The 142593-nt window shown below is 40.3% G+C and overlaps 9 protein-coding genes across 12 annotated transcripts in view; 5 read left to right on the top strand and 4 right to left on the bottom strand.

Annotated features, from left to right (window-relative positions):
- The first annotated feature begins 40066 nt into the window (after positions 1-40066).
- ccdc43 (coiled-coil domain containing 43) lies at positions 40067-44424 on the top strand. Its single transcript, XM_020632638.3, has 5 exons — positions 40067-40272; positions 41336-41429; positions 42047-42182; positions 42371-42426; positions 43573-44424. Exons 1-5 carry the CDS (start codon positions 40099-40101, stop codon positions 43758-43760), a joined length of 648 nt encoding a protein of 215 aa, XP_020488294.1. The 5' UTR covers positions 40067-40098; the 3' UTR covers positions 43761-44424.
- A 732-nt stretch (positions 44425-45156) lies between these two features.
- On the bottom strand, positions 45157-48564 carry moto (minamoto). The gene is made up of 4 exons (XM_029277104.2): positions 47205-48564; positions 46792-46926; positions 45919-46096; positions 45157-45841 (listed from the first exon to the last, which is right to left on the bottom strand). Exons 1-4 carry the CDS (start codon positions 48432-48434, stop codon positions 45657-45659), a joined length of 1728 nt encoding a protein of 575 aa, XP_029132937.2. The 5' UTR covers positions 48435-48564; the 3' UTR covers positions 45157-45656.
- A 3682-nt stretch (positions 48565-52246) lies between these two features.
- On the top strand, positions 52247-54539 carry fzd2 (frizzled class receptor 2). Its single transcript, XM_020632637.3, has one exon. The coding sequence runs from the start codon at positions 52448-52450 to the stop codon at positions 54080-54082; it is 1635 nt and encodes a 544-aa protein (XP_020488293.1). The 5' UTR covers positions 52247-52447; the 3' UTR covers positions 54083-54539.
- Positions 54540-63888: 9349 nt separating this feature from the next.
- Positions 63889-72708, top strand: mylk5 (myosin, light chain kinase 5). 2 transcript variants are annotated; one of them, XM_020632639.3, is made up of 17 exons: positions 63889-64397; positions 65614-65799; positions 66336-66488; positions 66610-66792; positions 67173-67208; positions 68247-68374; positions 68485-68638; positions 68971-69282; positions 69376-69478; positions 69797-70000; positions 70110-70327; positions 70413-70536; positions 71302-71454; positions 71536-71665; positions 71756-71843; positions 71934-72074; positions 72271-72708. In XM_020632639.3, exons 1-17 carry the CDS (start codon positions 64262-64264, stop codon positions 72474-72476), a joined length of 2655 nt encoding a protein of 884 aa, XP_020488295.1. In that variant the 5' UTR covers positions 63889-64261; the 3' UTR covers positions 72477-72708. The 2 variants fall into 2 exon arrangements, with proteins under 2 accessions (XP_020488295.1, XP_020488296.1); XM_020632640.3 differs by having other exon boundaries at positions 63891-64397; positions 65650-65799.
- A 1211-nt stretch (positions 72709-73919) lies between these two features.
- si:ch73-141c7.1 (coenzyme Q-binding protein COQ10 homolog, mitochondrial) lies at positions 73920-77142 on the bottom strand. Its single transcript, XM_020632653.3, has 5 exons — positions 76927-77142; positions 76195-76347; positions 75652-75844; positions 74981-75082; positions 73920-74407 (listed from the first exon to the last, which is right to left on the bottom strand). Exons 1-5 carry the CDS (start codon positions 77028-77030, stop codon positions 74255-74257), a joined length of 705 nt encoding a protein of 234 aa, XP_020488309.2. The 5' UTR covers positions 77031-77142; the 3' UTR covers positions 73920-74254.
- Positions 77143-77375: 233 nt separating this feature from the next.
- hsd17b1 (hydroxysteroid (17-beta) dehydrogenase 1) lies at positions 77376-86554 on the bottom strand. The gene is made up of 7 exons (XM_020632677.3): positions 86295-86554; positions 80675-80810; positions 80314-80475; positions 80062-80241; positions 79820-79913; positions 79534-79717; positions 77376-78849 (listed from the first exon to the last, which is right to left on the bottom strand). Exons 2-7 carry the CDS (start codon positions 80769-80771, stop codon positions 78694-78696), a joined length of 873 nt encoding a protein of 290 aa, XP_020488333.1. The 5' UTR covers positions 80772-80810; positions 86295-86554; the 3' UTR covers positions 77376-78693.
- A 12650-nt stretch (positions 86555-99204) lies between these two features.
- On the top strand, positions 99205-110449 carry stk17al (serine/threonine kinase 17a like). Its single transcript, XM_020632633.3, has 7 exons — positions 99205-99533; positions 102742-102954; positions 106504-106648; positions 107419-107545; positions 107653-107701; positions 107913-108092; positions 108759-110449. The coding sequence occupies exons 1-7, from the start codon at positions 99442-99444 to the stop codon at positions 109039-109041; spliced, it is 1089 nt and encodes a 362-aa protein (XP_020488289.1). The 5' UTR covers positions 99205-99441; the 3' UTR covers positions 109042-110449.
- Positions 110450-118911: 8462 nt separating this feature from the next.
- On the bottom strand, positions 118912-133773 carry atp6v0a1a (ATPase H+ transporting V0 subunit a1a). Of its 3 annotated transcripts, none has more exons than XM_065964963.1 (22): positions 133668-133773; positions 132292-132454; positions 131430-131508; positions 131142-131239; positions 130922-131050; positions 129987-130066; positions 129200-129326; positions 128918-129000; positions 128739-128832; positions 127101-127313; positions 125048-125198; positions 124664-124803; positions 124324-124490; positions 124144-124234; positions 123713-123831; positions 123393-123609; positions 123173-123280; positions 122960-123067; positions 122242-122286; positions 121601-121718; positions 121284-121458; positions 118912-119936 (listed from the first exon to the last, which is right to left on the bottom strand). In XM_065964963.1, the coding sequence occupies exons 2-22, from the start codon at positions 132406-132408 to the stop codon at positions 119843-119845; spliced, it is 2553 nt and encodes an 850-aa protein (XP_065821035.1). In that variant the 5' UTR covers positions 132409-132454; positions 133668-133773; the 3' UTR covers positions 118912-119842. The 3 variants fall into 3 exon arrangements, with proteins under 3 accessions (XP_065821035.1, XP_020488260.2, XP_065821036.1); XM_020632604.3 differs by having other exon boundaries at positions 122242-122259; XM_065964964.1 differs by lacking the exon at positions 122242-122286.
- A 3845-nt stretch (positions 133774-137618) lies between these two features.
- The window catches only part of cavin1a (caveolae associated protein 1a), a 21195-nt gene continuing 16220 nt past the window's right edge, over positions 137619-142593 (top strand). The window contains exon 1 of the mRNA XM_020632575.3: positions 137619-138419. Within this exon, the coding sequence (XP_020488231.1) occupies positions 137922-138419 (498 nt within the window). The 5' untranslated portion in view covers positions 137619-137921. The remainder of the gene's footprint in view (positions 138420-142593) is intronic.

Genomic DNA, 142593 nt, shown 5'->3' with positions numbered 1-142593 from the left:
CACTCAACAGAGACATCATATTGTTGATAAAACCTGATCATATTATTATTATAGTCAGGTAAAATTCTCAAGTTTCAGATTAACAAACTAAAAATAGAATCGCGATTATTTGCGAAAAATTCAAGTATTGTTAAGAACTAGATGACCAGCTCTTGATAATATTCCACACAAAAACACATTTAGAAAAAATAGTAAGCTAGTTGTTCTCATGGCATGCTAGCTAACACTAAACAAAATGTTGCACCAAAAATGTTCTTCTAAAACTCAAAACTGTAGTACTTATGATCTCCCAGCTTTGATAAATGAGAGAGTTTGTGTGACGCTATTAGAGCTGTGACGCTAATTAGCTTGCTAACATATTTAACCATAAAGAACAGAACATTTTGTGATTATAATTCAGCTAACATTCTTTTATTTATGCATGCTGAGGTTAGCTCCCCCAGCCCCACAGAGTTTGATCGACTGAATCGTAATAAATGTTGTGATTTGTACATCTGTTTATAATTGTGATCCAGTGGTCTTTGTTGGGAGGTTGTCATCTTTGTTTCAGGTGATATGACATTTTATGACATCGTCAAACGGTTTTAGAAATATTTGTTTTGTTATTTGAATATAACAAACTTAATTCAGACTTCTCAAACTAAATTAATGGCTTCTACAATAATGCTGTATTATTGCTGTCTGAATCACCCAAACTGAACACATGTGGCTCATTCCATATTTACTTTAACAGCAAATATTTGGATAAGTTTGAATGCTTCTGTCTACTTGAATGTGTACGTGTGTGTTTGCAGCTGCCTGACTGTCTAAGGCTGTTTGATTACATAAAGTCTGTCTTTATGCCTGGATCTAATAAAGCCCGGCTCATAGGCTCAGTGTGTTTCCTCTAGCATGCAGTGTACCAGGGTGTGGATAATACCTCCTCTGCGAGCACCAAATGCTTCTCCTTCCGCCCTGATCCCACATCACCTCAACTTCCCAACATGGAAAACTTTGCCTCATGGGAGCTTTTTTTTTTAACCCACAATGTGAGGAGAGGAGTGTTCACAAAACAAGTAACAACAAAGTCTACACTTCCTATCAAAGTCCATCCCAAATCAAAGTCAGGTATGTTTTAAACACTGATCAAGAGTTCTGGCATTTTTGGATGAAATGATTATTTATATTTTCATGATTAAACTATTATAAATTCAGCAAATTTGATATCCTCAACATGAAGGTCAATTCTTAATGAAGTTGTGGCTAAAAATCTTCAAATACTGAGCTGACATATAGCCTCTATTCCACAGGAAAGCCGAGGCAGAAATAACTTTTTAGATGAATTATAACATCAGTAAACATTCTCCTCATTAGGTTATGGTCTCAATATCTACTTTCAAGTATTATCCCACAAATCATGATTAAGTTTTTTTTTTTTTTTTTTCAGTTTTGAGTAAAATAGACGACAAAACGGGGTATGATTTACTACCACCAGGAATGACAAGTCACATTGTCCATCATAAAGGATAGAGACAAAGCACTGTTTCCAACCAGCAGTCCAAATATGGTCACTTCTACAGAAGTATAAAAAAACAAACAGAGATAGTGATAACTGGTCCACACCCACTTTTCATAAACAGTCCATACTGATCACATTTTTGGAAAGGACATCACCTTATTTTCTTTACATGTAACAAAAACATATTTGAGTCCTCTGTCATCACAATCATCCCTCCCTCCATTGCTCCTCATCCCCTGTGCTCCTCCTCCAGGCCAAACATGAAAGCAGGTGGAGATGATCCTATGGAGAGATGACAGACAGCCGTCCCCCTCCAAGCAACCTGTCCCCTGTCTACTCTAGCTTTGCTCATTGTTCAAGGGTAACCTGCAAATATTTAACAGGACACAGAGTCGTGGTAGGTAAAGGAATGCACAGTATACTCAATACTCAATATATATAAGACAATCACTTTAGTGAACAATATCCATCGTACAGACAAAAACATCCTTCTCCTCTCAGTAGTAACAGAAGCGACCCAGAGAGGATACAGCAAAAAAAAAAAAAAAAAAGTAAATGAATGCTGTTATTGTAACTAAATAGGCCAAGTGGAAGATGTGGGAGCTCCATTATTGATATATAAAGATGTGTACTTTCTCACTTCCTAAAGAGAAAGGAGAGGGAGAGGGAAGAAGTCGAGAGAGAGAGAGCACTGCAAACATGTATTCCTAACATGGAGTTTCACTCAGCTCATACATGTAGAGCTGCCTCTCCGGTCAGCCAGACGCACACTGATGGAGATAAACCAAGTGACATCACGCCTACATCTGTGAAGGCTCAACATGCTCCTCCGTTTCTTTTCTCTTCTTGCCCTCTCTCCGCCTTTTCTCTCTCCGTCCTCCCAAGGGCATCCTGCCACTGGGAATACAGACATTTCTATTGTTCTCCCTATTCTCTATCCCCCCCCCTCCCCTCCTCCCCCCCTCCTCCCCTCAGCCCATAGTTTGTTGTCTCCTCGCTGGTTATCAATGCAACACCTCTAATAAGATCAACCAGCCACACCGCTTTCCGCCCTCTCACACGCACTGCATTTAAACAGGGAGGGAGATTCAAAGACGGTTGGTAATTAGGGATGAAAATAAGATGGATGTGCCTCTGTGTGAACACCGGGCTCATGAGCCCTGCTGCAGACAGTAGATGGAGAGGAGAGCACCTTTGGATGAGGGACCTGATAGAGTCTTATTCTTTCTCCATCTTCATTCCAATCCAACCCAACTTTATTTGTTAAGCACTTTAAAACAACCACAGTTGACCAAAGTGCTGTACAGAAGAATAAATAAAATACATAACAGCTCACATGAGATAAAAGAAAACTACATGTGAAATACAGAATCAATTCACTAAACAGATGCCTTAAAGGATCCATGCTGTTAACTTTTAAGGCAGCCTTAGATTTGGCTTAAAATGCTCAAAAGACTCACTACTGTTTACAACAGCGCAGGAGAGATGCAACACTTTCAGGGTGCTAGATTGTTACTATCATTTATTTTGAGGCATTAGCAGGGGGAAACTTTCTTGGAAATAATAAGCTGCAGGAGAAAATGGAAATAAGGGGAACAGAATTAGATTCTACGAGTCACAAAATAGTTCCTTTCTTCTGTGTTTGAATAGTCTTATTACCATTGTTACCATTTATGTATGGGACTAGATCCATTATTATATGGATCTATATACTAGTTCCAACGCAAGGAAGTGCATTTCTTTATGGATAGATAGAACACAGAAGCTACCTGAAGCCATAGGGGCGAGTGTTATTAAACTGATAAAAAAGATGACTGTGTTTCATATCAAAACTGATAGATCTGACTATATTTATCTTAAATCTTAAATCTTAAGACAGGAGGGCTCCAGCTGCATCTAAGAGCTGATCGAAAAGATGATATGCCATGAGGGCTCAGTGTCACCCACTGTGCGACTATCCTTAAACACAGAATGGCATGTAGTGAGAAACACTACAGCGATCTCCTCCTACCGCCACCAGCAGCCAACCCCCCACCCCCCCCCAAAAAAAAAGTAAATAACAATTCCTCTGTGGGGATTTCTGTCTTATTGCCAGCGTGAACACATCAGTAAACAAGTTTCTGATAAACATGTAGTGACAGCTATCAAAATGTTCCCCCTTTAAAAAAAAAAAATCGATACTCCTTAGTGCCGCAGCGTGCAACACCCTTTTTATACTCTGTAAAACACTCCTCTACAATATGCCCAATCATCATAATACCAAACCAAACAGGTGATAGGATTTCTTTGAACGCAAAGCCTGAGGACAATTCACACAGTCTACAGTTGGCTATTATTAGAGCCACCTCCACAGGCGATCAGTGACTAATTGCATCATGACCAGACGAGAGGGTGAACCTCTCAGCGACTCATCCATAAGTTCAGGGTCAGCAGCTCCTCAACACATAAGCTGGAAGCACCATTAAAAGTGGCTTGCTAACAAAGACTGGTGATATAAGGGCATTTTTTTTTTCCGTTTGAAAAGGACACAATGTATGCATGTGTAAAATAGGCTGCACCACATACAAGATAGGAGAAGACAGAGAACATGTTTGATAAAGTCCTGGAATGACGTTTAACATCAATAGAGTGACTACATGCGTTGGGGTTGGTCTTCTATTACAGGCCCTGCGGTGAAAAGTGCATCCCCCAAAAGGTTCTGTGACATGCACAAGTGCTGAAGGGCTGTCCCCAGCAATCACGTCTTCCCACACAAGAGCCAGGTCGGGGAACCAAGTAACACAAAGGGCAGCAGCCTAAAAATAACACCAGAGCCTGTGGAGATTCCCCACTTCATACAGTAGCCATGAAGGATCATCATCACAGCTTCAGATCAAGTGAAAATAAAATGCAAAAGAAACCAATATCCAATCCTGATTTTTTTAAATGCTTTGTAGCCTTTTAAAAAAAAAAAATATTTCTCCTTATCCTATCTTAGACAGCGTTAGTTTTTAAATCCCCTATCTTCTTTGTTAGAAACAATTACATCTCCAAAACCTTCCGTCTCTGCAGCTCTGCCTGTATTTCTCACTCATTATCTTCGCGGCACAACATCCTTCCAACACACACATGTAACCACCCTTGCACATTCTCCCCCTCATGTTTGCCCGTGGACACTTTTCATTGATGCACGCAACATCTTTTCCTGCATCCACCATCGATCCCCTTATTGAAACAAGCCTCATTTGCAGTCTCCTTTCTTGACATTTTTTCCTCTCCTGTCTCTTTCTTTTCCAAACTCTGACAGGCTGTGCAGATTTTGGCAGTTTGCTGTTCTCCCCTAATCCTTTGCCAGACTTTCCTCCTTCACAAATATACAAGGATTTCAGAGAAAAAGCAGTCAGACATCAGATGGCCACAAAAAAAAAACACAGCAGCTTGTGATATACAGTTTTGTGTTCAAAAGTCAGCTACTTCACTTAAGGATGTTTGATTGATACATGAAGGACAAGGTGACATTGAAAAAATGGTGAAGCCAAGCACAATATATTCTATGTTACAATCTAGGGTAAAACTTCTATCAATAGCCGGGGCTTTTCTTCAGTCTATGAAATGACCCTGCCTTTATTTGGGACAGGCGTCAATATGAGACAGGCTTTAAATTATTTTCAAACAAAACTTGTGCAGAGCAAAGACTGAAATTGTAAATTTATACCAGAAAGACTAATTAACTGTCTACAAAATGATGATATCAATAAACAATGTAAATAAATCACTAATTTGATCTTGCTTTGTTAGACAACATGCAAACCTGCTTCATGGCCTGTACACATATACGAGCATTATTCAGTCTTATTTGGACAGATGCTGTGGTTCATCTTTGCTTCCTGTGTCAGGCTGCTTTTTCTCCTCATGTTTGATCCACAAAATTTCGACAACACTCAATGCATAGGGGCCTCTAATTGAGACATGCCTTCATTTGTCAATGACAACACTAGGCCAGTGAAAGGGACTGGATCTTAAATTAGGAGGATCTTTTATTTGGAGTTTTGCGGTATATTATATTATGGTTCAGGAAAAAAAGACCAAAAATCACGTTAAATGCCAATAAAAGAGTGGAGGTTACTTTTAGATTGGATAAATCACAAATATAAACGTTCAATACATCAAAAAAATGGTATGCACAGAAGGTGACAAATTTCTTGTATATCTATTTTTTTTTCCTTACTAATTTTAAATGAGTGCTTTTAGCCATGACATAAAGTTGTCCTGTCTGTCATGTAGGTCAACTTTGCCTTTATTAAATTAACTCAGGACATAACATCAGAGATAGAGGCAAGAGGTAAACAGTTCTTTCTTATTTTAAGTTTATGTTTTGGGCTTTTTGCCTTTATTAATTGGACTGCTTCAGAGAGAGAGGAAACACACCAGCTTTATAACATTTGTTACTCTAAAATACTTATTTAATCCACATGAATCATTCTTCAGCATGTGAGACGCATGAGGAGGAAGCTTGTTGTCAATGACGTACTGAAACAATCGAAAAGTGTTTCTCCGTAGAGGCAAGCAGGCAGGAGGAAAGATCGGGGGCCAGACTGTCTTACCAATCGATTCCCAGAAGGTGTGATGGATAAAAGAATACAAATTAAAAGCCCATGACAGTTTTGGCAAGTGTTTTCATCAGGTTAACACAATCGTGTTGATGGTTGTATATTGTGTGATCATAAAAGTATAACTTTAGAGTAACTTTTTTGACGCATTCATTTTTCAGTGAATTAATTCATTGAATTAAATATGTTATTTTGAAATCCATTATCAGGATTAATTTATAATTTCATCAATTATAGTTGTAAAAGATATGCAACGGTAGCACATTCTCAACGTTTAATTTATTTACAACAATAATAAAAGAGCAGGTCCAGCATGAGGGGCAATGATGCACAAAGGTGTACATAATGAGAAAATGTACATTGGTGAGATATGGTTTATAATGGTTAATAGTGAGAATGAATATATTGATTTAAGATGCTATTGCCTAGCCACAGTGAAGAACCATGTGTACTCAAATCTTCACATTTTTACACATCTAGCAATAAAAGAGTGAGATAAGCCTTAACCTCTGTTTTTGGTCTCTAAACGCTGGTTAACTTGCATGTAGGGATTTTTACAGGGTTTTGCTCAGCAAACGGCTGCCTGCTGCAGCCAGAAACTATGCTAAGAGTGGACTAAAACAGGGAAGTTGCAGGCTGGGTTGCTAAACAATGAGTTTAGAGACACTTTAAAGCCCAATAAAGCTGTGAAGAACTGCAGAGTCAGGTAACAATGCTCTGTGGGCTGATCACTAAGAGTACACCTTACAAAGAAGCTGTAATGTGATCCATGTATACTACAAATATAATGTTTAAGCACTTTTCAAAAACATGGGACACAGGATGATAAATCATGTTAGACAATGTGAATAAAACAAAGAGGAGAAGAAATGTAATGTTTCATTGAATTACAAGTAGAAGACACATAAAGTCTCTCTCTTGTTTTAATCTTACAGCACCCTGGATTTCTAAAAGAGGGGCCACCGGAGAAAGCACTAATCTGCTCGCTGTCACACTTTGTGTAACATCCCTAAGTCCTACTGCCAAGTCAACCGAGATACTTCCTCCGTGGATAAAAGAGTTTTGTTTTGACTTGCACAAACTCCACAGCTGAGATCCCTTACCCGCAGACAAAGTCCTCCCTTTTCCTTTTCCTATACTTGCCTTTACTCTTATCCAGAAAATGCATATTGAGCCAGAGGAAACAAAGGGGCAGAAGAGGAGATGCGCCAACAGAGAGCGTGAGAGGTTATATGAGAGACAGACTGAGACGGAGAAGAGAAAAGGTCCCGTGTTTCAAGCCCTCCAGAGATCAATTGTACAAACTTCTCCATGAGTGCTCTCCCTTGCCCCTGTACTCTCTGAACTAGCCGAATCAATGCCCAGGCATGTGTGTTTGTGTGTGCATGTTATTTAGACAGGAGAGGGAGCAGGGGAGGACAACTCTGAGGGCGGAAGAGACGCAGAGAGAGAAAGAGAAAAGGGAGGGAATAAGAGAAGCAGCAGAGAACGATAAGAAATTCCTCAGATCAGATATTCTTAAATGTCACCGAGCTGAAGCGTCTCTGGATGGTGTCGTGTGGAATATAAAGGCGTCCTGGCGGTAGGGACGGCTCCGGTTGTATTCACTTTTGGGTTTTTTACGCCTCAACATGCCACCAAATAAAAAAAAAACCTATCAAATTGTCCTCTTTTGTCAACGATGACGTCCTACTTAAGGAAATGCTTTTATTTGCAAAACCATACAGCAAAAGCATGACGATCGTCAAGTTCTGCCATGAAGCCTCAACTAGCATTAACATTTATAAGCATCCATCACACTACTTCTGAAGTGTTACTATGACATAGAAGGGTTCCTCACTGTGTGCATACTCCAACTGAAACTATCAATTTCAGTGATTTATGTCTGTAGTCAGTATTATGGAATTTATTATTTCCTGTGACTCTCAGCTCTAAAAAGGGAAGGGTCAGTGAGTTTTTAAGTTCAATTTGTGAATTAGTAGGAACTCACTTGGTTGCCTTTATTACCAATTAACTTCTATGTGCACTTGGTTTTGTCTTGTTTCTTGAAAAAAAAGTCTGTAAAGGATACATAGTTTACATACTCTATGGGATTTAAACAACTTCTCCCCGCAGAAAGCCGACGACAGAGCAGAGTGTCTCCTTTATTAAGGCCTCTCACACTGGGTCTTAGTGGGAGATTTTGGCTTCACGCCTCCCTGCCACGGTTTTCCTAAATCGGCTTTCTCTGGCCATGACAGTCATTAGCCTTGCCCCTGGCAGTAATCCTCTTGGTTTCTGTCTCTAATGGAAGCAGGAAGGGTTAGTAGCATTCACTCTGTTACAGTGTCTGTTGCCGGGCCCCACAGGGAACCTTCAGGCTGTCCAGAGCCAAAGCCTGATGCACCTCTTGATCCACAGTACAACCGACGCCAAAGACAACACAGGCCTCGCTCACCGAGTCTCAAGTTGTTACTAAGTTCTAGACAATTGAAGCAATGGGGAGTGATGTACATGATGTCAATTTATTTATGATCTAACATGTTATTAAAAATTTTATGTACATGTACATGAGTTTTTTCATTTTTATAATGCATTATATATACTGTGCAGCAGTGTTCAGAGGGACACATTACACTTCTACTAAAATACATTTGTTTAACCTGTGAAGCTAATATATATATATATATAGTATATGCTATAAAAATGCATTTTAATATTAGATTGTTATACAAACAGGGCATTTAACAGGAGGATATTCTAAGGATGTTTGCTGATGTCTACTGTTGTAGTAGATTGGATTCAGGACTGTTACTTGTAATTTGGTTGCTTACATTGTGTTAATGTTGCATTTTGTCAGTTAACAGTACATCTACTTATGGAATCATTGTCTGTGGATAACTACTGATGCATTCATTACACAAGCTTCATGTCTCATCTTTCTCTCAGGTCCCTTTAAAGAAGGGTGATTGTTCACATTGATGACTACAAATAGCAATCTAAGAAAACCCACCGAAAAAAAACCACTCATGAATGGAGAGGTGACAGACTGCAGCCTGACCCAGAAATCTATTTTTTTTTTTTCACAGTGTAAGCAGTAAAGTAACAACTGAGAACAATTAATGTTACAAGAAACTGCTGATGCTGCCCATGCTCTTACATTACCAGCAAAATAAAAGTTTGACCTCAAGTTAGAATGCAGGAAATGTTGACGGGAGCTCAAAACAGACTAAAGGTTGTTTGTTAGATGCAGATGGAAATGTGAGACAGACACTGAGTTAATTTAAGCAGCATATCCATCAGAGCTGAGACCCAGGGCTATGTACTGATGATGTTGATTTAAACTGCTGCACATGACAGGACATCTCCTGTCTGCAGTGTGGACGCACGTCCATGAAAAGCTCAGTGAGAGAGTGCAACCTGCGTGCAAGGGAAGGGTCCAAGAGTGGGTCAGGGCTGTCATCAACTGCCATCATTTCAATCAACAGCGTGCACATATGGAAATCTGCCAGCTGTGACCTCAGTGTTACTGCAAAGGCCCTGAGAATCTCAGCATTACGTACCATAACTCAGTCTGATGATTTTAAAACATACTTTTTCTTCCTCTTTGGAATAGTATCGCTTATTTATATCAAAAGCCTCCCTTAAGTAAGCCAAAGTGAACCCCTCACAGTGGGAAACTAAATAGTTTGATCACTGACTCGTGCTCATTTTTAGAATAAAGAGTACCAGGTGCAAAGAGTGAGAATGTTCAATAATTCACTTTGGACTTTTCAAAGAAGACGATGCAGGAAAGGCTGTTCTATTTGAGGCTTTATAGTAAAACAGCAAATGAAGGAAGGGACCGCATCCACCAAATCTGATCGATTCAATCAGCAAATTACGCCAGGAAGCAAATGACTCTTTCAACTTCCATTTAAGTAACCTAGAATGGAGTGATAATACCAGGAGCCTGCACAGACAGACACAGTAACCTAATGTAGTACCATTAAAATAAATTAGACTTCTCAATATCGCTGCTTCATTTCACTATCAAAGTGTAAATATGTAACAATTTGAATGGAACTAAATTCCTAAAATGATACAATTATTCCTAAAATAACAACTGTTTTGATTTATTGGTTTTTTTTGAGAATATAAGGATAAAGGTTAATCCTCTTGAGGTACTTGTTGAAGCTCCTTTTCCTCTACTTGTTCAAATTTATGTTGGAATGTTATCACATTTCTTAAAGAGGAACAAAAACATACAAACAGAAGAATTGAACAGAATGGTAGACAGATCTTTGTGGGATTTCTATGAGCATTATTGATATGGTACTCAAACTGGGTTCAAAATGACTTCCACTGTATAGTGGACACAATGCATGAAGGAGGGGAAGAAAGAATGTCATGCTATCTGCTGCAGGGCTTCTGCATCATAATGGCAGAGGTAGGATTACAATGTACCCTTTTATTTGAGATGATAACGCGATGATGCGTGCCCTTTTCAATTTTTTGGGCCCTGAGTCTCATAAGTTCTAAGAAGGAGTCTTTAAACATTCACTGTTTGTGTTTGTTTGCGTTTATGCTTTAACCTTTAACGTGAACCTGCGGCAGCTCGGGGATATTTATTAGCAAAACACATCATTTGTGCCTTCTAAACGGCTTCTGACATCTCCCAGTGAGACATGTTGAGCAGATCGTGCGCAATAAATGCATGCTCCTGTTTTAGCCCTAGTTTGACGAGCGATTTATATGAAAGCTATAACTGTCGAGATGCTCATACTGCCCTTAAGGAACCCAAAGGAAGAAAGTGAACATTACCTTTGGAGGGGAATTAAGTCTGCGGAGGCCTCAGACAACATTGTGTCTTCTACACACTCTCCAAAGACTCCATTTGAAACTCTGCAGTCCATTCATGAATGCATTTATTCATTCACTCTATTGTTTGTTTGCTCATTTGCTTAGGTTGGCTCTTTTGTTCTTTTGTTAGCTGATCCATTTGTTTGCCGTTTGTTCTATTTGTTAATTCATTCATCTGTTAATCTGTCACACATCCTGAAACAACACTGATTCTAATGGAACTTGAATGGATGGATGTGATGCATCTTTGCTTTCTGTTTTGGTCATTGTACCAACACTGTCCTTATTCTTAGACTACTAGAAATAACAGTCAGAATAATAAGAGATGTTCCTGGTGGGACATTAAATCATTTGTTGAGACAAAGACACATCTACTGATGAGTTGTTTGTTTGTCACATCCTTTTACTTTCTGCTCCTCCAGCTATAAGTTATCAAATTGATTCCTTCTTTCTGCCTTATTCTCATTTCTTCCTGTTTCTTATTCACTGTCATACCTGAATAGGCTTTCTTGAGTGGGGTCGTGCTCTCCTTTCTCACTCTGCACCGTCACATGCATTTTCCATTGTTCACCTCTCTTTGTCCCGCGTCTCTTTATATTTGAACTGTTTCTGTTCCTTTCTAGTCCTTCCTTGCGTGGGCTCCTTGAGAAATAAGTCTTTTGAGGATTATAAGGAGCCATTTGTTGTATCTGCTGAATGCCAGAGACCTGACATTATCGAACACTCTCCTGTGCAAGAACAGGACATACAAAGCTCCACATGTGAAAATAGACACATACAGTGAAAGTGGGGAGAAAAAGGAGCTTCGGTGAGGCGGGCAGGGCAAGGACAAAGTGTGGCTGCACTGAGTATCATAGATGAAAGAACGAGCATATTACAGGAGCCACCTGAGCTCACCTCTCACCCTGCTGGCTTTGACGGCCCCCGACTCCAACCCACTGCTGACTACTCATAATCAATCACATCTCAGCCCAGGCCCACAATTAATCAATCAATTAAAACCCCACACAAAGCCACAGCAGTGTAATCAATCAATCCAGCCTCTGTGGAGGGCTGATATTGAGAGCCTGGGATCAGATCTATAGGCGCTGGTCCCCAGATGCTACCAGCCTTAGTGGCATGCCCGATAGTGCACGGGAGGAAATAAGAGAGGTGAGACAAAATGCTCCGGTGTGAACCACTACAGGGTAGAGAAGAGCCTCTCAACACTCCCATGATGCACCACCAGATGCCTGAATATTCATGCTGAGGAATCGGGTACCATGGAGGCGCTCAGTTATTCATTATGCTTCTGTAAAAAGAAACACACCACGGTCCCACTGCGATGGAATATTAATAGTCCCCATTAATAAAATATCCCCCCTCCCCATCTTAAGTCTTGTCTTTAACTTTCTCGGCCATTGCACATATTTAAGCCTGGGACGTTTGGGATATGACTATGAAAGTAAGCTGCACAGTTGTCATCTTGCATATTTGTTAAACCTTGAATGTATACTCTCAACTGATCCCATCTGGTCCAAAAGGAGGAGAAAGTGTCCTGGGCTTCATTTGGTCAAAGCTTTCTATGTGCAAATAGAAAGTAGTGTTTGGCTAGAAGAGCTCCATAGCTGTAAACTCAGAGGGGGATGAATGTTTAATTTAGAGCAGCCTGAAAGTATGCTGACATTTTGCCATTGTTAGGAAGGATGAATATTTGGGACACTGTCTGCTGCAGGAATGGAAATGTGCATCAAGGCTGTTAAAAATGCAACTTCCTTTCCCACCCAGACATGCAGATGTAAGCCCAGAATACAGTAAGCAACAACTGTCTGTCTCCTTTGATTTAGCCTGGGGATGTTGTTGTGATGTCATAATCTTCACGTTAACTCTATTATCAGAAGCAAGACACATCTGCATGCATAGCGGGCCCCTCCTGCATCTCTCCTCTCCTTCTTACTGCCGCAACCTTTGACCTCAAGTTGCTAAATTCTCCCCCACACCTGCTACCATGTGAGCCAGCACAGGCGACTGCACACCAGCAAGATCAAAGCCACGACAAGGCTCCCTCTGTTGTATTTATTGAAAATAGAGGGACTAAACAAACAAGGAATCCAAGGGGTACAACAGCGCACTGGGACTGTTAGCTCTCTGACAACACCAAAGAGGCTGGGAGGGGAGAGAGCGGTCAGCCTGTGGCGAGGCAGTGACACGGAGCAGGAGAGTGCGGGAAAATAGCGAGAGAGGAAGAAGAAGAGAGGAAGAGAGGGAGAGAAAAAAGCCAGAGAGAAGGTCAAGTACCTGCCACTCCCGTCAAACACTTGGTATAACAGCTGAGGGTGGCTGCCTGCTTTCGGGGGCCTTTCGTCTGGCAGAGGTGATGGGTGATGAGGGCTCCTCTTCCTCACATTTAAAGTCTGTCACAATACATCTGCAGTCCTGGGAACTTCGGGACACCATGGGCTGTTTGGACCTCTGGGAGAATGTGCTTCTGCAAAAAGATAAAGTGCACAGCGGATTCTTAATAAGGGGCCAGCATGTCTGATGTGGCTGCTTTTTGTTCTGCTAATCTCTTAACATCCGCCTCTCCTGCACTGGAGAGTTTTAGGATACAAATCAAAGGGGACATTTCACATTTGTTTGTGCTGCTGCTTTGTCGACGAGTGGTTTCAGCTCCGTAGCGCGTGTGTGTGTATGAACATGCATCTGAGCTTAACTGGGTGTACATGCTTGGGTTTGGCTGTGCCTTTGTGGAAGCAGAACTATCAGCGGACTCGCAGGCTGTACCTCGAGGCAGGAGGAGCAGCTGGACTGATGGTGTGACCAGTTCAGCTTAAAATCACAGACCTGGATCGGAAACACAGACAGAGGCACAGACTGGGGTTTCAAACTTGAAAGAAATGCCTGGCAGTCAGAGACACGTTCAGACAAAGACACCAGAAAAGAATGAACTCCTGCCTGACCACTGTATCCGCAGACCAGCAGACTGTGACTGACTGACAGACTCTGTGAAGAAGATGGCGATGCGGTCACTGCGCCAAACCAAGCCAACTGGCTCGCGGATATAGGATCTGTTTTTACGACCCCATGGAGACCCGGAGAGAAACTTCCCGCCTTCCATATATCTGAGCCTCGCTCAGGGGCGTGTGCAAAGAGAGAATCAGGGACAGGTTTTTAGTTTTGTGTTTCTGCCGTGTGTCAGCCAACTGAGTTTCAGGGAGACGGGTTCTCAGAGGTAGCTCCAGATAGCCTCATCTTTAACCCCTCCTTGCTCCCCACATCCCCAAGACAGAGGACATATGGTGGAGCCAGAAGCACCTGGCAACCCCTTCAAAACGGCAGGCAGATTGAAATTGTCACAACAGGGGCTGGGAGCAAGACGAAAGCGCAGAGATATCTCCAAAGAATGGTCTGGAATTCACAGGCATACTGCCACTGAGCACCAGGATGAGAGGGTGATGCTGGGAGAGAAGAGGGGGAAAAATAGTGGTGGCTTACATGACAAGGAACTGAATGTGATGGATCACACTTATTTTAACTTTAAAGTACACTGATATATGGATTTCTAACAGCAGCTTCTCTCAACATAAATGACACATTTTCGTCTGAAAAGTGTTGCAGGGCACGCGCATCTAGGATTTTGAGATGTCGTGGGCAATGAGCGGGACTATTGCTCACTGTAATTGGATAGTTGCCATGTTTCCATGGTAATATTGGCCACTTCCTTTAACATTTAACAAGTAATATCAAATAAGAAGGAAACCCAGGAAAGTCTGCAAAGAGAGATATTTTGTCACCTTTATGATGAATCCCTGACTGAGACGCAGGAGGTTATTTCTGGGATCACACCACTTATTCTGTCTTCTCATTGATAGTCTCAAACATACACATAAAGCACAGGTTAAAGCATTTGTGAGTGTGTAAGGCAATGCTATTCACCATGGCTCTGCAGCTCCTCCCATTAAAGTTGAAGTTAACCAATGAGAAGTTTGCTTCTGCCGCAACTTCTTCCTGTTTTGGTCATAAAAAAAACTCCCGTCTAGCTTCTACAGATCGATATACAATAGGATTTTGGGCATGTTTGCCTCGATATTAATTTCCTTTCTATGTGCAGTCTATCATGCTCTGACTCACAGGATGGATGTCGTCTAAATGCACTTCATTTGAAATATTTTCACCATCATGTTTCAATTTAGCCCGTGTCAGTTTTTCAGTGTTCTAAACAGTGAGAGGTGTCGATACCAAAAAAATCACAGTGTTTATTAGTCACTACGTTCAAGGATTGCAACTCGGGAGTGATATTTTCTTTTCTGCTGTGGTTAAAATGAACAAAAATTGATTATCAATATGCACGCCCATAAGTGTGGATACAGTACAGCCTCCTCTGCCATGCATCATCAGCATCATACCCTGCTGTTTCAAATAGATTACTGTGTGGACTTGTCATAAGTGATGGATTGTCATGAACTGGATCCATTTTCTGAGGGAGTGACTGCAGGAAGATGAACACAGTAACGCTGACAGAGGACATCGTTTGAAGAGAAAGCAGCGTTGATTACTCTGTGGAAGCACGGACAGGAGGAGACTTGTTGTGTATTCTTAATCTCTGCTGGCTATAAATGTTGGGCTGTTGTTAATACCTTCAACTAGATGAAGTGGTAAGGAGTGCTAAATGGATAAAAGTATGGCTATTGTCTAGACTCTGGGTAGATTGAGCAAAGGCGAGTAAGATGCTTATTTCTCAACATGTATTTAACTGTTTTTTAGATAATGACATTATAACAATAATAACTAATACAAACTGACGCCACCAACATTAGTATTATTTTACCATTGAATCCATCAAAGCACAAGTATCTACCAAAATGATCGCAGATGTGATGCATTACTAAATCTATTTGCTTCTTCAGCAATCACTGAGCATAAACCTGCAGTGAGATGTTTTAATACATTAAGAAGGGAAAGGTTTATCAAAAGTTATATGCAGAAAAGAGCTGTCTAGAAATGTAAATGTAAATGGTTTTAGGGATTCACAATATATATTTGATCGATCCAATACAGATGACCGAAAATTAGCTCTTCCTAATGGCCAGTACCAATTAGATTACTGATGTATTTTCACATCATTGCATTTTAAGAGAAGTTCAGAAAATGTGTTTTAAGCACTGGGGTTAATAAAGATTCAATATGTAGTCAGCACAGATTTATAGGCCTTCATTAACATGCCATAGTAGCTGCCAATCAGTTATGACTTTGCAATTGTTGCAATCTACTAACTACGCACAACCTAAGCATGTGATTGACTCGCCCTGTGTTAATTCATTCTTAAAAAAATACCAACTGACTTTGTAAACAACATGGTCAAATTTTCATTAGATTTGTAATGGTTTTGTTCCCCATTCTATACACTGGATACATTTCCTGCCTCACAGATCCTTTACAAAGTTTAGTGTCTTTGTTTTCATCTATTTGTGAGTTATTTATTGAGCTAGTGATGCTTTATTTTAATTTCTATCCATTGTTTAATGCCACCTAGTGTATGGAAACGTGAAGGCTTGTCAATAAGTAAATGTACGCCATTATTATAGTTAGATTTTATTAATTAAAATGTCATAATAATAATAAAAATATCCTTATTTGAGCCAATACATTTTCTGTACATTCAGACTCAACCAGGAATATGTGCCATCCTTAGACTGTATAAAAGATGGATGTATTTTCAGTGAGTCATTGGTTACCAAAGGGGAGTGTTGAAGCCAAATAATGGCAGTCACCATATTAAAAAGGCTGTCTCAACCTCACTGTCAGTCAATAGCATAACAGGCAAAGAGCTGGAGCTGAGGCCTTAAACCTCCTAGAAGCCTTCTATGTGTCTGCAGTATCACTCTTATCCTTCATAAACTCAAAAAGATGATTTATAGATAAAACAAAATCTACCCTCAATTGATATTTGGCAGAGAGTCAAAGAAAATCCTCAAGTGGACACTCTAGGAACTGCATTTAGTAGCACTTCTGTATTGGCTTTATTTTTCAATAACAGAGGTTGCTACTTGGGGACCCATTCCTGGCCTTACCTCTTTGTTTTAAAAATATGTGTACATTAAAAACAAGTTGTACAAACCTAAACATTGATGAGGGCTGCTGAACCCAATAGGCCAGAGATGGATTTTTTTCCCCCCATCATATTCAAAAACATTAAAATCCAGATAAAGAAACAATATAATTCAAAGATGCCCTTCCTCTAAAAAGAGAGTCCCTCCTTATTGAATTATACGATTTTGCCCCCTGCATCTTGTTCTATTTTATCCATAATCTGCCTTCTCCTTCCTTCTGATTTTGCTGCATATATAAGAAAATAGCAAGCAATCTTCAAGATTGTATTAGCACAAAAGTGGGTGAAGCTGATTTCCTACCCGCAGATATTCATCTAACAGGGAAATATTCCTTTGAAGACATGGCTATTGCAACCCTTAGATTGCCTGTTTATTTCCTCCCGTCTTCAGGGCTTGTTGTCCCTAGGCATGGTTTGTGGCTGTATTTCTAAACATTGTGACAGAGGCAATGAGAGTCTTAAAACTGAAACTTTTAAAAAAGGAAAAACCCCAGTTGCTGAATCCTGTTCTTCTCTCTCCCCAATTCTGTTTCTACAAAACGCTTCACTTGTCAGCGCGGACTCCCAAGCCCCTTTTTATAAACGAAAATGTCGAGCTTTGAGTGGCAGAGTGTGACTGTTTAAAACCATTGGGATTCTGGTGTAATCCTACAGAAGACGCGGCCATAACCCGACTTTAAAGTTGCCTTGCAGCTCCACATTCAAGTGGAGAACCTGCAGAGGAGAGGTTAAGGATTGTAAGAAGGACTCTTGTGTAAAAAAAATATTCAAGTGTACATGTAGGCTTTCTAGGGAACCAGTTTCTATTTGATACATGTAGAGACTCATGTGCTTAGGTGAGGCCTTACATCTGACATTAAGCTTAAAATAGAGTGAAATGTGGGTTACTTCCACTGAGGAAGTCCCAGTGATGAAACTTTGAGGCCTGTCAGTCAGTAGTTACAGCGTCAAGTGAACAGGTTGCTAAGGAACCAATCAAGGAGGGACCACAATTGTCATGTTTGTCATTAAATATCATAGATTTTCTGAGAGAAAGGGTTTCTTTAAAGCATTGCAGAGACCCATTGCTTGAGAATGGTCAAAGGGTTTAAACAATGCAGCTGCAGTAGATCACTGCAGCAGCCTGCACACACTTGTTTTTGATGTAAAAGGGGGAAAAACAACTTTCCCAAACTTTGCCTTTTCCTCTTGTTTTTTTTTCCACTTTCCTTTGTCTTCTTAGCAGACAGCTGTCTGAGACAATATGTTGCTTCCACTGGAGACCTCACTCTTTTTCGCTCACACGCTGGCTGGCTCCAAGTTGCCATGGAAAACCCAGAAATGGGGCAGAAAACAGTTCAATGAGGGAGCAGAGACTTTGGAGGGTCTGGAGGGAGTCAGCATGTTTCTAGGGCCCGTCCTGTCAAACCATCATGCTCTTTTGATGTGTGAAAACGGAAAGGAAGACTGAGAGAGAGAAACGTTTGGAAAAAATGAACATGAAAAAAAAAAATATGGGAGAAGGAAACTAATCTGTTGATTGAAGTAAAAATTGTGTTAAGGGAGTAGACAGCAATTAAAAAAACGTATTTATGTGACTAAAAAATTAAGATCTAGGGAAATTTGTAAGCAATGAGATGGAACAAGATTGAAACCCTGATTAAATATGATTAAGACAGTCGATATCATGCTGTCAGGGAAATGACTCACTAAAACACAGAAGAAATCAGCAGGATATCCTGTCTCCAATATAAGAATTAACTGTCTATTATTAAGGTATCAATAATTGGAATGAGTACAGTGTGTATGATTAAGTACTACACACGGTCAGTCAGAGCGAGTGCAAATAGACTGGCTGGCACCAAAGGGATATCTATCAAACCCCACAAATCAAAACGTGATCGTAAAACCCAAAGAAGGAGACATTTTCTGTACAATATTTGACTGAAATACGCTGAAATAAGATGAAATACGACGCTTTAATTAATTTCAGAGTGTTTCATATCCAACAACTGTAGTGGGGATTGAACGTGGGACTTACTGGGAGGTAAAGAAAAAAAAAAAAAAAGGACAAATTTATAAGCATTCCCAATAGTAATCAGAGGTAACAGGTAACAAATTGAGCATTAATCCCCCCACCTTCTTGGAAATTACTCACACAAGATGAGCTCAGCGATTATAAATGTTGCCCACAGCACCTCAGTAGGAGCGAGGACTATGAAAAATGCAAACAAACAGATATGGATGAATAAATAAATCCTTAAAAGTTTGAAGCTCTTCCGACACATCAGCAGGGACTTGCTGGTGACAGCCCCTCCTCACTTTTTGCAGAGGGGTTTTGAAGAAGCACTGTCAGGAGAGAGCCCTCAGAGGTTCTCGAGTAAAACACCTGTCTGAAATCAAATTCACTTTCATTTCCCTAAATCCCACAGACTGGGGAACTCAGAAATGGGACTCTATTGTCTGTTACAAACACATGCATAAAAAATGGATACCATTTTGTTGAATGATTAGCAAGGTTTTTTTTTTTTTTTTTATTCTGGTAGTGTTTGGGAGCTAAGTGTTCACTGCTGAGCTGTTTTGGCACACATTTCCAAAAGACCACAACCGTGAAAAAGTGTGTCGGATGGTCTCATGTTGTCTTCTCGCTTGTTAATGAAGCTTATCTGTTGTCCTTCCAGTCTCTTGTATCTAAGCTGCTCAGGTCACCGACATGTCCCAGTATTGAGGATCACGATGTGTTTCAACTAAACAACAGCAGCTGCTGCCAATAATGTAGAATACTCCTCTTCCTTTTGGCAGTTAAGTGTGTCTCAGTGTGTGCTGGTGTATGAATTGTGCAGGTGTTCTTGTGGATGCCTGCCATAGTCCTGTGTGTGCACCAAGTAGGATGCAAACATGACCCAATGCATTCTTCTAACTTGATGTCTTTCCAGGAGTTTTAAAGCTCCCTCATCTGGCAGGTTATTGGGGATTATTGGTGCCTCCTGCCGTGCAAAAACTAACTACAACTGCTACAATTATCATTATCAGTCATACTCATTATCATCATCACAGTGACTGCTACTTAAGGCCTGTAACAATAAGTCTGTATTGACTGGTAACTTTCTTGCTGTGTGTGTCTCTCTCTCTGTTTGTCTTCTTCCCTGTTCATCTGTGTGTCTACTTGGTTGTCTCTGTCCATTTTTCCATCTATCCCACTTTTTAAACCTATCCATGGGGAAGCAGACAGCTGTTCACCATAAGTCTGTTACCACTCAAGGTATCTGCCTGTTAAAAGGACGTTTTCCTTGCCACTGCTGCCAAGTGTTCACTTTTGGTGTATTAATGTTGGGTCGCTTTGTTTGTAAAGCACATTCCTAAACCCCACAGGGAATTAGCTAGCAAAAACTACAAACAGGAAACACTTTGACTACACTGTATTATTTTGATGGTCAGTAAAGAACAGGAATATACCAACACTGTATTCAATGCTCTAAAATTATTGCAATAAATTCTGTCTTTTCGCACACTTATCTGTTTTTCACACTTATCTGTCAAACACTTTATGGCCTTCCTTCCGGTGATGAGGAGTAAAGCCTGGCTCACACTGCAGGATAATCGGGCCAATTTGAGCTCCGATTCTTCCTTCCCGACAATCTCAGGGTCGCCCCCGACTCAAGGCTGCTCGGACACGATTCTCTGCTCAGATTATCTTGTGGTGTGAGCGGTACAAAGATCCAATCTTAACGTCCCCGATCTGCCCGGCGATCGCCGGGGACGCCCCGATTTATTTCAAACATGTTTGATATTTAGAATTTAAAATCTTGACGATTATGTCATGAAAGGGTCCGGCAGAAGTTGTGTGCGACTACAATATAATCACGAGAGACAAAGGAGGAATGTAGTCATGGCGACCAGCAGCAGGACACAACCCAGCGTTTTTTTGTTTTTTTGTTGTTGATTTTTCAGTACAGATCATCAGTGCAGTGCTTTTCTGAAACTTGTATCCATATATCTACGATTGTATCAACTTTCCTATATACTACAACAACTTCCACTTCCTTTGTTTTTTTCAAATAAAACTTTATTAACAACTGTCAATGCTCCGTCCCGATTTCACTCGTACAGTGTGAGCTCTCCGGCCGTGTCCGACAATGTGAGCACGTACATCGCAAGGTCTGGTCGGGCGTCGTAAACGATTCAGTCGTACAGTGTGAGCTGACATGCCACCCCGACTTTTATACAATGGGGAAAAATCGCACAGTGTGAGCCAGGCTTAAGATGAGAAGGGGTCAAAGAGGAAGGGTAGGAAGATAAAGCTTGATGATGAATGACATGAAAAGAGCGAGGACATTTATAGCTAGGAGAGATTGATTTTTCAAAGAGTTTGAGGGAAATCAGGGTGGCTCCTGCTCTGACACCGAAGATCCTTCAATTCTGGCCATATTCATCCCTCCTTCCTTAGCAGGACACCAGACAGACGGCATGATTGACAACATTCTTCCATCTCTTTGATTACACCATGTCTGCTTTCCCACCTCTGTACTATCCGTCTTCTATTTAAGCCCTAAACGCAGCTGTCTGCCGGGCCGTCTCTGTCCTATCCGTCCCTGGAAAGCAGCTATCAAGAGATTGTTGGAAAGGATTTGTGTGATCAGACAGGCTGTGACACCGAGCCTCTGAATTTGTCAGCTTGTCACAAACACTTACACCTTCAACTGCCAGGCCATCTCAAACACCTGAAACTGCTCAGATGACTGTAAAGATCACGACAGCTGCAGCCTACCATGAAGAGGGAGAAAGTAGATGTAAATAAAGTGTACAACATGTGTCTCTGCAGCCTGCTTTTCTACCTCCTCCTTCACCCTGTTAAGAAAGCTGGAGACCCTCAAGAGGTAAGAGCTTGAGGGAAAGAGAGAGAGAGAGAGAAACAGAGATTTTGATGAAAAAACCACGAGCAGACACAGCAGGACACAGATGAAAGAAAAATGTCACACTGAGCTGTCACGGGACCGTCTAACAGGCCTGCATGTTCAGCAAGCTCCGTGTACCATGTGAGAAGATGATGGAACAACAATGGTCTCTGAGGAGCCGCCATGCTCTGAGGGCAACAACACCAGCAAGAAAGCCAAATCCCAACACAACTGCCCTATGGCCTTCTGCATGTGAAGACCTTTTCAGTGTCCAAATCAAACATGTGACTTTTTTACACTTGTATATTCAAAGGTGTTGATATCGTCATGGACATATTTATGAATATAGAAAACTGTCTTTCCCTAGAAAGTTAGAACAAAAACTTTAAATTCTTATGATGTTGTGTAGTGAATTATTTCGTCATTCATCAATGAAACAAGATCATTTTAAACTAAAGAAATAGGAGATGTGTTCGGCTGTTTCAGTTCCTTTTTAACGTAGTTAAGTTAATGTCATAACCTTCGACCTACCAGAATGTCCTTACTTTTTTTCAAAATAAAATGGGCTGAATTCAAACAGCAAAAGTACTCTCAGCTTAAAGACAGTAAAAAACAAAAGTAAAACTATTTTTATTATTTATTTGAGAAATGTCCTACATGCGATTAATTGTGATTAATTGATTTCAAAATATAACAATTAATCACAATTAAAAAATGTTTATTGTTTGACAGACAGTTTTGATCACTTACCGGTACATTTGTTTAAAGACTTGCTCCGCTTTTGTGTCAGAGTCTTTGTTCTTCATTTACCTTCATTGACAATAAGTTGAACTGAATTGTATGATCTACTGTTTAGCCAACGTCAGCCATGAGATACCTTTTTTCCTCCAGAAGATTACTGCCTCATTGTGTGATATGACTGGACAATAAATGTAAATCAAATTCTGTACCATTTGTCATTCCATTTTGATGTGTGACCCTTTAATTCTGTTTTAGAGGAAATGTCTTTCAAAGAATCTGCAGCAAGGCACCTTACTCAATAAATATAAATGTGCTTTCTTGCTTTTTTATTTGGAAGACGTTATGAATGGTGTAACTGCTGCAGTCAGAAAAAAAGAAAAATAAAGTTTTATACCTACACCTCCTTCTTTAAACTCAACCAGCATCGACCAATGGGAAATCAACGCAGTGACTGCCCCTAAGAGAGTTGATGAAATGTTTGGAGGTTCAATCCCAAAAAATATACCCACATGGTTTCAGACTCATACAGAAGCAAATGAGGACAAACACTGGCACACACACCTTTTTGCACAAACACACACACACACACACACACACACATATACATGGACAATTAATAAGACACAAATCATCAGGGTGTCTTTAAGGTAGACTACTTAATTGCCAGGGACTTTTTTTCCAGACTCACGAGACAGACTTCTATACAAGTGTTTTCAAATAAAGAGAAAATACTCAAGAAACCCATTTGAACCCAGGGACAAACAGAAAAATATTTAGGGGAAAAGTGTTTCATTTGACTTTGAAGAGCCTATATCTCACTGCCAGTCCACAGTTAATAGAAGATGCAGCTCTAAACTGTAGCACATTAACTGAAATTGGACTCATATATTTCTAAATACCATCTGGTTGTTCTTAACATCACCCTGACCATCTGTGTCAGTCCCATACAAGAAATTCAACTTGCAGAGGTAAATATGATTGAGGGAAATTTTGGCCTCAAAACACATTTGCACAAAAGGAAACAGAAGTAAACAACAGGAGGTGAATAAGTCAGAGAGAGAGAGAGAGAGAGAGAGAGAGAGAGAGAGAGAGAGAGAGAGGAAGAAGGAAAAAACCTCATTCACAGTTTGACAATACAAGAGTATAAAGACACACCAGGAAGAATGAAAGCATTATTACTTTTACTTTAACAAAATTACTCAACATTTTGTGAAATATCCTTATTAAATGTATGTTATTTCTGGGAAGGCTGACACAACTTGATGTCCATCCAGTATGAGTTACTGCTAACTTGTTTAGTAAGACATGTTTGCCAGGCTAGCTGCTAGCAAGCGAGCAAGAATACGTTCAGGGGGAAACTTTACAAAGGGTCTATCTACAAGCACCTATCAGCCTTATTCTCGCACTAGATATCATAATGGGTGTTCAGGTGATATAACAGGAGAAGGAAAACAAAAAGTCTAAGTTGTATGATATAAGTTATATTTTATGAAATGTTACTGCAGAGTTCTGGTACTTGTTGTGTCGTTCTCGGGTGAAACTAACATCCAGACGAGGCTACATTTGGAGCTTGAGTAAAACTGTTTTGAACATCATGACAAAAAGTGACATTTTTTTACGTTTAGCTAAAACTACAACAACTGTTTTGTTTTTATATTTTTACTACCTTTATCCACTGTTGCTGTTGTTGTACGTACCACACATAAATAATGGTATCTGCCTACTAAATTTTTAAAAGATCCAGGTATTTGGGGCAGAACTTCATCTTTCAATAAAATAATTCACATATCTTGTACGGCATGAGTGAATCATGGTTTTAAAGTAAAGAACTTGACAAAAACAAAACGCGTCCGACCTTACTACTGTGTGAATACTTAAAGCTAAAGTATACTAAAGCTTTTCAGGTTGTTCATTCATTGCTTCATCGTCGGTAGCAATGGAGCTAATAAAGTAGCAGCATATGTTAGTGTATGAGCTCTGTGGCCATTTCTCCTTACTGTCCTCCCACCCCCTGATAGAAGAAAGCACAGGGATGATCACACTATCCCGTTTAGGAGTAACAGATGATGTTCACAAATGTTAATCTTCAAATCGGGATAAGCGTTTATTTAACCTAAAAAAAGGCCAGAGTATTGAGTACAATTTATCATTTTAAGATGTTTTGTTATGGACCATCAACTCTCCAACAGAAAGTGAATAAACTTTTTTACAAAATTGCCAACTCCTCTTCTTATTAATCTCCCTAAGTCTATGACGCCCAACCTTGGAAGTCGCACACACACATACCAGCCACCAAAGACATAACTGCCGCCACTGTGAATAAATAGCATGAAAACAAACCAATTAGATAAGCAAAGATTATGATAAAGATAAGCCGGGGTCACTGGCTGTGGCCCATTTGCCAGTCTGATTGTCTCCTGAGCTTCTGCCGTCTGTTGTCTCATTCTTGCTCATGCTGTTCAATTCTTAAATTAGCCTTTACTGAGCCCAGGAAGATTACAAAGGCCTACAACAGGCTGAGGTGGACTCTGGTGCTCCACTCTACAAGCAGGAAGTGGAAGAGGGACAAAGGGGTAAATCAAGATACATCCCCAGGTTGATAGATGTCGAATGGAATCGAAAGAGAACATGGAGCAAGGTCAGCATCCATTAGGCATGCCTCTAAGTCGCAGATGGACAACTCCACAACAGACGGGTCAGCCTGCATGTGCTGTTGCTGTTCGCACCTCAGTCTCACACTGGATATTTCATGGTGTCAGCCACAGCATGTGGACAGCGACAGACATGTTTGCTGGCCTGCCTCCCTGTATTGATCCTGTATATTTGAACCACTTGACTTTGTGTGAACAAACAAACGTCACTAAAAATGCCCAGCAGTAAAAATGTCGACCTTTACAAATGATGCTGTTCATTGACAATCGGTCAATGAAGACCGATTGACAGTCAAAGGCATGTCAGAACATTTTGTCAAAGAAGCTCTACTTCTGCTTGTTTTGTCAAAGCACAATTGCTAAACAGAGAGAGAACCCAAAGTGACCATCTCATTGCTTTATGTATGTATTTTTCTACCTAAGGTGCAAGATTTTGCTGGAACACTGGTTTTTACACGAGTATGACATCATCAAATGGACTAATTTTCTCTCAGTATAACACACTCTGACCTCCAGAGTTCATGATTCCCCCTCAGCTACAGCTACAACCACATAGAATCTAATTTAGCAGGAAGTATGATGGTTAACTAGCTAGTCCTTCATTTAGAAAATTAGCAATGAGATAAGACTTTATTGGATAACTTAGCATTTGCAAACCCTGCATTCCTCTCTAACCCCACCTTCGGATCCAACTTTGGTAACTATCAGTTTCTAAAACAACAAGAACAACACGGCAAAGGCAAATTGCCAATTTAAGAAAATTTGATTTCAAAAGGAATCCGACAAACCAATGGGTGAACTCAAAGGTCAAGTAATCATACAGTCTTTAGTCCAGAAATTAACTAGGGGGAGCTGAATGTAAGATTGCAAATGTCTGGATCAGTTAAACCAGATATGTTAAGGTTGTAAACCTGCGGTACAAAGTTTGTGTAAACTAAAGCAAGTGTGCACAGGACAGTCGATTGTCTGAAAGCACTGACAACGACCAAGGGTGCTGTTTTTGACATTGTTGAAATTGCTAAGCTAATATTGTAATTACATTCTTATGCATTTTGTTGTGATATCAAATGCAATGCCTGTCAGCACCTGTGTGTCCAATCGGACTGAAAGCTGATCGTTTGCTCTTACTGACATTGTTCCCTTTTTCTAGATCCTTGCTTGTGTTGTTCTTACTCTCTGATGTACGTCGCTTTGGATAAAAGCCTCTGCTAAGCGAATGGTAGAATTGTAGAAAACCAGTCATTATTACAGACAGTCCTCACAAAACCTGCATGCTCTAGCAAAGTGCACCCCTCACCTTAAACAAACAGTATCTCCAGAAGCTAAGAACACACCCGACATGGACTCAAGCAAATTGAGACTATGTCCAGATGTAGTTATTAAGACAATGTCCCAGGTTCATATATAATGAAGGACTAATAAACAGATGTTATACCACACAATAAAAGGTAGCGTAATGGCTTTAACCCAGCTCTGGTCTCTTTTGGTGCTTGTAGTCCTTCAGGATCCCAAACCTGCACTGCAATGACGGCGGCAATGTCATGCTGTCACCTGAGCTGAGCCATTATTACACAGGCATTCTTAATAGCCCTATAGATTAAGGTCCAGGGGAACAAGACACCAACAGATTAAAAAAAGAAAGATAGGAAAGAGGATGATGAATTGCCTCAGATTGCCAGGCAATCATGCATAAATTACAAGGATGTGCTTAGGTATAATAACCAGCGCTGTTTTAAGTGATCGCTCACTCGGGGGGGAGAGGTTGTGTAAGAAAGAGCGGTTTGGAATGTAGGAAGGAAGAGACGGGTGGCGGGTAAAGAAAGGAGCGGGTCGCAGCTGTCTACTCAATCACATCACCGTCAAGGGTATCGCCCTGACACTGTCTCCACTCCGTGCCCCGAGCTTCCCAACAAATCTCCTGATAGACAGATGCAGCAGTCAAACGGCCCCCCTCCTCCTCCCAGCAGGGGCCCTAAGGTTTCCCGGGTATGTCTCTGTGGCCCTACAGGCTGCTACTGGAAGCCCTGGCAACAACTGATTATTCAGGATCTAGGCTAACAAGAATATGCCATGTGGATCTCAAAACAACATGTTCTAGTTGTGAATACATCATGAAGCAAGGGGAACAGGCTGTCTGCTGCTTCGTTTCTCTCTGGGTGCGCAGCATTCTCCGTTGCTGAGCAGATGCAGAAGGTAGCCGTTTCAGGTAGGAGGACAGACACCAACCCACCGTTGCATCCAGTTCCCTCATAACACAGGCTTACATTCTGAAGAGCAGTATGTTCAAGTTACACTGTACAGTGGGGTGCAGCAGTTTCCAATATGGAAAAAGAATACACCAAGCTTATAGGTGATAAGTGGAATGATTGCTGAGAAAACAATAATATCCCACTTGAGCCTGCACAATTATTAATGTTGATGCTCCAGATGTGGAATGTAAAGACTGACAGGAACACTCAACAAACAAGAAAAAATGATACACTGTTTTAGCAATTGAATAAAATAAGTGTTCAAAAAATAGGATGTCAATAACACAGTGGTATATTTTTTTCCAAGTTTGTTTTGTGGGCAGCTACGATGTATTTTAGCTCAGCTTGATCTCACAACAGAATCAAAGTGAAGAAAGTGACAGCAGACCCTAATATTTTTGAGAATGTGATTATCATTGTGTAGCGTTTGTTAAAATGTCATCACCACATTTTTTACACAAATTGGCATTTTAAAAACAAGCCCATATCATTTGGCTGTTCCGGCCAATCCAGAAGTGCACGTGAATGACTTCAGTACTCATCACTTGAAGGGTAAGCTGATCGTTGACAGTCTCTGAAAATGTAAAACAAACATGTGAAGGATAAATATTAGCGTCTATTGCTTCCATCATTTTTCCCATGCTACTTTGGTGCAACTGTCTAAGCCATCTGCCAGAGAGCTTGGCGGGAGTCCAAGAGAGCCACAGTTGAGTGGTCTCAGAGGAACCATCTCTAAGAATGGTACAACACCTAAGGGCCCGGGCATTCGTCTCCCTTCAACACATCCTTCTTCGTCAGCATCAATTTTACATTTTTACTCCTCACATATAAACATGATACTGCAGTCCCCGTTCGTTTAAATCCCTATTTCTTTATCCGTTCTCTCTCTCCTCCCGATTGCTTATATCCCAAATAGTGTAGTAATGCTAGCACAGCAGGGAGCTGGGGAGCAAAACAAACTTAGGCCACTTAACTCAATAGTATTCACAATGGCAAATTAGGCAGAAATACAGATCCCACCCAATCAAACACATCGAGGCACATGGGGAGAGCAGGAGAGTGTGTTCCTCCTCTGTGACTCATTATAAAGCTGATAATAAGCAGAAAAAGTCTGCGAACGGGCAAAAACTGTAAAAGGATACACTGGTTAATATTACATGGCACTTTGTCTCCATCACATTCTATACAGTCCACATCACAGAGTGAGAAAGGAGGATTAATTGTCCCATTTTTCCTTTCATTAATCCATGACGACACTGTAACGCATCCCCCCCCCCCACCCCTCCCCTCTGGTTTTTATTTCTCTCTTTTATATCCCCAATGACCCCTGAGTTCAACGTAGAATCGCAGCGCTGTGTTTGTGTTTGTATATGAGGGCGTTCTCCCGCAGTATCTGAAGTGAATGAGGAGGAATAGTTGAGTCCTGTCCGCACTCGTCTTTGAACGGCAGGTGGCATAAATCAGGAAACAACTGGGTATGTGAGAGAGAGAGAGAGAGAGAGGGAGAGAGAGAGAGCGAGAGAGAGAGGGTCATTATGCCAAGACAGCGGGGGCCTTGGGGACGAATCATGGAAATGGGACCCAAATTAAAAAACACGCTCAACCCCTTCAAACTCCCATACACACGCACAGACAACTGGACACTGATGTGGCTATGTAGAGCTCATCTGGCACTGCCACAGTTGGTGCACATGAGCTGAAAAGTGCTGCCTGAGGTCCATCTAAGCTTAGCATCATACCCTAAGTTAGCAAGCCAATTCTCTCCTCTGGACTGAGCTCCAAGCATACCGCCACACTGTGCTGCACAGAATAGGAGCCACCAACCAAGGAGCCAGCTGCCAACCCATTGATGGCTGTAATGCACTATCCAAGCCTGGCATCATACACATGCAGAACTGCCATTGCTGCTCGCTGCAACATATCAAATGCAAAATGCATGCGCACTAAGCATGCAACATGAAGAAGCCGCTGACCTCAGTGTTTTGTGCTCGGCTCCAGGATAGAAGCAGTCACTATCTCACATTGTCATGGAACACACAGTACACCAAAGTGCGACCATTGAACAGTGGAGGTGCATGCAGAGGACGAGACCTGATGAAGGAGGAATTCAACTGCCGCACTGTGAACCTTGGAGAAAAGGAACTAATAGAAGTGTGCTTTTGTCAGGGTCTGTTTTTCTGGATTCAAAACAATTCCTGTACCGCCCCCGGTCCTCGTCAAAGTCTGACAGGTGTTTTTATGGAGAACACGGATCTTCCAAGTACCGCGCCTGGTGAATTTGTCACTTTTCAACTGCAATTACGGCTGTCTGACAATATGGTGGCGGCCCTGTGTCATAATCAATCCAGCGCACCAGAAAATGAGCTACCAACCACAACAAAAGAGGAAGAATAGTGAAACAAGAGAAGTTGTTAAAAGTTTTCCGCATTGGTTTTTCCGCTGCTGTAAAGGCACACCCCGCACAAATATCCACTGACTTGTCCCTACCAACGATTTTGTTCTAAAATTATAAACACATATGCCGATCCCTGAATACTGGTTCAGTGTGAGACAGATGTGACCGTTAGAGACTCCAGACTGCAGCGGATTTCATAAACATCACTAATAGACTAGAGAGTCAGTCACACAGAGTAACACAAGGATTCATGATTAAATGTGCTTTTTCTGTTATGTGTCTGCACTTCTGTCCACATCCGCCCTCCATCTCTCTTTCTCCCTTTTCCCCGGAACTGTCAGAGCATTACACATATAAATATTATTTCTTCAATATTCAGCACCGTCATGTGTCATTAAAACATTTACTAACATGCAGACATATTGTAGAAGTACCATTTTTTGAAATAATAAATAGATACAGACATAGTTACAACTTGTTATTGCCACAGTTAACATTCACAGTTAGGCATATCCTAACATATAAAAAAGTTTCTAATTGCTGTCAAAAAATAGAAAGTGAATTACAATAAATCTAGCTAATTTATAGTTCTGTAAGGGGAGAAAACATCTCAGGTGAAGAAGTAAACTCACTTTAAATCTACTAGAATGTGAAATGAAATGAAATGAAAATGTGAAATCCATACGGGAGATAACAGGTAGTGCATCTCACCTTTACTCAGTCAGAAAAACAAGGGATGAAGGCAGAGTGAGAGAGAGACATGAGAGAAGGGCAAACAGACCAGGAAAAAGGGCAGAGAAGAGACACTGTTGTATTGAAAGGGTCAGCTTGTTAGGAAAGGAGAGGACATAGGAACCACCAAGCACACACTCAAAGAATCACCCACAAACCGACACAAGCAGGTTGGATAACTCGTATATACATTGTGTTTGAGAATTCCTGGAGAATGTGTCCCTTTATGACATCAATACTGAAGCAGTTAACGTACCAGGCTTTGCCATTTTGCCTGCCTCCCATTCTGTATCCAATTGACCGAACTTTGCACTTAGTGAACGGGAAGAATGGGAACGGGGAAGGAAAGAAAAACAAAAGCGATTGATATAAATGATCTGCCGGCCGAGAGAGGCCCCCAGGCAGGGGCGAGCGAAGGTCCGCTCGATACCAATTGATCGTGGGAGGCCCAGGCATTCGTCTTAATTCTGACTAATTAGGGCAGCGGCTGACGAGAAGGGGGTAAGAGGGACGACTTATTGGTCTGTGTGTGTGTGTGTGTGTGTGTGTGTTTCTGTGCATCAGTGGAACCTCCCAGATTACAAAATCAAGCCCCCGTGTTTACAAAGCGTGGAACAAGTGGAGGATTAAGGAAATCAGTTTAGGAAACAACAAGCATCAACACATTAGTGTTGCTGCCAAAATAATTCCCCTGTCTTCAGCAAGATGCCTGACAGGCAGGATGGGAGTAAAATCGCTCAGTTTTTTTTTTTTTTTTAATCTTGTTTGTGTGAGAACTCCTGATTATCTTCTACCAGCACAAGTCTGGCCTTTGGTAGCCATGAGGCAGCTGAGGAGAGATGCTTCTCTAGCCTCACCCCCTACAGATAGACATCAAAGCCTTTTGAATGGCTGAGAAGAAGTTCAGCGTTATCGTTGGAACAATTGTGGCAAATGCATTAAGTGCTTATACTTGCACGTAACCTTGTGGTGGGAGTGTGAAAGAGACAATAATGTGGGCAAATTCCTTTTCGAGCACAATCCTACAGTAGAGACTAGTGGGAACCTGAGAGTGGAAGAGCTAGCCTGGGGGTTAAACCAGAGTTTAGACACAAAGCTCTTTTAAAATATCCATGCATTCGGGAGCAGACAGTGAGCGCCTGCTGAGCCGCTGAAAGCCCTTACTCAGATTTCTATCTGTCACTCCCTTAGGATGTTAGCAGCATGAAGTGGAAGGTGGCAAGAGGGAGGTATCGCCCTGAACGAGGGGCAGCAGCAGGGACAAGTCTACCTCACTGGAGATCATAATCTGAGCACAGAAATCCCCCCCCCCCCCCCCCCACACACACACACACACACACACACATATACAAAAGGTACAAGAGACAGCCTCACACAGTAGTTCCTGCAAACCAAAGTGACAAATATCAGCAAGTTAAAAAAGTGACAGACAGCGACGTATCAGTATCAGACAAGATCCCATTGTTGAGAAGAGACAAAAAATCTCAGACAAGCCGACGGACCTGCGCCCTTTGTCACTCACTTTCAAAGGCCAGGAGAGATTGACAGATATAGTTGGGTATCAGCTACTCACTCTTGTTCTTTGACATATAAACTTCACTGGCCTTTCAACCTGCAGCTCCCCCTGTTCCCTGCCTGTTATTCATATCCTGGCCTGCCTCGCTTTTGCCACTTGCCCCTTTGGACAGTGCTTTATATCAGAAGTTCAGAAACAGAAGCACACAAACTCGCAATGGTCTGTCTGGATCTCCTCATCTATACTATAAATACCCTTATCTGCTATGAGGTGTCATTCTACTCACATCAAATTAACCAATCGGGGTGGACATGTCCCCTGAATTCTCTGCTCGTCAGCTCAAGTGTGATGTCCTAATGACTGCCTCGCCGTCGATACAGGTCCACATAACTGCGGGCCCTGAGGGGGACAATTAGGGAGAGTAGGAGATGTTTTCCCTGATAAATGTTGTCACTGCTAGTATTGGTACTAATAAGCTGTAATTTGCTGTTGTACACTCTGATGACACACACTGCAACAGAACAACTGCAGACAGATGGGCGAGCCCCACAAGGCTATACATTATAGTGGCACAAATGCAGTAGGCTCCCATCCACAAGTAAGAATGAAGTGTTTATGAGATAAGGTCTGCGTTACAAACGATGCAGAATTTTGAAAAAGTCATGATCCAGTCTATAAGCTTTGATTCTATGAATTCATCGTCTAACAGTTGTTAAGAATCAATTGTGTGTCAAAGAGTGGGGATGAGCTTGGCCACCTTAGTTTTCATTCAACATTATTGGGCAGACATGTTTGAAGAACTGAACAAAACTTCAAGTTCTCACAAATATTTCCATGTTAGGTGGAATTAGAGTTAACTCTTACAATTAAAAGACTCAATAATTACAGAGGGGATTTTTTGGTGTATCTTTATTTTTAGTGAGTGAAATGAAAATCCCAGAGTTATCAATAAAAAACTGCCTAAATATTTTAAGGCCTTAAACGCACAGTATGTAAATTAGGCCACCAGGGGGCTCTCAATCAAAACAATAAAAAAGATGATGTAGAGGCTGGCAAGGAATCATGGGAGTGATGCTTGGTGTCTGTCATGGCGGCCGCCGACAAGACACATCCTGTTAAAAATTAAAAATTAAGGATTTCTCTATCTTTGACAACTATTGGAAATATTTAAGGTAATGTGAGTACTCAGCAAAATATATAACATAGGTTTCGTCAATTTTAAATTAATTTAGTTTTTATGTACAAATTCTTATAGAATTCTACATAGTGTACCTTTAATCTTAGAATGATTTGGCATTGAAAAATCCAAGCAATGCAATTGATCACATGCAGTAAGCTCCAACCAGCAGATGCATGGTACTTTACATTTTAGTGATTGGTTTAATGAAAGGTGAGCAGCCTAATGTTCATCTGACCATATTATTGATTGATCAACTACTCGTTGATGACTGCTGCTGGTTTGAGAGAACAATCTTTTGATGAATCTCCATCTGAATGCGTATCAAGCTCAGTCCAACAACAAGGACAGCAAGAGACTTTCTGATTGGGCGTTGACCAGGGGCAACAGATGAAGAGTAAAAGGCTAAGAGAGACAAATCCTATAGACACAGGTGGCGTGAGACTGCACCACACTGTCTGACGGGTGGGTGAGTGACAGCTACCAGTAGAGCACTCAGCCCATGAGCAGACGCCACACCAGCACCATTCTGCAGCAACAACCTATATTCAGCATGAACAAGGGAGTAGAAAGCCCATCCGGACTGCCAGTCTCTCTGACTCAAACTTTTACTTTCCCCTATTTGCCACCACCTCGCATGACAACATTGCGTCACCATAAACCGACATGTGCTGATTCGCTTGAATGAATATCTATCCTGGTTTGAGGAGCCTTATTAGGCTGTCATCTGACAGGAATTCATCAGATCAGGACTTATTCAAATGTGGCATCTAAGGAGAGACAATCCATGGGGCTCTGCATGGATTGTGTATTAGTTTAAATATTTATATAAGTTTGCATGTAAACACCATATAGTCAGATATCTCCCTGACACTGTTTTGAAAGGGAGGGGGAAAGATTGCATTCAGCTATCAACCAAACACGCCATTTTAAAACGAGGAGACTGGTGTGTCACAGTGGGTTATAAGTGATGACAGTGGGGGATTCTCTGCTTTCAGTCAACGTTTCATGAATTCATTTGCACAGACCCTTAAAAGTAGCCTGAGTACAGCTAAATCTACAGTATCCGTTTTCCTCGTTCATATCATCTCTCTGAGAAGCGCCCCAAAATCCATCCTTTATGCCATATACCAAGCCCGCTCTTCAATTTAATTCCCCATCTGTGACCAGCTTGAAATATGATCCAAGAAATGAGATCCGTGACCCTGAATACAGAGTGTGAAGCAGCATGGGGAGCAGGATGGAGACATGGCCTGATTCTGTGGCTAAGTGGCATGCCTTAGTGGAGGGAGGAGGCTTGGATCCCCTCCCCAAGTGGCATTACTAAATATTTGCCCTCATCCACTTGGCTGTCTAGACACATCCACTCAGCCCCCTTTCCCATCACTCCTCTGTTCTGCTCAGGAGCGGCGAGAGCTGGCACGGTCAGCCAGGCAGGGCGCCAAACCCAAGACAAAAAGTTTCTCCTCACTGCCAGAGGTCACGAAAGTTCAACTACCTGGAAGGAATGGGCTTTGCATTTTTAAAACCTCAGGGCAGACATTTAGGGAGTCACATACACACTGTGCGAGCGACAGGCAAAAAGAAACGCTGTCAAATGGTCTTTGTGCTTCCCGATGATTTGGAGAAAGGAACCCTCAGAACTCCACGAGTGGTCTCTGTGGATTTCTCTGAGTCAGTGTTCCATATTCATAACCTTTTCCACACTCACATGGCGGGGTTTTAATTGCCTGCAATTCAGACTAAAAAGCTCAATGAGCGGTGTGCAAGCACCGAGCCTCCTGAGAGGGAGAAGTGGGAAGTCCACCTCCAGAACACTTAACCTGATAAACGCATAACTACTTATAGGAGCCTTCATTACACATAACCAGATTATTCCCTCGCCTCGCAGCGCAAGCTAGTTTTTCTCCTCCAAAGGCACATGCAGTCACTGGGCTCTAGCCAACACATGAACGAGTGAGATGACTGCAGTCTAGTAAAGAACATCACATAAGACAAAGAACAACACATTGTGTTTAATGACTGGGGTCCACTGTATCAACGGAGTAAATTCAAGTTGTTGCTTTTTTAAACTACGTTCGTGCACTTTACATGTGGACTCTGGAATCTAGTGTGTGTTGATTGTTTTGTATGACCTTTTCATATCTTTCATATCTCACACGTGCTTTTTGACTCAGGAACCTGATTTTAAACCTTCCAACCTCTGTGTGTAACTGTTTAACATAAGTGTGTTTATTTATTGCAGTTTCATACTCGCTTAATTATCTTGTTACATTTTAGACATTTTTAGACTGATTTTAACAGTCTGATATTTATCTGTCCCCTGTTTTTCTTTTTGATTTAATGTCTACACTTGATGTATGTAAAATAAATAAATAAAGTACAGAGGTGTGGACTTGAGTCTGACTCGAGTCATTAATTAACAAGTGCAAAATTATGCAGTCACATACACAACCATTCGACAAAGCCAGTTTTTACAGCGGAAATCAACATTTTTACAGGCTGGTCTGACTAGTCTCGATCTGCACGTACTGAAAAGGTGGTGAATTTTTATTTTTTTTGTTTTGATTTCATTTAGGATAAGCGTTACACAATAAGGCGCTTGGCTGAACAGGCATGCGTGATGTTACAGTTTGTCCTCAGATCAAGCTCTTACCTGTCGTTATGTTGACCGAAAGTTAGGTTGAGACAGCATCTTCAGCATGGCGACCGCCATCGCTTGGACTCCAAAGCCCCCTGCAGTAACAGATAGGTGACGTCACTCAGGCTTCATTCATTAATATCTACAACCTTATGAGGGAAACATTCTATTTTTACACAATATTTATTGACTTTGTACTTACTTTTCAAAATGTAAAACATTTAACACTTAAAGATATTATTTAATACATCTGAAATGGCTTTACGCTGTCAGTAACTTCAACAAGGTGAAATATGAGAGACCTTCACATAGTTAATGCATTAAGCCAATCTTTGCTAAGATACATATATATATATATATATATATATATATATATACATAATATTCAATTAATAATCTGCAGTCTTTAATTATAGCGACCTTTGTTAAATGACAGAATCTTATTTTCACTATCACTTCTCTGATTACTTCTGTTGTGCAAGCACAGAAATAAAGTTTGTATTTGTAAGAGTGTGTGTGGGCGAGAGTGGGGCAAAAGACAAGTGAGTGAGAGCAAAAGTGAGAGTGTGTGAGTGTGTGTGTACAGTAGGTGTGTGTCAGATGGTGAGTTGAAGAAAGGGAATAAAAATGGAAAAACAAAAGTATAATCCTTTAACGATGATTTCTGACAAATAAAACATACTATATGACAACCATTTAATAGACAATTTGTTGTTGTGAATTTGTTGACAATTCTTTTACATACCACCATGACATGATCCTCTTCTGGTATCAATCCACCCCCCATCATGTGTGTCATCACGGACTGTTCACTCTGTAACTATAAAATAAAAACAATCAGACTTTGATAGCACAATTAAATGAGTTAATGATCACCCACCCTGTGACAGATTTAACTGAGATGTCTCTGTTACCACATAATGACGACGTCATCACAAGTCGGTCAAACAGGCTTCTTAAGTTACACTCATCTTATTTTACAGCCCAAATTTTTCAAATTTTCCTGAAGGGACTTATCAATTATAAAACCAGGTGATTCAGCCTACAATTATCAGCCTTTTTAAACTTTCAGCATTGCTACAAGTCGAGCAGCCGTGCGATGAGGAGGCAAACTGCTAGAGAAGATGAGGAAACATGCCTGTTATACATGCTAGTTTTCGTTGCTCTCTACCGCCTGCTTGTTTGGGCTCTGGTTATATTCTGTCACATTAACGTTGGGATAGAGGATATGTTGACATAGAGAGGACATTGCACATTGAGACTGTAGGGCTTTTTCTAAAGCTGGTGGCATTGGGACATGAAGACAAGTGTGTATCTGGTGTGTGTGAGTGTGTGTGTTGTGTATAGAAGGAGACTGTTGCCTGTAGAGCAGAGCATGTGGATGCCCACCCACTCAGTAGCCTCACGGCCCTCGTCATTTCGCATCAATCTACAGTCCCTCAATATAAATAGGACAGGCGTCCTAAAGCTATGCAGTGGTAAGAGAGGCAATGGCATTATGCGTGGACCCTGGGCCCTTCATCTTGAAATATGACTACGGCAGCCTTTTGTAATAGCAGTTTCCCCAGAACTTGAATATCATTTTGTTAACAGGGTGCTATATTGGCGCTTAGAATACATTAATGCACTTTATAATATTTGACTGATGTGATAATACAATGCAAATTAGCAGAAATTTATATGTTCAAGTGTTTTCAATTTTTAACAAGTGAAAATATTTTTTCATATGAACATCACTCTGAGTGGTGTTTCCTGTGTAACAGCGTCCATACGCTGTATGTGATAATACAAATTTTAACTTTTTTTTACAGAATGGAACTGCCAGGACTTCTTTAGACAATTTTCTGTCAATATGGTACTCATTTAAAGTGCAGAAGTGGTACAAATGATGCAGCTTCTGTCTCTTTTGGTCCTATTAGAAACAAAATTAAATGTTTTTTTTTTTTTTTTTTCCAGAGCACACATCACAACAAGCATGGTGCACCAACTAATCAGTGTGCTTGAAAACTTAAGGGTGTTTGATGAAAGTTAGTTTGCCTTCAGCCTTGTAGAACATATAAAGTGAGATAAATATGAGGAAATGTATCCTGGCTGTAAGGAATTGAAGGTGGTGCACTAAAATAGAGTACAGTTCTACAGGGTAGCTTCCCTGTAGCGTCACAGAAGCTTCACACTTCATTACTGCAAGGCCAGCGACGTGTGAAGCCATTATGTGGGAGCAGTGGGATAGGGGACGTGTGTGTGTGTGTGTGTGTGTGTGTGTGTGTGCACGTGTTCTGTGGGTAAACAGGGTGTGGGGTGTGTGAGACCGGCAACCATAAACCCCCTTTTGCTCAAAGTGCTTTCTGGAAGCAGGATCAAGCATTCACATGGAAACATTGTTTAATATATTCAAACAGCTGGGAGGTGTTGTCTGCTGTCCCAGTGTCAAATGAAAGAGGACGAACAAACAGCTGGCAGGGCATTTTCTTGCTCCACGGCCTTGCTTACAACTTAACTTTAACAAATGGAGTCTGATGCACGTGCATGGAGCAATTCGTGATGAATCACACCCTAAATAAGCTCAAAACTGCTGTCATGCAACTTAATCCAAGACTCAGCTTTACTCTCCTCTACCTTAAGAGTGGAGCAGAGAAAAGTGTGTCCTCTACTTCCACCCAGAGGCCAAAAGCAGAATGTGGCAGCTAGCAGCACATCTGTATTTCATCCCTTCCTCTATTTGCACAGACAGGGACCCAGGTGAGGCAAAAAAAAAAGCGGTGCTACAAATAAATGTTGCCTTAACTTATCATACTTTTGTCTCAGTGTCAAACTGCGTTAAAACAGTCTTCTTGAAGATTTACAATAGTACAAATGGTTTGTCAAAGAAATCTTTCTCCTCTCACTGAGATGGTGGAAATATGTCATTTTATTTTAGTATGTTTTGAACATGATTGTGTTCTGCCAAATGGCTGTTTGACTGCCAGCAACCCACTGAATGTAAAAAAAAAAAGTGGGATATATAACTGATCATTTTTTGAAATCAGCATTTTAATTAGAACAGTCCTGGCTTGCCTTGTGCCAAAAGCCAACGAGTGAGTGCACAAGTGCTTCTGTAAACTGTGGTACAATCGAACATTCATTTTCAATCAAGAACTTTGGGATTTGTGGCAGTGGCCCAGGGGACTTAAATGGCTGCCAATGCATGAGTATTTAGCTTAGAGCTGATTGAAATTTTGGATGCTGAAGTTATTTCCACAAGCCGGGATAGCAACATGACAAAGTGATCACAGCCATCTTCATTTAAATTGATGTGTGTGTCCACGGACTACAAGCTGACGTTTAGCCTAAAGGTGCCAATTATTAACTTAAGTTTCTGAAATATCTCTTTAAGGGGGGCAAGTAGGCGAAGGGGTTTAGACTAGACTAGAGCAAACATCATGTAGGCTGCACAAGGAGCTCAGGTGTCATTTCACATTATTAGGCCTACTTTAATTTTTTTTTTTTTTTTTTTTTTTAAGATCTGAGCATTTATATTTTAAAATCAATTAATGCCGATACATCCCCAACACAAGTGTTTACAAACGTGTAAGTTATCACTTAAAAAAGAAAAACAAGGGGACATTATGAAATAGAATATTTTAAAAGGCTTAGATGTTATTCTGAATGAAAAACTTGTAAACATCATATGTTATTGTGAGTAAGGGGTCATAAGCAGGCCTACTAGAAAAAACAAAACAAAAAGGACATTAACCTGTACTTTATGGTTATTTAATACCAGAAATACTACCAGTAAGGGAAAACTGTTTGGCGTTTTAAAAAAAAAAAAAGATAAACTCTGGCACAATTCACATGACCTGTCCTACCTGGGCAAATAAGAGCACCTTGTCTCCTTTTTTGGATTTGTATGTTGAACACGTTTTAACAGTGTGTAAAAGTGCATTGACTGTTGTTTTAATTGTGCACATTTGCTTATAACAATTGATAGCAAACATGATTCAGTTTACCTGGACCTCGCATGTTCTCTCGCCGTTCGCGCGGAAAACAAACCAGCGCTGATTATCCGTAGTTTTTTTTATATTTTTTTTACCACAGGCAATGATAATGGACAAGCCCGTGCGCCACCGAAGGACCCCAAAGGGCCAAGATGGCTGCGCCCGTGACAGACGCCGGGGAGTTTGAAAGCTGGCTAAATGATCGTCTGGACTCCCTGGATGTGGACCGTGAGGTGTATGGGGTGTACATTTTAGGGGTCTTGGAAGAAGAGGAGAGCGACGAGGAAAAAGAAGACGCGCTTCAAGGAATATTATCCGCATTTCTGGTGAATATCTAAAGCGGCATGCCACGTTCTGCTACCGAGCCTGTGTTTTTCTTTTTTTCCTCTCTCTCTCTCTTATACATGTGTTGCTGTCTGTCCGAAACGTAACAAGTGACAGCACTCATGTAAAGCTGTTATATTTGCAGCTATACAACAACGTTTAATGCGGCATTGTTTTTTTGTTTTTTTAACCACTAAGGTCCAGATAAAAGTTGTTATCCATTTTTACAAATGATCTACACTTGATGGAACTATAAGCTTCTTATTATTGATATGCTTGTGTAATTGCTAGTTGTTTAAGTGTTGTTTATGCTAAGAAGAACCACAAAGTCGTCACAGCATATTTAAAACCATTTGTGTTTTTAGGATAAGTAGTTACCGACCTGTACAACATGTCCATATTCTGTATATTATCTGTAATTTAGTATAGCATGCTCACTGCACCTTGATCTGTATATTATAATCTGAAGAATATACTTATATTTATAGCATTTATTTATATTTATAGCATCCCATTAATCCAGCCATATATACCCAACAATTCACTTTTATTTTTTAGTCTACATCTGTAAATTTTGTGATTACTTGTGCATTCTTGCACTTTCTGCTTATTTGCACTTCTGGTGAGAGATGCCAAACCTCATTTTGTTACTCTATACTTGTATATGTGTAATGACAATAAAGTTGAATCTCATATCATCTTTCATCTCATAAGCAGTCAATAAAAAAATAAGATTTGGAAGACTCTTTAAGTTTAACAGTAGTTGATCGTCTATTAGGTTAACAGAAAATGACAGGTACTGTCACAGAACGATTATAAACAAAAACCGTTTATATTCTGTGGTGAACATATCAAATAAGGGGATCTCAGCAACACCTTGTGTATCTCTTGTTAACTGTGAATGAAAACAAGTGGGAGCTCATATGTTACGCAGCCAACAAAACCTGACGCATCTGTGTTGATGCATCAACATCAATAACCATTTTTTATGTAAAGGTCATTTAAGTCACAGGACAAAAAGTGTCTTGTTACTTTTGTGTAACTGTCATTTTCATATTTGTGCAGGATGAGGAATCAGTAGCCGACATCTGCCAACAGATCATCAAACAGTGGACAGAGCACCGCAGCCGGTCGGCAGCGAAAAAAGATGCTGATGATGGTATTTGTCTAACTTTGATTTATTCACGTTCCCAAATCTCATGAAAATGGAAGCTTTTTTTCGATTACAGCTACTTCTGGGGAACAACCAAACTTGCATAAAAAGTTATTTAGTCATTTGTGTAAGAGAGCCGGCAGTGCTCATCAACTCATTTAAGTCTCGACTAAACAGAAAAGACAGCTTGCTCTGAAGTCTGTCGCCAGTACCAGGTAAACATACAGAGGAATTAGATCTTTGAGTTTATAAATGTTTGCTTAAAGTTTGGAGCAGAGTGCGAGACACTTTTGTCTCGGAGAGAGATTAACATTTTCTAAAAAAAAAAAAAAGATAAATAAACAAAAAAGTTTCTGAGACTTCAGAGTGTTTTATCTGGTCTGCAGTAGTGCTAATGCCACTCTGTTACTTGTCAGTGTTCATCCTGGAAAGAGATAGTGAGACTGTTTACTGTGTACATAACCATAAGGATGTGTATACTGTCTGGATCCTCAGGCTTAGCTGGGAATCAGGACGGCTCCGTTTGTTAGTATATATTCATATGGAGACTGAAAAGTAGGTTGTGGAAGTTGAGGTACTTTTTTTTTTTAAATTTAAACTTTGCTCTTTTTTCTTTTCTGTAGCTGAGGTACAGGCCATCGCCAGTATGATAGAAAAACAAGCCCAGATTGTGGTGAAACACAAGGAGGTGTCAGAGGAGTCCAAGAAAAGGAAAGAAGCCCTCCTTGCCCAATATGCTACTGTAACAGACGACGAGGAATATCCTTGAGTTTGCTTTTTGTCATGAAACTAATGCTACGGTCCTGGTTTCAACTCAGTTAACAATTTTTCTTTGACCATGCAGAAAGTCTGTACGTGTATATTTAATTTGGTCTCACTCCAGTATTTGTTCTCCCTCTTAACATTTATTTATCCTTGAAGATGTGTTTGTTCCTTGACTAAAGCACTGAAGCTGAGGAAGAGGAGCCGACAAGTGGAAATAACTTTCCCACAAATGAGAAATGTATCCTTTCCAAAGTGGTTTTCATATCAGAAGCTTTTTTTAAAATGTGTTATTCAATTCCACCGAGCTTTATTCATAGAGCAACCTGAAAACATGCAGCCCGAAGTGCTTCACAAAAGAACAGAGAGTGAAAGAAATAGATTAAAAAAACAAAAATGGAATGTAATCAAATGATTTAATCAGAATCCGCTTTATTGGCCATGTATGCTTACACAAATACACACACACACACAAGGAATTTTGTCTTTGGTGAACTGTGCTCTCAATGTACAAAGTATAACATTAAATATGAACATAACTAAGAAAAGAATAATATATACAAGACTAAGAAAGACATTAGTGCAATGGTGAGTAGTGCAAAAATGCTGAGATGAGATTACCTCATGTATATTAACCATCTGTTACATAATCACATGTACTATCAGAGTGTTACAGTATTTACATTAAAAGTGTGCATGTGCATGAAAAGGACAATATTACAGTATATTCATGATTAGGTCATTGAACATAAAATGTTTTAAATAGTGTTTGTACATTGACAGTGGGTGATGGTAACGGTACTTCACAGCAACAGGTCTGACACTCTGTGACTGTTTAGCGTTCATCAGAGTGACAGCCTGGGGGAAGAAACTGTTCTTACGTCTTGTCGTTTTGGCGTACAGTGATCTGTAAGGCCTACCATAGGGGAGGAGTTTGAACAGTTTGTGTCTGGGGTGTGAGGAGTCTGCAGTGACCGGTATAAGTCCTGGATCATGGAGGGCAGGTCGACATCAATTTATTTTTTCTGCAGGATACAAATAATAATAATAAAAAAAAGAAGATATAAATGAAATTAAGAAAATAAATAACGTCTATACAACAGGGGAGAACATTTCAGAAAATGAATAACACACAAAATAAAATAACGAGATATAAGAAAAGTGAAAATCTGTAAAAGCTGTAAAATCACTCCAACTTAAAAGTGGAGTTACTTAAGATTTTTCTTTTCTTGTTAGGACTCTGGCTGCGGATTTACTGTTACATATTACAATATAAAGAGATAAGGGAGTATTTGTTAAATACTGAATACATAATACATTGTTTCTGAAATGATATTTAACAGATTACTTTCCCTTCCAAAGAGTTGTCCTTGACTCAAAGTGTCAGCCCTCTTTAAGAACACCAATGTGGAAGAGGTCCTGAACAGACAGAAGCAAAAGCGGGACCAGGCACGAGAAGATTCTCAGAAGAAGAAAGAGACGGACAAGATGCAGCGGGAGAAGGACAAACTAGCCAAACAAGACAGGAAAGAGAAGGAGAAGAAACGTACACAGAAAGGTGAACGCAAAAGATAAAACCAAAAGAAAGGACACTTTGTTTGGAAGAGTTGTTTTTTTTTTTTTTTAAGACAAAAAAGTAAAACAGCTATTGCCTCTTTCTATCTAAAAGTCATTGGCATCTTCAGTGTGTTAATTTGTCTTCATCTGAACCTCTTAATTACTTTTAGGAACGTCATGAAATGGATCAAAATACTAGATGTTGTGCAGGTTAAATTTTCAGATTTTTTCTGTTTTGGATACTGATATGTGCAGAAATGTTATAAATGATTTCTTGGATTAAAGCGCATAATGCCTGTAATAGTGTGAATCTTAAGACGTATATCCAATAAGTTTTATTTTTTTCTTTAAGAACGAGTAACAAAATTAAGCTTCAAACACCTTAATCAAGAATCCATTTGATAACGGTAAAATAGTTTGAGAAGCAGCTCAGTCCAGAGTTACTACTTTGCTCTGAGCCACTATCTCCCTCATGCCTTTGATTTTTGCACAACTTTTACTTGGAGACAAATGTATTCCCTCAATTGCTCTGCACTTGTAGGTTGAAGTTCTACAGTTTACACATTTCCTCTGTTAGAACAAAAGAGCCGTTGCTCAATCGTACCTCAAAACATGTACCACAATTGAAACATTTATAATGAGGTTCATCATCTTTTTAAATGAATAAAAAGCATTTCAGCAAGTTGGATTTACTTTATTTTTATATGTATCTGTTACAGAACAAGTAACCAGAAAAAAAAAACATGAACAGTAAAATGAATGAACCACACAACTCATATTTAGAAAACATAGTCAGGAGTAATGTTCATGAATAAGTCTACAGGCTGTTGCTTCTAGACAAATGTTGTTTCACCTTTTTTTTCTCGTATAAAGGTCTTTAGCCAACAAACTGTCCCACCTATACTGGTATTTGATTGCACCATCTGAAAATAATTTGATGGTCTGTGTGATTAATCAATTTAAATTTAAAATACTAAACTTTTAAAATTTCAGTGTCAATAGTTACAGCTACAACTTCTGACAAATTAGAAGATAAACCAGTGTTGTCTTGAATGTTGAGTAAACACAGAAAAAATATTTTATAATTTAGCATATTATATTAAACTACTGATACAGCACAAGTCCTCAAAGACTAAAACTGGATCCACAGAAAATGGCTTTAAATTTAGCTATGCTACATTTCACTGATCAGAATGACGTTAACTTTAAATGTTTGGAATGGATATATGATCCAAATACATTTTAAAACACTGAACTTGTATTAGTATTCGAGTATCAATGAATTGAGTATAAGTTAAAACTTCACCAGAATGCATATAAATAATGTTTTGTTATTTTTGATTACATCATGTTAAGGTTGCATAGGAAAACTGAAGTTGAATAAAATGGAACATTTGTAGTTAACATTGTAATATTTAGCACGTTAATTTAAGACTGTTGCCCTTATGATTAAACTAATGTTTGGGAAATACCCTGTAACTAATGTTCCATCACATTCCAACAAATAAGTATAACAAGAAGAATTCACTGAAATCTCATAAATAAAATCATAAATAGTGCCTTTAAATACAACGATGCTGGAGAGAACTCACAAGAATTTAGAACTGACACTAATTGTATGAAATGAAGTTAAGATACAGCAGGATAATTACATTTCATGCAATTCCTTCACAAGAAAACGTAGCCAGTTCCTGAGCCCTAAAAAGTGTGGCCATCATCAAGCTTCAAATTGCTCATGTCATATTCTGCAGTGATTGCAGTGTTGCAGGTAAAAATGTTACAATAGACTTGCAGGTAGGGAGCATTTTTCACATCCCTTTGCTGCCTATGGGCAATTTATAATTATTGTGTAAAGGTATGGTTTTAATTTATATTCAGATCTTAACTCATGCTAAATGCTAGGAAAGGCTTATCCTAAAAAGAGTAGCCCTCTAATGGAGAGGGGCTCCTCCTTGAGTGTGGGGGCTCTTGGGAGGCAGTCTTCTCCTGCCCCTTGACAGGTTTTGGGAGTGTCATCTGGTGAGCACACCACAGGGCTGTACGGAGCTTCCTTGTGGTTGCAGCAAGGTCTTTCAGTGCAAAAACCAACAACAGAGTATCTATAATAGAAAAACGAGTCAGTATCAGTAATGTTTGAGAGAGGATTACACAAGCCGGCCATTGCAAAACAAATTACCTCTGTCCTCTGTGAAATGAGCTCTCTGACGCTGGTGTTTAGACATGTTGTCAATCTCCTCTTTGCGTCTGGCTTGGGTTATGGAAATTGCCATATTATGCCTGTTTAGTGCTGTGTGAATGTTGGTATGGAGGGGAATGTTGTGCAGACACTCCATTCGATCCAGAAGACTTGTCACCTGTAAAGCATCAACATTATAAATCTTCACATTCCCCATCAACACACAAACACGCACAGAAAGTTGATTTATAAATAAAGGTACACCGATAGGCATGTGACCGGAATCTGCCGATTTTCAGCCTGCTCAGCCCTGACCACCAGTGTCCTCACAAGTATAGCCAATTTCATGCCGTGGGCACAGCAACACCAACACTAACAGACTGCCACACACAACAAGCTGGCAGTGAATACATGAAGTTCTCATCAGCAGAGGAGAAAAAGGGTTGACATACAGTCGTATAAAGACACATTGTTTCCCTGCACTTACAAAAAAAGTTCAAAAATAATTAGTTTTAGCTGTTTATTATAGTGCTTTAAAGAATGAAAATCGGAATCAGCCAAAAATCTGTATCGGTCAGACCAGGTGAAAATCACAATCGGCCAAAGAAATTGCAATTGGTGCAACTCTATTTATAAACAAAGATTAAAGATTTAAAGATTAACTTTCTTTATTAAGATTCATCATATGTTAGTATATATTTTATTCACGATCCAACCATGGGTTAATCAAACAAACCTCAAGTAGAATGAAATGAGGTGATATAGCTTATTCTGTGCAAAATGAAACCACAAAAACATGACTGAATTTATCATGGCTGTTCTGACAAAATTCACCTGTAGATGGCAGTATGGCAGCAGTAACTACTGACTCACCCTTGCTTGTTCTCTCATGTTTTTAACAATAAGGTGGTCAACTCTTGTAGGGTTCTGTGGAGTTTTGGGTATGTTGGTGTTGATCATTGCTGCAGTCTTCTTCCCATGGAATGTCATGGAAAGGATGGCCTGTATCTGAAAAAGAAAAGAGACAAGCCAGAAAACTAAGTGACACTTGCATTATACCAAAAATGAAAGGACATTATAATTTGCAGAGATCATCTTAAACATAGATTTCATGATAGAATGTAAATAGGTCATGCATAACTGATTAGATATGTATCTTGCCTGTCCAAATTCACTGACTGGTTGATCCTACACAGTGAATCAATGTAGTGCATGTGTGTGTTTGAGAAATATCACTAATGGTTATCTTTTAACTAAAAAACAAAACCAGATATCAAAAAGCACACCTGCTCTCTTTCCTTTTCCAAACACTTCCACTGCTCATAGCACTCATCCAGGTAGAAGTTAAGCTGGAACACAGGTCCTCCTTGATTCATCACTATTGAAGAAGGCATGCCATGATAAGTGCTCTCCCCTCTGTGGCTCATCACGTCACTGACATAGGAGTTGAAAGCTGCAGACTCACTGGTTGACACCATATCACCCACGTCCATGCCAGGAACAGCTCTTCCGTAGGGCTGTGTGGATCTTGAGCTGAAGTTGGAGGAGTTGATGGTAACACTCGGCATCCTTCTAGGGTCATTTACAGGACATGAGAAAGGCAAGAGCTGCTGTGTATTCCCTGCACTGAAGATGTTGCTTTCATCATCTAGTCTCTTAAACTGCATGTTCCCCATGGGGTCAAAATACAGGTTTTTTGAGAGGCCTCGCTTCTCATCTCCCCTCATGTCAGTGTTGGATTGAAGTCTTGCTGGGTCGCCTTCACCTAGAAAACTAGAGATAAGCATCCTCTTCTTTTCCTCCTGCATTGGTGGCTTGATCTTTCCCTGTATCTTAGCTTGCAGGAATTGCTGCTTTGTAAACTGTTTCATGCCTATGTTGGGGTTTGAAGCATTTTGTCTGTGCATGGTCATCTTGTTCTGATATCGGTTTGGGTAGTTTAACGATACAAAGGGTGGTTTTGGTTGCTCGAAGAAGTCTGTGTTCTGAGGGCTAAAACCAGGTAGATCAAGATAAGCATGATGGTTAAATGTTTGGTTATGTGCTCCTCCATTTCTTTCTATCTGCTCGGTCCCAAATTTTCTCCCAAGTTGCTTTTGGATCTGCACTCGAGAAGTAGTTTGTGGTGACATGTCAGATGGGGAGATTTTGTATTGTTCACCCATACTGTCATCAAAGTTCATGGCCACTGTCTGCCTGTGCATGTTTGGAATGTCACCAAGAAACAAGCTATCGTTCTCACCAGCGATGAATGACTGCAAACTGTAGACCAGTTGGTTAATGTCTTGTGGGATGTACTGATCATTACTGATGGGCTTTGCACGGCTGTGGTTCAATTGGTCTTCATAATGAGGATGAAAACCAGTGGGGCTTTTTTCATTTTCAGATTTCAGGACATTACTCAGATCAGCGTAATGATTCATAAGCGGACCATTGCCCCTGTCGTTGTCAGGTGACGTGTAGTCATGTTTTCTTTGTTGTATCTGAGAGAGGTAGGCATTTCTAACATCCAGCATTGGTCGACCTGATGGCACTTTCTGAGGATGGGTGTAGGTGTCTCTGTCTCCATTGGGCAAATTAAAATGCCATTGTTGAAAAAACTCCTCTAAATCAATGTTGACAGACTGTCCCTGTGTTTTACTTAAAGCCTCAGAGGATACATAGTTTGTAGGAAAAATTTGGTTCTGTTGTGTTTTTGCCCCTGATTGAGAACACTCCAGAAGTTCTTCAGTCAGTGGAGACCAGTGGGGATTACATGTAGGAAGGCTCCTAAAAGAAGAATCAAGAATTTTCATAAATGTTTATCTACAGAAAACAAAGGTTCTTAAAAGAAAGTTCAAAGTTATTATTATCTTGTTTTTTTTAAATAAATAATAAAATAGTCAGATCCAGCCAAAACCTTAAAGGAAAAAATTTAAACCTTGACATACCCATCACTGAAGTAGCTGATCTGTGAATCTGCTTCATCCAAAATATTTGAGACAAGACGCTGTAGACCAGTCTCCCCTTCACAATCAGTATAATCTGAAGGTTTCCTTTAATGGCAAGAAAACACATTATTATCTTGATTTTACTTTTGATGATTGTTTGTTTTGTCATCATACATGGAACATTTAACTACCACCAAATACCACAATAAAAAAAAAAACGAATTCCACTTTGATCAGAGAAAATAAATACAGTGCATAGATGCATAATCCCAGTTGTCCAGAACATACTGTAGTTACAAATTAATACCTGCTTTTGATGTTGCTCTGGGCATAATTGATAAGGCCATAGGGATCATCATGAGCACTTTGAGACCTGGGCATAATGGATGATTTAACATGTTCCTGTATTGAGACACTGGGGTGTGAAACAATAGGCGATGCCAAGGTACCGTTGTTTGCAACCCCTCCACTTAAACTAGCCTGAAAAAGAAGAAACAAAATTAGTGTGAGGCTTACTACTAGCTTACTGATTTTTTTTAGTTTATTTGCAGGTTATCAATCAGCAAGTACATTATGAAGGTGCACTAGACTTAATATAACATAATTTGAGCATTGGGGAAATTATCAAGGAGAATTATCAATCTATCTGCTCGGTCCCAAATTTTCTCCCAAGTTGCTTTTGGATCTGCACTCTACTGAAGTAGTTTGTGGTGACATGTCAGATGGGGAGATTTTGAATTGTTCACCCACACTGTCATCAAAGTTCATGGCCACTGTCTGCCTGTGCATGTTAGGAATGTCACCAAGACACAAGCTATCATTGGAGGAAATTATCAAGGAGGATTATCGATGAAGATAATTATTTGTTCAAGTCTCAAAGACGATTCAGTACGTTTCTGCTATTCTGTCAGAATTAAGCAACTCAAGAGGATACGTCTTTTTTAATGATTCAGCAGTTATCAACCATTTCTTTCTCAAGGTTTGTTAAACCTTAACAAATGTCTAAAGCATGCGGCCCCCCCATCAACCCTCAACTTGGCCCTCAAATCAATTTTTACATATCAATTAATTGGAAACATGAAGAAAACATGACAAAATCTGCCATGAAATCATGAAAAACAGAACTATGTCCATAATAATATTTGATCACTGGTATATGTTGAGTTAAATTTGAGACATAATTGACTGTAATCGTTTTTTGTATGCTACAATTTGGCCCTCTGGCAGTGAGAATTAAATGAATGTGGCCCTTGCTGTGAACTAAGTTGCCCATTCCTGCTATAGGCAAAAAAAAAAAATGTTACTTTACTTTATACTTTATGTCAGACCCATAAGTCCATACAGCTATAAAAAAAAAGCACATATATATATATATATATATATACAGGACATTAGCAAAGGGGTATCATCACTACATGTGATTACAACACAAAGAGACATTTATACCTGTGTTTCCAGAAGCATGAGGAATACCTTGTGTCTCTACGTCAGTCACTTACCTGACGCTGGAGAGTGGGAAAGAGTGAATATGCAGATGTGCTCTGATGTCTGTCGAAAGCCATTCTGAACTCCCTCAAACTTTCTTTACTCCATCAATGTTAGTGGACTGGCAAAAAACAAAAAAAACAGGTTATACATTGTTAATATTTGATATAACAACCCGTTAAGTTTCTGAAATGAATATCAGCTCTTATTTCAAACCAAGCACACCAACTAGCTAAATTAGCCGTTAAGGTTAGTTGACTAAACTAGCAGTTTATCTTGGTTTATCTGGATTTAACTTTCGAATTTATTAAAAGTGATATCTTGTCGGTGAAATATGGCTAACTTCGCCGAAAAAAAACACAAGTTTTAGGAATAAAACACGGAACTCACCGTTTGAAGGTAAGAAAACTGGGGGGAAACTTTCGGAGCTCTTCTTCACGTTATCGCTCTCGTGCCCCCCTCCCCACCTCCTCTCTCCTCCACCCGAAATACGCTCGATGTTGCCCTCGCGACCTGAGCGGACATTGGATGAGCTCGATGACTTTGATCCAATCAACGTCAAGCAGAATGTTAAGGCGCATAGCAACCATAGCAACAAGTGTTAGAATCTGCCCCGATCTGCCCCATATTTTATTCTTCATAATACATGATGTCCACCTTACATTAAAATTTGCCAAGACAATAACAACATAATAATAATAATAATAATAATAATAATAATAATAATAATAATACATATAGGCTAATACATATATCTTAAGTAGGCTAATTATTTTATAATTTACTTTTTTCTTTATACATTTCACATGGAAGTATTTGTAATGATGCCTGTTTCATTAGCCGTTGAATTGTTATGATACCTTAATTATTATTATTATTTTAATGTGCCTAGCTATCTATCCAATTCAGACGGCATCATTTGGGCAAAGTAGCCGGATGGGTTGCTCTCATGAATTCCGCTTTTTTTTATTTCAGTTTAACTGAATATTTAATTTTAATTTAAAATTAATTTCAATTAAATAGTTATCTACTAATTACATTGTACCATATGGTATCCAAATACGACATATATCAATTAAAAATTTTGATTGTAAAATTGTTGGGTAGAAATGAACATGGTATGGAATGTGTAGTTTACTAGGTTGTAAAGATTACCACATCCTCTTGAAAATCTGTTTTTTTTGGCCGCGCAATCCAGCTGTGGAGTCGAGGTAGACAATATTATTAGAAAATACGACCAAACAAAAATGAAACTCCTTTCAAAATAAAAGTATCCATTTTTTTCTTCAAGTTTAAAGTGTAAAAGTTAATTGCCTCTTATTAAAATGTGATCATATAGGCCTACCGTCAACTTGTGATTGTGAATATTTTTCTTCATGGATCCCATAGCCGACATATTGTGGACTGGATGGATCAATGCAACTTATTTTCCAATAATGTTTTGTTATCATCATTTTTTATATGTGTATATTCGCATTTTTTTTTTATATTTCTTATTATATTTAATTGTGCACTGTGTGTTTCTTTTGTTGGCAGTCAATGTCAATTTCTCAGCTGTGGGATGAGTAAAGGAGTATCTTATCTTATTATCATTTCAAACAGAAGAAAGTGGGGCTTTAGTTTAAGTAGCCTGTAGTTTTAAGTAACACAACTTTTGGTCAGAATCTAAATGATGAAATAAAAAATATAGCCTATACAAAAATACAATCTTCAGAGGGTAGAGAAAACTTTTGTAACGAAAGTTACAAAAGAAAAATAAAAAATAATAATAATAATAATACATGCTGCTGGTTACTTTGCAAAAAAATAAATAAAAGAAATTCATGTTCGTCGATAGGCGTTTTATTTTGGAGATTTTCCAGGAAGCTAAATGTCTTATTATAGCTGCCTTGACAATAGTGGGGGAGTCGGAGTTGAGGAAAAGAAAGAAGTCAGCCAGCAGTCTTCAATGCTGGGATCAAGGACTAAGAGGGCTGCGGACAGATCTTTACCTCCAGAATTTCTCTACTTTTTATTCCCCTTGCTCGAGACTTTGTTGCTGAACTGATGATAAGTGATTACGCGAGTTACTGCAAGTTAATCGGACTAAAGTTGTTTTTGCAAAACTTGGGAAGATGATTTTTTGCAAGCCGTTGTATGTTACCCTCCTGCTGCCTCTGCTGGTATCATCCCAGTATCAAGGAGACAACGGAATAGTAACTCCAGAGCATGGATTTTGTCAACCGATTACAATCCCCCTGTGCACTGACATAGCGTATAACCAAACAATCATGCCAAATTTAGTGGGCCATTACAACCAGGAGGACGCAGGGCTCGAGGTGCACCAATTTTACCCTCTTGTAAAGGTACAGTGCTCGCCGGAGTTGAAATTCTTCCTGTGCTCGATGTATGCCCCTGTGTGCACAGTCCTGGAGAAAGCCATCCCCCCCTGCAGATCCACCTGTGAGAGGGCCAAGCAGGGTTGCGAGGCTCTCATGAACAAATTTGGCTTTCAATGGCCTGATCGACTCCGCTGCGAGAATTTCCCTGTGCTGGGGGACGGAATCTGTGTGGGCCAAAACGATTCCTCTTCTGTCACTATCCCCCCCATCATGGTTGTGCCCAGGACCCAGGATCTCTCCTTGGTTCAAACAAATGAAAGGTCTTTCCGTTGCCCCCCTGTTCTCAGAGTACCACCATACTTGAATTATAGATTCTTGGAGGAAAAGGATTGCGCAGCTCCCTGTGATCCAACAAGGAGCGGTGGGAACATGTTTTTCAGTTTGAAAGAAATTCATTTCTCCCGCATATGGATTCTGGTCTGGTCCGTGATTTGCTGTGCATCTACATTATTTACAGTGACCACTTATTTAGTGGATATGCAGCGCTTCAGATACCCAGAAAGGCCTATCATCTTTCTGTCTGGCTGCTACACTATGGTCTCCATAGCCTACATTGCTGGCTACTTCCTAGGAGACAAAGTGGTGTGTAACGACAGCTTCAGTCCAGATAGCTACAAAACTATTGTCCAAGGCACCAAAAAAGAAGGTTGCACCATCCTTTTCATGATGCTCTATTTCTTCAGCATGGCCAGCTCCATCTGGTGGGTCATCCTCTCTCTCACCTGGTTCCTGGCTGCAGGTATGAAGTGGGGCCATGAGGCTATCGAGGCCAACTCTCAGTATTTTCACCTGGCAGCCTGGGCGGTACCCGCCATCAAGACCATCAGCATCCTGGCCATCGGGCAGATTGAGGGTGATGTGCTCAGTGGTGTTTGCTTTGTCAGTCTCAGTAACCTGGACCCTCTACGAGGCTTTGTGTTGGCCCCCCTCTTCATTTACCTCTTCATTGGGACCTCTTTCCTTTTAGCAGGATTTGTGTCATTATTCCGAATTCGCACCATCATGAAACACGACGGCACAAAAACGGAGAAGCTGGAGCGCCTGATGGTTCGGATTGGTGTGTTCAGTGTGCTCTACACTGTCCCTGCCACTATTGTTATCGCCTGCTTCTTCTATGAGCAGGCCTTCCGCCCGCACTGGGAGCGCAGCTGGGTCAGCCATAACTGCAGAAGCCTGGCCATCCCCTGCCCTCTGCAGACCGGGCCACGCATGACCCCAGACTTCACTGTCTACATGATCAAGTACCTGATGACTCTGATAGTGGGTATCACCTCCGGTTTTTGGATCTGGTCTGGAAAGACTTTACAATCCTGGCACAAGTTCTATGCAAGGCTGACCAACAGCAAACAAGGAGAGACCACTGTATAGGATAAAAGGGATGTGTAAATGTTGATTGGACTAGCTTGTTTATTATTACCTGTTTGTCATGCGGTAGGTAAGTAGTTATAGGTTCTGTCAGAATTGTTGTATTTCCCTCAGCTTTATAGCCCCACATGCATGCCAAGCTGAGGGTCAGGCTTCATCAGAAGGGCAAGATGGACAAACAAAGACTGAATTTGACTGTCTGAGCAAAAAAACAAGCATGGCTATGGATGCCATGTGCCAAAATGCTCTCCTCCCCCTCTCTGGCTCTTTTCTTAAAGCCATAAGAAACTCAAAAGGGAGAGATCATCCAGCTAAGAAACATCAGAGAGCAAGACAAATGAGCGGTAGAAGGATGGACATTTATCTCTCTAAAGATTTCACAAGAGAGATTGTAAATAGTCCTTGTAAAAACATGAAATTATATATTTGTATTTAAAGAAATTAAATACTTCTCTTCTTATCTACCAGTGTAATCACTTTATTTTTCCATTGCAATAATGCCACAAACAGAAGACCTGTTTCTTTTTTTCTTTTTTTTTTTATGAATGGCATTATTTATGGATTAAAAAATGCCTGTTTGATGATTTCACAGAAGCTTTCTCAAGATAGCCCATTGTCACTCCCCTTTTACCAAAAAGATGCTAACGTTTACCATTACAAATTATAAATTGAATGATTAATGCTTACTCCCTGGATCAAAAAAACTATGTTGATTTTTTTCTGCAATATTTCAACTTTCCCAAGGTCCACTATATCCTTTACTGATTGACTGGAGGAATGTCTTGAGTTATTTTCTTTGATAAGAGATCCAGCCATGATGTTTTCTCAAAGTGTTAATTGTTGTGTAACACTTGAACATCTGTTGCCTCAACATTAAAACATTATCGGAATTCTAAATGGAAATTAGCTTCTTACACAAGACTGTAGCTCTGTGGGGAAATGGAAGGATTGTGTTTTTAAGAAGACACACCTCTTATGTGAACCAAACTTGTAAATGTACTCTGAAATATTTCACATCTTCCTGTTTTGTGACTAAGAATCTGGTGCCTGCCTGCAAGAATGTGTCTGAGGGCTTCCTCACACATGAACACTTGCATCACTGTAGAGTGCTAAACAAAACAAGAAAACCTTCCTTTGCCCGTTATTGTAGGGAGGGCTCGGTTAAACCAACAGGAATCATCTGCTGAGAGAAGTCAGTGCTGATGTATAGGTGTGAAAATGTTCCTGCACGCCTGTTTGGTCGGGGGAAACCAAGGGTGTTCAGATTTGCTGTCGTGTTACTTCTCTGGAGCCACTGTGCTCCGTGCCAAGTTGGAATCCCCCAAGCCGTGCATGGCTGAAACTCAACCTTGTCTGCGGTGATGTCATCAAGTAGATGGGTGTGTTGGAGAAAGTTGATCCTCTTGCCTTGAAGCAGAGACTTTGGGCTAGAAACAGGCGTTAGAGACTGCATGCTCTCACAGTCCTGCAGAGGTTTAATTACTGCAATAGGTTGTAAGGATAGGGATTACGGTGGAATTACTGAGATGAGAGATGAGAACAGATTTTTTTATTTCATGAGCTGTTGAAAAAATGTAGTTTTCTTGTATCTGTATTTGGGTTTACATAAAGAACATTTTAATAACAGACAGGTCAGAATGATTAAAGGTAGAAACAGATACTCCAAGGTGGGCGGGGGGGGGGGGCATAAATCCTCCCTCAAACACCCCCTCTGCCTCCCTCCTCCTCTCTGTGTTCAGTCGAATGGGGGGAATGCGGGTGAGTCAGTGGAGCGGCGCTGGGCCTTTGCCTAGTGACAGACAGTCTCCTGTGTGCTGCTCACTTCAAAGCGCCGCTGAAACCTGACTATCTCCTTGTAAACAGTGCCGCCTGGCCCGAAGGCCCACTTCCTGCGCTTTACTCGACTTAATGGTTGGCTTGTTTGGCTTTGCACTGAAGCAGGGAAGCGAAAAAGAGTGAGAGGATGAAGAGAAGCGGTATGGGGTGGGGTGCGGGGTGGTAAAGGGAGTGAGATTGTTTTACGGTTTAGGGGAGGAGGGGTTTGGAGAGCATGATGGAAAATTCAGTATTATGTGGTTGCTATTGTCTCTCGCCAGGGGCCAACAACAAAGTGGAGCTCAAAAGGAGAAATGAGAAGAGACGTGACTGATTTTTGTGAATATTTCAGCTAAAACTTTGAATCTCAGATTGTCAAAACTAAACAGAATCAGATGTTGTGCGTCTGACTTTCTTCCAAGAAGAAAACGTTTTCCACAATTAATTCTTTCCCTGTTAAATCTTGTAGTGTGTTACACTTCCCATCTGGAGACCTTTAACACAGATTTTACCTCTTAAAAAGCAGTGCACTGTTGGAGAAGGCGTTCAGGTTTACTATGTGACAGTCCTACTATGTCAAACTGTTCATATTAACTGTGCAGGAGGTGATAGCTTTCTAATGGATTCTGCTGTCTTTAATGTTGGTGCCCAGTTTTGTGGTGGCAGCTGTCTCCCGTGTTGTTGATCTCACATCTTAAATCTAGCATGCAGTCATTTCCTGCTTGCTTGAAGGCAAGAAAGGACAAGCCAGGGATCTGGGGTAAGACAGGAAGAATGCTCCTCTAGTTGATATCATGATGTCGCTGTTATAGAAGAAAGCCTTGGCATGTCAGAAAAGGAACATGTTTGTAGTCATAAGCTCCGGAGTTCTTACTGTTACTACAGAGTTGCAGTTAAAGATATTTGTAAATGTACCATTAAGTTCTTTAGCTTAATAGGAATCCTATCAGGCCTTTGAACAGTCTGCAAAACACACAAAGGAAATCAGAAAAGGAGCAAAATGGGGGGGGGGGGGGGGGGGGGTTGAGAAAGCAGGAAAAAAAACCCAGACATGTAGTGAGCCTGTTTCTCATCTAATCTTGGCACACGCTCAAGAAGAACTCACAGTCTGAAGGCTAACACTAGATTACTTGCAGTCATATATTATCCTAACCATAGGAGAGCAGCGGACACTTTCCAGCACTCCTTCTATATCTATCTGTCTCACCCTCCCTTGAAATCTCAACAGGAAGTGCAATATGTTCTTTCTCCTCCTCTCATTGCTCTCCGCTGTGAGTGGGATGGAGTGTAACAAGTTGGCAGGAGACTCGACGTTTGAATGTGCATTTCAGTTTCTGACTTTGATTCCAGGCCTGCAGTCATAAATTCTGCTGCTGACAGTCTCCACGAGGTGTCCAGCTCTGTCCATTCATCTTCTGTCCACCGAAGCACTTTTTGTTTTGTTATGTCACACAGTACATGATGAATGCTCTCATACTTCAAACTGTTAAACCTTAACATCAGAATGTACAGAAATGGTGTTCAACAGCTGTTAATTTTCTTGGACCTTTCACAATCCCTTACACAAAGTCCAGCATTTCTGAAATCACTATACACAATCTCTCATACCATATTGCTTTAATGATGAGATAAACGTGTGTGTGTGTGTGTGTGTGTCCTAACTTGCATTCTTGGTGGTCCATTTTCATCGCCTTGGCTTTTTTTTTTTTTACTGCTCATAAGTGCATGGCACACTCAGGGGGTGGCTGTGACAACATAACAGTTACAAACAACTGTTAAAGATCGACCCCTGGATTTTTCAGGGGAGTTCTGTTGTAATGCATTTGGTAGCAGAAGTAGAAAGTGAGAGAGCGCCTCAGAGCCTCTCCAGCTGTTGAGCGAAGAGGTGCCGACAGCTGCGTGACAGATATTTTGGGAGCCTGCATGCAGCACGCCTGGGATAATAATGGGCTTGATTGGGAGGGAAGAAAACAGTTAAAGTTCGTCCAGACACCACAGTTTGTATACAGCCATGCCACTCTTGTAAACTTTTGGTGTTATGGCGCAAGTAGCAAATGATATCAAGAGGAAGGATGGGCTGTTTGTTGTTTTTAAGCTACTGGGCGATGTCTTCGTTTTCTAATGTTTCACAGTTTGATGAATTTATTGAAATTTGAGGCAGAGGTAGCACTACAATTGTTGACATGTTAAAAAATATTATTATCAGGGTAGACCATCCCCCAACAAGTTTGGTGTTACAATATCTATACTGATGAAATTTGTGTCAAATTTAAAATAATGAAATGTTTGTTTCTCATGTTTCATTAATTCATGCAGCTCATAATGAATTGTATTGTATTTGCTTTTATGCATATACATAAAAGATCAATAACAACAGAAAGATTTCACTTTGTTAGCATAGGTCATTTTGAGACTGTTGAGCATAAATCCTGACTACAGTCCTCTTGACGAAGAGGAAATACTGCAACAATAATTCCTTTATTATGTTATTTGCCTCCTCTTTGCAAAGCCTGTTCCGATCCAAACAGCCATAGGGAGGAAGTAAAAGATTACGATAACTAATAACAGTAATGGGCAGCAGGAGATTTTTCTTTTTTAAAGAGTCTAGAAAGGCAACAGTTAAACCGCTGTAAAAGAAGTAGCAGTAAAATGTCTCTTTATGCCTTGTAAATGCAGCACAGGAGCACTCTGAGCACCTGCATCTCCAGGTAAACACGAGTGTTACATAGAAAAAGGGAGCTCTAATCCAGTCTGTGGCTGCAGCCAGTCTCCTGTGGGCCTCACTAAGGCCTCAGGCTTCCTCGATGACTTATTGAGTTGGCTCCTCTCTGGCGAGCGCCGGCCCCCCTTTTTAAATGGAGGTGCTCTTAACAGCTCTTTCTGAGGAATTTACAGCCCTGGCCCCGTCCCACTCAGTCCAGGAGAGGGGAGGCAGGGAGGGAGGCACACTGCATCCTTGTCCCAACACAGCCAGTAGTGGAAATGTACAGCTTCAGGCAAGGTGGCAGCAGAGCTCCTGTTTAAGAATGTGTGCGTGCCCATTTGTCTCTCTATATATCTGTGTGTGTGTGTGTGTGTGTGAGTTTTCTTGGCCTTACATGCTTCTGAGCGTGTGTTCGTGCATGTTAACCTAAGTAAATGAGTGAGTGGTTATGGGAGGGCTCCAACTCTGTAGGTTTTTCTCTGTAATTTCACTCTCTGCACAGCGTAATCGCTTCCATGTGGGCCCACACCAACAACAGAGTGGTTGAGGGCCTCATTGCAAAGGTGGGAGTTACACACATACAGGCTTTCAAATGCTCCCTCTCATTGAAAAGGACTGCCAAGACTGTTCACGAATGTGTCAGACGCCAAAAATATCTTTTCTATTTACTAAAATCAGTTTCACTTACACCCTATTATATATTTATTGTTCGATTCTTTTTTTTTTTAGAGTTAAAACACAGAGCTGTTTTGGGTTAAAAGCACAAACATTTGGAGTCTCAGACTAGCAGGTAAAAAAATGATCTAAATCCTATCTCTCAATTTGTGAAATTGCAAGACATGCTGCTTGCCTTATGAATGCTAGTCATTTCCTATTGTTTTTCTTTACATACTGTGCTGTTTGTAGTGTCTCCCACCTCACATGTTGAACTGTGGGCCTGGAACACCCCGAGCACTGCAGGGCCAGACAGTCACGGTCAATGTGTGAAACCAACAGAGCGAAAAACAACAGGACCTTTTGCACGACAGCGGGTCAGCATTTAAAAACACCTCTATGAAGCCAGTTAGCTGTTTCAGCCGCAAGGGAAAAGAAATTATAAGTTGCAAGAGTGCCTGATAGGAGAGATGGTATTTTAGGAAGTATGTACAGTACAAGTCATACATGTAAAGACAGGGGCAGTGCAATGTGATCCCACTAGGGACTGACCTTTAAATAACCATTTGGTGCTTCAAACATTACATTCTGAGATCTGATTATTGTTGCAGCTCATGTTAATATTGTCATGGTGAACAACACCCCCTGCTGTTTTATGTGACGCTACAATACAACCTATAAATATCCAAACATATACAGCATGAATAAATGGCCCCTCAGCAAGATGAAATTGTTTTGTCACCTCGACTCACCTTTGACATGATGCATAAATCAGATTGTCCTTTTTCCCCCCAAAGAAGGGCTCTCTGCAGAAACACATCATCATCAGTGGGAATAGACAGAGTTAGTTTGGCCATCAGGCTACACAGCAGCTTTGGTCTCAGTGCGTACATACTCTCAGTAGTACAGCCAGAGGCCATTTATGACTGTTTGTCCAGCCAGCCTGAGCTGCTGTCAGGGGTCACTGTGTTACATTTGTCATGGTGCCTTGGAAGCTATGTGATATTTTTTTTGCTGAAAAGTGGCCTGGACTGTGGAAGTGTATAGTTTTTGAAAAATGTTTAATGAGCACTGGCACAAGAATAAGCAAAAGTAGCAATAAAACCAAATATAAATACAACTTTAAATCTCATTCAAAACTTAAATTGAAAGTACAAAAGTATTTGCTCCAAAATGTGCTTTCAGTTCCAAAAGTCTATTATATGAAAGCAACGTCTTACTGTTGCAGTATGAGGGAGGGGCTAATTATTTCAAGCCCCATGCTTTGAACTTCAGTGGTACATTTTCAATATTGATGTTTTGCCACAGGGGGGTGCTATAGTGCCATATTAGGCTTTTCTGAAAGTGTACTGTACACCTCTGGTACCTCTGGTAATTTATTGGCCTGTGCCTTTGGTGATATACAGTGTTTGTTTCTGCTCTAGGTTCAGGTAATATTTCATTTCTAGATGTCATTATGAGACACAAAGCACTTACTTATCCAGGACAGGACAGACTGCAGCTAAAAAGTCTGATGCCATGTTTTAAAGTTAGGGGTTTAAGACCAAACTGGATATTGCAGCCTTACACAGAATACATTTATGATGGAAAATATATGTAAAAAAAAAAGTATTTAATTGAACACGAATTGCTTCATACAGTTGGCCTCTAGATGGTGCAAGAGCCTTCCTTCTCTGAGATAGTGATTATCTGAGCATGCTTTTTTAGATCATAACTGTCAACTTCACTCTTTTTTTTTTTTTCTGGCATACTCAACCTAACTCTGTCACGCTTCATTGGAATCACATGTTGATACAAGTTTTTGCAGAAAGCAAACAGAGAGATATTCAGAGGGCACCGGATAAGTTGCACAAACCTGTTCATGTAAATGTTGTTCCATTCATTATAATGTCAGAAATGTAATTTGAAGGACTTAAAGTTTGTTCAAGCTTTCATTAAACCTATCCTGTTTTTTGCTCTTGTTTCATGGTTTGGTAACCTGACTTTAAATATGAAACGCTCTTAATCAAATTATCAAGTGGGCGAGCAAACTCTTAGGTGTGTTTCAATCCAACATATCAGATCCTTATTCTTTACAGCTGCAGCTTTAGACAAACTTTATTCTCCATGCCTGTTCTCACCCCTTAAATGAGGAGTTTCAGCTTCTCTGGCTGTCGTTTTGTTGCTCCTAAGGGGAGAACAAGCAAAAAACAGGCAAAAAATGTCTTTCTAATCTTGTATTTGTATCTTTATGTGTTGGTATGTATCTTTGGAATGCTGATCTCCTGTCTACATAACACATTTACCTTTCTAGGTACCAATAAAGAACTTGAACTTTGAACCTTGAACCTAATGTAGGTCATATTCAGATTCAGATTCAGATAACTTTATATATCCCAGAAGGGCAATTCAGTTTCACAGCCGACTGAGTCATTGGAAGAAACCAAGATTACAAAAAGGAAACACACACAGTCACAGCAGCGTTCAGACAATTACATTCACATGTCAGTAATAACAATTCAACAGAAGAACAGGTCGTTCATATTAATATTCTCGAAGAACATAAATTGTAAACATCTGTTAATTGCCACTTATTGACAATACAATACATATTTCTATTAGTTATATTCTATTAGTATACTTTTTTTTTTTTTTTTTACACTTTTTCCAGTGAATTCAGTAATTTTACTCAACTTCAAGCAATTGTCTGATGTTAAAGGTTTTTTTAATGAACTTATTGAAAGTAGATTTTTATTTTAACAGTTGACAAGAATCAAATGGACATGGTTCCAATCTGTACGAAACAGACAGGTGTTGTTTTTCATTCTGTCTTTCATTATAAAATAAATACTTGATTTCTCATGTCATTGTCAGTTTTTGCATTCACTCAAATGAAATCCGTTTCAGTTTTAAAGCTCTACACAGATTCCTGTCCATTGACTGAATTCTTTCTCCCCTCTGCTGTGCCTATCTTATGTCTACATCTCTGCCCTTTTTCTCTTTTATCACAGCAATAATTTCCAGACAGAGCAGACTACCTGCATGCATACCATCTACTGGTGGAAGCTGCAGTCTGTACTGTGAAGAGAGAGAGAGAGGGGGGGGGGGGGGGTCAGTCAGCATGTCTCCCCCCCTGCTCTAGACTCTATTGTGTGCAGTAAGTCGTCCTTTGCCTAAATGACATTAATTATGCTCCTATTGGCCAGGGCTCTGTGGGAGAACTGCAGCATTATCACTCTGTTTCCTCCTAATGAGGGTCTCTGCTAAATCTCTCTGCATGTGTTTTCTTTTTCCAGGGTAGCTGTCACTTCCTATTTAAAGCTTTGAGTCAGATGTCATTAGATACAGTGTCTGTCATAATATGCAATGTGTATGACATGCTGACATGTTTTTGTAAAGTAACACCACTGTCACAACAATTAAAACCTTCACGTGAAGGCTCCATTAACAATATTACATTCAGACCGGAGTCCTAAACTTAAAAAACAAGTTGTATTATTGAATGCAATAGCAAAACCCCTTACAAAACGTGATCATCGGTGACAAAAGGTGGGAAAAGAAAGACAGAATGTGTTATTAGGCAGAGACTGGCCACTTTCAACAGCGCTGCTGAAATGACCGTGTGCTTAACAGTGATACATTCCAGAAATTAGGTCAACACTGAAAATGTAGGCAAGTGCAATGTCATTTAATGTCATAAAAAATGTCATAAAAAGTTTTTTATTTATTGTTTATGGCAGGTAGTATCATTCAGACTTAAGTTGTGTGGCTTTAATCGAGTTCCCCATAGACTGTATTGGGTTTTTGCACCAGAGCGGGTTTTGGATCAAATAACAGCTCTATTTAAAATGTGAAATCAAAACTATCAGGGCACTATTTTTCAGAATGGCTTTTATCTGTTTTTGCAAATAAACTCTTCATATATCAAAAACATCCGTACAATGTTTTTTTTTCTGTGAGTGAAGGCTTTTGGCAAATGTTTGATTTTGAAATTCTTCCGTCACAGAAACTAAAACAAGCCCCTCAAAGGAAATGTCTGTGTGATCACTGATGTGGAATTGAGGAAGCTGGTGTGGGAGCGGAATGAAAAGAGATGTTATAATCACCTCAGTGGGCTTCTGCTGTGAGTTCACTGAAGGGGGGATCCCTACAGGTTGATCATTATGACACATTTTATTCCCTGCATCGCAACTATTTAAAGACAGCAGATTGTGTGATGTGTTAATAGTCTAAACCACACTTATATAGAACAACAGTGGGCCACACATGAGACATCATGGTTACCATAGCAGCAGGTGGTTTTGTGCAGGGGCACTGTTACCCTGGAACTGTTCGTCCTGTTGTCCTGTGGGGCCGGGTTTGGGACTTAAAAAACCACAAGATTTATGAGCCTGTTGTTCTTAATCATAGCTTTAGAGCTACATGCATTAGAATGAACATTTGCTTTAGAAGCGTCTCTGGCATCACAAAGTTCAGTTGCAGCATTGATAAGTAAGCGGGCAAACAGCACAATCGATAAAGCACAGCATTCGACAAACAGCACACAATATGACCTTTGGCTGTGTGGATAGATAAGCCTATTCCTTCTTTCCCTTCCATTTTCCCTTGTTTATGTGCAGTATGTGCATTAGACATGGTAATAAAGACCAGGGTTTGAGTAGTGGGAGGAGGATCAGGCATTAGAGTAACTATGGAGAGACAAGGAGAGTGCTGCCTGACCTGAGAAAGCTGGAGTAAAACAAAAAGATTTGTTTTGTAGGTGGAGTCAGTGTAGATCAGGGGAGGGTGAGAAATGACGACTTTGAACATGTGCATAGAAGTGTGAGGAGTGAGGTTTAGAGCTGCACTAGCTGAAGCAGGGAGTGAGAAAGACACTCAGAATAGTATTGTTTTTTTTTTTTTTACAGAAGCTGCAGAGGCCCACAAGGCTGCAACAAAAAAAAAGGAAGTAAGATAATCAGCTTGGGAAATGACAGTGTAAATTATTTGCTGTAGCTCCGCTCAGAAAGCAGGGAGGTCTTACCATAGAAATGAACGGTGATGGCAGCAAACAGCGTTATGTGTCTACTTTCAGGATGCACATCAAGCCACCCTGTGCATCCTCTGCATCAGGGAAGCAGTCAAGATCAAATGACACAAGGACTTTAGAAAAATCTTCTGACGCAGGTAAGTGCAGCACTAAGGAGAGAGAGGGAAGGGGGCTGAATAATGTAGGCGTGTGTGTTTGTGTTGGAAGAGTCAGCCTGGTAGGTAGCAGTTAACATGTTATTAATGTTGACATTTCAATAGACAAGTCTGAACATGGTGATGCGTCCAGATAACACTGCTAACACAGATTGCTTTCAATTTTCTAAAGTTTTCTGTTGCTGCAAAAATAAGAAGAAAGTGCAAGTGTGTTCCCTCAAAGTTAATATCCATTGTTACGTTTGTCTTGAATGAGAGTGTCCAAACAACAGATCTGAATGTTTATCGTGCCTGGGGCCTTTCGTTTCCATGTCAGTACTATAACATTGTTTTGCTGTCAAAGCTCTAAAAAGAGTTAATTAAACCTAATCGAACAAAGCTAAATATCTTATTTAAGCTGTATATGATTCACCTGTCAACATAGCCACTATGTCTGCTTCTTCTACAGTATTTTAGACATCAAAATACCAGGAAGTGATACAAATAAACTTTTGAGCCATTTTGACCACATACAGTTTCCTTTTCAACAGCTATGGGTTGTTTTTTTTTTAACGCAGCCTGTTAGAGTGATGACTGACTTCAAACATGCTTCAAATCTTCAAACGCCTAGTTTTTAAAAAGAAGTTCAGAGATTCAAAATGTCATGAGAGGTGTGAAAACCTCCTCTCAGTCTGTAAGGCTAAAAAAAAATCCACTCTGAAGCATTCACTGACTGCACTCATACACCAGTGAATAATTCAGTGGTGTAAAAACTGGCTAAAGGTTGATAATATAACATCCATTTGGTTAAACCATAACTACTATACAGCTTTTCATTGCATTATACATTGCTTGCTTAGATTTGGTCCTTTTTTACACAATGTCTGGATGGGGCAATAAACTTCCCCAGAGAGGCTTCAGCTCTGTGATGGTATTTAACTGTGCTGGTGATACCACTCAGTGTCAGTCTGCACTGCTGATAATGTGCTTCTGAGTGAAGCAGTACCCTCCCCAGTGCTTTAAGCCAGGATTTAATTTGAAATTAATGAAATACTTTGCCCTGCTAAAGTACTTTTTTGAAGACGCTGAAAACAACACAACACATGTATTCATGAATATAAAACTCTTATCAATGAAGACTTTGCTTCACTTGCGGCGGAAGTCAGCAGTTTGGTGTGAGAAATGATGTGAAGAATGTAAAGAATGTAATGTTTTATAGGCCTCCCCTCCCTCCACACCTCTCTTCCACATTCAGGGTGTCATAAACTCCCTTCCAGTCAATGCCTCGATCCACCGGTCTTCATAGAGCCCCTGCAGGACTGCTGTGCGGATGAAGGAAGTGACATCACTCTGCGGGGGGTTATCACCGGCAGTCAGCCAATCAAAGTGTCCTGGCTGCACAATGGTGAGGGGGTTACACAAGTTACACTGCTGCATCCATATGTTTTCTTTGGTTGAATGTTGACCAAAGTACCCCAAATGCCCCCATTAAGTCATGAAAATAAATATAGCATAACATGTGTGAAATTGAAGACAACAATCAAATTGTTTTAAATTGACATTATAGATATTTATGATTATACTTATTTCAAAACCATGATTTCAAAACATGATGCTCTGCACATTCACATCAAACTGAAACATTCTAGATAAAACAGATAACATTCTTTTACCTTCTTTTTCTGTTACACTTTGCAGTGCCTTTTACTAAGCCTGATTTTTTATTTTATTTAAAGTGTATGTTTAAATAATGTCTGGCAATGCAAAAGCATTTTTAAAGGCAGATACACAACTACAACAGCAACAACATCTTATCTTCTGTATCAGTTGTTGTCCTCCTGGCCCCTCCATTTTCACAAACCCTCTCCTCATTGTACTCTCTAGCACATTACACTAACAAGAAAGAGTGTGTCTAGTGATTTTGTTTGCTTCTATGGGCAGGTGAAGTGGCCCATTTTGGGGGTTCATCCTTCGATGGCAGGGAGATGAGTTTTGTGGTGACAGAGTGCTTACCTGAAGATGCTGGTGCCTACACATGTCTGGCGGAAAACAATGCCGGGAAGACGTCCTGCTGCGCTGCCGTGTTTGTCAAGGGTGAGGAACACATTTAAAATTGAAACGCTGCCTCTTTCAAGCTGTCATGCAAGTTTTCTCATACTCTGATAGCCAGTTTCATTTCTCATGTAAAGTGTCCTCTTCTCCTTTTCCAATCCAGACTTTGAAACTATCTATGGTGCACAGAGTTGTGTCTCAAAGAACCCAACTTCTGCTTCTGAGGGGAAAACACAGAATGGAAGGTCACCACGGTTCCCCAAAGACGAGCCACAGAACTTAAGAGCATCTTTTTGTACCTCTCCCAAAGGCCCCGATAAGCCTTGCCCTGTGTCAAGTTCAAAAGGTAATCAGATTCTGAACCATTGGTAATTTAGGTGCAAATTATCTACCGTTTCAGGGGTCAATGCTTGCTTCCTTAAAAAAAAAAAAAAAAAACCTACTCTTTATCACTGTTTTAACCTCCTCTGGTTTTTAAAGTTACATTTTAATACAACTAGGAAATGCATCATTGCCAGTCCTTTTTTTGATTGGCTCTCAGGCAACAATCATATCATTCAGGAAGTATGCAGGACATCCACAACAACGCAGCCTTTTGTAACATCCTCTTGTGGTTCTCAGTCCCAAGTGAACACCATGTAGGGAAATGGACATCGCACATTAAAGAAGAGCCACACCTCTATGCACCCCTACTAAAACCTACCTGCATTTTCTCTGTCCGTGCAGAAGTCATCCCAAAGAAGAGAGCCAACTCAGGGACAGGTGAGACACACAAACACACACTAATTACTTTTACATCACTTTCTGTCTCTGCCAAATGACCATGTCTGCAAATGTGTTTCCATCATCCACTCACCCTTTCTTGTTGTTAAAAGCTTTACTGTCTTATTTGTCTTCTTCATGGTGATATCCATAAAATTCTGGATTTGTGACGTTTCCTCTGTTTCCTCTTAAGTTTTCGCTGGAGCTGCACTTCCTTTTCAAGACTTTTGTTCAAGCTAAAATGTTTCCACGCTCCAATATATTGTGCTTCTGAATACTGAATCTTAACCTTAGGTTGTATGAGTCCACAAAAAAAAAAAAAAACAGGAAAGCTGATATAATGAAGACTGAAAGTATAGTGTTTTCATTGTTGATGGTTTATAAATTATATTGGGGATGGTGATGGCCAAACAGTTAAACTAGCATCTTACAGCTTATTGAAAAGGCAAACTGTTGATTCTTAAACTATTTAAAAGTTCTCTTTATCAGATTGTCTTTAGTCAAATTCTCCATCCTGATGCCGAATTATTTGCATATCAACAGTGTGAGAGGTGCTTTTTAACCGTGTTCATATATGGAATTTTCTAGGTTTATGTAAAGTAATGTTACATGAGTTAACTACAGGATACAGTACAGACTTAAAGTTTGTTTGCTTGCTTGCTTAGAGGACAATGGTCTTTGTCAATAGTTCTACACGTATGGAACATGTAGAACTCCTTCAGGGAGCATGTGAACCAGATTAATAATGTTTAACACACTTGATTACACAGGAACAGGTTTGTGTGGACATAGGTCATCTTTGTTTTGCTTTTGTTTTAACTTGAGACACTAAAGTCTGTTCTTCTGTTTGCTACAATAATAAGGGTCTCAGGGGAGAGCACAAAAGCTTTAACCACACATCACATAATCGCATCCCCCTACAAGACATATTCTGTCTTTTCGTCTTTATCTCACCCACACACACCACACTGGATAGTTTCCTTTAATGAGCAGACAGGCTCTGAGTCAAAACACTAAACACTTTGTTTTTCTTAACAGGAACACCATTACACTTTGAAAACCCTCCACAGCAGGTCAACGTTGAGTTGGGGAAACCGCTCAGAGTGTCGTGTTTATTCAGAAGCAGCGCTCCTGTTGTGTCCTGTTGGATCAGAAACAAAGAACAGGTGCTGTCAGTCTAAAGCTGGTTTTACAACATATCCACTTTTTTGCTATTTTCCAACTGTCTCTCAGTTTTTATAACCCTTCTCTCTCTCCTTTCTCTTCAAATCTGCAGATAGTGGATGGTCCGGAGCTGTGGGCAGAAAACACTGATCAGTGCAGCACTCTTGTAATTGCAAAGGCTAAACCACAGCACACAGGTCGCTACACCGTGGTAGTGAAGGACCGCAATAGCTCAGCACAACACACACTCACTCTTTCTGTAATAGGTAAGACAACAGTATCAGGACCATGTGAAGAAGGTTTGTATGGTGCTGTATGATACAAAGGATTTCCATTTAGGAAAAAGGCTGCAAATCAAACCCAAAACAAATCAATTTAGTGCAATTACGGGCTTGCAGCAAATACTTAAACAATGCAATATCAAAACACACATACCCGGAAAAAAGGCAACTGAAAAATAATTCATAGCCAGATGTGCAGCTCATTTAAATTTGCAGCACATTTCAGTTGTATTTTTTTTGTATTACTTGCATTAGCCCCTATGAGCCCCTGTGGATTTGCAGTTACTTTAACACTTTTTCATTAACTCTCCCTTCAGAGAGGCCGCAGCCTCCAGCTTCCTGCCCTGTGATCTCCCTCATCTCCATCACCAGCCTCGTGCTGTCTTGGTCGGGCCCTTGCTACGACGGCGGCAGTGTTGTCCTGGGTTATGTGGTTGAGGTAAAGAACAAAGGTGGTGCTGAGCCTGGTGAATGGAGAGAACTCACTGCCCAGTGTAAGAGTACATCATACAGAGTGAGCTCTGGGCTGCAGCCTCAACAGGAATACTGTTTCAGAGTGAGGGCCTACAACACAGTGGGAATAAGTGAGCCGGGACCAGTGTCACCAGTAGTAAGGATGGAGCAGAAAGGTGAGGGGCAATGGGTTAGCGACCCACTTCTTAAAAAGAGTTTAACATAATGATGTTTCAATTACAGCTCTGCTTTATTTCATTTATATTTAGACAAACCACAAGAAGAGGAACCCCCTCAAGCCTATTCCTGTGTCACTATTGACTCCTCCAACAAAGTTACTGATCACTACAATTTGCTTGAAAAACTGGGAATGTAAGTATCGATGAGGAGGACCAAAATCCATTTTCATGAAAACATTTTTAGAAGTAAAAAGCACTTTTTTTTAGAAATCTAGATAAACAAGAAAGCTTGACACTTCCTGTGAAAGTCTTCAGGCAACCCACGCAGAAAAGTTCACTGCCAAGTACAACAGAATGGGGATTTTCAACATGTAGCGACATGGCTCTACCCCTAATAAACAACAGATGTACAGTGATCAAAGTTGTGAGGAAATCAGCAGTTACAGATAACATCTTTTATTCTCCAGAAATACAAAAAATGACAAAACAAACTTGTATCTGTCTTTATCAGGGGAAAGTTTGGTCTAGTTTTCAAGCTAACCCACAAAGAAACTGGACGTGTGTGTGCGGGGAAGTTCTACAAAGGTCGACGTGCCAAGGAGAGAGAGGCTGCTCGTAAAGAGATTGAGCTGATGAATTACCTTCACCACCCTAAACTGGTTCAGTGCATCGCAGCATATGACCACAGGCCTGAGATGGTCATGGTCATGGAGTTGTAAGTATCACCAGGAAAGCACAAAGTGGTTGATTTATAGAAAAATTCCTGAAAATTCCGCAAGAAATCTAGCAACAACTTGCTGTCACTGTTGTTTGTCTCTGTGTAGTATCGCAGGTGGAGAACTGTTTGAACGCATTGTGGATGACAGCTTCGAGCACACAGAGCCGGCCAGCGCGCACTACATGCAGCAGATCCTGGAGGGGATCGCCTACATGCACCAGCAGAACATCGTTCATCTGGACCTGAAACCTGAAAACATTGTGTGTGTTGACACCACTGGCACCTCCATAAAGATAATCGACTTTGGATTAGCCAGCAGGCTTGGTATGTGAAAAGAAACTCGCTTAGTACAAACACGGTATTCTGGTGTATAGCCTCAACATCAGATTGTGTGATTTATGTTTAACAGATGGAAAAACACCTCTGAAGGTGATGCATGGGACTCCAGAGTTCGTGGCACCTGAAGTGATTAGCTTCGAGCCTGTTGGTCAGGCCACTGACATGTGGAGCATCGGGGTCATCTGCTACATATTGTGAGTCACAGTTTCAGTCCTCTATACCTTTCTATATGAAATATTTAAGCAATTGGAAAGCATACTTTCCTGATGACACCCTAACAACTACAAAGCTAGAGCCAGTTTTATGAGCTCAGCAACCTAAGGTACAAGCTGTACAGACTAAACAAACTAAATACAACGTCTTAACTACTTAACTTTCTTGTTAGCATTAGTTTAATTTTCTATTAATTTAAGAGAAGCTTTAAGGTTGATTTAGTTATCCTTAGACAACAAACTATTTGCTTCCCCAATCTCCATCTTTCCAAGGGGTGCTAAACTAAGCTAAGCTAAGCTAAATGGCTACTAGGGGTAGCATCAACCACGATTTAGACATGATGATGTATCAAACTTTTCATCTAACTCACTCAAATAATCTAAATCTAATCTAATTCATGAATTTACAGCAAAACATGTGAAAATGTTTCTTCTCAATTTGTTGCCTGAAAATTGTGTGACAACTGGAATTTTAGTAAAGGTACCAGGTTAAACCAGTGTTGTAAAACAGCTCAATGTAGCCTATCAAACTGACCTCATTAATTTTGCCTTGCAGACAAAAAGCCTTTTATCAGCTTCAGTTAAATCAGACTGTGCTGGTGGGGTTTGCCATGATGACATAGTTGAATGTAGCTGACTGTCGTTGAAACACTTGACTGACTTTTGACGTCCCCTAGTGGACAAAAGACGAAACATCGAAACCGTGGATCGAATGACAGCTAATGTCTGTCTTCCTCTGGTTTCTAGACTGAGTGGTGAGTCTCCTTTCCAAGGTAACAGTGATGCAGAGACCCTGGCCCTGGTGACAGCCGCCCAGTGGGAGTTTGACGAGGATAGCTTTGATGAGATTACAGATGAGGCCAAAAATTTCATCAGCTCCTTGCTCAACAAGGACACAAGGTGATTTCATGAATTTAGACTTATAGATCAGCCTTCTCAATCATCTTCACATTACTACTTGTAAAACTGGGTATCTCTCAGGCGGAGGATGTCCTGTGAAGAAGGTCTTGCCCACCCTTGGATGGCAGCATTTGACTCTAGAGATCACACCACCACCAAGAATCTGTCCAAGGAGAAGATGAAGAGGTTTCTAGCCAGGCAGAAGTGGAAGGTGATACCTCAGAAGAGCAGTTTTTGGTAGTTCTTTGAGATTGAGGTTAATGTTTCTGCTCCAAACTTTTTACTTTTTTTTGTCCCACAGAAAGCAGGTAAGGCCTTGTTAGCACTGAAGAGAATGGCTCTGCTGTCTAAGAGTGATAGCTCTGGGTCTCCTACCTCCCCTGGAGAAGGTAAGACATTAAAATTATTTGATGATTTAAAGTATGAGGTATAAGTCCCATCCCCTTCTTTCATATACGTCTGACCTATCTCAATCCCAGACTCACCACTGAGCCCAGAGGCACAGCACGCCCTCCAGTCTCTTGAGCGCCAGATGCAGGGCCCACCCAATTTTACCCAGAGCCCAAAGGACCAGGCTGTAGCTCAGGGATCCTGTGCCAGGCTTTCATGTCACCTCACAGGTACACGACTGTGTTTCTTGAGATCCTCTTTCAAGAGCCTTAGCTTTGCCTGTGATTGTCTTTGTGAAAGTTTTTTGTAGATTTGTAGATGTGCCTTGAGAATGAAACTCAAATCAGACTGAAGCCACATTTGAAGACTTGCTGGACTTGACAAAATCTGTTGCATTGTGTCCCTGGCCTCTCTTCTATCTTGAAGGATACCCTGATCCAGAGGTGGTGTGGCTATGTGGTGAAGAGCCTCTGGAGGAGTCATCAACAGTGCAGATAGACTACAAGGAAGATGGGCAGTGCACCCTCGTCCTAGCCAAAGTTGGTCTAGAAGATGCCAATGTTTACACCTGCAGGGCTACCAACGACCATGGGGAGGCATCACGCTCAGCCAAACTCACTGTTATGGAGTAGATTTATTATTCTGATGAATGCACTCACAAAAAACTGTATGAACGTAACATTCTCGAGTGCCTTGAACAGATGTATTGTATATTCTTGTTTTTAATTCAGTAAGAACCAAACTGAACATTCTGTAGTGTGGCTGGACATGTATGAAACATGTATTATTGTACAAAATGTATGAACAGATTAATATAGTGACATAGCTGCAAACATACATAAAGGTTTATATTTCTTCATGGAACTAATGTGTGGTTATTCCTTGTTTAAAAAAAATATATATATATATATATAATTCTGACGTCTGCAAAAAGTTCTTTAACCGCATGATTTCACTCAATCCTGGAGTTCATAATGAGAGGGACCCTTTGAAAAAATCATCTTCAAGTGCACAGTGTTGGCTCGATCCAGTTGTTGGATGAATTTTCATCCTCCACATCCCACTGTTCTCTGGGAGGAGAACTGCTTCGCAGTGCCGGAACCTGTCAAAAGAGGGTAAATAAAAAAAAAACCCTTTACATAGCAATGCAGCTTTTGTAACATCTTTAACATCTAAAGTACAATTAATGTGAGGGTGAAGGCATAACAGCTGCTCTATGTGGCTGAGTCCTTCCCTGATTAAATAAATAATATGTACAAGTATTTTACATGTTCTTTTCATTTTTGTGGTGTATGGGTGTGGGCCAAAGTTAAGGCCAAACAAATAAGGCGTACTAACAACCTGCTTTAAAATTACTCTCTAATACTGTAGAAGGATATCAGTGGAAAATGCTCAAAGCTTCCAGTCATTTTCTCTGTGAGCTCTAGAAAAAGCCTGGAGTGTATCAAACTACAACAAAAAAATAATACATTTAAGAATGATATTTCATTATATGTATATTATAGAATTACCATAAAAACATGGGCTAAGTGTTACTTCTAGTCACACCCTGTAGCTTCAGTAAAAAAAAAAAAAAAAAAAACGTTTTGCAACTCGGCCTTAAGAAGTGTCCTTTTTAAAATAAAAAAGTGTTTGTCTTCAGATTATGTTGTTTTTCTAATGAGGTATTGAAAACTTGATGACCACTTCTGTCTACATGCTAATGAAAGATTGCCAATGCTATTATTTATAGAGAACAGGCAGAATATCGCTTTAAAGCAAAAGGATTTGTATTTGACAGTTTTTGTCTGATTTAAGAGCCGCCTGATTTCAGTCTAAAATTGTATCATTCATTAAACCGAGCCACTGACAAGCTTTTTTTTTCTCTAAAAGTTATAAGTCACACTTAGGACTATGCACTTTTTCCTTTGGACTTACCCTAAGCCTTAGGTCATTGAGAGTTATATATTTCAATAAAAACTCTAATCTGGCCATGAGCACCGGACTATTACATTTTGACTTAAAAATGTCAAAAATTTTCCACATTTTCTGAGATATACAATGCATGTATATGCAATGAGACAAGGACATTGTTTTAAAAAATTAGAGCCTTTTAATTCTACCAACAAAAATAAATCGCTTTACAACAAAGAACCCTTATCTCTTTTACATTACTAAACAGTGGAGTCTGTACATTGTATTCATTCATTTCCCTTAAATAAATATATATGTACAAGAGGTTATATAAATTCCTTTATAGCGTCAGATAAAAGGTTTTAAGTATATTCAATGTGCAAAGCAACTCAAGCTTAAGGTTACGAGTTAGTGCAAATAGAAGATTAAGCTGCTGTGAAAGAGCCAGTGTTGACAGGAGAGAGAGAATGCTTTGGTCCAGGTGGATGTGGATCGTGAGAAGGTAAAAGTGGTCTCCTCATGTTGACCGCCTCCTCAATGATGCCTCCTGTTGGCTACTGTAGAGCGTTGCAGCTCGTGATTCAAAGGCACCGATCATCTGCTTCACCACTTCATCAAAGAACAGGCTGGCTAGCTGAGAGTGCAGAAGAGATCTGAACTCAAATGACACCTACAGAGAACACGGGAAGAGGAGGAACATGTAAGCACACCATTTATAAGTGTCTTTATCCTCAGTTTTACAGATTTATAGAAATGATCTGAAGACAGACCCACAATAATGTCAGTTCAAAAGACCACAATCTAAATATAAATGAAAGATCATCATGTCAATCAGACCTTACAGTATTTGATAATCAGTCCAGTTTATTCAACATGCTCTACTGAAAGTAGACAACTTCCTGGCTGAGTCAGAGCTGATCTAAGTTAAACTCTTGACAGCAGCTCTTTAACCCTGTTCTTGGCCCGAGGGCTATTTCAGGCCGCCTTGGACACTAGTCTGCTACACGAGGCTAAATTTAGAGCATAATGAGATTGTACTCAGCACTTCCTTTTAGTGAGTAATCCATTCACAAAGGAACAAGAGTGACGTTATAAGTGCACTATCTGAGCCGATGTCCAATGAGAAAGTCATTCAGTTGTTTTTAAATTGCATGGACTCATTGCAGAATGCAACAAATGATGTTTGTGGATGCCACATAAAAACCTGATTTGCTGAGATATTCATTTTATCGTATGCGCTTACATAGAAGTCCACTTTGCAGGAAGCTGGAACGTCTTTGTCTCCAGGGGCAAACCTCCATATTGTTTCAAGATGGCTGAAGAGGGATCCATCAGTGCACAAAGCCTGTTTGCAAAAAAAAAAATCAACATTTCTTATCATCAACTGAAAAAACACATTGATTATTCCCTGGGTAAAAGCCTCTTCAGGGATATGTTTTTTTATCTCTACTCTCTAAAGATTTACAGAAAAAGTTTTCTGCAACTGACATTCTATACCCTAAAAAAAAGACACATTCACAGGTGTCTCTTTAAGCCATTAAGAATGTTCTTTCAATTGATCAGTGAACTAGCAAAAAGGGACATCTTTAACATGAAAAAGGAATTAGTGGAGAAAAGAGTAGGAAGTCAAAAAAAAACCTGACAGACAGAATGTGGAAGTTCCTCTAAAGCCTGCTCATGCTTGTTCAAAGACAGCTATTACTGTAATTATGTTCGCCAGACAAAGCTCCCACTTCTCTCTTAAAAAGCTCAGTCAAAGATATGATTTTTAACATAAACAGAAATTATTATTTTTATGATACTTAGTCCCCTTCTCTTAAGTCACTGGCGCCTCATCACTGACCAAGTTCAGAGGTAGGAAATAACCTTTGATAGACAATAAAAGAAGGAATATAAAAAGTATTTAGGACCTACCCTGACTTGGTGGTTTGGGATGCAGGTGACCTCAGACGAGTAGCGCTCCAAGATGGGGGGGAAACCTATTTCGAGCTTCGCCAGGACATGACCATTTGGTCCCTTCACGACCCGTGACTTCGTGCACCAGGGCACAAAGTGATGGTACTGGTTGATATTTGCCACCAAATCGTACATCTGCGCTGGAGTATACCTGAGAACAAAGTCACATGAAAATGCACACCCAATGAGATAATATCACAATTTTATTACAGAGCATACTTATCAAATTGTTTTTAAATGTAATATTTAGTTTTAGTTTTGAGCAAGCAAATGTTTTCTTTTTAGCTTAAACTGACCTCCAACTTTCATTTTTCAATAAGGCAAAATAAAAGGTTGCCTTACTGTGCATGTTAAAAACAATCAACACTTTTAATTCATATAATCATGTTAATTATTTTTTTTACAAGAAGAAACACTCATTTTAGTTGTGTATTGTGTGTTTTGTTGTTTTATGTCCTCTCCAATTACTTCAGTATTGTTGTATTATCTAATGACACTCACCCTAATGTCCGGCATTCAGAGTACTCCATCCTGCGGGTGCTGATGGGAGCAACCAGGTGGATGAAGCCCCGGCTAGTTGTGATGGTTGGGATGGTTGGGCAGAGAGGCAAGCTGGCTCTTCTAGCTACCAGGGCACCACAGGAGCTCAAGCGTCTAAGGAGCAGAAATGTTATATTGACACCATGAATGTGGAATGAGTTTGTGGGAAATGTAGAAGGATCATTCGTGGTTTAATTACAGTCAGGAATCCTGTGGCATCTAGCATTCATTTTAATGGGCCAGTAAATTTAGTCTTAAGGGTGCTTAACAATATAAAAGGTTTGCACAAGTCATTTAGCCAATAATGTAAATTAAAACTATTTTAATAAAATGTAGGATCATTAATTTATAAAATTACTACAAGGGAAGTGTAGCATGTATTACGACTTTATTAATGAAAATTTAGCTGGATTCTTGCTCCCCTTTTAGACTGCTTTTGATGCCATTTTTTAAAAGTAAGACAAGACTGAGGAAAGACGACTCTCATGTTACATCAACACCGGAAGTTAGGCTACTTTTCAAAATAATTGAAAGTGAAACAGAAAATAAACTTTACTATTATACAAATAACACTTAGATAATAATAAAAAAAATTCTAAAACCGTAGAAACGTAGCCTAAATTTAAACAAAAGACCACAATTGAGTAGGCCTACCTGAGTGGAACTCTGAGGGAATATCGCCTGACGACTCACCTGGTATTAGCTATTTTGGTGTTTCCTCGCACAACTTTAGCTGAGTGTGCTTCGGACACGTCCAGCAGTGCCTTCAAAAGAAGTGGGGTCGTTTTATTGGCCATGATGAAGTTTCTGTCCGAAAGTTTCGGTAGAATTCCTCTTCGAGACGCCGGTTGTTTCAACAAAAAGCTGGCAGCAGAAGCAGTAACACCGGCTCTGCTCTTGCCTGTTGCACGGTATACCAAATAAGGACTGTAATGACGTAACAGGAGGAGCCTTTTAATCTGGCCAATCAGAAAGAAAGGTTGCTACATTTTAAAAGCGGACCTTGATCCCTTATACCCAAATGATTCATTATTATTCTTATAATTAATGTTATCGCATGCAAAAGGAAAAGAGCAATTTTATAAGATATTCAGGGGACTTATTTGTTTTATTGACTTACAAATTTGTCTGCATACATTTTTAAACTCTTCCATTTATTATATATATTATATATTAAATCATATGTTATAATGAAATTGCAAATGACATTGAATTTACCAATGCTGGTGCTGGTGGAATATGTGCATTAAGGAAACTTAAACAGAACCATGTGTAACTTCATGTTAGTCACAAAAAAAGGCCACATTTTTTTGTTGATGTTTAATTTCTGATTTAATGTAATTTAACCATCTTTATACTTTTCTAGGCCTTCTTGTTTTTATTAATATTTTCAAATATATATTTTTTTAATTTTAGTTGTATTGTTGCTCATCTCCTCAGTCTTACTTAGAATTAGACACATGGAGTTCCTTTGGACTGCAATAGGTAAAAATACAACAAAAAAACGGAAAGCTTTGACTTACGCACAGAATTTAGACTGACAATTGATATTTTCCTCAAGCAAGCAGAAGCATTAATTACATGGTGAGCAAATCTATAGCCTAAATGCTGTGCGCATGACACACCTGGAATTTGGTCTTGGAGCAGAAGCTCTAAAACATTTCAGACCATAAAACCCCTACAAGTATATACCAAACCATATGTCCAAGTCCAAGTCCAAATTAAAAAGTAGTTTTTTTTTCACAGGATTTTTGTTTGTTAACAATTGTGTTGCTGGTACACGTGTCAAGTCACACCCACTCTGTACACACATTAGAGTTTAAAAAATGTAACAAAACTGGTTTAATATGAATGATATGGGCTACCTGGAGTGCAGTAGCATGTACATGGGGTGGTCTAGAAGGTCATCATTTAAATATACATTTAAATGAAATGTAGTTGGGTTCAAAGCATAGTAATAGTACGAGAATCATTAAACAACAGAATTCAATAGTTTACGAAACAAAAAAAAGTTTATATTTAACACATAAGCCTTTACCTTACTCTTTAAATACTGCTTTGCAGTAAAAGCCTGTTTAAGGCTCCTAGAGGTGAAACTCTCTTAGTACTGTGGAATAGGCTAATACAACCAGAACTGGCAGTGCTGGGGAGCTTCAGACCTGAATTAGGGCTCTTGATCTGCAAGGGATTTGAAAACTCAGTCGATCCCAATATAGGACAGAAAGGTAACATATAGTTTGACAAAAAACCTATCTAAGACTATAAGAGAACAGGGATTTAGCAGGCTTATCCAACAGTTACATAAGGGATGAATGCTGATCCAGCTGGCCCTCCTTTATCTTTGAACCTTGAAGTGATCCAAAAAGGGGCATTAATCTTTCTGCATACAGTTAACTTTCACAATCTAAGCAAGTGTTTCTTAAGTTTTCATAGTTATTTTTTATTTCTCTATGTGCAAAATTATTGTTCCTCATCTGAGAAAATGATTTTGCTCATTGCACCGATGTAGGTCAGACCATCGGGTTCTGTGATCTTCAGTTTGGTGAGAGGTGGAATGTCACCACTGGTGAAGTATCTGAAGGCAGGGCAGGGTGACTGGATGGCATCCAGAAATACCTTTGAGATGAACACAAAAACACAGAGACAGCAGCTGAACCAAGGAAATGTGGTTTGGAGGAGAGGGCTGGATTGTTTAGAGCAGGTGCTGATGATTTGTGATGTATTAACTAATAACACATAAATATTACAGAAAAACAAGGTTCTGCAAGTGATATTCAGCTTGCTGAGAAAGCAGTCACCCAACTAAAATCCTGGGTTTAGAGTGCAATAAAATAAAACAAAAAAACAAGACTGATAACTACAACTTCACCTCAAAAAATCTAAACTATCAGTTTACGACCCTGAGCCAGAGTGTAGCCTAATACAGGCTTCTTCCTATCAAACTTTTATCAACCTTATTTCATTTAAAGAAAACATGTAAAAACATTACTGTTTCAGAGTGGTGGGATAGGGTTTAACAGCCATATGAGCGTCAAAACTTCATTTTTTTTAAGTGTCATGTGTTTTCATATTAATTCTTTTTCTTTTCACACAATGAACAAATGTAATGAAAATACAAAGAAATAAAAGCCAGTGGTGGGATTGTGTGTGTAGTATAAATGTAAATCTGATTAAATCAAAATAAAAAACACAACATAATGGCATTGATATCAGCATAAAAAAAATGCTTTCACCAGCACTGTTACATGTTGTGAATGTCTCGTGCAGTTATGATTAATTGAACATATAGGTACAACATACCTTTACAATTTCCTCTGTGTCCTGTGCTGCATTTTGGAAAACGGAGCCACAGTGCTGCAAGTACTTTTCATAGAGACTGAGTGTGTGGGGGTCAACCTGTTTGAGAGATGAATCCCCAAGCTCTGCCTTCTGCAGGTTGACCAGGAAGTCGGTGTTGACGGGTCCACACTCAATGAGACTCACACTACAGGATGAGCATTGAGTCAATAACTGTTCTATTTTTTTTTTTTTTTGACTAGTCTCTAGCCTGAAGGGAAAGTTGAAAACAGTAACTTAGAAAACTTACTGAATATTGAAGTGTTGCAAGAGGACTGCCATACTCTCACATGCTCCCTCGACTGCAAATTTACTGGCACAGTACAGCTCATTAAAAGGCAGACCTGCAAGAGTGCATGAAGTACAGACGGGTTATTTTGGCAATTTCATGCATGGAAGCAAACCCCCAAATTATTTGTTTTTGCAACTTCTTTGAATCATGAATCATCATTGTTGACATTCAGAGATTCCTCAGCCATGAACTTGTCTCACCATGAAGGCCTCCTGTGCTGCCAGTGACCAGAATGCGGCCCTGGCCCTGAGCCTTCATGCCTGGCAGAAAGGCCTGGATGGTCTGGATGGTACCGAGGAGGTTGACGTCCAGAATCTGCCTCATGGAGTCCAAGGATTGTGCCTCCAGTGGCCCCATCAAACCCACACCAGCATTGCATACTGTGGTGAGTATAAGCGTGCTCAGACACACAAATGATCATTTTAAACATGACACAGTGACACAAGACATACCTAAAATGTCCACTCTTTTCTCCACAACCCGGTCCCTCGCATCCAGGATGGACTGCTGGCCAGTCACGTCCATTTGGAGAATGTCCATTGTGTCCCTGTGCAGACCTTTGACACACTCTAAAAGACGCTCCTTCTTAGCCAGGTTTCTCATTGTGGCGTAGACTAAACAGAAAGCAACATGAATCATGAATACCTTTCAAAGTTTTCTCCTTTTACAGATTATTTAACAACACAATGTAAAGCTCTGTTTGCGGTGTAAGTTTCAATTCAAAGTTTTTTGTAATAACCGTTCCTCACAGTGTGGCAGGCTCTCTAAGAACACAATTAAAGACCATGCTTGGCAGATGTCAGCTGTTGTTACCTTTATATTCCTTGTTGGGGTCAGAAGCCAGCCGGACAGCCAGGCTAAGGCCAATGCCAGAGGAGCAGCCTGTGATCAGAACCACCTTCTTATCCATGGAGTCTGGCTCACTGATGCTCTGCTCTCTAAAAAGCAACTGGAAAAGAGAGGACAAGATGGAGTTATGTGAAGTATCTTTTTTCTCAGTGTTTTCATTTTTTTGTCTGACACAAGGACATTTAACTCTAAACATTTCCTATTATCAGAAACACTGAACCCTCACAGATTTTTCCCATGTCCTGAATTGTGTAGTTTGACTTTTTTCTCATTGAGATGTGTGGGAAACATTTCTGCCCTTTTTATTGTTTGTTTTTTAGCCTTTTTTGAACTGTAAGTGACATCAATGATATAGGCTGTAAATTAAACATGAACTTGGAGGTGTATTGACTAGAATGTCTAAGACTACTGTGAGGTTTTATACATTTCAATTAAATGTATCTTTTTAAATTGACAAAGTCATGCAAAAATTAAACTTAACACTATAAATTGTGCTTGTTTGCATTATTTCTATAAGCACTAGGTGGCAGCAAAACATCACAATACCAGTCCTCTATTACAAGACAGACCATCTCCTATTCCATTGACCACAAACGCTCCATGTAACAGAATACAGCCAAAAGGAAAGATGGTTTGTGGGTTTTAGTCTAAGAGATCAGGAGAGAAAATCGCTGAGTAGCCATCTCATAAGCTCTCAAAATTAGAGCTCTTGTCCTTTTTTTCCAGCATGGTGTGCAGAGAAATTGTCAGGTCTAACAGAAAAGTGATATTCACTGATGCAATCCCGACCTGATAGTTTTATCATGGTTTATAAAGACACACAGAATTGCCAAAAATCTTCTAAATCTATGCAGTCATCTCAGTTCAAGAACCTTCATATTGTAAGCTTTGAGCACTAAATGTATTTCTGCTAGTAAGTGGTCCTAGTTGAGATTATCCTCCTCACACATACTTAGTCCCAAAATTAAGAAAAAACTTTAGTGCACGTAAATCAAAAATAGTGGTAAATCAGAAAATTGCTATTTACATCTTAACAGATCTTTATAAGCCTTGTCAACCGTCTTTGACAGATCAAACAAAGGCATTAAAAATCTGCAAATAAAATCATTAGGCCCAGAGAAAATGCAAAGGGGGAAACTGGAACATTTGGTAGCAAAACAATTCCAACCAAAGCTCGGCCTATTAAGTTATTTATCATGCATGTACTAAGCAGTGACTGGAAAATATTGTGTGTGATTATAAGAAGTAAACATGAGCTTGTGAGTTTTCACTAGATGGCAACAAAACCTCAGGTAGTCATTGATCTATCAGAGCTGTAGAGTCTAGAAAGTGAGTGTAGATCCAAAATGTCCCATTTTTGTTTATACTGTGTCCTATTGAATTCAATATTGATGAATTAGTGTTTAAAGTTGGTTTTGTGAAAAAGCCTCCAAAAAATAGGTATTTTGTAATACTGAGATGTCATGTCTTCTCTATCTCCTATCTCATACCTCATCTCTCTCACTTTCTTTTCATGCCTTGTTGCCTTCTTTATGCATTTCCACATGTACTGACCATTCTCCTATGTCTGAGTTTCTGGCATGTCAAAAGACCATTTCAGCAGCCCGATTTAAAAGAATTTCTTCTGCTGTGGGAGCAAACCCAGTAGGAATTTCCTGCTATTTTGTTGCGTTCCTCCCATTGAGATGGCATCAGCCTGGCTGCTGTCCCAGAGTCTGTGGGACAGATTACAGCCGACCTTGAACCACTTTCAAATATCTACGATTAGCAAGCATTCAAAATCTGACCTCAGAACTGAGGGCTACTGTGTGCCCCTTTTATGTAATATGCTTATCTTTTTCAGACTAAAATGTTTAGTGCCTTGGCTAATGGATATTGTATTTCTACTGTTCTGTAGAGGACATGAAATACACCCACGTTTTTGAGTGTAGTGTGCAAATTGGTTTAACTTTGGACAAAATTCAAATGCAAATTAGGTGTACCATCCTCACTCAACCAAAAACAAATCAAAACTCTGAGGTACGGGATGTACTTCATCCTTGAGCTGTCTCTGTATCCATCCTGACAGCATGGTACAGTCTATGGTCCATGGTCTGGTGCAGTTGGGCACCTTCCTGCTACACGTGGCCTACAGTTTCCCCCTGGCTCAGTAACTACCAACAGAAGGTTGAGTGGTGGTGCACAATGGTCTGGAAAAGCCATGAAGCACCTCCAGGACAAGATAAGCCAAGAGGCAACAGACCTCTAAGACCTTATGATAACTTTGTGAATGTGCAAGAACATCCCCCCTGCACAGCAGTGTGTCCTATAGGGAAAAGTAATGTATCTTTTGGATATGGAGCTCAAGTTGGAAAGTTAAGAGAAGAAGAATTATGATTCTCCACTGTAACTGCATGACAGGAGTGTCTGCTACATGCTTTAAGAGAGAAAGAATAACAGTTTCCTTGTGTTAGTCCATTTATGTGCTGAGTATTTCATGTTGGATGTACCAGTAAAGACTGCATGGTGCATGCACAATATGAAGTTTGTAACAACAACTTCTGTGGCTTCAGAAACAGATGCTCTTGACAGGATGTCCCATGTGAGAATGATGAGCAGAAGCGAAACATCTGAAGACGTGCGCACGTCAGGGATGTGGTGAGGCTGAAATGTCACGCTACACTATCAAGAAAGGTAAACGTGACAAATTTACTGAAGGCATTTCATCTGAAAGGAAAGCGATAGAGCTTAAATTTATCTGGCATGTAACCTCACTATTCAAGTAGCGGATACAGCTGGGTTAAAGGCCTTTGAGGCAACTAGGGTCAAACTTGTTTCTAATTATAAGACAGGATGATTAAGTTTGGTGTCTTTAATTTTTGTGACCAGCAAATAGCAACCAGAGTTGGTCGTAATCTGCCCAGTAAGAAAGATACTTTCTTTTATGTGGTGCTTACATTTAAAATGACATATCTGCGGAGGCTTTAGTCCTCTGGGCGGGCGGCCCGGGTTCGAGTCTGACCTGTGGCTCCTTTCCTGCATGTCATTCCCAGGCTCTCTCTTCATCTCCCCGATTTCTTATTTCTTTATCCCCTGTCTTATCTCAATACCTTAAGAAAAGAAAGTATCTGGCTTTTGTTCTTGTTTGTGTTAGGATTCAACATATTGCTCTTAGTTTAAGTGTTGAAGAATAATATGTAGTAACAATAGAAAGTATTGCCTGTTCTGTGAAACCCATCCACTGAGAATTTAAACCAGGAAATAAAAAACTGAACCAGCCGCTATAACTTTAAATGGCTAGACTGCTGACTGATGAAAGATTCTGCACCTATAATCCCCCCTTTGCGGATGAAATATACTTCAATATAGAGTAAAGACAGAGAGAGAGCCTGAGAAATGCACAGTGCATTTTTCACAGGGGTAAAAAAGAGGAAGTGTGGCTGGCTCCTTTCTGCTAAAATCATCATGGCTGAAACAGGAGAGGACGTGTGGAAAGTATGAATGGTTTTGAACACACCAACAAAGTAGCAGAATCAGCTCCTTTTAGAAGGGATACAGTTTCCTGAAACCATTTTAGTACGTTTAACTTAATCATTATGTATGAATTAATCTTATATGTCAGAAATCAGTATTAACAAGAAAGCTGCAGCCCATATTGCATTATGCTCAGTTCAAGACCAAAACAAACACAACAAAAATGGACCACTATTTGGAGTGGGAGTACAATTTTGCGGTGGGGACAAGGAAGGGATCTGGCTTAACCTCAAATGTCAAAGGTCAATGGCTCCTGTCATCAGAGGGTAGGACGTTAGGTCTTGCCCCATGTACCCACATGTCAATCCCTGCTCTCTCATCCCAATTTACTACTCTATCCACTGTCCTGACAAATTAAGGAATAAAAGCCCAAAAATAAATCTTAAAAAGTTGATTTGACTGCTTGTTTAATTTTAATTACTGTACACTAAAAAGTTGAGGACATTATTTTTCAATTATTTTCTATCCCGCAGGCCTACCTCCAAAAACTAGACCTGACCTGTATTTAGCTCAGATTAAATGATGTCTCTGTGGTGGTTTTAGCTGCAGGACAAAGCAGGATAGTTTCCACATGCATACCTGCTGCAGCTGCACCATGATAGGAACTATAGTTCGGTTAACAGGCACAAACTCAATATCTGAACTCTGTATCAGTGGTTTGCTCCACTGAGAGATCCAACTGTTCGATAACATACATAAAGACATTTTTTTTTTTGCCTGTGTGAGTGCAGATCTCATCAGTGAAGGTTTGATGGGGTCAACTTTCTCGTCTGGAAAGGAAAACACAGCTTGAGACATCAGATGACTGAGGTTACTCAGGAAACCTTAAATGGGTCAATGGGATGTGAAGCATTGACGAAAAGGACAAGGTAACCTTAACCATTACATTTTATTATAAATATATTCACAGTCCACATTCATGCACACATTCCAATGTTAATCTTTTATTTCTTGGCTCTCTTTCTTTGTTCCAGGTGCAGCAGGCGGAGAAGGCCCGGCACTCAATGCATCACTACCTCACCTGTGAAGTGGTGAAATGAAGTGATGGGTGGTGGTGTGTTCTTGCACGGCAAGTGACTCAGCTATACTGGTATTTACCTGGCACTGAATGCAGACATGTTTTGGTACTAACACTCTCACCCCACATAGGTGTTACACCAAGTGAATTCCTCGTTTTTTCCATGAGTGGGCCTCGGTTTCTCTGTCTGTCTGAATCATTTCTAAATTACGCTTTTCATGTGTCCTCTTGCCTTCACATAGACGAAGATGTAATCAGCAGGCGCTCCACCCACAACCGGGTTACCTGGATACCCTCTGTTTACAGTTGGGTTTGGACAAACCGTAACTATGAGGGCATTGTGTTAATATGTATTATAGTAAGTGACATGTCTTTTCACATAAACCTCACGTCGAACATTTTCTAAAACATATTTTGCATACCTTCCCCTGACTCGCTCTTTTCCTGTTTTCTGAAATTCTAAAGAAAGCCACTTCCTCTCTCTGTCAAACCTGCACTTCAAATAAAAGGAGATGAAAATGATCTGCACTTGAGATATTAAGTGCTTACACCTGAATAATAAAGTGTGTTGTGTGTACAGTAATGTTGCAGGTTTTTTGTTGTTGTTGCTAAATAAGGATTCCCCACCGAATCCATCAGGTTGCATAAGTTAGCTTTTATAGGAAAGCTTGACTAAAATCTTGGCACAATGACAGTCAATGACAACTGCCTTTGAAAATCGTAACAACGCAACTCAGGCCGGCCCAAAACTCACTTACATAATCATTCGACTTTCAGTTCTCAGGAGCCAAGAACACAATAAAACGCTTGGCATGTAAATCTGTTAAGTGCCTGTCACCGTGAGCACTTTTTTCTCTCCCCCGCTCACTAATTGACACGTATCGTGGATCACGTTTCCCTAAGCCCCCTTTTTCATCTGCTCTTAGCACAGGTCCACGATGTCCCCCCCCTCACTCCCACAGTTGAGAGTTAATCCTTGTTATTACATCAACAAATATTTCCCTCAGAAACCTACATAGAAACAAATGTCACCTATCTTCATTTCTTACATACCGGGTCAGGTTCTCCATTGTGTTTTCTGACACTGCTGTTCTCATGAAATCATTTCTCATGACTGTCGATGCTGCTGCATTTGAAAAGAAAGCTGCAACAAAACAAAAACAACATGAATAAACATTCTTCATTGTTTCAGGGCTTCTTTTAAAGGTTGAAAGGGAGATCTCGTCTTTGAAGGTATTCAGTTTTGTCTGACAATTCATTCTGTACATTGCTCAGAGGATTTTCAGTGTATAGAATATAAAAGTTTATTCCGAGGACTACTTATGCAAACCCTAATGATACACAACAGAAGGTCTTCTAACCTCTTAATCAAAACAACATGCACTCTGTTACCTTCAAGGATAATTATTCTTTAACTTTGGATGAAATGTTGAATTAATAAGCAGAGGAATAAGAAATGCTCAGAGCTTTTGTTACAGCCTCACATATTTGGTTATGATCAGTAGCTAACTGCTTTAACTGTGGCATTATGTCGGATTGTGTACTTAAAAGCTCTCTTTTCACATTTAACATTATCCCAGAATTGTCGCTTTTGTTAATAAATAACTTGTTTTGTCTGTCATTTTCTAACATACCTAGAGCTGGATTATTCCATTTAGCTATTTTAGTCCAGAAATTCAAATATATTGCTGATTATGTGTTGCCACTTGAAAGAGCAAATAAAAAGAAAAGTTGAAACCATAGCTGCTTTAAAAATAGAAAAACTGCAGATGAATAATATGCATCATAAAATCTGAAAAACTTTTGAGCAGATAGTATTCGAGGGTGCTTTCAGTGTAAATATTCAGTAGATTATGTAAATGTACTTTTTCTACACGACTTTTCCAGTCTAAGCTAATGCTGCAGATACAAAACATTCCCAAAGGACCATCTGGGTCTTATCACCTCAGAACATAATTTCCTTCACATAAATGACCAAGACCAGGAGCCAAGTCCCTTAAGTGTACTTGTGCTCGCTGTTGTACGTGCTTATCAGACATCTCTCCCAGTTTTGGTATGTCAGCGGCCCTTCACTTTATTATGAAAGATGAGAATTTCTCCGATCTCTCCGCTTTTCTGGTGCAGAGCTTTTCCTCTGATCCAATGAGTTTGTCTTTTAAAGTAATTAGAGGAACAAAAAGGCTAAGGTCGTGTATTCTGACAGACAATTACAAGCGGCCACAGTGACATGACGGTAAAGATATCTGTGTGGTAGTATCATTAAATCTGTTGCTCAGTTATAAAATAACGGAGCAAAGGTCAAGAGAAAGCTCTGGGAAACGTGCTGTGCTGCTCGATTCTGAACTATGGAGCAAATCACTAGACTTTATCTGGGGCAAATAACAGTTTTCTGACAGTTTATCATAGTTAGTCATACTGTACTTAGGCCTATAATTTGGGTTTAGAAAGCAGAGTTCTGTGGAGGGATCAGATATATGAGCAGAGGAGGATGGAAGCCCAAATGCATGATTATTAGCTCATGGTTACATAAGATTCGTTTTTTTTAGCGTGACTTTAACCAACATAAGAAGAAGGTTAAATTCTGGGAGTGACAGGTATGCCATGATGCCAAGGCATCAGATCCTTATATGGGCATCATACTGAGCTGATGGGCCAGTTTGACTTTCAGTAGCATTCCAACTCGTCATCAAACTGTTATGAACTCAGTTTCACACTTAACTTCCTTGTTTATACGACTCAATTTTGGATTGTGACAGGTTAGTCTGTCACCATAGAAGCCTGGGTGGTGCTCATGTCCTCCACGCCCTTTCACTTAAAAGAATCTTAATCACTTCTGTCAGTAAACACCACCGTTTGATCATGACTTCAGAGGTTGTCATGTGTCATGTTATATAAGAAGCAAGTACTTGTAAGTTATTAGTAACAGTCATTGTCAAATGCTATTTGAGAGGGTGCATTAAAAATCTTACTAAAGTAAAAGTGCAGAAGCTACTGTATATCAGTGACATTCTTATGGCACATTCAGAATGTTAATACTTTGCATCAATGCTTACACAGCATTTTACTGTATATGCGGGTCAAGGTGAAGCCATTTGAACGACTTTGTGTGAAGTTCAGTCGGTTAAACCGAGTCCCGACCTCGGGGTTTATCCCTCTAAAGGTCACAAGACAAATACAAAGGGGTTTGTGCCACTTATAATGAGAGGGGAGGGAAAGGATAGTCTTCACTTCACAAAATCTCCTAATTTTTTTAAAAACCTTTCTCAATAGATATTTTATAATTAAATTTGCAATAATAACTCTGTTGGAAATCTCACTCTGGTTATTCTGTTATTAAAGGATGATAAGTTATATAACTTACGGTTGCAAATCTCAAAATAAATAAAGATATGGTTGATGACTACGATAACTAACAAAGCTTGATACTCTCTTATGTTTATTTGGTGGTATCAGGGAACAATCAAAAAATAAACAACATATCCTTTTCAAATGTGTGCACCTTTTTTTTACATGGAGTTTAAGTGCATAAAAACATTTAAAAAAAACAACTTGTGGGCCTGTTCCTTTTGAACTTTGAGATTATCTAATACATGACTGTCCTGGTTCAAGGAGCCTCAGAGCCAGATCATATGACTTATCTGTCTCTGGGGTCTTTGATCAGTGCTTCGGATCACATAGTGCAGCTGACATGTGCTGTTCTCCTCATTAACTTTACAATCTAGACAAAAGGTGAAATGACATCAAAGTTCTTGGAAAAGTCTTACACCAGATTTGGGATTTCTGTCAGATTTGTATCCTCATTACGTGGGGGGAATGTCTTGTGTCTTGTATATCATCGTAAAAACCTCCTTATGCAGCATTCTTTTGATACAAAAAGTTCTTTCTCTTAAAATACCTCCATCAATTCTCATATTTCAACTTTTTGAACAAATATTATCATTATTTGGCTATTTTTGTGATTTTGTGAAGCATGCTGTGTACCTTTTAGAATTGTGCTCACACTGCAATTGATACATTCAAAAAATACGTTTTTTTTTGTTTTTTTGGTTCAACAATGAAACGATCTATAGTTTCCAAATGTTTGATCTTTCTTCATTGCTTAAATCTCATTTTGGTTTAACAGGACTATGGCAGAAGATTCCTTAGCTCTCGCCTTGCGTCAGCAGGGGGATTCCTCTAGATTCAGCATCTGGGTGCTGCATTCTTGTTCTGCCTACACATTGCCTTCAAAACTCTCATGAGACACAACAGTTCAACAGCAGCGTTCGCAGACACAGTCGTTTCCTGTCCCCCAGCTGGAGTGAGGGGTGTGAGAAACTTGCTCACTGAGCTCAGAGTTATGGCTAGAGAGGCGAACGGTAGCAGGGAACCAAATAACCCCATCCCACAGTGACAATATAGTCCCATCTCCAACAGACACTCCACTCAATAGATAAGGAAATGACACAAAGGAGCAATTCAATGTCTGTTAACACAAGAGCCCCTGTCTATAATAAATACTGGGCTGTATGAATGAAACATAAAAATCCAACTCTGCATCCTCAAATTGTTCGAACTCATCCTGAAGTTTATGTTAAAACCTGACAGATGGTCCAAACCGGACTCTTTTTTTCAAGGGGTTTTGAGGGTCTCAAATTAGAGCAGGGTCTCCAGGGGAGGGTGTCTCATCGAGGAGCGGACACGCCCTCAGTGCACCGACAGACATTGGGTCTGGAGGGTGGCTAACTCAGTCTGAATTCCTGTCAGAGTGTTTTATGTCCCAATTTAACACAAGAAAAGAGCTGCAGACCAAAGGAAGCTTGACACTCTCTGATTCTTTGCAAGTGTTTTGAGGAAATTAAATTTTGCATGTTGCAACCAGTTAATCAGTGCATTGCAGGCACCTTAAAATCCTTGCAGGGCTGTAAAGCAGAAGTGTACAATGTTCAATTCTGTTCAAAGGCGGCCAAACAATTTCTTCTGGAAATTGATTGTTAGGGTGAATGATGTTGGGCAATGTTAGAAACAATTGGTGGCTGCTAGTCACTTGACTGATTCGGGACGTGATCAGCCGTAGAACTTAGGGGGGGGTGATGAAGAAATCAGATTTAACAGTGAGGCCTGCAAGGAGGCATGAATAACTAGCTGCTGACTTTAGCTATAAGTCATAGCTGTGGGGTCCTTCAGTGCATACACACACACACACACACACACACACACACACACACACACACACACACACACACACACAAGTGCATACACTTAAATCTAGATATCTCCCTGGGAGATCTTGTAATGGTGAAGTACTAAAGTAAGTAAGACCAGAATACAAAATTCTGGGAGCCAATGAGCAGCAGGTTTCTCATTAAAGTTCAGGGAGGTCTTAAGCCGGCCTCAAGTTTACTATATGTCTGTGTGAAAAAAACAAAAAAAACATCGGAAAACAGACACAGGCTACTTGGTCAGAGCAAGCAGTTAGCAGTATTAACAGAGTCGTGTAAAATAAGCTGTCGTTGGTCAAAGCAAATCTATTGTTTTTTTTTCAGATTTGGTCAAAACTCCTGAATTTCCTTGAATTTTCAGGGTTAAATGCATGTTAAACAATTTTCACCCTGATTTCACCCCGCCCGCTCCCTAGTACAATTTTAGCAATTTTACTCTTGTCGGACAGGGAAAAGGCAACTCAGAATGATTTCAGGGGGAAGGCTGCACAGAAATTTTCGAGAAATTCTCAAGCGCGCATCTTTGAAAACAGCTTATTATCATTTCAGTTTTTGTTGAATGTAAAAGCTAAAGCCAGTGGTCGGTTAGCTTGCTTAGCTTAGTATAAGGACTGGGAAGAGCTAACCTTGTCTCCACACAGTGAGAACATGCACCTATAGCCTCTCCGAAGTTTGTTAACATTCATGTCTTATTTGTTTTATCACCACAAAGTCCATAAAGAACCCAAAGACTTGATTGCTACATTATCTAGTGCCCTTGTTCACAAAGAAGATTGAAAGTGACGTGTGAGAGTTGCAGCAAAAAGACAGTTGTCAAATGCGTCACAACCTTTGAACCAAACACCTCTTTACCCCATTCCTCATTCAAGTCATAAAGGGGAAAAACAGCAGGAAGAAGCTAAACAAATACAAAAACAACACAAACTCAGACTTAGGAGTACAGACAAAGCTTACTGCAAAGGTCCGCTAGTGTGCTGGAATAACTCATGAAAGCTGAGACCTTTGGGCTGATTTGGCCTATATGTTTTGCAGTACTTGCTTCAGAAAATCTCTACTGCTGTATTTTGTTATAATGTTTTTTAAATGTTTTTTCACCTCATTTTAGGTTGAGTTCTCCCCACAAACCCAAACCACAAAGCTCTCCCCAGTGTTGGATTAATGGCTTAGATCAGGTGTACCTATTTGGCTTTTGTTTTATCTAAACTATTTCTCTCACATTCATTCTTTCAAAACGTTTAAGAGATAGATAAAAAAAAAAAAAAAAAACTCAAGACAGTTTTTGAATTGATGTTTTCACATTGTCTTGCAGTTCAACAGACACCCACAGAGCCTATAGTCTAACATGAAACAAATGAGAGTGGTGCTGCAGGTCACTGCATTTCCATCACACTGGACCCAGTGACTCCAGTAACAGCAGGTAGATGCGACCATATGTCATCTGAGGCATGGCAGAGGTCAAAGGTTGGCTTGCTTACTAATGATTACCTGCTGAAGCATGCCACTGCTCTTTGTTTGTGTAACCATGGATACAGTAAAAACAAGCCCCACACACGCAATGACACACACACACACACACACACACACACACATACACACCGTCCTTCAGCACCATCCAGCTTTTATTTTTAGGATGGGTCTGGCATTTGTTCTGTTGGGGAGAATATTTTCTTGAAACAAACCAATGTTCAAAGATAATGAGAGATGTCACTTGGCAAAAGACTGCCACAACAGTTGACAAAGCATTGTCTGCAAATACTGCACATTTCTGCATGTTTGTTTTCTTTCATCATCTATTTCTAACTGCTATTTCTGTCGGCGAGACTAGCCCAGCCTATTTGTCTTAATAGTCATCACCACACCTCATCCAACTCGCAAGTTCAACTGCCAATTAATGCATTTTTTTCCATCTCCCTCCTGAGTCAGACATACCAAGTGGATTTCTCTGCTTCCCTATTCCCTATGTCCTTTAATCCCTCTTCTAACAGCTGGTGTGTCTTCTATCTAGCTCCTTCCTTTTGCCATTTAAATTAGCCTACCCCTGATGACTATTATACTTAGAGGTTTATCAGACAAACCTAGAAAATAGTGAAAGCCAATTTGCCAATTTTAACTCTAACTCGGGCTGTTGGGAAATCACCTTTATCACTGTCAGACTGCTATTTTTTTTACAACTTTATTTTTGTCACCATGCCCCAACTGAGACAACAGGAATTTGTTTTGGGAACCAACCCACACAGATAAGCTTTTGATGGATGGCCACGGGTGCAAACCCTGATGCCTTGTATTTATCATTTGGTCCAAGAATGTGTCTGCTTTTTTTTGAATCCAAAAAAGTTGTATTTAATCCCAAGTGAGTTTATCTGAATGACGGCAAGTATAGGAATAAAATAGTTACAAGGAATTGAGTTCTAAAAGGCTTCATGTTGCCTGTTGTTGGATTGATAATACAATGATGGGGACTGTTTGGGGGGATGGAGTCTGGAGACAGAAGCAACAGCTGAGAAAGCCCTTTCAGTTTCTAAGTCTGTCTGTCTGTGCTGTGTGTCTGTCCGCGGTTAAGCCTGGCTGCATCTGTTAATGCCCACACCCCAACTTCCTCTAGAGCAACGCAATATCTAAAAATTGCATGTGGCTATGTTGGCAAATCCAGACATGCTTTGTTGAGCTGTTTAAAGAGTTCTTGCACATGAAGTCAGTGCGACAGATTTCACCATTATGCTTCTGTTCTCTGGCTTACTTTGCAAAGATTAAAAGAGGATGTACTGTTAATACCTTGTTGCTTTTCTGAATAGAGTGCTGCATTTTGTCACAGTATCACTTACACAATTCTTACTGATCTATCTACCTGTGCTCAACATTTTTTAACTGTTACCAAAATCACAGCCTTTATGCGCCAACAGACATGTGCACAGCTATAGTTATGGATTCCTTTGGTCTGGGAGGTCACGTGCCTCAAAGTGAGGCAGGATGTGGCACAACGTCTCTACACCAAAATACAGCTCTCATCTTCTCACTGTCTTGTTTCACTCTTCCTGTGCCGTTGTTTTGCACCAATTTGCACAGTGCGAGCATTAAGAAATCAGATGCTGCAACCAGGGAAAGAATTTTTTGTAAAAGGCAGTTTGATTTGTGGGCAAAAAGGAGATGTGCATTCACACTCAAGCTTTCCACTGCAATTAGTCAGTCTGCAGTCTTAACACAAGCGTTTCCCAGTACTCTCTGCTGTCTCTCCCTAGAGTTTAACATCTGCTGCATTTATCATGAACATCATGTCAATGTTTCCCCTTTTTTCATGGTCAGGAGAAACGAACCAAACCCAGCTGTTGAGTTATTGAGATTTGATTAACACTCTTAAGTTTTGCCCTTTTAAAATAAATGTGTACACTGATCTATTGCTGGTTGTAGTAAAATAGCACAAACACTTTGCTGTAGTTCTGTCTGATTTTTAAAAGGTCTGAAGGATTGCCTACATATCATGACTGTATGCCTGGATGGAGGCATCTGAAAAATGAGTCCCACTGGGACTGACTGGAGTTGAAAAACATGTTCACTTATTCACACTGAATAGAGGCTTCCAACCAGTAGCAAGTCATTTTTTTCATTGCTAAGCACCAGTTTTGGCTCCCACCATCTCTTGTGAAAATACTTCTGCCTGAGATATTTGAGTGCTCTTTCACTTACCACTTACTGAGGCTTTTATAAAGATGAGTATGCCGTATCTTTATTCCTCCTTGTCTTTCCACGATTAATCAGAACTCACTCACATCTTATTCAATAAGAGCCTGTACATAATTTCTGTTTGAATAGACCTAATGTCTGTTGTTTTTAACTGGTAGGAGGCAACTTTGTTCACCCTGTATCCAATTGGATACTGTCGCAGATTACATCAGTTAAGGGGGCGCCCAGGACACATGGACATTTATACCACGAAACCTCTGTGGAGAAATGCATCTCAAACCAACTCAGTATGTGGCCAAAGCCTGATCAAATCTCTATCAGCATCACAGCATTAAGGGTTATCTTGTTATCTGATTACCAAGGACGGATGTTAATGCAAGGTATACACAGGGTGTAAGATTGAAAGGCAGAGAAGCTTTCCACCAACAAGACAGAGGTGTCTGTAATAAGTGTACTTCTTTGAGGATGTGCGAAAAACTGCAAAGTGGAGAGACAACAAAGTCTGACAGTACAGGACCCTTATAACTGTTAAGAAATAAATACTTTACCTGAGGCGTATGCTACACGGCAGATGAAGACACTAATTAGATCTGGTTTTTTCTACATTGGCCATGTAAAACCACAAATTGAAGCAGCAATTAAAAGAACCAGAAGCCACTGTGCCTTGCGTTCCTGTGATGTCTTTAAACTATCTGTGCCTCGGAGCTCGGGAAAAGAGCGTTTAGTTTTGCTGCTCCCAATTGAAAATGGCGGATCTCATTTCACTTGAAGCCTTTGGCTCAATCTTAAAAGATAAAATACGCGAGACAATTGGACAGTGCCTGTGTTTCTGATTTGTAATCCGTGATCAAGATTCTGCACTTTATCTGTAAATCAATTTGCACATTGTAAATCGTTGTTCTCTCTTAACTTATTGTTTGTAAACTGTCTCTTTATCGTGTAATGCTTTTTATGACGTGTGCTGCTGCCTTCTTGGCCAGGTCACCCTTGTGAAAGAGATCCTGATCTCAATGGGTTATTTATCTGGTTAAATAAGGGTTAAATAAAAAATATATCGTTCCGTTTAGTTTAAAAATAATAAAACCTGCTTTCTCCCTGCAAAGCTAAGGGGGATAATCTAATGTAGGTTCATTTTAATGAATCAATTCAATTTACATTGTCCAACAGTTCCATACTGTCATTTAAAGTTCTGTTAGAATCAAAAGTTTAAGTTGGAGGCAGTGACCTATTAATCCATGTGTACTGTAGCTATCTACATCTATGTAACCATTTATTTCAAATCCTTGGTGGCTGTTAAACCAAAAGCTTATAGATTCTAAATACAAACCTTGAAGATAAAGTGAAAAAGAACAAAAATCCAACTTGAAAATTCTCAATTAGGGCAACAAGCAGCCTCCCTTTCAATGATCTTGCTGTGTGATGTATTTGTTTTAATAGAAAACAAAGAGGGGAGTTTTTCAGCTCATTTTATTGTCTTATTTTTAACCCTGTACCACAGTTTTCTCTGTTGCTAAATGGATTAGTAACTTATCTCTTAATACCCCTCAAGCGTCAGCTCTTCACGTCACCCTGTGATCCGGAGGTGAAGGTCTTCCAGCACTAATGTTGTGAAAACCACTGATCCTTCCCTGTGATGCCCGCAGAAGAGATGTTTTTCCTTTGCGTTAACCGCTGTAGTTGTTGTGGAAGAAACACCAGCAATAGAACGTGGGTGGTGTGTTAAGTATTTAAATCAACTGGCGCTATTGGGCTGTTTAGTTTTATGAGGTGCAAGACCTTTGCCACTCCATTCAGACCGCCTTACATTGAGGTCAAAAGGATTAGAGATCACACCAGTGTGTGACCGAGGCTCACCGCCATAACACCACTGCAGGAATAATTTATAGAGTCGAAGAAAGCCTCATGACATTGTGTATTAAAAGGGCCTGCTGCTGGCCTTCCCAACCCTGTAATTGGTACCATACACGCCATGTCCCAAAGCAAATTGGGATCTGCCTATGCAGACACATGGGGAGCTTTTGCTAAACATCACTTGCTTGTTAATTACAAATTGCACAACAACATACAGATAAGATAGGTTTTAAAGTCCTTTATAAGCATCCAAAGAAGTCAGGGAGCACTTATTGACTGAGGGGAGATTATCCACTAGCCCCCTGGAGTCTGAACCCAATCATTACATGGAATCTCCTCTCTGCATAAACAATGGTTTACAACTAAGAACTACAAACAGAGATTTGAGAACATTTGCAATCATGCTCTGTATGGATTCAGCATGTTGCAATTTCCAAGTCTCTCAGGTCTTGTTTATACCACAAGTTTCTAGAGAATGGATGATGGCTTTTTCTCTCACGAAATGTTGCTTGTATGAAAACACCTCTTACTCAAAGATGGAGTTAAACAAAGGAACCGGGGGAGAGTATAAGCCATGAAAAAGATTTTAAAACATTTAAAATGCATAATAGCTATTAGACTTTGACCTATAGCCTCTTCAAAACATTGTCTAACAAGGATCCCTCATCACTCGGACATTTAACTGGTGCCGGATGATGACATAGTCCCTCAGTCATTTCTCCCACATGTTATAAGCAAGGGGTGGAAACGGTTCATTGTGGTCCTTCAAACAGAAAGGAAAATTCTGGGATGTTATCAGAGTAGGAGATCTTTACATAACCGACCTGCATGGACGTAGGCTCATAAAGGAGAAGCACTGGTGTCACACAGTTCTAGGAGAAAGAAACACTTACATAATGAGTACTCAAAAATAACTCTTTTTAGATGCCTAAAGCCAATGAAACCTAGAGGAGAGAAAGGATATCTTTGAAAATGGGGACAAAAGACAGTCTGTGTCTTTAACACATTTCGTTTAGGGAGTCATAAGAGAGCCTGACAGGGTACATTAACTAAGATCCTGCATTGGTCACCTCTTTGTCCTTCTACCCTTGACCTCTTACCTGCTCTGGCTCCTGAGCAGCCCCAAACAACAATTCACAAAACGCTGCGTAAGGATGAGACTCTATACCACTGTACCTTAGTTAAAACCATCAATATCCTTCAATTGCATCCATCAGATCATAATCTTTGACACTTTGTTTTGGAAAGGACATAGACTTAATCTATAGCTGAGATCTTAAAAAAAACAAAAGGTGTGTTTTCTGACCCAGCCACGACAAGGCCTATAAGTTCCAGTGGCTCGTTCCCCAGGTCACGGCTGAGCTTCTCATATTTATGTTAGCTAAACTGTAGGCTGGCAGGCTACATCGCCGGTATGTGTTTTCATTAGGTCTCTGTGGCTGGTAGCGCTCCCTCACTAACATGGCTACTCTGAACTCTGACCCCTGCTTCATTGGAAAGGCAGGCAGAGAAAGAGGGACAAGGCTTCAGAGTGGGCTCACTTAGACTTAGACTTAACAATTTGAGGAGGTGTAACAGGTTATGTAACATTGTTGCTGGACGCTAATGAATCCATAGAGGCTGAGGAATGTCTGCTTTCAATAGATCTATTTTACATCAGTTGCTGTTAGTGGCAACACAATTAGCTTCAGTATGTTTAGATCGGACAAATCCTGTTCTGTGTGCTAGATAACAACTATATAGGGCATGTGACAAACCACTAGCAGTGTGCGTACCCATTGGCCATATAAACCAGTACCACCCCCCCCCCCCCCCCCCTTCTTTTCCTCAAGGCAGCACAAACACACAGCTACACATTTAGACACATGAAGGATTCACAAGCTGGTACAAAGCTTTTGAGGAAGGCAAATGTCCCTCTCTGTCTCATATGAGCACCCTTACGAAAGGTGTAACATGAGGCAGAAAACCACAGCTTCCACCATTAGTTCCTTTATCATCTGGGAGTGACTCTCTGTGAGGCAAGATTTGCAGTGTGTGTGTGTGTGTGTGTGTGTGTGTGTGTGTGTGTGTGTGTGTGTGTGTGCGCAGTGTGTGTTGTTTCCTCGGGGTTAGCCCAGGTCTTCGTAATCTAACAGCTCCACAATTTCACAGTTTTAGTTTCAGCAGGCCCCTAGAACTTAGGTGACACATTTCATCATTGTCACACATCCGTATTGGTGTTTATGTCCACTACAGTTTGACCTGAAAGAGGGTTTGTTATTATTATTATTTTTTTTTAAATATTAGATAACAGAAAGAGAAACTGACTCACCAAAATATTACCATCATAACATCATCATTTCACTCGCAAGCTAAGTATCATTATCTAACCCGGTGAATTGTCTAATGGGATGCTTTGAATTCCTCTTTGACAAACAGGTTCAAGGGACAGACAAACAACTCTCCCACCATAAGAAAAATAACGCTGAGCGGAAAGCTTTCATGCCCCAGAGGCAGCGTCGCATTCACTGAGCAATGTGTGAGAACAAGCCAGTCTCACCTGTAAGCACAGCCAAGCCCAGCAAGAGAACACACAACAATAATAGCACGCCTGAAACGTCTGTGAGTGACCACATGTTTGTGCATGTGTTTTGATTTTCATGTCACCGTGATGTTTCGTGTTCTGACATGTTTCTTTAAGTAGTTTATTTTGTGGTGGATGCATACATTATGGAGCCAGTCCTAATATAAGGAAGGGAAGGGTTAATCAAGTATAGAACATGTTAGATAACCATTTAGGCTAAGTGTTATTATAACTGGAGATAGAGAACATACAACACTTGGTTTACCTTAAATAGTAAGAGAGTTTTGCAATTAAAAGATTAAATATTTGAATGTCTAAAAGTGTTTAATAGCCTATATTTGTTTTATTGTTTTATTGTTTTATGTATGTGTGTGTGTGTGTGTGTGTGTGTGTGTGTGTGTGTGTGTGTGTGTGTGTGTGTGTGTGTGTGTGTGTGTTTGTGAAAATGGCAACATGCGACTTATTTAAGACACATTTAAAGATACTGTTTGTGTTTGTGTACCTCCACGGATAAACCGGTGTCACTTGAACGCAACACTTGCCAGCTGGCTTCCACCTTTGGTCCGTCCTCTTCGGTAATTTCGTTGGCCGAAACAGCTGAACGTCACTGCAGGGGGAGGTGGGGGGGCGGGTCCAGACCATACGAGGAGTTTATTGTCAGGAATGTGTAGTAGCGTTCAAACTAATTTACCTTGTCGACTCTGTCACACTCCCGCTGGCCAGCATCCGCTTGTTCGGAACGCGTTTACTGGATTATCTCCCTGCAGTTTGACACAGCTGCTGGTGGCTCTCACTGACTCTTTTTTTTTATAATGCGAGTTTTTACTTGAGTTAATTAGAAAATCGTCCCTGTTTTCCGATTGATAAAGATTTGTTCTAGTTCGAAGAATTTCCAGACACAGCAACGATGAGGAACGGAATGATGACAAAGATCCATACCAGGATAAGTGCTGACCCCTTCACGTCAAATTACGACCTGGTCGGCAAAGAACTGGGCAGGTTAGTTTTGTTTGTTGCATCAATTGTGTCATTAACAAAACGCTAAGCTGTGTACTGCCTTTTTGTATGAATGGAAAGGAATTAGTCACACTATCTTGATAATCTGTTTTAAAGCTCTTAATCATATTACAAGAGCTCTTTGCACGTGTTGATAGATAGCCCGTTGATTGAAAATGTCCGATCCCGCATTCTGTCCTCGGGCAAAGTCACAGATGGAGATGCGCTTTGGCACGCGTAAAGGTAACGCGTTATTGCGCGTATTGGATGAGCGGTTCTGGAAAAGTGAATGCTTTTTGTCATCCAACAAGAAGCAATGATCATCTGGTCGCTAAGTTTGGTGAGGTAAATTAGGACTGTTGTACTGTCCATACACTGTACTAACATGTCTTATCTCAAAGAAGTAAAATCAAGATAACGCTCTCTTCCAAAGAAAAAAACCTTTAGATCCTAGGATTTGTGACGGTGCAAATACAAACTTCTTCAAACACCATGAGCTTAACGTATTGGTTGCATTCATACGTGTATGTGTCCTAGTATTTATAGGGATGCGGTTCAATGGCAGAGTATGAAACAGGACAAATGAGAGAAAACTTTGTGACATCGCATAGTTGTGATTTTTTAGATGTTAGAACACATTTGGTGCAGAAAGCTCTGACCCGCCCTCCTGTCCAATACTGTACCAGTTCATCCAGAAAAGGCAGTTTTTAAGAATGTCATCTACTTTTAGCAATGTTATAATCAAACACATTCCAGTGGTATTCATGATGGGATTCCCTATTGTGCAATCTATAATAAAGACTCTGTATAAAAAAAAAAACAGTTGGCTTCTATAGACTGACTTAACTTGGTGTCTATTTAATTGCCAGTTCAGCCAATTGTGCATCTGTGTATACTCTGAAAATGTGCTCTCCAGCAGAGTGTTGTGGGCTAAATAGAGTATGTTGGTAGCAGCCAGACACCCCTAGCCAGGCAGGGGGGTAATGGATTGATGCTTTCTATGAGGTATAGTTCATAGAAAGCCTCTAAGCAGCCCCCCTCACAACTTAACCTTATGTCCTCCTTTCCTCCTCTTCCCAGGAGTCTAACCGAACAACATCCTGAGATCAGGCTTCATAATCGCATTAAGTGCAGGAATGTACGTAGTGTTGCATACCAGCAGATCTGGTCTGTACATGATGAGCAATGATGACCACATTAGAACTGCCTGAGTTTGATTTCTCTCCCAAATGATTCTTTCAGTTCTTTTGAAGTTTGAAGGAGCAATAAATCTTTCATCATGAAGCTTTGCATCATAAGTTGTGTTCCCCTCGATACTTCGGGCACCAAGAATGTGTTGTGGCCAACTCAACAGCAGGAAGTGGTGTGTGTCAGTTTGTCTGTGAAACAGAGCTGTGAGAGCTGTCATTTCTCATTTTACTTTAGACATGAGTCAGTGACCCGCTGAGCCAGACAAAAGCCAGACGCCACAGGAAACCAGCTTCTTAATCAAATTATCACCATCTCCAGAGCTGAAGGGAAATTGGTTTTGCATGTCACAGTGAAGTTGCATGATTGACTAGTTTCAGACAGATTCAACAGATAGGCCTTCAGCTTATATACGTTATTGTGTTTGTGGATCCGGATAGTATGTGCGAGAAAGTATTCATTAATGCTGGTCAGAATTGTTCTGCGGTTACAGAGCCAGCTGAGCGTTAAAATGGAACAAATTAAATGTGTAAAATACAACATTTAAAGCATTACATTTGATGTATCACCAAGCAGTTCTATGTATCTGCCTTCTCACTCTTCAGAGTTTTGAGTTACCTCTAACCTGTTGTCAGTTTTAGAAAGACCTCCTGTTGCGCCTTTCCGTGGCCCGCAGTAGTTCCCTGTCTCTTCTTATGCACTGTAGTTCCCAGCCCACAGTGGCTGCTCTGAACTTGCTGCTTACAGGAGGAAAAGGCTTTGACATGTTTTGCCTTTTCACTTTGAACAATGAATTGTCACTTCTCTGAGAGACTGGGAAACGGCATAAGGATAAGGCAAGGCCTCACAGCAGCTGGGTTGATAGCCAAAACAGAACACTTGGGCCAAAACAGTTGCTGTTTTTGGTCTGCAGCACAGCAGGCTTGGAGAAACGCTGTGTGGGAAAAATGACTGGCACCATGCTGACAGGACCTTTCTGACATGGTCACTTTATTTAGATTCTGCCCATGTTCACTTTTCCAAGTTGTCTGATTTTTGTCTGTATTGTGTAGCTCATTTAAACATCAACGTGTTAGTTGGATAAAGATTTGTCAGGGTGAAGTGTCCATTTTAACATACTGCTTAGGCACCAACCTGACTTTAAGAGCAGTGAACCCCTGCCTGGCCTGAACAGCAGTGGCCAGGTGGGTGGTCTTGGTCTTGGGACTGCTGGGTTAGCTGACTGGTCAGCTTTTGTACAACTGTCAAAAGGAGAACCAGGTCCTGGGCGGAGGTGTCAATACAATTCCATTTGTCCTTGTTGCTGTCAGCTGTGAAGAAAGGGAAGCGAACAAGGCCTCATTATCAGCCTGGGAGGGACGGCTGGTGATTGTGGTTGACTTGACACAGAGAGGCAATTCTGCACACTTAGGACATCCTGCCCACACCCACGGTTGACCCTAAAATGAATCAGTCATTGCCTGAAAATGAATGGTAGTAATGATGTTGCAGAATTCATTTTTAATCATGTTTTACTATAGTGACATCCAGCATCCAAGCTATGGATCCCTTTGTTTCGTCTGACCTATCCTTATCATGTCACCTGCCCACTATTAAGCAGATTGTGAAAAAACGGTCAGCCTTATCTGTCTCCTGTCAGACCCTCCTGAAGGCTGGAGGAACTGGAGGATAAAGGAGGAAACCTCTAACGAACGCCTACTGACGCCTCTTAAGATGATCCTATCAGGGGTTGATGGCAGTGGCTATATTTTTTTAAATGATGCCACTTGACCCTCTAAGCTGTTTTTAAACCTCGCCTACATCTTGCAGTGTAATCTAGGTTTCACCCTCATAGCAGTTGAAATAGTATATCTGGTAATTTTAGCCTTTCATTTGCTGCATTTAAAGTGACCTTAATTTATTCCAGTGGCCCTGTTTGCTACTTGGTTAAAGAACAGGGTCAAACCATTTTGTACTAAATGTATCTGAATCACCAGTTATTCTTTTTCCTCACTAACCATACTCTCCCCTCTTTGTTTCCCAGGGGAAAGTTTGCAGTGGTGAAAAAGTGCGTTGAGAAAGCAACAGGGCAGCAGTACGCTGCCAAGTTTCTGCGAAAGCGAAGGAAGGGCCAGGACTGCCGCATGGACATCTTGAACGAGATCGCCGTGCTTGAGTCCGCCAAGACAAACCCCTATGTGGTGGCACTGCACGAAGTCTACGAGACGAACACAGAAATCATCCTAGTTCTGGAGTGGTAAGAAAATTCATTTAGATTGTGCAGCAATAACACATAAACATCTTTCAAAGTTCCCTGAAAAAAAGGAATCACATTGAAACGAACATGTCTCAGTTTGTTTGTGTTCAAACATTCATGCCTCAATGAGCTGCCTCTAAAATGAGAAGCAGATCCACAACAGAGCTGTAACAAAGTTCGGCCGTCATTACCCTTGCCCTAATGTCAGCGGTGTTCCACCTCGTAGGCTCGGACCATACACATTGCAACAGCCCCCCCCCCCCCCCCCCTCCAGGCCTCTGTTACCCTGCCATTTCTTATCAGTGCATCATACATTGCACACAAGGTGTAACATAAGTATCCTGCCAGAAAACGCTTTATTTTGAATGGCGCCTGTGCTAATTCTTTGATGTCTTCATGTGCACCGACAGCCTTTACATATCTGTCTCACCTTTAGAAAAAGCCCTACCTGACTGATAAAGTTACTGTGTATGCTGGCTTCTGCATGTCGCTCATATCTTGTCATCTTAAAAAAAGAAGAGAAATCACACGTCTAATGGAAATGTTCGGTCTCGCTGTGGCTTGCGGCTCGTGCAGTCGTCGCCTTGACACCTCAGTTTCTTTTTGAACCGCTGCCTGGAACTGTCACTTTAAATACCAATGTGACAGAACTGCTTTATGCTCACTGTGTGAAAATTACAATGTGAAATAACAACTGAGTCAGTTAGATTCTACCGTGAGAACATACTGCTTAGTGCTCTAGACACCAGTAGACAGTGTGTTGCCTGTCAACATTCAGGTGACTTGGCTGGCAGATGAGTTGAGCTGTTCTGTCAGTGACCCACTAAATGTCATCCTGTTTGTCTGGCTCTGGTCTGTTGTGGTGTTAAACAACAAGTGTTCCCTGACTGCCCTCATGTCGTCCTCTAATTAGTATTTGGAAAGGACACTTAGCATCCTAATTACCGAGCTTGCACTCATTAAAGGAAGAGAACTTTGGGTAATTATTCATAAACCACCAGGCCCTGACCCTGCTCCTGAACTGCTTTCTGTTCAAGCAGGAAGCCATCCTCTGTCCAGTCCTCAGTAGTCATTTCCATCCTAGACGTGGAATGCCTCTGCAGAACAAAGGGCTCTTTACTCTGGGGGGGGGGGGGGTCTGCATTTGACCTCTGACTGAAGTGTGAAAGGGGAAGTAGCACCACTGTTCACCCCTGCATGCCTGCAGAGAAAACATAGCAGGAGATCAGTCGGCACTGGTCAACTGTTTCTCTTCAGCTGCCTAATGAATTTGCATTAGGGGTTAACATATGAGTAAAAAGTAGGTGTAAAATCGAGCAGGCTGAACATGCAAAGTATTCTAGTTTTCAAGAATTTTAAATGTCACACCATGGCAGCTGAAAAGCTGCATCTACAAAAAAAAGGTCTGACATCAGCTTCAAGTTTCAAGAATTGCAAACCATTTTCCATTTCCTGTGGGTTTAAATGTAAGCAGCAAACAAAGTTCCCAAAAGTAGAGCAGCACTGGTAAAGAGTGTGTTGAACACATACAGGTATAGCAGCCACAACCACATCCTTTGTAATGTCAGAGAAGCTAAAGTAAAAAGATGAATTCTTATCATCTTTGAAAGTGTATCTCCAGTGTGCGTCAGTACCTCAGAAACCCCCCCCGCATAATGACTGGTTTGAGAGATAATTACCGAGCTCTTGCACTTTTATGTGCACAGTAGCTAAAACGTTTGCAGTTTTGGATGCTTCAGGAAGATGCGTTTTACTTCCTGCTGTTCTACAACATTTATTGTAATTAGACTATACCGGAGTACAAGTGCTGTTAATACAATTCCACCACAGCCAGGATAAACCTTTGGAAAGCTGGGTGCTAACGTCAGTGAGCACCCAGCTTGGTGGTCTGCCAAAACGGCATTACTGGCTGAACCTGCTCCTTAGTATTTAACACCACAACAGAGACTTTGCCGCTGATCGGCCAAACATTTCACAGACAGTATCAGTCCCTCTGCGCAACAAAAAAAATGTTGAATTTGTTAACTGCTTTAATATAGGGAAATATTTTCCCTCTTGCCCCACTCATTCAGAGATTCAGAGACTTATTTTCAAATGGTTGTTGAGCAGCCTGGTGCTCTATTAGCACCGGGCCCAAGTTGGGAAGCCCTGCACTAAAGTAATGTGTACATTAACTCGATGTAGAGCAATGAGACCGTATTTAGACTTCAGGGAAGTATCAGATCATTCCTAAGTGCTGGGACAGAATGTGTGCAGTCTGTTGTTTTTAAACAAGATTGACTTTATCAAGATTTTAAATCCTCTCAGGCCTTCTGCTGACAGCTTAATGAAGCTATTGAAATACTTAGTTACCTCAAGCCTTTAATTGTTCAGACAGGTAAGAGGTCAAATCAATGTTAAGTTGACAGATTGTTCTTTTTCTTTTTCAAAGAGTTTACTACAGTAAACCACACTCATATGTCTTTCATTTCCTCTCCCAAATGAAAACACTAACACTAAACTTGTTTGCCTTCAGTATGAAAGTGCCGATCAATGTAAACAGAATGAGGTCAGAGTTTCACTGCAGTAACACTGGGGGGTTGTTAAGTGGGATTGAGTATGCTTGCACCAAACAGGGTAGGTGGCAGGTCAAGTATTTGGTGCTGGGAGCAAAAAAAAAAAAGAAGATTACATGGACCAATGACGGATATCCATAAAATCCCAGAAAACATAGTAGTTATTTTCACAGCTGAAGATGGTAAAGAGTGCAGAGTTGGGAGGCCAGTTATGTAACAGTCATGCCCTGGGCCTGGTCACAAAGTTTTCCTCTGAAGATAAAAACAAGTGTGCCATCCAATTCCTGCACACATGGCTCTAGTTTTTTTTCGGGGGAACTGTCAGCTTGAGGCATTGATCTGACTGATGAAGCATCCAAAGCAAATCCTCCATGTCTCCACTTCACTTAAAGTTGTTACACAAGAGCGGCAAGACCAGGCAGGAATCTGACTATTCCTTCCTCAAAAATGTGAGAAGTAACCATTGAGTCGACATACTGAATTCCATAAAAGGATCATCTTAGACATGCTGAGGCTCATGCATATAGCCACCCACTTAACACTTCTCCTCTTACTTCATGGATTCAATTCTGTTTTTCTAAGAAAATCTTTGGGCTTTGATTAGTTTAACAGTGTTTGCGCAAGTTTCTCCTGTCTAAAATAATATGTTACCCTGCAGTATATCAGGCTGTATTGCCTTATCACCTGCTGTAAGCTGATGCAACCATTCTTATCAACTGTAATTCTCCCGACAAGGGGAAGATACATGCAGAGACAGGCTACCTGAAATAATATTGAGTTAAGTTGGACCTGCATGCAATGTCGACGTGGTTGGACTTTGTGCCTCCAAGCCAAAGTACACCAAAGAGGAGACGGGTGTTGCATCTTATTTTTTAAAGTGTGGAAATGACTTTAGGCCTTTTTTTTTTTTTTTTTTTAATGTTTTACAAAAAATTGCACGAATGGGATGGGTTGTTTTGTTTTCTCAGTTTTCCTTCCTGTGCTTTCCTTCCAGTGCCGCCGGTGGCGAAATCTTCGACCAATGTGTTGCCGACAACGACGATGCCTTCACAGAGATAGATGTGATCCGTCTGGCCAAGCAGATCCTGAATGGCGTGGCCTTCCTTCATCGGAACAATGTGGTGCACCTTGATCTGAAAGTAAGTGAGCTGAAGGATAAGATGACAATATAGGGCAGTCTATTCCCTCGAGTGGCAAGCTGAGGGAGGTATGATTTCTGTTATGCAACCACAACTCATTCAGTGTGTCGCGACCCTGTTCCCACGAGGAATCACTCAGTAAAAGAACCATTACTGAACTATCATGTTTTCATTAATGGGGCCCTGAGGTGACATGCGTCGGTCAGATTTAATTTCAACCTTACTATGTAACTTGTTTCTCACTGAACATGTTGCATGACTCTTTTGAATAAAAGAAAATAGATACAAAGAATATCTATTCATATGGTGTAGCATGACTGATACTGTGTATATTTACACAGAGTGAGGATAGTATTTTTTAAGGGGTTAATCTTTTTCACTCTGAGTTGCAATTGTAGTTTAAGATGCTGTTGGCCTTGACCTGTCCTTTCCTCTTGTGTTTATCTTAGATGTACAATCTAACTGTGGCATTAGGCCAGCCTGGCAAACATACAACTGTGCAAATTCAAAGTTGCTTCACTTGAAAACTCAAACAATGCAGCCATCATCGTGGTTTGCAGGATATCCTATTTGTCTAAAGGATTCATCTGCTCAGGAGATTATCTCAGCAGCTAGATGCTGACTGACACACATGGCCCCAAATCCACTTGGGATCATTTAAATGGTCTGCTTTGACGTTATTAGACATTATATGTGATACCTCAGGACCTTGAACACTCATTAGTGATTATGTAAAATCACCCGTCTAATCTGTGTGTTCTTCCCCTCAGCCGCAGAACATTTTGCTGACCAGCGCGAGACCTTTGGGGGACATCCGTATTGTTGACTTTGGCTTGTCCAGACGCATGGATGACATCACAGAAGTCAGGGAAATCCTGGGTACACCGGAGTATGTGGGTGAGTCCTGCTCTTTGCCCTCGCATACCAAGAGTCACCTGTGTCTTCTCAATTATTTGAGTGCCATAATTATTATGGCTAATTTGGACCATGTGTTTCTGTTGCAGCACCAGAGATCCTGAACTACGAACCCATTAGCACGGCTACAGACATGTGGTAAGTTTTGCTACAGTACTGTAGTTGTGAGACTCTTTCCACTTAAGTTTAGTCTAGACATTTGACCACAAGAGCATCATACTTCCAGATAAAAATGAACTGACAAAGCAAAAGGCAGCCAACTCTAGACTTGAAGAAGAATTCTGTCGCATCAAAGATGGCAAAAATGGCTCCTCGTGATCCCCTCCCTTTTCTCCCTCTTGTCCTCCAGGAGTATTGGGGTTCTGACCTACGTCATGCTGACGGGCGAGTCTCCCTTTCAGGGTGATGACAAGCAGCAGACTTTCCTCAACATCTCCCAGGTCAACGTGGACTACTCACAGGACACATTTGAGGGAATCTCCCCACCGGCAGTTGACTTCATCAAGTCCTTGCTGATCAAAAACCCCAGGTGAGGCCAAGTACGGTAAAGATGAAGATAAGATCATAGAACTAAACATTTGCCATCAGCATTCTGAGCTGATTTACACAGAGGATGTGAGTAAGTTTCACGGAAGCACATCCTCTTACGTCTGAATGTGAGTGTGTGGTAACAAGATTTACGTCACTTAGCCGAGTAAATTCCTGTTGCAAAAGGTTGTACGCTCACAACATAAACACAACATAAAGAAAATATTATACTTTAAAGGCTAGTGTCTTTTCATTTAACATAACAACAAACATTGCTGCATCAGCTCTAAGAGTTCCATAGCTATGTAGTAAATAAATACTTGTATAGCCTTTTATTTTGTCACCACAATTAGATGATACAAAGTATCAGCTGCTTCTGTCTCACTTGCAGAGCAATGATCTCCTGTCAGTATGGTTTAGTTCGAGCAGATTAATGGTAGGAAGATTCCTCAGTGCTTGAGTAATTGGTGAGAGATGAAGGGGAAAGAATGTTGAAGGCAGAAATGGTTTTTCTGTGGTTTCTTTTAATTTAATGTTGAAATGGAATATGGCCGACATCTGTGAGAACGGATTGAAAGAATCTGATAATCCAGGCGATCCATCGGTTATGTAAACTCTTCAAAAATATTTCCACTCATCCACAGTGTTATTGTGTTTGTGTGTACAGGAAGAGAGCCACAGCAGAAGAAAGTCTCAACCACCCCTGGCTGAACTCGCTTCCTCACCCCCATTCCCACCCGCACCTCCTTGCCAGCCCCGCCTCCTCTTTGGATGAGCCGGAGATGAGCATGTCAGAGTCGGATCCCGAGAGCCCGGCCCCCTCCCCTGACCTGGACTTGATAGAATCATACCTCACGTGCCCAGGCCAGGGTGAGCTGAAGACAGGACGGGACACCTTCTCATTCAGCGAGCCCCCCTTTCCAACGCTGACTAAGGAGCTCATCTGCTGAAAGACGCTTCACAGGTGAAGAGACACTGAGCGAATTCAAACTCCATGGAGCAGAAGCTGAGAGCCAGCGAGCCTTCAGTTCTTAGATCCAACTCAGAGCCATGCTTCGTGAATGCTGTATGCCTGCTGTGGACTGCTTCTACTGCTGTGATGTCTTTGTGTAGTTTTGTACCTCTGAATTTGTGTGCTGAAGTAATACACAGAATGCACGGGGAAAAAAAAAAGTGAGAGGAATGGAGATGCAGTGGGAGAGAGCACACAAGGACTTTATTGCAGAACTGCTCTGCTGCCTTAAAAGTGACAGAACTGAACTGGGCTCAGCATAACACTGTGGCTCATTCACCACTGCAAACACACACACACAAGTTTCTCCTTTTTTTTTTTTTACTCAATTAGCCTTCAAAACTGACTCAGAGGAGAGACAGTCTCCAGCTTTCTTGGGAAATGACTTCATTCAATGTGTGTGCTCCTCACAAGTGATGCTTCAGCTGACCCAGACATACCTCCTGCGATGAGTTAAGTTGAAGTAAATAAAGAGTTTTGACGGATGCTTGTACTTAATTAATGCAAAGGGCAGCATCCCGACGCTGCAGCCACAAGTGAACTGTTCCACTGTTTTGTGTTTATTTATGTTTGTTATATCACTTCAGCTCCTTAAATATACAAAGCCACATAAATGCTTGTTTTAGATGTAAATGGTAGCATTCTTATTTAACGGACAATCTTAAGCACTTTTTTTTACTTTGTTATTGGACTTCCACCTAAATGTAAGAAACCAAAGGCACAGTCAGACACAGTATATTGTACATAATCACCATTTTCCAACACAAACTGTTTCGGTCACATTATCTTTTTTTTTTTTTTTTTTTTCACAAAGTGCCACTTTGCAAACTCACTTCTGTGTTAATAGTAAAGTTAGTCACCAATTTTTTTTTTTTATTTGCTTTTGCAAAAGTTGCACAATTTTCGTTTTGTACTTAAATGCGAGGTTGCCACACGTCTTTTGCGCTTGTCAAATGTTGTGAAAACATCGAAAAGAGAGAATGAAGGTTACATTTTGTGATTGGAAAAGAAGAACGATGACATAATCAACTGAAGAGCCAAGATGTGTAAAATAGAATTTATGATGTTTGCCTTCAGATGCTTGGGAGCAAAGAAATTATTAATTTCCTGTAAAGAACTGAAATGTGTTTTGTGAGTTTGTATTAAGGTTAATCTGAAAAGTAAGTAGACTATTATTATTTTTTTTACCTGTGTTGAATGTAACACCATTAAATTGTCTTACTTTGTACATTAACTTTTACTTGTTCCTGTTATTTTTTGCTCATGATTTTCAGGCAGGTTTGCACTTGTCCTTGTGGACATTCTGTGATAATTAATAAATGATGATGATGGCATACATTATCAAACTGTTGTCCTAATGTGTGTTTGTTTTTTAAACGGCAGTATCAATGACATTAAATACTGCTATAAATTCTTTCTTTGAAAGCAGTTAGCTTAGTTTTCTGCTGCCTAATCTTAAATAAGGACATAAGCCTGTCAGAGCCTGAGAAATGTTACTCTAGATTTGGGCATACTGATTAAACCAAATCCAGGCTTTTTTATCAACATGTCCCAGTCAGTTAATTTTTTGGCCATGCTTATGTTTTGGCTGTGTACGACCTTCCCAATACTCCCCATGTCCTCAGTTTCCTATACTGCTAATGATAAAGACCCATACCTTCCCGTATGTCTGTGGGTAGTGTGTTAATAGTTCACCTGTGTGTGAAGTCAGGAGAAGAACTCAAACACAAACAGTTTCCTGAAGTTTGAACTGGATCACATGTGTAGCATCTGCTTTTCCTCTCAGCGTGTCTATTTAGAGAAACAAAGTATCATAAAGAAAATGAAAGTCTTCTCTTGGGTAAGTCTCCCATAAATATCCAGCAGCATCTGAACAGGAAATGCCAGTATCCTGTGAAGAGGAATACAGAAGAATGTTTTTCACTGTAGTAAAGTTTCATTCTCTTTCTGTATATACCCCATGCACACACTTTGTGCCTTTTTATTGTGTCAGGTTGAACAATCTCTCTGCCTGCCAATGTCCTGAATGCTTGCTTTAATGTGCTCTTCCTCCTATGGTCGGCACTGAGCCAGTCCAGCTCTGCTGCAGCCAATAAACAGAAAGGGGGGCTCCCTGCAGGGTCCTGCTCTGATGGCTCTTGGCCGGACCGTCCACTTCCCCTAAAGAAATCCTGCTGTTGCATGGAGGCGAGGAATGTCAGAAATGTTCATAGCTGGTAGCCTTCCTTTTTCTAACCTTGTCCCTTATGCTCTACTTCCCTCCTGGCCTCCTAGGGGTTTGTTTTCTCAGTGGGAGGTGGTATTGTTTCCATACTACATAGCACTTGTACATACCCCCCATAAACGTAAACATACGCAGTTATTGAAGTGGTTGATTAAATGGCTGTTCCTCAGAAGGACTCTCTGGATCAGGAGATGTTACTCTGATATTTATGGTGACCATTAAAGGATGATTAAAGACAGATGTGGAGGAGTTTATGCTGTCTCCTGACTGCTGAGTGCCCTCCAAATCTGGCTTTGTACAATCAGAGCACTTGGGTCCCAGAGATCCAAATAAATACAAGGAGTGGATAAAAAGTTTAAAGAAACATCCAGATAACCTGCTTCCATCAGTCTTTCTGGACTGAATCCAATGTCCTGTTTAACGTTTTTTTTAATTACCAGACAACGAAAGGCTTTTTTTCTTACATAATCCATTTTTACTTTGAGAGTCTTTACAGTAAGGGCAGTCCAAGCAGATAACACTGACATACATGTGATATACACAGCTGCTTTGCCCGAAGATGTTTTTGCTGAAGGCACGCAGCAGGCTTTTCATCTCATGCTAACCAGCCACACATCCTGAAGTCAGGTCTGTCAGCACCTCCAGCCATAACACATTGATCCCCTGAGGTACGTGAAAGTCCTGAAGTGGGATTACAAAACATTAAGCTCCCGGGAGGCTGGAGCGGCTACATTCTACACTATAGGTCAAAACCATCAGTTACATAACCAGAAATTGTTTGACAGCAGGCTGAACTTTTAAATGTGGTTTTCTCATCTGTGTGCCACTCACAGCGACAGGAACACATGACAAAAACAGTGTTGTGACTGTTATCAAAGATTTGTTTATGTAAAACACTTCGCTAAGCCATAGTCAAATATTTTTTTTGTCACTGGGTGTGTCTTTTGTGTCACAGTTTTGTACTTTAAGACCTTTGATACTTTGAACCTCTTTCAACTAAAAGCCTCTTGAAATTTGGCTTAAAATAATTTTAAAAAATGCATGAATGAGTTTTCTAAATAAAGTTGAGAGTCTTGCAAATCAAACTGATCAGAGGGTATAAATGTTTTTACCAATAAAATTTGAACAGATTATTTTTGCTGCTTTGAGGACGGCACAGACACGTCCTGTTCTTGCACTTCAGTCTGCCTCCATCAATCTTCATGAACACAACCGCAGGTGTTCAAGCTCGCACCTTATGTGAGGGGAACTCACACTTGCCACTTAGGCTATCATCTGAGTGCAAGGTGGGTGAGTAATTGGTTCCTGATTTCGACCAGGTGTGGGAAGTTAAAATCTACTCTTGTGTTCCAGCACCCTGAGCCAACTCATTATCTGAACATCAGATGTAGTTTACATCTACAAAAAAAAGAAGCTTATTCAGCATACCAGGTACCTTTTTACATGACTTGCTCTCCATTCCTAGTCTCTCTCAAAGTGTAGTTCGCTGGTGCTGGGTAGGCCTTTCCTACCCGAGCCGATTGTATTTCTCACTGGCATATAGTGTTTTGTTGTAGGAGTGTTTCCTTGGTCCCCCCCTTACTACTTTCCCCTTTCTCGTCCTATTGCTTGTGATTTTTGAGGTAACGCCTCTGGAATAACTCTGAAGTCCCTATACAGCATAATGTTATCCCAATATATAATATATATTGTTCTGTTACCTTCAAGTGCACGGTAAAATAAAATCAACGGTGTCAGTAATCACCCCGGATGGCAATGAACGTCGGCAGAGACACCTGTGATGGCGTGCCCTTGTTTCCTCATATTCTATGCGTGACCTGCTTGCGTAAGTCGTGAGTAATGGATAAAGCGTTAACCGCTCCTTTCAGCGTTCCTTTTCCTCCATCTGCCTGACCTGCAGCTAGGTTGTGTCTCCTCTTGCCATCATGTCTTTTTTTTCCCTCCCCTGTCTCTGTTAATCTCACTATCTCTAGATCTCTCTCTATGCACCTTTGTTTTCTTCCCCAGAAGTCGATCCTCTTGCACCTTATATAATAATCAAATTCCTTCATGCTTATGTTTCTGATTATACTGTCATAATGGAGAGAATACACTGATGTATGAGAACTCAAGGAAAACTGTGTGTGTACGGGGAAAGGGATCTTAAACACAATCTCTTTTTAAAAGTTTTGAAAAACCGCCTACAACAGCTTACTTCTCTTAAAAATGTAACACAATTTACCTTTTTGTTGTAGAGATAGGCGGATAATCTTGACCACAAAATGTGAGGCTGTCAACATTTTAGCGAGCTGTTCATTTAACATCCTTTACTCTGACCTCTCAGTCACTTCCTCCAAATTAGTTCACTCCTGCTACATTCCAGCAGTGATCTTGATGCAAACCTTTGCAAAGATCTTAAAGATCCACACAAAGCCAACAAGAAGTTCAAGAATTGAGGCGTCTTTATATAGATGAATATCAGGGGCTGGCCGAAGTGGATTTTACCAGGAGGAAAACTGTGGGGAAACTTCTGACAGATACCTGATATCTTAGTCACAAACTGATTTAGTATTTCGCAGAAATAAGACCAACCATATCAAATCAAAGCCTTGACCGTAAATCTCCATGCTTGCTCTAGATGCTGACCGGGACAAATGGAAAAACATTTCTTTCACGTGTTCCTGCAGTGCTTGCAAAAGAAAACAGAAAGGAAGAAAAAAAAAACAGAATTTCCAGAAGAGGCAAAACACTCGTAACCACTGGTAATATGTTTCTCATGGTGGTGCATTCATAGCAGCGAGGGAGGCAAATGCCTTTGGTTAGGAAGAGCTATTTATTCTGTCCCTGGAAACGGTTGAAGAACAACAAAAGCATTCTTAACAAAGAGAAGCACGACCTGATGCTGCAGCCTGTTTTTTTTTTTTTTTTTTCTGTCTGCGGTGACTGTATCCTCCCCTAACGTGGGGGCACCGCTGGCACACATCATACTCGAAGATCCACACAATAGGCACACTCAGTTACGGGAGAACTTTTCAACTCAAAAGCGGTGTAAGGAACCCAACCGAAACAAGAGAACCCTGCTAAGTTAATTCTTTAATGGTTCAAAAAGGTCCATGTGGGTAAGCTCAATGGAGAAAAATAAAAACACTCCAAGTTCTGTTGTTTAGATTTGCAGGATGCAGTGCACACGATTCCACTAACATGTACTAAAAGTTCAGTTTAAAACAAACACATATTCACCAGAGGACCCACAGTGAACTCTGTCCGCTGAATCACTACAGGCTTGGGAGGGAGTTCAAATTTTCAGACTGACAGGGAACAGATTCTGGTGGTCTGAATGTCTCAAGCTCTTGATTTTTAACCACATGACTCTACTTGTTTACTATGGCACTGGATTAAGGAGTGCCATTTAAGGTTTAGACACGTGCTGTTCTCTGAGAAAAAGTTCATATGATAGTCGGCCATTTCTCTTCTGAACTCACCTACTGTTATTTTTATTTTTTACATTCTCTACATTAGTTTATTGCATATCAGCTAAAAGTTGCTAGCTGTTTGCTCTATTTAGAGATCAAAATAGGGAAGTAGGGGCTTCTTTTCCCAAGTAAAAATATGAGACAACTCGTAATTTGAAAACTATGAAGGTGTGAGTTGAAAAGTCAGCAGTCAGTAACATTAATCATGAATAAATACATTTAATTTAAAGGAAAGAAATCAAATGTTATTGCGGAATTTCAGACGGAAGGCTTTTTTAACTATATTTTAATCACGCATGATGTCGACAAAGACAGGTCAGTGAATGTCTTCGAAGTGGTGAAACGATCACTTCTCACAAGGGAGAATTGTTTGTGTTTGTGATAAAGGCTTTTTCTAGCAGGAGCTCTCTAAGCTTTTAAAGCTAATTCTGTTTGTTTGTGTTGGCCGTGTAAGCTGCCACTTGTTGATGTATCAGCTTTTAAGTGACTTTGAGACGTAGTGGCGCCCTTTTGTGGGCATGGCGACTTGTCAGTGGAACTAGTTGCCTCCAAGAATATTTCCAAGCTTTTCCTGGAGCCTTGCTTCGTGCGGGAGTCAGTTGTTGAATCTTTTACACAATTGTCACTTTTTATTGGTTTCCTCCTTTTTCTTTTTCTTTTATTATGGAATTGTGTATTATATAATTCACACAGGGGAATGGAGATCTTGGTGTGTCCGTGTGCATGTCTAACACTGTCCTTGCTGTTGCATTTTCATATTGTTTAAAGCTTCCTGATGTAATCAGCAAATCGGTGTGTAATTAAAGAGCTGGGAAACAAAAGCTAAAGGGTCAGAAAGATCATGGCAAACTGTTTGAAAGACAATGTTATTTTGGGACCTGGTAATAAACCCCAGTGGTGTGTGAAGGTACAAGACCTTTGAACAAAGAACGGCTTCCGCTCTACCAGCTCTACCTGGCCTTCTATTAGCCCAATGGACCTGGTTGTCACTCATGTTTGCTCGAGAGTTTTTGCTCTGTGTGGAGGGATCATTTGTAATGTTGCAGTGTATCGTAATAACATTAGAGACTTTATTTTCCCCGTGTAACAGATGAATGTCTAAAGGGGTAAAAAAAAATATTAGGACGAGGACAGATTATTTCTGCCCTGCATACACTGAAAAGCGAGCTCAGAGCAAACAACATCCACAAAAGTGTTGTTCTGATTGTTGGTCCAACACTTTGGTCAAACTAAATATGTTAATATGTATAGATGGATCATTTTACAGCCCAACCCAGCGAGTGCGAGGTCTAGATTAAACAACTTTTTATAGCCTATGTATGTTAAAAGTACAGTTAGATGAATGAATATGTATTTACTCACTGGACAGGGATTTCTTTTCTTGTGTTTAAATCCTTTGATTTAAAAAGGACTGTGTTTTGTCTTTGTCAGATATTGCCCTATTGCATTTAAGACACATAATTAATAATTTATCCATAACTGTACAGTGGCGTGACATGTGAGATGGTCCTGAAATGATGGCATTTGTTTGTCCGGGAGTCTTGCAGTGGGCATGACATTTTGTGTGGGTGGAAAAGAGCACATCAATTTTATTCTACAGCTGCTGAGCGTGCCTGAGAAACAGAGTACCTCAGAAAGGAAACATTTTTCTTAGTAGTTTTATATCGTCTCACAGAGATGCAGAAGGTGGTTGACTCCCGACAGAACAAAACATCAACTAAACTGATGCTTGTGTTCTTCAGGCTATTGGACTCTGATAAATCACTGTCAAATTACAACTGCAATGTCACTGCACATGTGCAAAAACTGTGCTTTTCACGTCATTTGTTTTTCACTATTTCTAACTGGATAATACACCATCTAAAACCACTGTTTTTGAGTGTCTGCTGGAAGATACCAAGCCTGAAGCACAAGAACAGCTGCAAGAGCATCCCTGTTATCTCAAGAGAAAAATCTACTATAACCTTACAACACAAACAACATTCCTTAAGACAGTGCTCTGCCAAACAAAAGTGCACTTACTGTTTGACTTAGATGAAGGGGCAAAACAATAATCTCACTCTCTCATTGGGGTTCATGCTTTGAAACGGGAAAGTAAAATTCCCTTGATGTGTAAACATGGCAGGATTTCTGGGGCTCTTGTGCAAGCTTGCTCTCACCCCTGGTTATACATGACACGCTGGGAAATATCAAATTAAATGAGCTTGTCAAAGAAAAAACTGAAAGATAAATAAAGGGTGCTATTATTACTTTGAGCTGTTGTGGCTAATAGCAGCAACGCCCCCCCCCCCCCCCCCCCCCCAAAAAAAAATACACAGGAAAGAGAACATGATGTTCATGAGGTCGGCTGATGGTTTTTATAGGGAGGCCTCCCATGGTGCTAGAGGCATGAGACTAGTTTAGACTTAAGGTTTCCTTTCTGAAGAAAGGTTTTTATTATATGGCACATTTAAGTGTTATGGTGGAAGTGAAAGTTTAAAGAGCTCTACTTTTGTATAATTTGAGGTACTTATCTTCAAACTTCCACTAAGTCTACTGAGTTACTCTCCAGCTTCAGATTAATAACAGTTAGGGCTATGAAAACATAAATCATGATGTCAATTTACAAGGTTAGATAATAATTAATTGATCCCTGGGGGGAAATAAGCAAGCTACCCATACTGAAATGTTTCTGCCCTTTTAAAATGGGCGGAGGCAGGATAATTGTGTTTTGACTCATTATAAAATAATTACCTGTAACTGGCAAGACTGAGCAAAGCCAGTGGATTACACAACAAGTTACGTGTTAAAGGAGAGGCCAATTATTCAAAAAGTACACACCTGTATAAGAAGTGTCGTAAGTTGTAGTAAGTCCCCTCACTTACTTAATAGAATACTTATTAGATACTCCCATTGGGCGGCAGTAGCTCAGTCTGTAGGAACTTGGGTTGGGAACCAGAAGGTCGCCGGTCCAAGTCCCGGTGCGGACCAAATATGGAAGATGGCCTGGTAGCTGGAGAGGTGCCAGATCACTTCCTGAGCACTGCCGAGGTGCCCTTGAGCAAGGCACCAAAACCCCCTCCCCACCATCAGCTCAGGAGCGCCCGCTGTGGGCAGCTCCATCACTCTGACATCTCTCCATTAGTGCATGTCCATAGGAGCCTGTTTGTGCATGTGTGTATTTCAGCCTGTGTGTGTGTGTAGCATGATAAACAGAGTGTAAAAACAGAATTTCCCTTTGCGGGGATCAATAAAAGTAAATCTTAATCATTTATTTTAAACAAAAAAACGACCATGTATCTTTTTTTCCAGACACTAAGTTCAGCAATGAAGCAGACAAGATCATTCATCTGCATAGACAACAGTAGCAGCTTTAATCAAAGCATACAGGGACACCACAACTCTCATTCCTCACAGCCCACTGTAACACAGCTTGTTCAATAGCACCACCAAGAGGACTCTTTACACACAGAACACCTCTGAAGAACAGTCACACTTTTAAAGGTGGTTTTTTTACAACTGAGGTTTTATTTTATTTTCTGGCTAAGTATGTGAAATGTATCCCCCACTGTGGGTCATTGATGATAAGTAATTAAGTAGACTTGCTCATGTGCTGTACCTCAGTACAATATTGAGGTACTTGTTAACATCTTCTCCACCAGAGGGAAATATTATTACTTCTCTAAAATTGTGCAATTCCTGTCGGAAATTATTTTAGAGGGGGTGTTTAGTAAAAGAATGTAAATACTGAACTGTACCTCTAGATCTTTACCTTTTTAATAGTTCTTGTCTAGCAATCCACTCTTTAACTGAGGATAGAGATACTTTAACACGTTGACACGAGATGCTTGTATTTCAAAAATTCATATCTTGACTCCCAACAGATATTTTGTCAGAAGGTTTTAGGTCTCAAATACATATCAGTAGGGAAACAAATCAAAGAGTCTCTGTGTGATTTGCACTTGGATTTAAAAACCTTAAATTACATCTTGTGAACAACACAACCACACTTTCGAATTTGATCGCTGGTAACTTAAAACCCAAAAACAATTGCAAATGGTTTTTTTTACAAGTTGTATTACTTTGAAGAAAATTCTAAATAGATTTAAGTGTAAAAAGGAATAAGAGAAACAAACAAAACAAAAAGCACATCTTTAGCCAGCTCTTTTCAATTTATTGAAAGAAATGCACAATAAATGCAGGTGGAAAATGATTTCTGAAGAATCATTCTTTTCGTACATGTCTTTTGAAGCATGGCAATGACATTTTTTTTTAACTTTGAACACCTGAAATCACCAGATACAACAAAACCAACTAGACATGTGCTTGATTCTTAAAGAAAATTGATCACTAAACACAAAGGGCAATGATAGCAATGTTAGAGCACAACATTGGATTAAACAGTCAGTGTGTCTCCCATCTTCAAAGCACTGACTGGATAACTTTAAACTCTATTCCCTTTGGACCTTCACAGCTCTTTTTTTAATGGGGTCAGTAAGCAGTGTAGGAGAGGTCTGCATGTGCAAAGAGGGCGTGTGTTTGAAATCATTAAGAGAAAAGAGATTCTCTGTGAACAAGATGTTGCATAAAGACAATACAAATACAAAGATAACTAGTAGTAAACACTTCTGTCCCTTTACTCACCATGCATTTGCAACTAACTGACCTCATTTCTGTTTGTTAGTGCAACACTGCCATTTGGAAAAAATGCATGTTTCATATAGGGAATGAAATAAAGGGGAGAATACATAAATAATATTGAACTAAATAAAACACAAGTGAAACAACATTTATTTCACTAAAACAAGACACATATTACATAACAGAAATTGCTTTTTTTATCCAGGAATGGAGACATGAAGCGTTAATTCAGAGTGGATGTTCCAGATTTACAAACTGATCCTAAAGAGAGACGAGAACTTTGAAATAGATATCAGTCAGACAGATATACTCTAGTGGAGTGTCACTAATGTAGATGTGGTAACATCCATCAAATGGAAAACAGCATCACACAGAAAAATCACTTTTCAACACTACATGAATTCGCAAGAGATTAATGACAGAGGAAGACAAGATTACAGCTCTCAGTCTTCAAACCTCCCATCAAGGATGCTTTCAAAGGTGAAGGGCAGGAATTTGAAGCCCTGGCCTGTGTAAAACTTGTTTTGGAACTCCACCCTGTAAAAACAAACCAAAAAATACAATTTTTGAAATAAAAAAAAACAATTAGGCAAAGCATCTGCTTCGGTAGCGCAGGGACACAGTTTGGAGGGGTTTCAGGTTGCATAATGCTGAGCATAGCAGTCCCGTCTGATGACCCTTGCTCCTTATTACACTGTTTGTAACCACCTGTGACTGCTCATGCCTACCGCCCAGCCTGACACCTGAATCTCTTTCCCTCTGGAAACTGATCTGGCTCTATTTTTAGAAGACCAATGCTAATTGATGGCTGGATGACCTTTTACACTGAGGTGCCACAAATACCTCCCATACTGTAGCCTGTCTGGTGTTGGAAAGTAGACAAGCAGAGGAGTATCATTAAAAAATATATATAACCCTGAAATATTTAAATGCAAAAGACATCAGAAATTACTCCAAACTGGTGTTCTTGTCCACCAACTACAAGATAACTGTATAAAGAACAAAAACTGAAGGTTGAGAATAGATTTTGTCACACAGGCCTTACATGTTTTACATGTTCTGATTGTCCCTGAGGCCATTCAGTGAAAACTGATTCACCCAGTGTTGCTGTGTAAAGGATTATCACAGAGGAGAGTGGCTACAACTGAAACATACCCTGTAAGCGTTCCAGTTAAATTCTAAAAAGCAGGATGACATTCAGCATCGCCAGAAAAAGACTTTGATGAATGGACAACAAAGGCCTAGAGTCTTAGACCGTTTGGTGTACCGCACAACAAATCATAAGAGGAGAGCTTTACACGGTCAAGAGCCAGATGTGTTCCAGTGAACCAGCCAGGAAAGAAAGGGGGAGAAGAGGACCCAACATTTGGATTACTTTAATAGATAAACAGCCTTTTCTGACTGTCAAACACACCTTTAAATGTTTTTGTAAAATCTCATTCGTGTAATGATCTGAAGTAGACAGAATGACCTGTGTTATCCTCTGTTTCAGTTTGACTACTGTACATCTACACACAAAAAAATATCTTTCAGGGTAGTTTTTTTTGTGCCAATAGTGGCTACCGTTTCTTATAATTAAAACTAATTCATTTTAGTTTGTAATTTGGTTTAATCGTCTTTTTTACTTTTTCAAAAAAAGCTGAAATCCAGTGAAGATGATCCCAAAAGTGAAAGTGTTTAAAATAACTACTAAAAGAGACAGTGGTCTTGTATCTATACATCTCTTTAGAGGCACCTTGGGATTATCTTCTGAGACAGTGAAATACAAACTGTCCAGCAGATGGAGCTGGAGGTCAAAAATGTTTAGTGCTCACCATTACCAAGTACCTATAGATTAATTTCGTTGGACAATCGTATAAGGACAATAAAGATTACTGAACTCACCAGTGAAGTCGCAGTGCATGCAAGAAGGCTGACAGGCCTTCCATGATGAGTAGAATGGCCACTGTGAGGACAGCAAAGAAGTAAAAGACTATGGCTACGAGAATAAAGCCTCCGAGCTTGCTGGTGGCGGAGAGGCCAATATGCATCACCATAGACCACAACACCTCCGACAACTCTGTGCATGGGGAAAAGACAGCAAAGATGTAATCGTCTCAACATGTCAATCTATTTTCATAAGTATGTGTGTATCAATATGAACATAATATTAATAGTGACATTTTTTTTTTGTAATAAAAAGGATGAAGAGTGTGACTTACGAGCATGAGCCAGACTGAGGGCCCAAAGCCTCAGATAAGAGGCAGTGTTAGAGATACAGCCCAGGCAGTACTCTATGGTGTGGATTGCCTGATGCACTGCCACATCTCCAAAGTCAAACTGTGGGCAAAAAGACATAACTGTACATCAGCCCCAATCTTTAGAATGCACCGTCTCTACCAAAAGGTCCCGAGGTCCACATTGGAGAAGTCTGGTTCATTGTGTGTGCATGATCATTCAGGTAAGCGATAGGAAAGCCTGTTCCCCCATGTATATCTACAAAGCCCCCAAAATTAAAACAAGCATCAACCTCTATGGACCCTTTAAACCCAGATAATCAGCTGCCCTGCTTATGCCCCATGCACATCACGGCTGTAAGGAAGCACTGTCCTACTGGCACCAATGGTTTGTGAAATCCCTGTAAGAAATGTTCCAACAACAGAATCCTAGAAAACACCGACCACACACACACACAGACAGACGATGTCTAACGCCCTAACAGACACCACTAAGAGCAGCGATGGTTAACGCCGTACAAAGCTGACGAAACGAGGGGCAGACAGAGACAGGTTTACAAGACATGCACTTTGACAGCAGGGGGAAAGGTTTCAGGGATGAGGTGCAGCATGAGCGCCCGTCCTACCTCTTCCTCTGCACGGGCCTTGACAGCAGGTGACAAAAGGCAACGCTTGGTTATTGACAGCAAACACACACCCAGATGGACAGACATCAGTCAACAGGAAAGTAACAAAAGAAATCAGTTACTCGCTTACAAAAGGAAGGAGGGCGAACCCAACATGAGAGGATGACAACACTGCAACATGTGCAGTCAGGGCATTTTAAATAATGACTCTCTTTAAAAAAGAGGCCCACATCTAACCCCTCAGGATTCAGCGAACATGTTTCCAAAGAGTGATCCAGCTCTTCAGGATGTACAACAAACAGCTGAGAGGTCTAATTTTCCAAGTTTTATCACACTGGATATTCTTTATATTTTAAAGGCAAAATACAAACACAAAACTGGACTTAGAATAACATAATACATCAAATAACTAAATCAATTACATTAGTTCATTTAATCTCTCCACAAAATTCACAGTAATGCAAGAGTGGCCGTGTGAGGCTTGTTAAACATCTTTTTCCAAAACCAGGCATTAATCCATTATTGATATAATTCACTGCTACAGTGGAAGTGGAAACATGAGGTGTTGGTTTCTGTTTCCAGTCTTGGCTGGTTGAATAAATTATTCAAAGATGTGAGTTGATCCTATGACCTGTGTTCCAACAGCCCATTCACCCCTCTTATCAAACTTCTGGCCTGCCATTTCTCTCTCTCTCTCTCTTTTGAAATGCCTCCTTACCTCAGGCTCCTCCTCTGACTGCTGCGACAGCTGGTCATGCTGGATGATTTCAGCCTCATCCTCTGTGGGTCCATTGCCCACTCTGATCCCTCCAAAGTTTTGTGTACCCTGAAGTAGAGGTTAAATGGCATCATTAATCTTGATGAGATGTCCCTTTGTTTGCTGATAATGCAGTTATAAAGAGACACCACTTGCAGATTGTCTTTTTCTTACCATGTTTTTCCGCCACAAATACTGTCTCCTCATAACTAGAGTTTTCACTATCAACATACAGGGAACACAAGCCAAGGCGATTATCACCAAGAGTGATTGAATGGCCATCTGCATGTTAAAAGAGGGAAGACAAAAAAACAAAAACAGAACATTATATTGGTGTTGTTGGTTTTCGAACAGGACAAAATGATGATAGAGGTTACTAACAAGTGTAACTGACCTGTCCCCTGTAGAGAGGTTTAACATTGGGGTCATTGTAGTTGAAGAGGAACATGTTTATAAAGGCGATGAGGAGACTGGGAGCCTCCCTGGATGACAGTGCATCGTATGACAGCCATTTGTAGAAGATTAGAAGGGCAAGGTAGCCGAACAGACTGGCCATGAAGACAATCTCAGGGATGAATCCCAGGTAGATGTTCAGGGGCTTCTTGAAATACCTTTTGAGAAACGCAAACAGTCACCAGTTTGCCATAGAAATCATGCACGCGTTTAAAAAAAGAAAGAAGATATGCAGGCATCAATGGGGATGAAAAATCTCACAGGTGGTTGAAGAGACTGAGACTGACTCCAAACAGCATGTGGATGACTCCCAGGATAACAGACATCTTCATTTTAAACGAGTTCAGGAATGTCAACTTGTTGGTGGCGATGTTCCATATCTTAGAGACAAGACGATAAAAAGACCAACATCTTCATTGATGATTAACATATGCTTGCATTGAATGTTGGCTAGATTCCTTTAAAGATATTCAATCACAGTTAACATTGCTAGAGAAGAACGTTATTGTTAGCACTACTATTGTGACTGATTCATTATTTTTAACCCATGAATAATCTAATGCCAAGAGTTGACTTGATAGCATGTAATGAGTAACAATTGAGCTAGTTTTAAAAAAAAAAAAAAAAAAAAGGCACAATAAAAGGAAAGGCACAATAAAAGGAAATATAGATTACAAAAGAAAAATATTTACCGGATCGATGCCAATGGGGTATGGCCCTTTGAACACTCCATCAACAGCTGGGTCCAACTGCAAAACTTTACTGTTTTCAAGTGTTGCAAACCTAAACAACAAGACAGGACACAAAAAGAGATTTACAAACTTGAATACTGCTAGCTATAGCGGTCACTAGGAATAAGCAATGATGCTTACGTCCAGTTTCCTCCTACTCGAGCATCAAACATGGGCCTGACACTCCAGCCAGAGCCAAACACATTGAGGGACTTGGAGAAGCAGTCGTTGTAAATGATCCCAGTGTAGATGGAGAATATTCCCATCAGCAGGATGATGTAGCGCCCTGCAAACACCATGCTGAACATCTGCCACCAAAGAAACAATGACAGACAAACTGAAATCAAATATGCTTCTCAAAAAAAAAAAAAAAAAAAAACAACAACAGAAAAGCCATTCACAGCTATTGGAGCATTGGGGCTGATATGCTTAAAGTAAGGATGGCGTAGGAATGATCGGATGGCGATGATGGGATCCATACCTCATTGTCGTTCTTTTGTGCCATCAGCCTGCTCTCTCTCAACACAAGGTAGAGGGCAGCGCACGTCATGAGCACCCCGTGGCCCAGGTCACCAAACATAACAGCAAATAGGAAGGGGAAGGTGATGATGGTGTATGGCGCTGGAGACAAGGAGGTAGGGGGGGGAGGCATCACATGAGGGGGTGTGCAAATGAAACAATGCATGAGTAAAACATAAGACAATACACAACATGTCCTCTGATGGTGAGGGGATAATGGGTGATGAGGCAGCAAGTGACTGTAGTTTAAGGCCGCTACACTGACTTTAAAAAAAAAAAATGCCTCAAAGATACAGGATTACCCCGCTGGTCGGGTTAACTGATGTACAGAGAAAGGTGTGCTAACCTGGGTTAATCTCACGGTAGTTGCCAATTCCATAGGCATCCACGATGTTTTGGAAGCCTGAAGTGAACTTGTTGGTCTTGTTAAAGGTGGGTGGGGTCTGCTTGGTCTGCATCCTATTGAGGATGGAAGGCACTGTGGAGCCGCTCTTCTCCTAAGAGACAAAAGACACAAGAGTATGATAGATATGACCTTTCTTTCACAGATTTGAGCAACTGGAATATTTCTGAAATGGATATTGAGAGAAACGTAATGTCCTCAATATTTTTTAATCTCTTTAACTTTCTCAGACTTTCGCTGGGAACACAAAAAGCTAAGTGAACATGAATGAAACGGTATCACTTCGGATTCTCTCTCATTTTTTATTTTAACGAGTCTCACAGCCAAAAACGTCCCTCATATTATATCTTGTCTTGAGTATAATCTTATTTCAATGAACTGATTAAAATTAAAAAAAAAAATATATATATATATATATATATATATACACATACATACATACACACACACACACACACACACACACACACGTATTTACATTGTCTGAGTTCAAAATGCCTACTAGGACAGCTTTGTAGAAGGTCAAGTGGCACAGATACAATCTTGATACCAACAACCAAAGTCTCATGTTTCAACAGCAATTAAAATAACGACAGCTGACAGATAAACTCAGTGCAGAGACAGTGGGCCTTGTGTAGTACTACTAAATATCCACACTCAGCATACACAAATATAAGGTCTTTTTTATTTAAAGCTTCTGTGTGGAGTTTTTAGCAGGTTAATGCAACAGACTTGTATACTGGTGCCTCTATGACCTAGAAGATATTCAGCTGCAAGACCGATCATTTATTACATAGTTGTAATACAAGTTTGTAACCACTGCCTCCAAGTGTCAGACATAAGTAACTACAGCACGCTGCAGAAATAACACTTTTCTACATTCTCTAAAGCAGAGATTCAAAGTCTGTGATACATTTGGCTGCTAAAAGCCAGAGACAGGATAAGACCTTCAAAGATGAAAGACATATCATTTTGTCCACAGGGGGCCAAAATTGACACAAACCAAAAGTTCCTCACATGAGCTTAAATGAATTTTTCTAAAACTTGTCCAAATCTGGCCCACAAAATCTCCAACAAAAGGGGGTTCCATTTCAAGTAGCTGCTAATGTAGCCAGCTCACATTGCTGCATCAAGCTGCTAATCTTATGCAGAGAGAAGAGTGAGATGTAGATACTGTCCAACTGCACACCCTCAGATTTTCTATTGTCATTTTCAGATTTGTAATCTTCAAACTCAACTGGCATTGTCTCAAATTAGACTTGACTGCAGCACTACCAAAATCAAAAGTGTCCTTTGAACACTTTCAGAGTAGTGTGCTCCTAGCCCTGTAATCAACCTTTAGTGTATAACGTACAGAAAAGCTATATTTTAATTCAAAACTTTAGACCAAGAGTTCAGTAGTTCAGACAACAGATAAAAGAGATTCTCCACTGTGAACAACAATTTCTAGCTGAGAACATTGTTGCATATATAATGAACAAAAATGTCTAGCATAGAAGAAGACAGATTTGCCACCAATATTAAAACAGCATTTGGTCTTGATCACAGCAGGGTGAGCAGCGGGCTAACCTGCTTTGTTTACTGTTTTCAGCAGCTGGGATAGCTGCAGCCCCGTCCTCCATCAACTGCTATCTACTAGTTTTCACCATGATAGGAATAAGATGCAACTAGAATAATTTTGGTTTATTAAAAAAAAAAAAAAAAAAAAAATACATAAGCAAAATATTGTGTAAAACTCTGACATGTTTCTCTTGTTGGTGATGATCCAGTGGAATAAATACCGGTAAACCTTAAGGCATTGTAAACAAATGAATATCTGAGAACAAACCAAATGTTAAGACTTGTTTGTTTTGAGAAACTGGTTCTGCTACATTCAACACAAGGAGAGGTTGAGCCTATTGTCTAAAAATAAATGAAATGTCTTTTCTATCCAATATGAACCTCCTAAATGGTGTTTTAAAAAAAATCACAATCACCCTTGTGCTCAGTTACTCACCGTGCCCCTGCGCAGAGCAAACTGGATGGAATCCAGGTCGGAGACGGGACACCACACCTCAGCGATCAGACACTTTTGAGTGACGTCAATGTTGCAGAGGTTGAGGGTGTGGTAGATGGCCTTCATCTTCCTCACCTTGATGAACCACACTCTGACTGTCTTTGCTGCAGCCTGCAGGACCCTCTGCCTGTGATCCTCAGTCTGGTTCAGCACCTTTGGGGTGAACAGGAGTAGAATGATCGTTATGAGAATGGAATCTTTAACATGACTGTATTACATATTGTTCATTGTCGCACTACGATCAGAAAAGACTGGCACAGTGAGAAAACTAAAGAGAGCAGAAGTGGGTTTAAAGGACTGTTTAATAATCCGTATGGATTTTTCCAAAAGAGACATAGGATTTAGCTAGGTATGCTGCTATATGACTCACATTCAAAGCCAAGTCCCATGATGAGCAAATCGAAAAATATTTCAGCTCTTTGCTGTCTGGCTACAGGCGCGGTCTCGCCTGCTGCGGAGAGGCTTAATGGCTGACACAAAGCTCATTGTTTTTTCCCCACCCAAATAGCCAGACATTCTCCCTCAGCCCTCATAGCAACAAACAGAACATTCACACACTGGAATCATCTCAAATATGTCTAGTTTGAGCAGCTTCTGTCATAGTGTCATAGTCCTACAACATCTGAGTATGTGACAAGAGAACCAAGTTGACACAAGTGGCCGACTGACTGAAGTTAAAGTTGAAATGCACGTGTAAGAGAAGAGCAGAAACTACAACAAAAGCTGGATCTGTTATATGGAAGTATGTGTGCCATGATGTAAAAGTATCAGACAAGAAACATTTCAGCTCTTATTTACAAAGCTTGAGGAAGGAGAAATTCTGTGGGGCTCCCGATGGCACAAGATGACACGTTACTAGAAGGATTTGACAATGCAAGTACAATAATAACTGTGAGGTTTCTATGGAGAGAGTCTGCCTGCTAGAAGGCCGTCATTAGCCATTAGAGGGCAAAGCTAGACATCCAAACAGTTGTTTAGCCTGTAGGGTTTGGTGTTCACACACGTCACAATTTAGGATTAAATCAACTGCTATGGAATTTTTTTTTTGCAATGGAGTAAGTCAAAATATGCAAGACTCCAGAAAACCACTTTTAGAAAAACTAGGGAGGAAGGGGAGTTGTCACAGTTATTGTAAGAAATACAGTATGATAGTAACTGAGTCATCTAAAAGAGCATTTATGATCACTAACCACCCCATCTATCATCCTTAAAGTAATCAAGTCACATATGAATAGTAGCAGTAATAAAAGTAAAAGTTAAATGAATTAAATTAAGACAATAATACTCCTCATTTGTGCAGCCTATTCAAATAAAATGATGCAAGTTATCTGGCTTAGAGAGTAGGAAGTAAGTGGAGAGTGAATAGTGAAGTGCAGATGAAATTTCTTAATGACTTTCTGTAACTTCCTCTGACAACGATCTGCACAACACTTTGGGGGGGGGGGGGGGGGGGGGGGGAACAGTCTTCCTGACCATGCACAAACAAAGAGAGTACTAACCAGTTTTTAAATGTTCTATGTGCAAGTCAGCGTTTATAAGTCAACACTGCATGGCGGTTTTGCCTGCAAGTGTTTTTACCATTTGCAGATCCTCAATTCGTGCGTTCACCCCTGCCAGCATCTCTTTCCTCTCCTGGGGAGTTTCTGGACACGGGTACAGGGTTGCCCTGAACCTTAAGACAGGAAAAGTAGAACAGATTAGGATCTGTTTGCCAGGAGCATCCTGCCAAATTGTAGAAATGTTTGGTAGAGACTAACCCCTCACAGATCTTCTTGACTCTATTCTTAAGCTGGTCACCCTGGAAGAAAATGATGAAGACAGACTTGTGGACCTGGTCGCCCTGTGGGGAAAAAAAAAAAGTTACGTTTAGGACTTTGAGAGAAGAGAGCACTGAAACAGACACTAAATACAAGACACTAAAACAGACACTAAATACAGACACTAAAACAGACACTAAATACTAACTTGACACTAAATACAAGCTACGTAACTTTTAGAGACAACTAAACACGACTCTGTTTAAAAAGATCAGTTCTGACCGTAGTCGGGTCCTCCAGAGGATCTTCAATGTCTGCCTGCCTCAGGAAAACATTTCCTCTGCAGACTCTCCACAGCATCCTCTCGAATGTGGGAATACGTTCCCTGCCAATCACTCCAGCAACAAATCTGTACCACATGGAAAAAAAATCTTTCACTAATGTTGAAATGTTGAAAATGTTGAACTTGATGTGGATAAAAACTCTTCAATACTCTTCCAAGTTTACTTTTAAATCATAGTCAAAAAGAAGAACTGAGCTCGGACCTGCATACAGAAAAGCAGAGAGTACTTAAAGTTCTGTTTCTCAAACATACAGTATTATCATGAAAGATGCATCCGCTGCATTTTCTGCAGCTTCATAGCCTGATGCCAATAAAAGTCTAGGTACGCGTATTTTTTTTGTTTGTGTAAAAGCCTGAGTTATAACTTCAGCTTGAAAACACATTACATGAAAAGCAAATATATCTGTAGGCAAAAGGGAATCAAGTGAGAGGTTCTTTACATAGTCAATCCAGTTGGCTTCATGTTGTCTATCTGTTTTTTTTAACTCCTAAGAAGTTGTTAAGTTTTACTCAATATCTACAATAACATGAGATTTCCTCTTTAGGTGACCTTTGTCACCTGACTAAGCTGGGCAGTCTGAGCTGCTGTGTGGGAGCTGATTGGCTGGTTGTTACACTCCGCTTACAGTCACAGATGGCTGAAGTGAACAGAATGGAAATCTCCCTGAAAAGAAACAAAAATGTGATCCTTTTGAATTGGGGGAAAGACCACAAAAGTAGACTCACCCGAGTCTGAGAGGAGCCCTGTTAATCTCACTGGGGTCTATGAGGGTGGATGATTCCTCCAGTAAACTGGGATCCTCCATCTGAAGGAAAACCAGTTAACAGATCATCAGCTACAACACACAAACATTTCCTAAACCGCATTGAAACATATACATTCTTGTTAACACTGCTTTTATAGAGCCACTCAAGAGTTTTAATTTACATGAATGTTGCGATGTGGACGGGAGGAAGACACAAGAACTGGTTAATGATTAAAAAGCTACGTGTTTGGCTGAATGATTCACCTCATTTAAAGCCAACTACAACTTGTAAAGATGACTTTAACCGTGTCAGTCAATTTTGTTTTGTTTGTGAAAGCAATGAAGTGGAATTGATGTTGGGCAAAGGTGGGCAGGCAGAGCTTTGTTCCACCACATGAGAAATGTAGACAGGATTAAATCTGTTCAAACAGAAAAGAGGAGTGGATTTGAGGCTTATTAGCTCATATGAATAGCTGGTGTGAGAGGGCCAAGGCCATGTGAGCAACTATAAACGATCACGAGTGAAACACCTTTTGTCAAATCAAGCAGCATAAGCATGCCTTTGTGTGTGGTTATATGTGTGTGTGTGTGTGTGTGTGTGTGTGTGTGTGTGTGTAATGGTGATCAGTGAAGAATTTGTATCAGGCCAATGACAACCAGAAACAGCTCAATTTAGACAAAAAGACTTTCACATTCAGAATTTAAAGTCAGGGTTGGACAATAACCTATAAATACATTTAGACTACACATCATATGTTTATAAAGCCGAATTCAAAGGTTTTATATCTCACAAATATGGCGATTAACACTTGAGAATTCAACGTCAAACTTCTCCTTCAGGCCACCACAGTGTCAGCAAAATAAAGAACCATAACTCCTTTGTTTTGAGGGGCCTACGTGCACAGTAAAGCTGACCTCATCAAAAAACTGCTGAGTGCGGCGCAGGATGTGCTTGAGCTCGGTTAGCTCCAGGAAGTTCTTTTTTAGCGCCTCTTGGTTAGTGTTGATTTCCTTCAGCTCGTTTTCAAGTTTCTCAAATGTGGCCTGTGGTGAGAAAACACAAGTGTCAATGTGGAGACGCAGAGAGTTCACTGTTTATCTCACAGAGAGAGAGGGACAGAGAACGAGCAGTCACCTCCAGGTCGATCATGTCCCTCGGGAAGGGAACTTCAGGGTTCTCTCCTGTGTCGACCATTGGGAGGTGGGCCTTCTTTATTTCTTTCTCCACAAATCCTTCAAGTAACAAGACACAGGAGGGGTTCAGATGTTCATCTAGTCATGTATGCAGTATGAAGGTGAAAATCAAAAAATAAGGGGTTTTATGTTTTTAGAAGACTGAGTTGCTAAAATGTTACCTCCCACCACGGGCTCACGCGAAGGAAGACAAAGGCGTCTCTAGCAAGATGCATCTAATCTCACTTACTCAGTTTTCGATCCATCTCTTCACATCGTCGTACTTCATTGACAAACTTTCGTTGGAACACATTCACATCAGGATTCAGCTGCAAAAAGGACAACATTAGTGAGAGACTGCGGAGTCTCCAGACTTTAAACACATAAATAATCCGCATTGTGCATTAACAACATTTGTAACATAACACTGAAGTGCACCAACGCTAGCGTGCTGCTCCACTATAAATTATTTATTGATGCTGCCAAATTCTACAGCTTTCCACTGACTGTGCTACTCTGACAGTCCATTATTAAACTCTTCCAACAAATGTCAAGAAAACCTTTCTTTTCTATATCATCATTTTATAATATAGCTTCTTAAAGGAGCACTATGTAGATTTGGAAATGAAATTTGAAAGTTGGAGAAGTGAAACAATTCTATGGTTTATTTTCTGAACTAAATACACAAACTTTATTCAAAGGACAACAATGGCTCCCTGGAACACTAAGCTACCAGGAGAGTTATCTGTAAATCTGTACATTTCTACATAGTGCACCTTCAACTATGGAGGGATTCAGTGTGTCATTTTGTTGAATGAAAAAAAACTTAAGATAGCTCAGTTAATACACAGACCTCCTCTGTTACAGCCGATGCTGTATTCTAACACAAAGCTTCCCTCAGGGTGTTCTCATGCCTGGTATGAGGGGTCAGCTGTGACCACATGATGAACATGATGCAGAAGGAACGCACTCTCTCTTGTTCTGCACAACAGGTAATGTTTTTTTTTGGAAAGTGGGGTTTCTTTCCGTCTAAAATATTGAGGAAAAGCAGTGACTGTAGATAAAAATAAATGAATTTTAAAAAAAAGCAGTCATGACAACACTGGACTCACATCCCGGAACTGCACCATCCCGATCTCTCCCAGTTCACTGACACAGCAGTAGGCAGCCTCTGACTGGAGGAAGAGCTGAGCCAAGGTCATCTCCTCACTTCTGAAGAGTTCCCCCATGTTGCTGAAGGATGTGAGCGCTCAGCACCCGTATACCAAACAGAACCTTGAGAAAAAAAAAAAAAAAAATTCTATCATTGGAAGTGAAAACTGACTTTTATTCAAGCTTTCATTACCTGTTCAAGAGTCCCCCCCACCCACCCTTTCAAGCTCAATAAATTCTACATTCAACATGCTTGGCATAGAAGTGTCAAGATCTCTAATGAGGGGGAGCCTGTATCGGTCGTGTGTTACTTTAGCACAGCGGTGAGAGAGAGAGGCAGGGCATGTGGCAAAAAGATCATTTTAAAAACATATCAGTCAGCGTGCCCTCATGCTGATCTCATGATCACTGCAGGAATGTAGTTCACACAGAAAAAGACTTTTCTGCTTTGCAATATTACTTTGACTTTGAATTGGCTACAATTTGGATTATTGACGGAGAGCACTGAATATATAGTTTGTCTTTTAATTAAAAAATAAATAAAATAAAATAAAAAAAAAGGTGAAGATTTTCTGAGATAATCTTGGAAGTCGAGCAGTGCAACCTCCAGCTGTACGACCACACAGGGGCTTATCTCTGGATTACAGGGGAACACGTGACCTGGAGCTCTCTGCTAAACCTCCCCGCTGCATCAAGTGCACATGATCTGCTCTGATAAAGCGAAACAGGTTGAAATACTTGACAAAAAAAAACAAAAAAAACTGTGACACTTTTGAACATTTCATAAGACAGCTGACTCCAAACAGACATTGTGATAATTTGTTGTTAACTTACTGCAGTGTCACCTGTCAAACCTGATAGCTACCTATATATATAAAAAAAAACAACTAATGAAACATTTCCTGGAGCTGGACATCGAACCACTTACACTATTAATCATTAATAATGAACTAAATCGTCTTATGAGCTCGTATAAACCATTTATAACCTCAGCAAAACACTTTTAGTTTACGGATGCTACTCTGATTAGCAGTCGTTGATTAAAGTCTAACTTCAGTAAATACCAGCTAATATAACCTACTTATGAACACCTCTCCTAACAACAAACAACAGATAATCAGTCTGAAGTCAACAACATATTAGAGATATTTTGGCAATGTAACGTTACATAATTATATGGGAGTAGCAAGATAGCTAAAGCTAACTGAGCGCACCTGTTGTTCAATATTTGATTTAACCCACAATACGAACATAAACGCTTCAGTAGTTTTAGAAATGTGTAGCAGATTTATCAATTACAGCAACACGACACTTTTAACAACGTGTCCTTCCTTACTTTTTAGGCGGAGACAGTCTCTCCTCTTCTTTTCCCTTCTCGGTTTCCTCCGCGCAGTTTGTTGTTGCCTGTCGGCAGCTTCAGCAGGCGACTCTGCTGCTGCGTCTTCTTCTTCTTCTTTGGATTTTATTGGCAGCTGGCGTCCAAAAAAAAAGTCGCATTACTGCCACCTGCTGGATTTAGTTATTACTCGCACTCCTCGACAAACCTGTTCTCAAGAGGTATTTAAACAAGCATCTCCCCACACTCCAGAACACTTTTGAAATCTCTTCTTTCTCCTTACTCCATTTGGTCTCTCCGTTGTGCTACATACTTTCTACGCTTCATAACTACATGTTCAACTGTTTCTGCTGGATTGCGTATCTCACAAAGACCGGATGAATGTTTTCCAATGAGTGCTATTAAAATCACTGTGACCAATTCTTAACCTGGTCGTTGCTCCCTCTGTATTTTACTTTATCTATTTCCCTCTGAATTCAGTGTAAAGGTCTTCCCTTTGTCTGATTGTTCCAATATTGTTGCCATTCCTGTTTAATTTTACTCCATGTGACTCGTTTGCCCTCTGACTTAGATAATTTGATGTTAATATCAATGCTCTCTTTCTGTACAGCTTCCTCTGCCAACCTGACCACCTTTTCATTTCCTGCTATACCTGCGTGTGCTGGAACCCCACATGAACATCACATCTGTCCCCTGTTTAACCACCTGGGAATGTGTAAATATGATTTCATATAATACATTTTGACGACTGTGAGATGGTCCTGATAGAATACTGTATAAAGCGCTGACTGAATCATTGCATATCAGCACTTTCCTTCCTTTAATTTGCTCAACACATTCCATTGCAACTAAAATGGCGTACAAACGTTCAGGAAATCTGACATTCTCTTCGCTACTTCAACATTGAATTTTGGGATAAACGCAGCTGATCCTGTTGCATTTGTCATAGGGTCTTTAGATCCATCTGTGTATACTTTCATGCTCTCCATATCTCTGTTCTATGTGTTCATAGAATTCACTAACTAAATCAACATTTCTTTTTCTTTCTTTTATCTTTAGTAACTCCAAGTCTACTTCAGCTGTCTCAAGCATCCACATTGAAACTGGTGGCCATAAAACAGCTGGACTGATATCCTTGTCATACACTCCCATATCTCTCGCCACTCTATCCCCTATCCATCCAAAACTGGACTTAATTGTTCTCTCCTTTTCCCAGCAATCCTTTAACACTGATTTTGTTGGGTGACTATCTCCATGTCCTCTCAAGTTCAGCCAATAATTTGCTAATAGCTGTTTCCTCCTTAAACATAGTGGCATCTCTCCTACTATACCTGAAGTGCGCATATTGGAGACGACTGCATTTTTTACTGCCCTCTGGTGGTCCAAGTATGTACCTTCATGATATTCATTGTGAGCTTTAATTTGAATGTTTTGACCGTATACGGTACTATTCCGTTAAGTCTGCCTTGTTGTAATTACTGATTGTGACCACTAGATGGCAACTTCACTTAAATTATACTGCCATTGATTTGATGTTACATGTCCTACGTTACATGCCACGTTTCTTATCAACTTCAGTTTTTTCCTTTTTGTCCTAAGTTTCGCTTAAACTACGGAACTTCTGCTATCACAAAGGAAACCATTACTATCTCATTAACATTGGAAAAAGTTAACTGTGACGAGTTAGCAACAATATCTACAGTCTATGGTTAGCAACACTATTTACAGTCTATGGTTAGCAACAGTATCTACAGTCTATGGTTAGCAACAATATCTACAGTCTATGGTTAGCAACAATATCTACAGTCTATGGTTAGTAATAGCACCTCGGTCAGCCTCGATTACGATCACTTTCGACCTGCCATCGCTGCCAAGGACGTGACTGGAGATGTATAAAACACATATTGGAAAAGGTAGAATTTATTGTCATTGTCAAAAGGTTTGCTCACCATGGGCCTACATGGCTGTTACATGTGGATATAAATTATTATAATCCGTTTGGCGCCTTTTTTCATTCAATTATTGAGAATGATTTTAGGATAACTTCTTGGTTTCAGCATCTCAAAGAGGGTAAATGTATTTCGAAGATACGAAAAGGTCAAAATAAGATGTAATGTCAGAATATAAGAAAATTTAATCTCAAATTTAATCTCAAATAAACAAGTAGTTTTATTTTTTGACCACAAGAGGGCACTCAATGTTACATAGCCAATAAAACAGCTTAAACTAATGATTTGGTATTAAACGGTGCTTAGGTCAGTATATTTGTAATAAACATTAACTGTAATCTTCATATAATTACATCGGTAGAATAATTATTAGATATTACTTTATTTCGAAAATAAATTTTAAGAACTGGCTATTTTAAGAACTGTGGGAAGAGACAGGCTAGCTGCTTTAAAAAAAATGTGTCAAGCCAGAAATTCAGGGAAAGTAACATTTCCTGTGAATATTTTTTAAACAAACGGACTAGGCTTAAATCAGTAAATAATCATGTTTAATTGTTTTGCAAATGGTAACAGTTGAGATTGCAACACTACATTTTAGAGGAATAATACCTACATGTTGATTTCCAGACATCAACTTTTTTTTTTAAATTGACAATTAGTCCAGCTCCTATCCCTTTCCAGCCATAAATAAATTGCATTGTGTAAAATCTCAAACATATCAGACATTACTTCAGAGATGGTTTAATTTAGTATTTGTGATATTTTTGATAAATCGTTGATTTTGTTACATTTAGTTTTGTATAAAATGTTAATTTATGTGGAAAAACAGCATACAATTATTCCCTCTCATTACCAACAGGTATGTTTGCTTTGATGCTGGCGATCAGTTGTAATTCCTAAGTGTTACCACTAGAGGTCAAAGTCATTTAATAACTGATGTGGATATTGCTTTGAAGTTACAAGCATAGGTTACAAGAAGCTTGCTACAAAGTTCACTCCATCACTGCACTGAGGTCATCTTAAGTGATGAGAAGGATAAAAGAGAAAAAATTTATGGTTTTAAATTGCTTTGAACAGTTATGCTAGCATGTTCACAATGAGTTAATCCATATTTAATATAGTGCTGCATTACGATTGTGGCCACTAGAGGGCAGTAAACACTTATTATATAGAATGTAGGCCTTCTCTGTTCGACTCTAACATCTTATAAATCCTCTCTCAGTGCTAATACAATGAAAACCAGCATTAGTACAAGTATGAACAGCTTTTTATTACTGAAGTTATATCTCATTATAACAGAAGTGCAACTGTTGGAACAAATTCAATTTAAAAAAGCTAGTTTAATGACAGGTTCCTGGTGTTGAGAGGTTTTACAGTCAATGGTTGAGACAGAAAAAAAAGTATATATATATATATATATATATATATATATATATATATTTGGTTGAGACTCAGAGAAAGCAGTACTTCCAGTGAATCCCGTCAAAATAAAGTGACCAAACTGAGGCCAATAATGATGCTTATTGATCACTTATGATAGCAGAGAGTATAAAACATACATTAATACTAATTTTATTGTTTTAAATTTTTTGGGGTGGGATTACAGTGTATGTAACTGCTCAAACACTCTTTGGATAATTTGAATAATAATTGGTAACGTAAATAATATGACTGTCTATGAGCACGACTGAAATGAAAAAGAGACTGCAGAGCTATACTTTCCTTTAGTCCTCTTTCACTTCTCAAACGTTATTACTTCTGTTTTATTTTCCCTTAAAAAAAAATCACAACTTTAACTGTCAGGTTTTTGTTTTTGAAAACTGCTCTTTTAAATGTACTGGCCTCTGGCGGCCCTGCTTTTCACTGTAAGATAGGAGTGTCATGTCACCACAAGAGGTGGAGTCTGGACACAGGCTGTCCTGTGGGGACAGAACTGGGTGGAGCAGCAGGGGGAGCTGTGGGCGGGGGGGCTGGTGTAAGAAGGGAAAAGTTTGACTGAGTGGTTTCACAGGGCGCAGAGGCATTTGAGTCGGGGCACACATGCCTCATCTGTGAGAGGCCCTACTCCCCTTGGCTGGCTGGCATCCCAGAGCAGAGGCAGAGAGAGAGACAGTGTGTGAGACCGAGGGTGAAGAGAACGTTTGAAAGTAAGGTAGAGTAGAAAAAGGGAAACAGGGGTTTGAGAAAGTTTCTGAAAGAAAGAAAATAGGATTAGAGACAGAGCAGGGTGGCTCCTGCAGGTTGTCTTTCACTAGTGTATTTTTATCTCTACTGAGCAGGCGGTGTGTGCTTGGAGTTGACAGCCATGGCGGATACAGGTGTCATGAAGAAACACCAAGCAGAAGTGCCCTATGATGATGATGAGGAGGTTGCTCTGGTGGGTGCTGCCACTGAGCCAGCAGTCGATGAAGAAGACCCTGATGAGGAGGAAGACCTGGTGCTGGCGTCTGGTCCGAGAGGCAAGAGTGAAGCGCAGATGAACGGGATCATGGTCCTGTCTCTGCTAGATAAGATTATCGGGGTGGTAGACCAGATCCAGTTGACCCAGAATGGCCTCGAGGCTCGGCAGGAATCCATGGAGAAGTCAGTGTCGTCCATCCAAGGGGAGCTGGCCAAGCTGTCCAAGAACCACATCGCCACAGCCAGCACCGTCAACAAGATGCTGGAAAAGGTTCGCAAGGTCAGCGTCAATGTGAAGACGGTGCGCAGCAACCTGGAGAAGCAGGCGGGCCAGATCAAGAAGCTGGAGAGCAACGAGAGTGAGCTGCTCAAGAGACGCAACTTCAAAGTCCTCATCTACCAGGTGAGGCTGCACTGTTTGTATCAGCTTATTATCTATTATTTTCCTGACAGGATGCACCAAGTTACACTAAATAATCTGACAATCTCTTCATAACAACTTTGCATGTGGCTAAGAACATACTTTCAGTTATGTTACACGTGCAGTACATGTCGGTCCTTAAAAGGAGTGTGTTGCATTACCCCGCATCACAAATAAAAGTTTAGAGCCAAGTGTGAAATTTCCCTGAGAAGCTTTCAGTTAGCCGAGTGACTTCTGACATCACATCACAGAGAGGGTTAGTGTCACACTGCAGCTTGAGTTCACCCTCAGCGGTGAATTTCTGAGGATGGAGGATAGTAGCCAAAAGCTTCAGCTCTGCGGTTTCCATGACATAGAGGGTTGGATAACTTTTTCCTAAAAAGTTGATGTAATGCTTATTAAGACCCAGACACTGCCGTCGACTGTTTAGAAGCGGTTGAATGTTTTGTTTTTATGCTCAATGAGGGGTGGGTTTCAATAAGAAATTATAGCTTCCATGGAAAAAGAAGGCAGGTAGTGATCTCTCCCACCCTGCAGGACTCCATTACCCAATGACACTATATAAAGACTTGTGGGTGTTAATAAAAATATAAGGCCTATAAACACAGGCATGAAGGGCTACTTGAGACAGGACCAACGCCCCAGCTCGAGGGTGCTCAGAGATAGATAGTTGGCAGGCTGCTGCCGTGAAAGATAAAGATGTGGATTTTTAGTGAAGATTTCACAGCAGTGGTGGATTTGTGGATTTGTGCATGAACACCTGAGGCAACAAGTGTGAGTGTTGAGGTAGAATATCTGTAGGGGTGTTTGGAAGCTTCTGCAGAGATACAAATGGGACCATGAACAACTTGGGTGTTACCTTATGCACACCACTGAACATCATAACCGTTGCAACTTTTGAGCTGGAAAAAGTTGAAGCGTTTTCTTAAAAACACGCCTACATTACATACATAAGTTGCATGATTCTTGTTTGTATAGAACTTCAGGATCTGTCATGGCAGGCAAACTCAAGCCCCTCCCGGGCTGTCCACTGTAGGAGAAGGTTACACTATCTAACAGAAGTCCAATCATAGATACTCAGCCCTAATAAATTACTCTGTAAAGCAGGTGCCTCCTGCTGTTTGTGACACTGTTGGGTGGTTTACTGGGAGCCTTTTCAGCACCATGTCTACTCCTTGGGCAGTTGTCAGTGTTGGACACTGTACTGAACACTGGTAACACCTGGTAACACTTTTCTTAGCTAGAGCTCATTGCAAGAACGTACACGATTTTAAAAAGCAAGGATAGTTATGTAAAAAAAAAAAGAAAACGCACATTGATACTTAACATCTGAGAAATGAGTGGGTTCTTGCTCATATTGCTTTACAATGGTTGCATTGTTGCTGGATTTTACAGGTGATGAGATAAAAAAGAACAGATCGGCTGTTTTTATTAGATAAGAGATGAGATAAGATTTATTTCTGTGCTTTTCGTGCCTTTATTGTAGTGATAGAACAGTCGATAGAGGCGGAAATCAGGGAAAGAGAGCGGGGAATGACGTGCAAGAAAGAAGCAACGGGTAGGATTCGAACCCGGGCCGCCCGCCAGGAGGACTATCGCCTCCATACATGGGGCGCGTGCACTAACCACTGTGCCACTGGCACCCCAGATCATGCTGTTCTGATTGATTTAAAATGGGTAACGTTTCACTTCAAATTTTGTTACACGACTTTTCTAAATTAGATTGAAAAATGGCAATATGGTAAATGACCTTGAGCTTGTATGCCGCTTTTCTAGTTTTCTGACAACTAAAAAGCGCTTTTACACCGCAGATAACACTTACACATTCACACACTGAGGGCAGAGGTTGCTTTGTATAAAGTGACCATCAGAGTAACTAATCCCATTCATACACATTCACACACTGCTGACGAAGCAGCGGGAGCAACTTGGGGTTAAGTGTCACATGCCTAAGGACGCATTAGACATGTGGCTGCAGGAGCTGGAAATCCAACCCCCCGACCTTCCGGTTGAGAGACGACTGACTCTACCCACTGAGCCACAGCCGCCCAATAGTTTGGCAGTATGTTGCCATACATCACCTTATCACAATGCTTGGCAATATAGTGCATTATCACTTCTATTCGACAGATTGTTGCCATTAGCAGGCTGAGCAAAGTACTCTGGTGTTCTTACAGAGACTCAGAGTTTAATGGTGTTTTAGCAGATGGAGAGTAAATCCTTCTATCAATAACTACCTGTTGGTGATATCTCGACTTACAATGCTTGATCACTTTAATGCTCCATCACCGCTCCGTTACTGTACTGCTCTCTCTCACTCTGAACTTTGGAGGAAGGAGCTGTAATTTCTATGTTGCAGAAGCTGTTTTGAGCGCCAGTGATCTATTTATGGCTGCAGCGGGGGCCAGTTTTATTGAGGGACACTTAGATTGGTCAGATATTGGCACCATTGCAAATCAACACTGGCTCTCAGTCAGGTTTCACCCCTTTCCACCGTCTGTTTGTGTGTTAATGTGTTAGAGTGGGACATGTTTAAAGTAGGTTGAGGATGAGATTAGGGTTAAGGTAGGCATGTAGATACTGTAAATGGAATAAATGTAGGCTACACTAGTGTCTTTACCAGAATACAAACTCGGTGTGTTTGCGTGTGACCATTCCTTATCCATATTGCCTTTCACTCGCAGTGTCAGTGTCCAGTGAAGCTCAAATTTGAGTAAGATAAGTGAAACATTCACAGCATGTGCAGGAGGTTTCCTCTGCCTCGGCTGTAGGTGCCGTATTTTTCTCCTCTGTCACTCAGTGTGCACTCTGAGAATAGACACTTAGCCCAGAGTTTCTGTCACGCAAGAACTTTGACAGTGATGCTTTATAATTAAAACTGCAGTGATGGTAGTACGCATGATCCCCACACAGGAGGGGTTACAGAGACATGTTTAGTGAATGTACATTGTAGATCAGCAGGGCTGGAAGAAGTCTTCAGGTTTGGTTATTTAAGCAGCAATCCCACAGGCTGACATCATGCTGCAAGTACAAGTCCTGAATTCATTTGAACTATTGAAATACTCTAGAGTATTTAGGTTCACATTATCATTTATAATTAGAATCTCATCTGTTTTAAAAAAAAAAAAATCTAATAAGCAATAAATATATTATGCTTTGTAAATGTAGAAGAAGCTTCATTTATTGCCCCAAAATGCAGATGATGATGATTCTCTAAAGGAGAAAAAAAAAAGATGATGTTTGTGATCGGTGAATCCCCGTTTTTAATCAGTTTTTAAACCAATTCAACAGCACTCATGCTTACATACGAATGGAAAGTGTATGCTACTTTTAGTGATAAGTCAAGTACTGCTGCTCTTATTGAGGGCACTTTGGTTTTGCCTGTAGGTAACACTCTTTGGAAATCTTAAGTGAACTGAGAGGCTCCAGACTAACTGGCAATACCAGGCTAGAATAAAGAAGCATAAAATAAAATGACTTGAGTAAAGTACCTCAAAATTTAACAGTAGCAAGGTAATTGTAATACTTTTATATTCCTACGTTACATTATGCATTTCAGATATGCATCAATCATTTTTGACAGATCTCAGCCTTCTGTATCTTTATATGCTGGAGTAATGCTAAAAAAAATGGTTTCTCATGGGACTCTCACTGTGGTCACTCTCGATCAAAAGGATCAGAAGATCAATTCATGATTAGATTTACATGTGTGCTTTGTTTATAGAGCTATGGTTGTATTTCAGGGGAATATAATTTGAAAGAATGTGAGGGACAACTGTTGCACATCTCTCCTCATTAGACTCTTCGGGGCTTTTAGAACAACAAATCCCTCAGAAGTGACCCTACAGCAGCTGGGTGTCTTCATCTGAAGAAGGAACAACCAATCTGTCATCAGAGCTCTGAGGAACACAACTGGCCGCTGATCCGAAGGGAGTCTCCGCTTTCACACCTTCCTAAGTTCCCTGCACTGATCTTATTGGGCCTGTTTTTTTATTGGGCCATTGTCTATCCACAAGAATCATCAGCGATCAAACACATCCACGTTTATTTCCCTATTGCTTTTAGTCTCATATTTCCAGCTTTTCATCTCCCTCTCTCAAGTCTTATTTCCTGTTGAAGTGTGTGTCTAATAGTTATTGGATGTCAAATACACAGA

The sequence above is a fragment of the Labrus bergylta genome, chromosome 16, assembly GCF_963930695.1.
Source record: "Labrus bergylta chromosome 16, fLabBer1.1, whole genome shotgun sequence".
NCBI lineage: Eukaryota > Metazoa > Chordata > Actinopteri > Labriformes > Labridae > Labrus > Labrus bergylta.
This window is presented reverse-complemented; position numbering and strand designations above follow the sequence as displayed.

What these genes read in the sequence shown, in the direction of transcription:
- ccdc43 (XM_020632638.3), top strand. Translation starts at nt 40,099, where the DNA reads ATGGCTGCGCCCGTGACAGACGCCGGGGAGTTTGAAAGCTGGCTAAAT. An exon ending in GAATATTATCCGCATTTCTG is followed by an intron (nt 40,273 to 41,335) that starts GTGAATATCTAA and finishes ATATTTGTGCAG; the next exon opens with GATGAGGAATCAGTAGCCGA. An exon ending in CTTTCCCACAAATGAGAAAT is followed by an intron (nt 42,427 to 43,572) that starts GTATCCTTTCCA and finishes TCAAAGTGTCAG; the next exon opens with CCCTCTTTAAGAACACCAAT.
- moto (XM_029277104.2), bottom strand. Translation starts at nt 48,434, where the DNA reads ATGCTGGATGTTAGAAATGCCTACCTCTCTCAGATACAACAAAGAAAA. An exon ending in TGGAAAAGGAAAGAGAGCAG is followed by an intron (nt 46,927 to 47,204) that starts GTGTGCTTTTTG and finishes TTTCTTTTTCAG; the next exon opens with ATACAGGCCATCCTTTCCAT. An exon ending in TCATTTCACAGAGGACAGAG is followed by an intron (nt 45,842 to 45,918) that starts GTAATTTGTTTT and finishes TTTCTATTATAG; the next exon opens with ATACTCTGTTGTTGGTTTTT.
- fzd2 (XM_020632637.3), top strand. Translation starts at nt 52,448, where the DNA reads ATGATTTTTTGCAAGCCGTTGTATGTTACCCTCCTGCTGCCTCTGCTG.
- mylk5 (XM_020632639.3), top strand. Translation starts at nt 64,262, where the DNA reads ATGAACGGTGATGGCAGCAAACAGCGTTATGTGTCTACTTTCAGGATG. An exon ending in AGAAAAATCTTCTGACGCAG is followed by an intron (nt 64,398 to 65,613) that starts GTAAGTGCAGCA and finishes AATGTTTTATAG; the next exon opens with GCCTCCCCTCCCTCCACACC. An exon ending in GCTTTCATGTCACCTCACAG is followed by an intron (nt 72,075 to 72,270) that starts GTACACGACTGT and finishes TCTATCTTGAAG; the next exon opens with GATACCCTGATCCAGAGGTG.
- si:ch73-141c7.1 (XM_020632653.3), bottom strand. Translation starts at nt 77,030, where the DNA reads ATGGCCAATAAAACGACCCCACTTCTTTTGAAGGCACTGCTGGACGTG. An exon ending in TCTGAATGCCGGACATTAGG is followed by an intron (nt 75,845 to 76,194) that starts GTGAGTGTCATT and finishes CTTTGTTCTCAG; the next exon opens with GTATACTCCAGCGCAGATGT. An exon ending in CCTGCAAAGTGGACTTCTAT is followed by an intron (nt 74,408 to 74,980) that starts GTAAGCGCATAC and finishes TGTTCTCTGTAG; the next exon opens with GTGTCATTTGAGTTCAGATC.
- hsd17b1 (XM_020632677.3), bottom strand. Translation starts at nt 80,771, where the DNA reads ATGGATAAGAAGGTGGTTCTGATCACAGGCTGCTCCTCTGGCATTGGC. An exon ending in GAAAAGAGTGGACATTTTAG is followed by an intron (nt 80,242 to 80,313) that starts GTATGTCTTGTG and finishes TACTCACCACAG; the next exon opens with TATGCAATGCTGGTGTGGGT. An exon ending in TTGCAACACTTCAATATTCA is followed by an intron (nt 79,718 to 79,819) that starts GTAAGTTTTCTA and finishes CTCATCCTGTAG; the next exon opens with TGTGAGTCTCATTGAGTGTG.
- stk17al (XM_020632633.3), top strand. Translation starts at nt 99,442, where the DNA reads ATGAGGAACGGAATGATGACAAAGATCCATACCAGGATAAGTGCTGAC. An exon ending in TGGTGCACCTTGATCTGAAA is followed by an intron (nt 106,649 to 107,418) that starts GTAAGTGAGCTG and finishes TCTTCCCCTCAG; the next exon opens with CCGCAGAACATTTTGCTGAC. An exon ending in AGCACGGCTACAGACATGTG is followed by an intron (nt 107,702 to 107,912) that starts GTAAGTTTTGCT and finishes CTTGTCCTCCAG; the next exon opens with GAGTATTGGGGTTCTGACCT.
- atp6v0a1a (XM_065964963.1), bottom strand. Translation starts at nt 132,408, where the DNA reads ATGGGGGAACTCTTCAGAAGTGAGGAGATGACCTTGGCTCAGCTCTTC. An exon ending in GGGACATGATCGACCTGGAG is followed by an intron (nt 131,051 to 131,141) that starts GTGACTGCTCGT and finishes TTCTCACCACAG; the next exon opens with GCCACATTTGAGAAACTTGA. An exon ending in AGTCAGAGGAGGAGCCTGAG is followed by an intron (nt 122,287 to 122,959) that starts GTAAGGAGGCAT and finishes TCAATAACCAAG; the next exon opens with CGTTGCCTTTTGTCACCTGC.